This window comes from Cupressus sempervirens, chromosome 6, assembly GCF_028749045.1.
Source record: "Cupressus sempervirens isolate cs-2001-9-10 chromosome 6, ASM2874904v1, whole genome shotgun sequence".
Taxonomy (NCBI): domain Eukaryota; kingdom Viridiplantae; phylum Streptophyta; class Pinopsida; order Cupressales; family Cupressaceae; genus Cupressus; species Cupressus sempervirens.
Window position 1 is genome coordinate 419,453,878 of NC_143123.1, and position 144,179 is coordinate 419,598,056.

Below are 144,179 nucleotides of genomic sequence, written 5' to 3' on the forward strand. Positions count from 1 at the left end.
GTTGTCTACTAGACATGGTAAGGAAGAGGAAGAGAATACCTACTTCACAATGTAAGGAGATATCATGTTTAACAATAATGTATACCATATTCTTAATGAGGAATATTGACCCATAAATTGAAGACCATAGATAATCATGAAAAGGATAACTCACTTAAATGGAAAAGGGAAAAAGGGATCCTCAAAGAAAGAGATCTTATCAATAAGATCCTGACAATAGAGGAGTGCACTTATATAAAATACCAGCATTCAAAGATAAATAGGAACAAAGATTCAATCATCAAGCCTCCTCCAAGGAAGAGGGAAAGGAATATTTAGAGAACAATATTACATACTCACATAGGAGAATTAAATCCTATTTAACCTTTATCCCTAGGAATAGACCTATATTAAATGTAATTTAAGAGTCCACCATTTTGAAACCCAAAATAGCTAACCCAAAAGTGAGAAAAGAAACTTTCTGAAGCCTGAGATCCTAAAAATCCTATAAACTAAAAATGAGACCTAGGGGCCAAAGTCCTCAATTTTATAGAGCAATTTGTCAGAAATAGGCTGGAAATAGAGAGAGAAGTAAAACATGGGGAAAACATCTAGATCTATACAAAGACCCATTTGAGGAACTTGAAATGACCCTTGAACATTTAATCAAAGGGCTAAAAACTCTTAACATGGAAGTACTTCCATTTTAAGATGATACACCATCATCACTATTCTAGCACAATCCATTATAGATTTGTTCCTCCTTTTAGCAATTCCATTTTGTGGAGGGGTCCTAGGTGTAGAAGTTTGTTTCTTGATTCCTCGATCATTACAAAAAATTTCAAAATCATTTGATGTAAATTCTCCACCTCTGTCAAATCTCAAGAATTTCAATCTCTTGCCTGTTTCCTTTTCAAATCTTGCCAAATACCACTTAAACATTTTAAAAGCATCATATTTTCCTTTTAAGAACATTACTATCATCATTCTTGAGTAATCATCAACAAATAGGATAATGTACTTTTCACCTTTGTAGCTTCTTCGCACATCAATTGGTCCACATAAATTAGTACGAGCTAATTCAAGAATAAGTTTTGAAGTATGAGTCTTACTTTTAAAAATATATTTTTTCATCTTGATTAGCTAACATTGTCTGCAAATCACATTATTAGGTTTGTTTAGTTTTGGAAAATCTCTTACTCTTTTCATCTTACTGATATTGACCAAATTATCAAAATTTACATGACATAAACTCTTATTCCATAGCCACATATCATCAAATTGTACAAAAAGACAAGTAGCATCATTCATGGCAATATAAAATAGATTGCCTCTAGTCTAATATCCACTTCTAATTAATTTTTTGTCAGTTTCATATGTATTAGCTTTTTTGTTAACAAATTTAGCTTTGTAACCTAAACTATTTAATTGTGACACACTCAATAGTTTATAGTTAACTCTTTCAACATAGTAAGAATTTTCACACGTGATCTTATCTATCAATCTTATTGATCATTTTCCTTTAATCAAATAGGAATCATCATTAACAAATGTAACACTATTTCTATTGTAATACTCAAGGGTAATGAAATTACTTTTGTCTGTAGTCATCTAGTGTGAACATCCACTATCAATGATCCATCTATCACTTCTTGTTATCATAGGATATCAATGTATCTACCTCATCTTCATTAGAATCATCCTTCATAGCAACATAGAAAAATTCATCATCATGATCTTCAGATTCATCATTGGATTCTTCTTTAGCAATGTAACAATCCTTCTTTCATATGTGCTTATAGCCTCTGTTACCATCATGTTTTCTACCTCTGAATTTGTCTTCATTCTTGTTGTTTGAATTATCATGACATCTTGCTACAATATGACCAAATTCATGACATTTAAAGAAAATTTGTTGGATATAATTGTCTAATTGTGTGTTTTCTTTGATGTTACAAAAATATCATATCAGTTATTAATTAGTGCTTACCAAGCTCACTTGGTCAATGAAGATAGTTTTCCTTGTCTATTGAGCATTCACAAGTTTACTCTAAATAGATGAAAGTGTCTACCCAGGTCACTCAAAGGTCAAAGGAATTGAGGGAAAAAAAAAGTGTTAACCAAGCTCACTTGGTTAATGAAGGGAAAGTTGGATAGAATTAGTGTTCATCAGGTTCACTCAGTTGGAAAAGGATTTCTGTAAGTTCACAATGTTAACCAAGCATTTGTTGGTTAACATAGAGAATCATTCTAAAGCCAGTGTTTACCAAGCCAGCTTGGCTAATGAAAGATTTTGTTATTTAGGCATATGAGGTTTAATTATTTCAAGTAGTGGTTCTATCTAGCTATGGTAATGATTATTGGTCATTTCAATTTGTAATGAGCCAACTTGACAATCTGGATGATATAAATGTAAGGTCAAGTTGTGATTTTCAAGTGTGTACAAGCATGTTGATTGAATTGAGAAGAAAAGAGAGAAAGTGAACTTGAAGGATAAGAAAGTATCCTTGTGGAGTAGAAAAGTAATATTCAATCAGGAAGGATCAAGTTTAGGCAAAAAAGAGATCTAGATTCAGCAATTCAATTGCTTCACAATTACGTCATTTCATTGTTGCTCTCTAACCATTGCAGCAATGATCTGAAATCTCTTAATAGAGTTGGTTTAATAGCCAATTGTAAATCCTCTAACAAGGTGGAAATTCCATTGACTTGTTTTAAGACCTCTTCCAAGGCCTCTCCTCGTAGGGTGATTAAATCCTCTAACAAGGTCAGACCTAATAGTATGTTTTATAACCTTTAACAGGGTTGTCTCCTAATAGGGCTTACTTCAGAAGAGTGAAAAAGAGTAACTAGTTACATTGGTAGTTTTGCCCAAATTGGGTTTTCACGTTAAATCTAGTGTCTCACGTGTTCATGTTATTTCTCTTATGCTTCAAAATTATTACTATTAATGTTTTAAGATCTGCTAAAAGTAATTCACACTTTGCATTTACTAACTCATAGCATTTTCTATGTGTTTCCTAAGTAATAGTAGCAATCAATTTTTTCACGTTAAATCTAGTGTCTCACGTGTTCATGTTATTTCTCTTATGCTTCAAAATTATTACTATTAATGTTTTAAGATCTGCTAAAAGTAATTCACACTTTGCATTTACTAACTCATAGCATTTTCTATGTGTTTCCTAAGTAATAGTAGCAATCAATTTTCTCAGTATAAATTCTATTGTTGACATCTAAGGGATCTAGGATTTATTTTAGTGGTAACTAATTCACTCCCCCTCTCAGTTACTCCTTCTATATTTCCAACAAAATTATGGGTAACTTACCTTAGTATTTTCCTTTGCCTCTATGAAACTTCCTAACTAGAAATGCTTCTAGTTCTTCTAACTCTTCATCATCTGTATCACTGTCACTAGCAACAAGTTTTTCCTTTTCCTTTTTCTTATCTTTAGGCTCTTTTAGTGTCAACTTAAATTTCAAAGAATAATCAACATTTTTAGATTTCAAATTATCAAAATTTGAATGTTCAAAATCAGTGAGTCTACTAACCAATTGTTCAAGGGTTGAATTACTACCAAGGGTACACATCATCTCTTGTACATAGTAAAGACTCTAATAACATAGATAGGTAGAAAGGTTCTCAATACTTTGTTGATCATAGTCTCATCTTCAATTTTTCCATTAGATCCTTGAATAGTATTAATAATATCTTTGACCCTTGTACAATACTGGACTATAGTCTCACCCTCTTGCATTCTCATTTCATCAAGTTTTCCTCTAAGGCTTTTAGCCTTGGCTCTCAACACATTCTTGTCTCTTCCATAGATCACCTATAGGACATTCCACATCTTTCTAGTTGTATCACAACCTTTGATGTCATTAAATTCTAAGTAGCTTAGGGAAGATGCAATCTCTAACATTGATTGATTATGTTCTTTCTTCTATTTCAATTGATCAATAGTTGGGGCTTCAGCTAGATCAACATGATTAGTGGTGATAGTTGACTATGCATAATCTCCAAGACCTCCTAGATGTAGTTTCATCAAATTTTTCCTTGTTCAATTTGGGCACCACCTTTTTGTACATCTTGATCTTTAACTTTAAGTACCTTCAAACTTTCACTTGACAAGCACTGGGTGCTCTGCTGTCAATTATTGGAATAATTTAGAATAACTAAGAGGGGTAGAATTAGTTATCTAAAGTCCAAATGTACAAATAAAAAAAATTAGTATTGAAACTTATCCTTATGAATGCATGAACATTCAATATCTTAAACATATGCATATTGTTATCCTATATCAAAGTAACTTTACAAAATTATAAACATGTAAAACCAAAAAATAAATCACACATTTTGACACAAGGATTTTACATGGAAACCAAATTTGAGAAAAAATACTAGTAACATGTTACCAATTTTCACTCTTTTGAAGTGAGCTCTTTGAGGAGCCAACCCTATTAAAGATTACAATGTGCATTGTTAAAAAAGACCTCGCTAAAGGATTTAAATCACACTATTAGGAGTGAGCCTTGTTATATAAATTTAGAAAATTCCATTAGAATGTCACCCTATTAAAGGCTTTACTAATGAGTATTAGGTCAACCTTAATCCAAAGGATTTATCCAAACTGATACAATTTTTAGAGAGTGATAGTAGGAGTGGATCTATTAACAATAACATTTCACTTGTAGATTATAAATCTCACATTTAGTCCTCCATTATGCTTTGCATTCATCCTCTTTATCTCTTGCATCTTGTTCACCCTTTAAGCATTCATCCTCTTAAGCCTTCTTATTTTACATGCCAATTGTAGACTCTTCTATTCAGCCACCATATGAAGCAACACCCTAGACTTCTTGTCTTGCTTAGGTTCTCGCACATAAAAATTGTTCCTTTCAGCCTACTATCTCTATAAATAGAGAATTTAGATCTTTTTCCACTTAACTACAATTTTCCATTCTAGGGTTAGGTAAGATTTAATGAATCTACCCACATTTCCTTTTTAGCCCTTCTAGAAAGTTCCTCTACAATCCACTTTGAATTCACCTCAAAATGGTTTATCTTGAATCATATGCCACTAGCTCATCATAGAAATCCTTTGCACACTTCAAAAAATTCAATAAATCAACTTTTTCAGCTCAAGTTTGTTAAATCTTTGATCTAACACATTTTCCTAGCACTTGACAATAATAGTCTGTTTGCTTGGCAAACATTGTGTTCTAATACTCAACCAAAATTGGGTTGTTCACCATCTACTAGGTCTTTATTGGTGCTCGACATAATAATTGTCTTCACTTAGCACCAACTATATTTCTTTTTCTCAACTCATATTAACTTTCTTCACTTGGCACATGCTAAAATTTATTTCTCAGCTTCAACCTTTTTTTCTCAACTTGCACTATTTGCTCATTTAAGCTTGATAGAAACTTTTCTCAAGTATCATTTCATTATATACTTAAGTAGATAAAAAGTACACTATATCATAAATGTCTTTCTTGGTCTTAGTGCTCCTTTTATACACCAAATAACTCAACCTTTCTCTAGGTCCTCTTCTCATCCTTTCTTTCCAAATCCTCTTCATAAATAAAAAGAATCATAGCATTTAGACCAAAGTAAGCAATTTTTTTACCAAGTAGTAGGCTTGACATTAATGATAAAAAATAATTCTTCCATGATAGTTTTATCAATCTTCTTCACTTTAACAAACTCATTTCAACATATACCTTAAATAGAGTACAAGTAAAGAAAGGTACAAATTCTACATCTTTTGAACTATGGTATCAATATGCTCCCAATGTGAAATATTTCAAAATATTTGGAAGAAAATTCTATATATTTAAAGATAATAGGAATGGAAAAATTGATGGAAAGAGTCATGAAGGTATATTCCTAGGATATTCCACCAAAAATAAATCTTTACAAGTGTTTAAACTCTAACACTAACAAAGTTATAGAAAGTACAAATGTGAAAGTTGATAAATTTATAGAAAGAAATGATGTTGAATGTAAGAAAGAACCTAAAGATTATAGTGCATTCATATATGTAGATGATGGTGATCTTGAAACTCCTACTAAACAAACAAACCAAATTTTAGTTTCCCAATAGATAGGGAATGACAAAACGCAACAATAGGTTGTCTAGTAGTAGATAGTGGGTGTCAAGAAATAGGTAGAAGATGTCAAGTCATAGATAGGAAATGTTTACCATTAGATAGAAAATGTTGAGCATGTAGGACTAGAACTTGAACCTGAACAAGAAAGACATGATGAGCTTGAGATTAGTTTTCAAGATCAACCTATTGAAGAACAAAGAAGGAGACCACATGTGCTAGCCAAGTATGTAAGAAGACATTGTAAACCTGAACAAATCATTAGAGATGTAGAATTTGTAGTGCCTCTCCCATTTGATTTCTACAAGTCATCTTGATGGATGCTAGCTAGATGATCTTTCTTTGTGATGTGATTGTGCTATGAGTATTTACATTGTTTTTAAAATAATCTTTTACTATTGTGAAAATGAGTTATTTAAATAGATTATTTTAATGAAATTAAATAAATGCTTTAATTATGTGATTTCATATAATTTTTTCTTCATATATTATATATTGTGCATCTACACTTGATTGCATTTTTTTATTGTGTAGGATTTATGTCCCTCGTAGTGACACATAGAGTTAGTGATTAAATTATTCATATCTAGCCAATGTAATATCTATATCCATTGATTTAATAAATTTGTACTCAATTGCATTATGTGATTAGACTTTGAGCATGTCTATGCATTTAGAGGTTCACAATTGTCATGAAAGTTATTAAGAAATTTTTCATTTTTAATGGTTTATTGGGCTTTAATTATTTAATTTAACTCCTACCATCTTTGTCCTATTTTAATTCCAATTACTTGGAATGGCCTATTTTCATTTGTGTCAATAAAGGGTTTAACTAGGTGATCTGGTTAACTGCCCTAATCCATTCATTCACTTGAAAAGTGAATATATATCCAAAAGGAAATTGTATTCCTCACTTCTCACTTTCTAAAATAGAAATTTAAGAGAAAATTTCAAATCTTCTTCAAGAGGAAATACAATTATATTCATTGTGGGAGTTATAGGCATGGGATCGTCGTGATGTCGGTCTCATTGGATCAAGCTCAAGGAGATCTTGATTTGCTGTGATTTTTTGTAGTCTTTATATGTTTTTATTTTCCTATTTTATTTTTTTAGCTCTATTTCTATTTAAATTTTTTGTAGTTGTTTTTTAGGAGGTTGAGAATTAGTGTTTTCCTCCATTTCTAATTTCTATCTCTACCCACTTGGGTGGGTATGAGCATTTCCCTATTTTTTGGGATGGGGGTTTGGGATTTTGCATTGTCATTCTAGTCATTTTTGCACATAGGGTTCAAATATAATTTTTATTGGATATATGTGGCTGGTTTATCCAAGGGTACAATGGGTTTTATTTTCATTGATTATTGTCAACATTAGGTTTTTTGAGCTTTTCACCTTGATTTCTATGTCACCTAGTTTTCTCAAGTTTTCTTGGCATGGTATTGGTCATGGACTTAGAATATCCATAGGATTTCAATCTGACCACAATTGCATCTTTTTTTTTTCCATTAGGATGTTTGAAAAAATCATACTCCTAGATTAAGGTTTGTAGAGTGTGTGTTCTTGTTACATGACATTTTTGTTGCTTTGAGATTCATGTTGAATTTGTACTCCCAAATATAGGTTAGTTAAATGATTTTTTTACTTCTATCTTTTGTTTCTCATTCAACCCTTGTTAGTCTTCATTATGTTGTGAAGTTGATTATTCCCACACACGATCAAGTGTGTGTGCATTTGACAAGATCTTGCAAGACCCAAACTCCTAGATATAGGATGGTTGAGGAATTTTTCATTGGGGTTGGGTTGGGAACTTGCATTGCCTTTGAGCACTCATTTTGGTATGAGCATGGGTATGTAGGGTAGGCACGTGGAGTGGCTTCTCATGTTACCTTGACTATTTTCCAAAAAGGTAGTAGGAGGAAGTTCTAACAAGTGATAATTAAATTAATAAATGGGTAATAACACTTAACTTAGACAAGTGAATTCATGTACAATATCTCTGAAGGCATGGTGTGATGGCATCCTAAGGGAATCATTCCATGCTAGTTTTATAGTTTCTTGATGGGTTCATTCCACACCAATTTTCTCTTGATATTTCTAATGCCAAGTGACTTACACTCCACTGGAGTCTCTACATAGTCTCATGATCTTAGTTGCATTCCTCCTAACTATTTGGCATGAGTGTTAGCCATGAACATTTGTTTTATGTGTTTTTGTAGTTAGATCATTATTTCCATGAACATGACATGAGTGGACATACAAGTTCTACATAGTTGGGAGGCATGACTACCTATACCACTATTGGGGACTGATGTACATAGATGGTCTATTTCTAGTTGAGACCAATGCTTGATGTTCACTTGGTATTTTGGGTTGCCAAAGTATGTTTCCTTTTTATTTATGCTTTAATTTAAATGCTTGAATATGTTTAGATAATTTTATTTCATTTGATGCATTCCTTTATTATGATTTTATAGCATATGGTTAGATGATGTGATTCACTACTAGTTAGAGTATCTATGCTTTGATGGATTAGCATGTTAGATCTTCTTGTTCTTATGATGTCACTCACATTATGCTAATAATAGCCTCATAACATAGCTCCAAGTGTCTAGTTGGCAATTTGGGATGTTACACTTGGGGGATGGCTAGGATGCATGAAATCTCATGATGCCATTATGGTTGGGAGGAACCAAGCATAATTTTTAGTTATTTTGGTGCTTAGTTATTTTATGCTTTCCTTCATATTATATTTGGTTTATGAACCATGTATGTATATTGTGATGTTTCTTTCCGCATGTTCTTTCATATGCTATTATGGATTAAATGGATAGATGTTTTCTCTTGCATATGGCATGGTGTCTTTTATTTCCTATGTTCGAGTGTCCAAGCCTCTATTATTGTGGATCTAGTACTCCTTGGTGTGGAGGTTCTAGCTCTTTTTCCCTTCTAACTGTTCATCAAGCTATTTCTTTGCATTCCTGGGTGATGGTGTTTTAGCATTGGGTAATATTAGAAAAGTATTACACACCTTAAGGAGAAATATCATATGATACTGGAAAGTATTGCATAGAAGTTATAAGTTATGTCGTATGACACTAGTAAGTATTGCATGATAATAGTAAACTCTATCATGTGGTCCTTGAAACTATTGCCTAGTAGTTATTAAAAGTATTGTACAATATTGCAAAAGTATTGGTTGGTAGTACTGTAAAATTTTGTGTGAAACTAGAAAAGTGTCACATAATTCCTTGTAAAAACCTTCTCTAGAAGATAGTAGGTATCTTTGGAATTTTTGGTTGAGAGTCAAAGGGTGTTCTTGGTACCCTTTAGGGTTGAACAACTTCCTAGTTCAAAAGATTTTTCTATGGGGTTTAAAATATATTGTTTAAGTATAAGTTTATGTATATTTAATTCCTTATATGTAAAATATATTTTAATATATGCCACAATTCATTTGAGATAGGTTCCAGGCCTCTCTAAGATAAGATAAAGATTCTAGGAAATTTTAGGGCTTTAGGATTTTAGACTTAGCTAGATTTTAGGAGTCAACATTTATCTTTCAACATGGTGTTTAGTAGATGAGTGGTGGTCACTCTGAGTCCTCATCTTCCACATGATCATTGTTGGTCTCTACTTGTGATTCATGATTATGATGTGTTTAGTGGATATGGACTTTTATTTCTAACCATGCTAGGATCTTTTACTTTGGGTTTGAAAGGCAACATCCCCTTGGTATATTACCGTGATTCATGTAATTTTTGGTTGGTGAGTTACATTTTAATCTCAGAGATCTTTGGATGTAGCTGTAAGACTTCTGCTAGTGTAGGTGAACATGTGATTATTTTCATGTTCCCTATTCTTATTGCCTTGTTTTGATATTTCACTCTTACACTTGGTTACTTATGTTATTATTAAGAAACTTATCTTAAGAAAAAATTTATTCAGTGAATGTTCTATACTTTTTTTCCAAGGATGTTTAGGCAAGGCATTACATAATCTATTTTTATGAAAAGAAAGAGACTTAGAAATGAAACATGCTTGCTTTATGAATTTGAGCCCAAATCAATAAAGGATTCTCTAGATAATGAAGATTGGATCTAGGAAATGAATAAATAAATTGAACAAATTGAGATGAATAACACTTGGACCCTAGTACCTAGACCAAAAGATAAAAATGCAACTAGAACATAATGGAATTTCAAGAATAAGCTAAATAAAAAAATGTGAAGTTATAAGGATAGAGGCAAGATTAGTATGGAAAGGATATGCTCGAGAACAAGGATTTGAATATAGAGAAATTTTTTTGTGAATCTCAAATTGGTTTTCACAAGTGAGTGTCTATATACTTAAGTCATTTACTTAGTTCATACCAAACAAGTAACATATGTCGAACACAACATGTAAGTTAGAGAATGTCGAGTAAATAATGAGTGTCAAGTCACTCATGTGTTGAGTCATTTAAGTGTCAAGTAGATAGTATGTGCCAAGTGATTCAAGAGCCAAGAAAGAATTGCATGCTGAGTCATTCAAATGTTGAGTGATAATATTGAAGTCATAGTTAGTGCCAAGCACTAGGGACTTAAGATGCTGAGTAACATAGTTATGACATAGTTGTTTGTATTGGCACAAACTACTATGTAAACCATTTTGAGCTGACTTAAGGACTAATTATGATGATAAGGAAAAATCTTAAGTGGGAATCCCTATCTATTACATGCACCCAATTAGAAAAAGGGGAGGTTTAAGTGGCAATATGGTTGAATCACAGTTGTTGATTCATACCTAGGCCTAAGTCAACTAAGTATTCTTAAGGAGGATAAACCCTAAAATTTTTATGAATGATTAAGGAAATTTGAAGAATTTTGCATGCATAAATAGGACATTCATGGTGACCAAGGTATTATGAGTTGAGCTCCATTTTGTAGAATTAGTTAAAAGGAGAACAGAGGAAGGTAACAATGGATAGCAGAGAGACATCTAATCAAAAGGGATCAAGTACACATCAATATAGAGGTGATCTAATATTAAGCAACATAGTTCTAATCATAGGATCATTTCTGAGACATTCTAATAGCTGAATTAGTTAAATCTCTTAATAGAGTAGTCCTAAAAGGCTGTATTGGAATCCTCTAACAAGGTGCTTACTTATTGTGAGTTGAAGTCCTTTTAATAGGCACACTTCTAACATGATGTTGAAATATTTTAATAGGGTAAGACCTAATAGTCTTTGTAAGCTTTTAATAGGGTAGAACTTTCATAGGGTAGATCATGTTTCATTATCAAACATTGTAACCTTCGTTGGATACACTTTATTACTATAGTAGTGAAGATTTCTATGTGTCCTCCCCACCCTAATTTTACTTTATCATTGGAGGGTTTATGGGTAATCATATCTTGTGTCATACATGTGTAAATGCTTAAATATTTACATAATTTAGATGTATATGCTTTATATGGTATTTTAGTTTACTTTTTAAATTGTGAGATGGATGTATGGTGAATGTTTTTGATAAAAGTTTGAAGCACTAATTTACCAACCCCCCTCCCCCCCCAACCTCTCAAATTTTACCTTTCCAATTGTAATTCCAACAACTAGTATCAAATATTTTTCCTCTAAAAGTAAAGCATTGTAGCTTTGAGGAAAGATCTTGGAAATGGAAGTCTACAAGTTGGGAAAGATTATTGAGAACCAAGAGATTGAAATACAACTCATTCTACATCAGTTGAATGAAGCAAGAGAATATCTAAAGAACTCATTGAGAAGAAGGAAGGAAATTTCTATTGAGGAGAATGAAACACAATACTAAGAGATGGACACTAATAAGCTATTTGAAAATGGAAAATCCAATGGATTTGATGTAGTTGTTGTTGATCTAATGGGAAATAACATAAACCTAGTTGAAGAGATTAGAAATATTAAGAAAGAGAAAGAATCACAAACCATATTACTATGTAAGGTAATTGAACAGAAAAAGAAGCTATGTAAGAAAAATTCATGATTAAAAATGACAAAAGAGTTTTAACCAATAGATTGGAAGAGAAATCATCAGAAATAAATAGGATTGATCACATGCAATTGGAAACAATGAATCAAGTCATGATTGCTAATCATGAAATAAATAGTAAAGACATTGAGATCACAACACTAAAGTTGTAGAATGAACAATTGAGCAATGATCTAAAAATGAAAAAGGAGTTTGCTAAAAGTTTCAATAAACCTAGTGAAGCCATCAAGTACTTTGAACAATTGATGAGATCCCCTAGATCTAGCAATGATACATCTAGATTGGGATACACTAGTACTGAAGGAAAATCATCCAAAAATGCTAAAGAAAGAAGTAACAAAGGTAATAATTCCCAATCTACTTGTCATAATTATGGTAAGAAAGGACATACTACTAATATTTGCAGGAGCAAGATTGTGAATCATAATGTTAAGAAGAAGAATATGGGTCACTACCATAAGTGAAACAAACAAGGTCATGAGGCACATGAACAAAAAACTAAGATCATGCACATGCAAAGATTTGAAGGATACAATTATAGCTATCAGAAGTATGGACATAGAGCTTTTGAATACAAATCCAAACCCAAGTGGTCATCAAACAAGAAAAAAAAGTTAAAGAACAATGGAAACTCTTATAATTGGGATTATTAGATGAGATAAGTTGTCACTACTATAAAGAGTATGGACATGTTCTTGAAATTGTATTATAACTCATTTCAGAAGTGATTACAAAAGGTGGTTGAGTCAAACCACATGTTTTAGTTGTTTGAAGACTAGTCACATAAGTAGATATTATCCAACAAGGTCAAAGGCCAAATTGTGAGTTCAATAAAGGCAAGGTAGATGTTGAGATTTTAGAGATGAGATAAACAAGACATGGAAAAGAAAGGAAGATTGTAGCACACCAAGTGTAGATGGGATAAATTCACCCAATGGCTTAGGTGATCATACCTCATCAAATTAAGCAATCAAGAGGTAGGAGGGACTAATATTTAAAAGGATGTACCATATATTAGTTTTGAGGGTTTAGTTTTGAAAAAAACTACATATACATGAATAAAGATGCAAAGTTTTTTTAGGAATCAAGAATAAATTTTTTAATTTTATAAGTTTTCATGTTAATGTTGAGTTTGAAAAATTTCATATGGTTGCCAAGTGAAATGTTAGTAGATGTCAAGCTAAAAAAACTCACTAGTAAAGTATAAGCTCATAGTTTTTTTTGAGCATCTGGGACAAACATGGATGTTGAGTGAGCCAAAAATTCAATTGAAGCCAAGCTTACATCTACGTAAGTACTTAGCATTAAATGCAATGTTTTAAGGGCTATTTGATTGATTTCTTCTCATTTAACATTAGTAAAATTTGAAGAAGATCATGAAGAGCTAAAGGTGATCTAGATAATTTGATTTGAGCATTTGTAAGAGATTTAAATTTTATATGACATCATTCTAGTAGGATTCACAAGGTATTTATCATGTGCCCAGCTTTGCAATTTTGAATTTTGCAAATCCTAGTTTCATGTAATGGCATCTAGTTCTTCAGTAGCCAAAGATGTACTGGGAAAAAAGATCTATAAGTAATGAAATCAAACATCCTACTTTTAGGGCTATGCTAGATATATCTTGTAAACAAGATCCCTCTAGTGCATTATCCATGATACCACCACAAGATTTAATGATTCAAGATGTTAGGAATTGTTACACATGAAAAATTGGAAGCATAGGTGATATTAGAATTAGGGAAACATATGAAAAACTATATGAAAATAGGGTGTTGAAGAAAGATTTTAAAGTTGTTGAGAAGAAAGGGTTAACTCATGCCCTAGGTTTCCCCAATGTATTTAAGATAGAGTGTATTAAAATTGTTTTGAGTAGAATTCATAATAACTCTGTATGGTTAGAAAATGGGCCAATAAAAATCACTAAGAAGATTGTTCACAGAGTAACATGGTATCCAACCTAGATTAGTCAAATAAAATGAGAAGTGAATCAAAGGAAATAATTGAAGATAGAATAGGGGCTGTGTGGAATAAAAGAGTAATGAAAATTGATACAATCATAGATCCTTTGATAGCTTTTACACTAAGGGTTATATCACACAAGTTTTATCAATCTAGAAAATTAAATAGTGTACCCTAAATTGTTGTTGATATTGGTTACAAAATTGTGAAGAAGGATCATACTTATGATCTTGCCAAGTTGCAATTGCAACAATTGATTGAAAATTTGGGAGCTATAAGGAAGACCAAGATTGCATAGTGTAAATTTGGATATATTCTTGTATGTATTTTCTTTTAGGTGTAGAATACATTTCCTTCATTTGGTAAGGTTTCATGGAAGGTGCACAGACCTATTTTAGTTTAAATAGGTGAATTTATTGAGTAATTAGGTGATAACTTTGAATTTATAATGAAAAGTTAATTTGAAGATTTCAAAAAAATAATGAAGAAAAGATTAAGGATACTAGTCTTACTAGTGGAGAAACATTTTAATGATGTTTTCTTCCTAGTTGATGTTGATTTCACATATGTTCAACCAAAAATTCCTAGGGTAAGATGGCTAAGGCCATTAGGATATGAAATAAATGTTGATGAGGCCTCTATAGAAATCACAACATTACTTGTAGAAGAAGTGGACAAAGAAGCAACATCATTTGGAAATTATGACTTGGTCAAATCAAAGATTACTATGGAATTGAAGACTACTTTAGTGATGAGGAAGAAGAACAAACTAGTAAATAAAATGAAAGAAAGATTTGGTGAAGGAGCCAAGGAAGAAGAAGAGGAAGATGATGAAGAAGAAGAGGATACTCAAGCTCAAGCACCACTAGCATTGACACAAGGTTGGGGAGATGACCAGCAAGAAGAGAAAGTAGAAAATATAGAAGGTGTTGAGGAAGAAGAAGCCAATGAAGGACCAACAACTACTGAGATGAAAAAGAGGAAATAAAAGACTCTAGAAGTGAACAAACAAAAGAATATTTCCAAACCTAATCAGCACAAACCTACAACACCTTTAAAAGGGCTAGCACTAGATTCATTGCACAAAAGGATAAAGAAGTAGCCAAGCCTAAGGAAAAGAAAGTTGAATCTCAAAAGGGAGCATAGGTAGAAGTAAGCTTTGATTGACATCAAAGAAATTTTCCTAAATGCATTCAGTCTGCTAACTCTAGATGAAACCAAGCCCATCATTGAAAAATTAACCAATACTCTGGTAAGGGTTAGTGACATAGACCTAGATACTAATGTAAAATTACTAGAATGGTTTGAAAGGAAGTTTCAAAATAAGGTAAATGAGAAAATATCAAGTGATATTACACTAACATAGGTTGAGCAAGCAACCAAGATAGATAGTGTGAAGAAGGTACTAGAGAATATTTTCTCTTTGTACACCAAGCTACGCAATCCTACACTCTTCACACAAGATTTGAGGAATCACATCTTGAGTTTAGAGACTTGTATGCAATTATCTAGTGCTAGTTTTTCCAAGTCTCCAACTCAAAGTGAGAAAAAATTTAGATACCTATTGCAATCCTAGAGTCAATTGGCATCATTATAAGCAGATGAAGCCAACATAAGGGCTAAACTGATCAACATCTAGTCAATACTAAATCCTCACATGAAAATCTTAGACAAGGAACTAGGCTATGCAAAAACACTTATGAAGAAAGACCCCAATCTTTCTGCAGTAATGACCTAGTACACCTTGTTATCAAGCTAGCCATCCAAATTAAGTCTTTGGAGGTAGCTTATGGTAATTGGGATACTACTCTTAAGATTATACTTGAGGTCCATAAATCTTTTTTTGAGAAATATACTATTAGTGTGTAAACCCATTGACATCAGTATAAAAAATGGGCAGTAAGAGCAATGGGGGAGAGCGCAAGTTGAGTAAAGAAGATATCTATACTCATGAGGGAGTAAGAAAAATGAGGGATTAAGAGAATAACAAAATGAAAACATCATTTTAGACATGAATAGAGAAAGAGTATTGGTTGATAGAGCATACGAAATAGAACTAAACATTCAACTTAGTGGTGTATGTGGGAATTGTGGGCCTCACTCTTCACACACCCTTCAACATGATCCTTATATGTGAAACCATCCTAGAATGAACATTGATTTGTTCATCTAAAATAATTTGGAAAATTGATCTATTGCCTCCTAACTAGATGGATTATGTTATTTCTCTCAAAATGAGAGGCTAGCAACCATACCTCTAGTACAACAGATTTTGTAAAGCTTATGAGAATGCAATGTTATACTATATGAGATGTAATTAATCTAAGAATGAAAGAAAGTAAATTATACTATATGTATGCATATTAAGCTAAAATGATATTATAAAACTAGAGATTTAAGCTATGAATGTATGAGCAAATGGGTACATATTCTAGTATAAATTTGATGCATAATTAATTCAAACTTTTTAATGAGGAATTGAAGGCTCCTTAAATAGAATCCCAAGATCGATCAATGATCAAGATCAATTAGAATGAAAAATCAAGATTGAAGATGAGATTTAGTTAGAATAGAAAATTCCCTATGCAAGTGAGGTTAATTGATTCAAATTTGAGTGTGAGAAAGAGTTAACTAGGTTAATTCCATTTCAAGTTCTAGTTCACTTAGAATTACCATTTCTAAACTGAAGAGAATATTTTGGAGGAGATATTTAATTTAATAAAATAGGATATGACCTCATAAATGTATAATTTCAATTAATTGAATAATTAAACTCAATAATTAAAATGAGGAAATTATTTTATTAAATTAAATACATTTAATTCCTTTGTACATTAGCTAAGGGGTAATTTTAATTTACTTAAAGTATGAAGACTTATAATTAAATTTAATTTAATTAATAGGTTTAATGCGGCTAATTTGATTAAATACTTAGGATTAAATAAAGAGTGTGTTTAATGTAGATTAGGGTTTTCTCCATTTGACACTTCGATCAAGTAGTGATAATCATAATCAAAATTTCCTAGTAAAATAGGACTTAGGATTGATTAAAAATGCCAGAATTGGTTAACATGGAAATGTGCCAATTTTGGGGTATTACATTTGCCCCTCTTTGAATGAATGTGAAAGTATCACATTCAATTCAAAGAAATTAGAAGCATGAGAATATAGGCCAAGAACTGAGATTGGTTCTGAGATTGATGATACAGAGATGAATTGATAAGCTTTTAAAGGTTATCTCTAGAATGAAGCTTAACCTTAGGAAATCTAGATAGAACACCTAGATATCAAGATTGATAAGATTTTTAAGGATATCTCTAGAATGAAGCTTAACCTTAGGGGATCTAGATAGAACATCTAGATAGCAAAATTGATAAAATAAATATTGTCAAGCTTCATAGAATTGTTCCTATAATGAGACTCGACTCTCAGGAGTCAGGGTTTAGACTGTTCCAATACTTGTCCATTAGAAGCTAACAAGATTAATCAAAATTCATAGAATTATCCCTAGCATGAGGCTTAATCCTTAGGAGCTAGGGTTAGACTATCTTAATACCTATCCAATGAGTAATGATTGAAAGCAAGAGCTTAGAATTGTCCCCAAAACAAGGCTTAATTCTGAGTAAGAGTTAGGATTATCTCCACAATAAAGCTTAATCCTTAGCAAGAATTTAGAATTATCTTTGGAATGTAGATTAATTCCCCAAAGTCTAGATAGAGCACTTGAATACTAGTCCATGAAATAGATAAAAAGATCTATCACGAGTCATAGTATTATCCCTAGAATGAGGCTTGATCTTGAGGAGTTAGGGTTAGACTATCTTGATACCTATCCATCGAACTCTAATAAGGACTATTATAAGATGTGGTTAGCTGATCAAAATATGAGATAGATGACATATGATACTAGATAGAGGGGAAAAAGATTCCCAAAGTGATGAGATGCCCCAAGCGATGAGGACATAAGATTCATATTGGGTTGAAGCCAGTTTTGAAAGATTCAATGATGTAATCATCCTACACCCTCAAGAGTGAAATAGAAAGATGACATACTAGAATAGTGATGTAGAACAACATATGAAGAGATAGTGAAGAAATCAGAGATTTAGAGAAATATAGAAGAGTGTAAGAATTTGGCTTAGGCTAGAATTCACCAAGACCAAGGAACTCAAGCACAAGCATGATAGTAGACCAAATAGAGAGTATGATCAAAATGATGATAGATTCATTCAATATGCCATACAACCATATCAAGAGTACACTAGAAGTTCTTGTATATAAAGGCCTTTGGAGAGCTTCTAGAATAAATAGAAGTTAGCATCATGATAAGTCATACAACCAAGCACATGTCTACTAGATACAGGTTATCCTCCATTAAGCATAGAATTAAGTGTGATGATGTGAGGATAAGCCTACAATGGTGTAGCATGCAAATCAGTGGTGTAGACATGTATTAAATTAGGAGTGCAAATAACTATGTTGTCAATATAACAACTCAGCCAATGATGCAAACCTAGTGTTGTACACACCATGTGCATAATTAAAGTTGCATACTTTTGTGAGAGTACACAAACTCCTAAGTGTCTCACCTAAAATAATAATAAAATAATGAAAAATAATTAAATAATACATTAACCTAAGTAAACTTAAGTAAGTGTAAATAGTAAATACTTATTTACACCAACACCCCCCCTTAAGTGCAACTTAGGGGAATGGCCTTAAGCTTACCAAAACTAGGATGCAATGCATGATGGGTCCTAGCTACTAGGCCATCTTTCATAAAGCAAAAAAAGAGGGAAAACCTCATGGGAAAAACCCTCCCCCAAAAAGAGAGATAAAAGGGATGCATGGATGGATGGAGTAATCAAGTCTCCCCCATTATGGCATACATCCAGTATATACATAAGAGAATGATGAGAAAAGGAAGAGAGATAGGATAGGCTCCCCCCCCCAAAGAAGAATGCCTACCAGTGACTACTCTGATGAAGAAGCTAATCTAAGACTATAGAATGGTGTTCCTCCCCTTAGGAAGGAACAAGGCCAAGAGTACAAATGAGATGCTTTTGCTATGTATGGAAAGAATCCAATGGATAAGTGATGTCTCTGAAACCTGCTCAACTAGCTGAAGAACTTGTCTCAAAGAACTGTTTATCTGCTCAACTAATGAAGAATGCTTCTACAACTGCTGATCATAAGTATCCACAATCACTTCAACCTATGATGATTGATCATGTAGAGAATGAATAGGAGAATCAGATGGAGCCCTCGTGACAACTAAAGAAGGTTGTTGCTATATCAAGAAGAAGAGGTAGATCATCAATACTGTCCCCCAAATTTTTCACTAAATCTAAACCTGGAAGACTGGATGTACCCTACTATTCTAGACCTATCACTATGGCTATATATGCATGTGGACTAAATTGATGTAGTGACCTCTTGTTGCAACTGTCAATAAAACCCCACATTTCTGAATCTATTGAAGCACTATCAATAGTGTCACTATTAGTTTCCATGCTATATGATGTGCAAAGAGGATTATAGGACAAGCTTGGTGAACTTTCCTCAAATTATACATCCTTCTCCACAACAATCTGATGTGTCTCTAGATCTAGAAGTTTGTATGCCTTCACACTGTCTTCCTAACCAATGAAGGTACAAGGCCAAGATGAATATGCCTTGTATCCCCTAGAAGATGTGTTTTCCCATGTAGGACAACCAAAGACTCTAAAGTGTGCCACAATAGGTTTTCTATTGCACCATGCCTCAAAAGGAGTCTTTCCATCTAAGGCTAGATGAGGAGATCTATTAAGAATGTGAGTGGCACTAGAGATTGCTTTGACTTCTAATGATGGATCTAGAGACTTGGCTTGTATCATGCAACTTGCCATAGATTTAAGAGTTTAGATCCTCAATGTTGCAACATCTATCTTATGCAGAATGAATTCTTGTGAAGTCTGAAGATCAATGCCCTCTAGTCTACAAAATTTTGTAAGTCTTGTGTTCACATACATACTTCCATTATCCATTTGGAAAACTTTGATGACTTTCTTGGATTTCTATTCAACATGAGTCTTGAAGGCTAGAAAATTGTCCAACACTTCATTCTTATTATGAAGAAAGTAGACCCAAGTGTATCTTGAAAAGTCATCAATGAATGTCAGTATGTAGTGACCCTAGCAAAATGCAAAAGGACCTGCTAATACCATGTGAACCATCTATAGAACACCTTGTACTCTTGAAGACTTCCCTCTCTATAACTTCCCCTCTAGATGTATATCGACTAAATCTATTGAACATTCACCCTTAGAAAAGTTTATTGGAGGTAGATCTTTGACCATTCTATTTGTTCAAAGTTGCTGAAGATAGCAGAAGTCAAGATGACCAAACCATTGATGCCATAATTGCATTGTTGAATTTGATTGAGATAACAAGGCCCTTGAAGGAGACTTGGGGACAAAATGGGAGAACGAGTATAACATTTTGTTATGATTCACTTTCCCCACTACAACCAAGAGTCATCTTTTGAACTATGCACCTTTATTGAGTCTGGAAGGAACTCAACTTGATGTCCATTTTTCAGGTGAGTGATTTGGTAGATTGATAGGATATTTGAACTTAGGTTTGGAACATAGAGAACATCTTGAAACTCTCCATCTTCCATCTCCACGTTTCCTTTTCTTTCAACTTCCATTTTTGTATCATCTCCCACAAGATCTATAGTACCTTAGAGTGCATCATTGTAGGAAAATCCTCCTTTGAAAAACCCATATATATGAGGCACCTTAGTCAAATATCCATTCCTTTGAAGAGTTCAAATTTTGCATGATTGCTTTCCCTTTGCCCTTTGAATTTGAAGAAGACCCTTTCTCGTTATAAGCATTACACAATGGAATATTATGTTTCCTCATAATATTGGTCAATTCATCAATCTTTTTAAGATAACACTCATGTTCTTCATGACCTATTTTCTTGCAATAAGCACACTGCTTCTTCTCCTTATTATTGTCCCCCTTCTTGTTGGAATTTGAGAAAGACTTGCCTTGTTGATTGGATTGTTGTGTTGTCTTTTCTGCATTCTCTAATTTGTTCTTCCACTTCTTCTTACCCTTTCATTTATTTGAAGACTATCTAGCAGAATTTTGAGAACCCTCATTTTTGGCCACCAATGCTTTAGATTGAGGTGATTTTAGAATCCCCATTGATTTCAACTTCTTTTCTTCTATATCTAGTAGATTAACATATTCATCAAAAGTGAGATTCTTGTAGGCAAACCCTAAGGTAGTATTAGAGGTGTCAAAAGAAGATACAAATGTGGAATACTCTAATGGTAGCTTGTTATGTATAAGATAGATCAATCTATCATCTTTGATAGAACTCCCATAATCAGTAAGCTTTGTCCTTAGTTCATTCACCTTGCTGATGAAACCCTGAATTGAATCAAATGATTTAGGTTCTAAGGAGACAAGCTCATCTTCAATTTTGAAAACATCTTCTTCAAACACTTTACCATATAGGCTTTCGAGGGTATCCCAAGCTTCCTTGGATGTAGAAAACTTCTTAATTTGATACATTATCTTATTATCAACCCCTAAACATATATCATGTAGGGCTTTCCTATCCATTGCTACCCAAGTTGAAATATCACTAGCTGATACATTATCACCTCCTAGTTTAGGAAGAGTACCATCTACATATTGTGAAACTCCATTATGCATTAAGTGATACCACATTTTGATGGACCATATAGCATAGTTATGAGGAGTTAATTTTGGAAACTTAAAGTTTCCCTTAATGTATAAAATGAAAGAAAAGTGTAGAAAAGAGAGAGCACAACACCAAGAACACACCCCCTTTTCACTAAATCAAGAAACCCCCCCAAACTAGATGCTTTTGGCACTTTATCAGTAGTCTAATTGCAATAGGCCACTTTCCAATTTTGGCCTTCATGGACTTTTGATTTTTCTTAATACAACTTCTTAATGAATTACAAATCTAGAACTTTACAATGTGCTACAATTCTGAAGCAATACAAAGCAAAGAAGGGCCTTATTACTGAAAGAGACACTTTTGTCCATACAACCCTACAATCTGATAGTAGATCTAGAAAGTAGACAAATAAATGATGTACTTGTAAAAATATGGAACCTATTTTCATGTCTAGATGTGCTCGTATAGAGTGTTTGAAGTTGCAAAATGTAGGATTATGTAGGTATAGTCTCCAAAAAATACAATTTTAGAATGATCCATGCATCAAAACTAGAAAAAAGCTACACCAATATTTTTTTTAGGAAATTCTACCTAATTTCAAAAAAAATTGCATTTGATTTGGAGTCCGAATGACTGAGATATGGCCTCCTAAAGTCGAATTGCAAAATTAAAAATCAATCTAGAAAGGGATTGCATCAACAAAAGACAAGGTTAAATTTGACAGTCATATGACCATCATAGTAGTTCAAATTTGGCCAAGAATGATGATCAAATGTTCAACAAATTTAGGCATATGAAATTGATGATGTCAGCAAAAAATGTGCCCTCTATTGATGTGGCAATATAGATGGTACACTTGGTAGTCCATACTATATAGATGTATAGACGAGTACAGCAAAAAATTGTATGCTGATGTGGGGCTGACAATAGGCAAATGATGTGTAGTCAATGTAGATGTTGATAGGGTTGGTGATAGCAAATAAAAAATGACATGTGTCCTCTTGTGGATTGGTCCGCGTGGCAACTGCTGCCCACCTTAGCAATCAGAGAGTGGGTAGAGCATTCTGCATGGCATGGGTGGTGACAAAGAGAGGGCATTGCTAGATTTTATTTCATGCACCTAGAATATTTGAAAGATTCTACTAGATTGTTCGAAAAAAATGTTTTCGCCAAAGTATTTGCTGCGGATGCTAGGTTTTATGAAAAGCGATGTCCAGTTTTTAAAATGGTTGCCAGACTTCACTTGATTAATCTCACATTTAGTGGGTGAGTTCATAATGCATTATTTATATTGAAACTTATATAGGTAACAAATAAAAGGGCCACTCAACGGGAGCTTTGGCTACTGGGAAGTGGTTGTTGGTCGGTGAAGTGAATAGTGTCAAATTTGGTATTAAGAATGTCAGTTTTGTAGTGCTGATTTATGTGGTGTATGGTTGGATTTTGTAAAGGTTTGGCCCATGCAGTGGGACTTAATTATCTCACCAAATTAATTAAATATTCCTTGCAAAATAAACCTTCCAAATTGTAGAGCCAAGATCTGACAACCTAGTTCCAAACTATGAATCAGGGCCTCCAAGTTTTGATTTGCATAAAATTTTTTCCTCATGATCAACTTTCACCTAACATAGAAAAATTTATAGTCAACCTTCACCAAATTGACATTCTAGACATAATGGTGAGGTCAGATCTAGCTCTAGACACTCCCAATTTCTATAGATTCTCTAGATTTAGGTTGAGGTGCTGAAGCATGAACGGTCTTGAATGGCTATGTGTAGAGAATCTCCCTCAGCTTTGATACCATGTAAGAATTTGGCTTAGGCTAGAATTCACCCAAGACCAAGGAACTCAAAAGAAAGCACAATAGTAGACCAAATAAAGAGTATGATCAGAATGATGATAGATTCATTCAATATGCCATACAACCATATCAAGAGTACGCTAGGAGTGCCTATATATAAAGGCCTCTAGAGAGCTTCTAGAATGCATACAAGTCAACATCATGATAAGTCATACAACCAGACACATGTCCACTAGATATGGGTTATCCTCTATTAAGCACAGAATTAAGTGTGATGATGTGAGGATAAGCCTACAATGGTGTAGCATGCAAATTAGTGGTGTAGACAACATATGCTAAATTAGGAGTGTGAATAACTGTGTTGTCAATATGACAACTTAGTGAATGATGAAAACTCTAGTGTTGTAGACACCATGTGCATAATTAGAGTTACATACTTCTATAAGAGTACACAAACTCCTAAGTGTCTCACCTAAATAAATAATAAAATAATGCATTAACCTAAGTAAAATTAAGTTAATGTAAATAGTAAACAGTAAATACTTATTTACACAAAAAAAGAGATAAGAAGATTCTAAAGAAAATTTGGAGTCAATTCAGAGTGATTTCAAGGTTCAAAAGACTAAATTTAACCAAAGTTGACTAGAGTTGACTTTTTACAAAAAATTGGAAAATTTGTAGAAAATGTGATTTAAAAAAATTTGAAGATGCACAAAGTATCAAAAAAATGAAATGCACAAGCATTCGATCGTGTTGGTCCCAAAAATTTAAAATGTGATTTTGATCTACTTAAGTGTGTCGGATTTTGAATTTGATCTCAAAAATGAGTTCAGAGTAGCCAAATTAGCCAGGGGGTGATTTTCATGCCAATTGGAGAGCTCAAAAAAATTAGGTCAACACCTATATAAGGGCCCAAAGGGTCATTTTCAATTCATTTGTGCTTTTTTATTTTGAGGAGAAAGATGGTGGTCCCCATACATAGGCATCGATTCGAGCTTTCTAGATGACAAAGTCGGCTAGTAGAGTATGGGCATCTAGTGGGTAATCGATAATATTACTTTTTATTTATTTTTTCATGCATTTTGAGTGTTTTTATCACTTTTTAGGTTAATTTTAAATTTGATTTGTTAGTTTTTATGCTAGGATATCTCTCCTCGTGCAAGTCTAATAGCCCTTCACACGAAGAAGTACCAAGTCAGTACTTCTTTGCCTAGTGTAATGTGTTTCCTCATGTGGAAGATGCCCATGTTTTGCATGAAAAGCCCTAAATATAATTATTATTTTTCTTATTGTTTGATCTCTTTTCTCATGAGAAAGTGTTTCCTTGCATGATGATATAAAATCTCACTTGAGAAGATGAATTCTTATACAAAAATCTAGTCTAAATTGCAAGTTTAGTGTTTGAAATTTTGATTTTTTCATTGATATTTTGTAGTTTCTTTCATTTTTTCACCTATCTAAGACTGATCATTTTCCTTTTTTCTCATGCATGCATGTTACCTTTTCTAATGTCAAATTCATATCCCATTGTCTGCCTTACATAGCGTTGTTACGACAACTAGATGATGCCAACATGGCACATATTGATGTTCTAGGAGTATCATATCTTTTCTGAATCCTAGCATTGTTGGTGAATCATGGCCTTTTGACTACATTGGTTGAGCATTTCCATTTGGAGATGAACACTTTCCATCTATCACAGGGAGAGATGATGATCACACCTAAGGATATCTACAAGATTCTATGGATCCCATTCCATGGGCCACAAGTTGTTTATGACATAGTACCATAGACAAGTATAGAGGCACTAAGGGCCATATTTTAAGAGGATCTAATCATGGGTAGAGTCATCTAATGGGATGAAATAGTACACACATATGGGCCCATGCATAGATTGCCTATAGTATTGGGCATATTTTCTTCTTGACCACTAATTAGTCACTTAGTACAGGTCATTGAGAGGCTCCCTCTGACAAGGCTATGGTGACACTATGATTAGCCACATGATATATCTCAAGAGTATTGCTCATACACATGGCCAGCTATAGATTTAGATTAGGGGTGGTTGGCATCATTAGTCCCAAGATGATCAATGATTGATGTGCATACCATTATGGTGATCTAGTGGGATTACTTGCTAGTGGTAGCAGATGGGGGGATGACTCTGACTTATTAGGCATATTTTGTGAGTCATGCTTTATGGGGATGGCCATACTTGTTCAACTAGTACAACCACCATAGGCACCACCATAGTAGTTGCAGTAAGAGAGAGTTAAGCAGAGGACATGTCAAGTGCCTATTCTACCTTGATAGATGATATTCAATCCAAATGTTGGTAGCAATGGTACAAGACATAGACATCCTGGTAGTGAGATGGGAACCTTAGGAGCCATTAGAGGAGACAGCTAGAGACCACACACAGAGGTAGAGTAGTGAGCTGAGTAGGAAGATTATGGTGTGGGTGATGAGGAGATGCAAGATCAGCCTACTACAAGAGTATAGGGTGGAGATATCTTGGTATAGACCTAGGAGGCCCTAAGGAGGTTGAGAGATAGGGTGTAGACAACATAGTGGTAGTTAGTAGAGCTACACAAATAGCTTATAGTGTGGGATTCTAGGATTGTAGAGTGGGATCATGAGATCTGCAACTTAGAGGAGCAAGTGAAGTGAGAGGCTTAGAGATCAGAGTAGTAGTAGGATAAGATCTGACTATAGTTAGTGAGGGTAGCTTATTATTATGTAGTCTATGTTATAGTAGTCCTAGGTGAGGCAAAGAATGTGCTTCAATTTTCCCAATATGCAAAAGAGTCAAAGGGTGCACTGCCCCTAGCAAGACTAGAGATGCCTCCTCCTCTGCCAGCAAGAGGTGAGGGGGAAGGAGAGATTTAGCTCTTTTTTCTTTAATTTTTCTTTGGCTATGTATTGATTGGTGTGCCAACACCATGTTGTATCATTTTTGAGATTGAGAACTCTTGAGTAGCATTCAATTTTGTACCAATGTAAACTTGGTTCCATATATGTATGTATGTATGTATATATATGAGATTTTGATTCAAGTACCTTCACATGAGTCACTTTCTCTCTTTATAGTTTGTTGTACATGAGATGTTTATGTTATGATTTATGAATGAAAAATTGACATGATGTACGAATATAGTGTAGATGAGATGAATCATGAAATCATGTATGAAATGTGACATGCGAATGAACTAACATCTCATGTTGTGTTCCATTTTGTTGATTGTGATAGGTATCCCTTGGAGATCAATAGGACTTAGCAAAGAACCAAACACTTGTGTAGGCATGAAGAAACATGATATGTTAAAGAAGCCAACAATCCTCATCACAAATGATGCAAGTAGATTAGTGATCAAACCATGTCCTTATGCAATGCAGCCCTATGCTAGATGCAACCCTAAGTCTAGTTACCAAGCTTTGACAATTATCATCACTGAGTGGTTAGCAAAATCCCACATGTCATACAATCCCCACTAACTTTAAAATCATGAAAATATGAATAGGAAATATGTTCTATTTGTTTCATTTTTGTTAGGATTAAATGTAAGTATTCAAAGCATAAGAAGCTAGAATGACTAGAACATTTTTCCCTTTTGATTTAGCAAGTGAGCATAAGCATCAAAGCATAAACATTACAATTGCTAGAATGTTTCTTGCATGCAAACACACTAGACACATGAGAGATCCTTCTTATGCTAAATAATAAATAAGTATTCTATTTGCAATGACCTTGCATTCATAACCCAAGATAGAAGTGTGCTAAGCATACTCATAGTGACCCATACATTCACTTAGCAGGACAAGTATTAGTATTTACTATAGCATAGAGAGTTCACTCAAACAAGCAAGGAAAAGAACCAACCTCATTGAGTGATCCACATAAAAGGAGTTGAGGCACAAATGGCTATCCAATATGAGATAGAGGCTCTTATAGTGAACACTCCTTTTATATAGACATTTTAGATCATTGGAATTAGACCATCAAACAAAAAGAAAAGAAAAGATCATGCCCCCAGTCCTCACTTCTCTAGACAAAAGAGACATTATCGAGTTTCTCAAGGAGACATGATAAAGAAAAGAAAAGAAATAAGGAAAAAGATCAGTATATCCCAACTAATTCATCACCTTGAGTTCATTATTTTTTTTATAGGATTGATTTCAAGTATCAATGTTCAAAATGTATATGAAAGAAATATCTTTAGTAGGGTGACAACAGAAGACAAACACGGTTAGAACAACTAGTGATTGAATTTAAAGAGGAATCTTTCATAAGAAGAACCTTAGTAGGAAAGTAAGCGAAAGTAGATAGACATAGTTAGAACAACTGGTGACTAATGTGGGAGAGATCTTCTATGAGAGGAATCTCAAAAGTGACACAAGCGATAATAGGCAAATGTAGTTAGAACAACTGGTGATTGACACGAGAGATTTTCCATGAAAGGAATCTCTAAAGTGACGCTAGTGATAGTAGGTAGACATGGTTAGAACAACTAGTGACTATCTTGAAAGAGATCTTTCATGAGAGGAATCTTTAAGTGACACTAGCGATAGTAGGCAAATGCAATTAGAAAAACTAGTGACTATTGTGAAAGAAATTCCTATGATAATATAGGGTGTTTCTCTCGAGTTATGACAAGATTTAATCCATGGATACGTGAGCAAAAGTAGAAAACTAAAGTTGGAAAGCAACTGTACAAGAGTAAGAAGATGCACTACACGATATATCATTTGACACAAGAGGCACTTATTTACCAAGTTTTCACCTTCTTGGTAGAAATTCTTTTTTTGCTACCGTGATGCTTATTTTCCAAGTTTTCATCAATATAAAAAAAAAATTTACAATTTTTTTATATTTTTCTCTTTTTGATTTTTTTTTTGGTATTTTTTCTCTTTTGTCTTTTTTAATTTTTTTTCTCTTTTTGAATTTTTTCTTCTTCTTTTTTTCAAATTTTTTTAATTTTTCAAATGTTTTGGTATTACCAAGGTGCCTATTGCTAGGTTTTCACCAAGATAATTGTATTTTTGGGACTTTTAAGTATATACAGAGAGACTTTGAAATCAAATTAGCTATAGAACCACTTCAAATGGAGAGTGTTGATGGGCTCCTTGAGAAGCTCTCCCTTGACTATTGAAAGTTGGTAAGCACTAGATCCAAACACTACAATGACTATGTAGTACAATGACTATGTAGGGACTAAGCTAGTTGGGTTCAAACTTTCCTTTTTATACCTACTATTGCTAATTCTTAAAGTTTTTTCTCAGAACAATATCACCCAATTGGAAGTCACATGGCTTAACTTTCCTATTGTAGCTTCTAGACATATGCCACTGATAAGCTCTAAGATGATCACATGCCAGTTATTGATGCTCATCTAGCAATTCTAGCTCTTGAAGCTAACATAGTCTGTAGTCATCATTAGTAATGAGGCCCTTCATGGACATTCTCAAAGTGGGAATCTTGACCTCAATTGGAAGCATGTCATCTACTCCATATACCAAAGCAAAGGTCATTCTACCCATTGGCATTCTAATACTTATTTTGTAAGCCCATAAAGTTAGATTAATCTAAAGGTTTCAGTCCCTTCTAGATTTGTTAACTATGTGATGCAAGATCTTAAGAATCACTTTGTTGGATGCCTCCACTTGACCATTATCCTAGGGGTAATAAATAGAAGACCAATGTTGCATGATTCTAAACCTTTTTCACAATTTCTTAAGGTCCTTATTTTTAAATTGTCCTCCATTGTCAGTAATAATGGAGGAAGGTATACCATACCTACATATGATGTAATTTATAATGAATAGAGCTATAGTTTTACCACTTGCTATAGAGAAAGGAGCTACCTCTACCCACTTAGTGAAGTAGTCTATAGTTGTAATGATGAGCTTGTGTCCATTTGAAGAAGATGGGTGAATCTGTCCCACAAGCTCAAAGACCCATTATTGGAATGGTCATAATTTAATAGATGGAATTAGATCCCTAGATGGAGCATGCATTATATTCCCATGGAGTTGGCACTATTTGTAGGACTGGGCGTATTTGATTGCCTCTTGCTCCATATTCAACCAATAGTAATCAGCTCTAATAAGTTTATGAGCTAGTGTAAAGCCATTAGAGTGAGATCTACAAATACTCTAGTGTACATTGATTAATGCACATTTGGACTTTGCGAGTTCTAGACACCTAAAGAGTGTTCCATCAAGAACTCTCATAAATAAGTCATCAACAGTAACAACATACCTTGAACCATTGTGGGTAAGGTGAAATTTTTCATTCCAAGTTAGATTGTCTAGGATGGTTTGGTCATGCAAGTAAGAGTATATATGATGGTAATAGGATGAGTCATGTCCTACAATAGAATAGATCATCTGAGATTTGAGAGAGTTATAGGCAAGGTAGAGTAATATTTTCACTAGGAACTCATGTCAAAGATCATTTTTTGGCATTTGTAACAAGGAAGCAAGAATAGCTATGGCATCATCCACTTTGTCTACCCAAGGAATTTGTTGAGAAGTGATATGAGAAAATTATTTCAAGTCATCCACCATGCATTTATAAGTGATCAATTTCTCATCCTTTGTTTGATATACACCATTGACCTGGTTGATTATGAGCTATAAATCACCAAAGATGTTTAACTCATCCACTCTCCATTCAAATGTAATCATCATGCCATTATTAGAGATTCATATTCTATGATATTGTTTATATAAGGAAACATAATCTTGTGTACCTTAGGCACTGAATACCTCTATGGTGTTATGAATAAGAGCCCAATACTGGATCAAAATTGTGTGAAGGAACCATCAAAGAATATCACCTAAGTTTGGTGTGTGAGCATTAGAATTGATTCATCAAGAAAGTCAATGTTTAGTGGAATAAGACTCTATATTGGTGCTTCTGCTAATTTATAAGCGATCACTTGTCCTTTGATAGCCTTTCTTTCAACATACTAAATGTCCAACTCACTTAGTATCATGACCCACTTTGCTAACATTCCTATTAGAGCTACCTTGCTAAGTAAGTATTTTAGTGGATCAATTTTAGTAGCTAGTTGAGTAGTGTAAATGAGCATGTAATGTCTTAGCTTTTGGGAAGCAAAGATGATGGCCAAGAAAGCCTTCTCAATGATGCTATAATTCATTTCACAAGAAATCAGCATGCGACTCAAATAGTAAATAGCTCTTTCATTTTTATCATTGCCTTCTTGAACTAGAAAAATATCAAGGGATGACTCTATTGCTAAGATGTACAAAATTAGGGCCTTCTCATAGATAGGAGGCATCAAAACTGGTCAACTAGCAAGATATTGCTTTATCTATGTTAGACTCAGATCACACTATTGACACCAATTATATTTCACACCTTTATGTAGAATCTTTGTAAAAGGTTGTGACCTAACTACCATCTATGGGATGAATCTGTGAATTGATTAAAGTCTTCCTTGTAAGCCCCTCATCTAACTGATATTAGAGGGTGGAGGCATGTCCATGATTACTTGAACTTTCTCTAGGTCAACATTGATTCCTTTTATAGACACAATGTAGCCAAGTAGTTTGTTGGATGTTACACTAAATGCACATTTCTTGGGGTTGAATCTCAAACTAAATTTCTCCATGCAATCTAAAATAGGTCCCAAATCTTGAAGGTGAGTGTTATGTTTTTTCCTCTTAACCAAAGTATCATCCACATAGTCTTCCTTTTTTTTATGCATCATATCATGAAAAATTATAGCAACTACCCTTTGATATGTAGCATCAACATATTAAAGACCAAATGGCATCACATTCCAACAAAAGGTTCCCTGTGCACAAGTTAAAGTAGTCTTTTTCTAATATTTTGATGTAATTTTGATTTGATTATAACTAGAAAATTCATCCACGAGTGAGTACATTTCATATCTTACTATCATGTCCATTATCATATCAATGTTAGGGAGTGGAGAATCATCCTTTGGACATGCTATGTTTAGATCTTGGAAATCTGTAAAAAATCTAATAGATTTTTCATGCTTGAAGATTGGAACAATATTTGATATCCACTCAACATAATCAATAGCACGAGTGAAACCATCTTTTAGAAGATTTTCCAATTCAACTTTGACTAGTAATACAACTTGAGGATGCATTTTCCTAAGTTTTTGTTTGACTGGTTTAATTCTTGGTGCAATAGCTAGATGGTGTATTATGAGGCCAGGATCAAATCCTAGCATGTCTAAGTATGTCCATGTAAAATTTACCTTTTTCTCTTGGAAGATGGCAATAAATTCCTCTTTTTCTTTTAGAGATAGTGACTGTGCAAGATGTATCATGTGAGGATGTTATTCTATTCCCAAGTTGATTCACTATGTTTGCTCTATCAAAACTAATGACCTATCCTGAAAATGACTACAAAGTGCATGAAATATCTCATCTATAGGCACCTTAGAGAAGTTTTCACCTTTGGATATGTCTTTTATTTTTACTAATTTAGGTTTTGATACTACCATGATGTGGTTTTCACCACCAAAAAATTATTTCATTTCTTTTTTATTGTGTGACTAAGATATTTGATGTTAGCTTTAGAAGTGTTGATGCTTTGTTTGTTGGTGGAAGACATTATAGGTTCAATAGAATTTAAGTAGTAAGAAATAGCATAGTCATTCTAGAATGTAGGGATACGGCTAGATGCATTAGAATTTTAGTCTATGATCTTGGGATAGGTGAATGAAAGAAATGTGGTAGGTTCAATATTGTTCATAGTATAATCATCAAATGCATGGACAATCAAACTAAGACCTAGAGTGACTTCATCCATAGGTGTGTTTGAATACCTTTGAGTTCTACCATCATCAATCAAAGACTTGATGACACTAGTTAGATAAGACTCATCTAACCTAACCCTACATGATTCACCTACTTTAAGTTGATTTTATATACATGGACTTGATTTATGTCTTTTTTTGTAGTTGCTACTAAGAGAAGTCAAACTCATATTCTCGAAAGTCTATGCTACATGGAGATAGACTATAGAATTTCCAAACAGTGATAGGGATAAATTCTCAGGTTCTTCATCTAGATTTTTACAAAGTTGCTCAACAACCAAAGTATGACTGGACTATCCTTGTTCTTGTTAGGTATGATATGAAAGTAAAAGCACAAACCTATGTTACCCTTTTGTAAAGGAAAAGGCTAAGAAAATTATAATTGTTCACCTTCAATGACATAAAATTGGTATTATTATTTTGAATTTGAAAATGTAGTAAACTAATGAAATGTGCAGAAATGGATGAAGTTTAGGATTATAATTTTTAATAATTATTTGGAATAAGAATTGATACATTTTCCTATTTTTTATACATGATTTTTTAACTGCTGAAAAATGCTAAAAATTAGGGGTCTAGTTCCCACCACTTAATTATATGGAAATAAAATTATTTAAGTTTGATCTCAGAGCATGTTATAGATAATATACATAGCAAGGACATTCAATAATAAAAATTAGCTTTGGACCTATATTTTCTCTTTTACAATCATTCAAATTTTAAGTCACCTCAAATTGATAGTTTTCATCTCCCACCACATTTTTCAAAATAAATCTATTCTAAACAAGACAAAAATTATATATTCTCAAGAGGACTCTCTCCTCTAAAATGTTATATAATTTTTAAATTTTTTTGATATGATTTAATATTTTTTTCTTTGTCAAAATCAACATCTTTTCTAGTGTTAAAATATGTGCTTGTAGAATTTTTTAATTACAATATACTATATCTAATTTAAACACTATAAAATCTATATGAGAATGTTCTTGACTCTGAGCTATATAAAATGGCGTTTATATGTTACTAAAAGAATATCATAAAAAATAGTAAGAGTTATTGAAACACCACTTTTATGAAATAATTTTATTTTTAGTAATTGGATACAAACTAGTATAAAACATACATTTAATAGACATTTCCAATTAGAAAAGTGTGATACCATATATAACTTCTCAACTAGAATGAATTCATTTAGATCATATGTTTGAACAAAATTGATTTTTAGATATAAATACTCAAATTCCATCACTCTGATAAGTTACCTTGAAAGGTGACATAGCTTTGTACTTTTACCCATGAATCAATAGTATCATCAGAAGAATCACTATCACCATCCATAGTGCTGACACATGGTACAAAGTCATCTAGTTCTATGAAGAATTTAGTGTAATACCCCAAAATTGGCACATTGCCGTGTTAACCAATTTTGGTCTATTCAATCATTCCTAAGTCCTATTTTACTAGGCAATTATGATTCTGATACTTGCTACTTGACCTAAGTGGCAAATTCAAAAAATCGTAACTACATTAATCACACTCTTTATTTAATTCGTAAGTTGTGCATCAAGTTAGCTATATTACATATATTGATTAAATTTAATTTAATTATAAGTGTTCACACTTTAATTAAATTAATTACTTCTTTAGCTAATGTACAAAAGAATTAAATGTGTTTAATTTAATAATGTCCACATTTTAATTATTCAATTTAATTATTTAATTAATTAAAGTTTATGCATTATGAGGTCTTACCTTATTTTATTAAATTAAATAATCTCTTCAAATCTTCTCTTAAGTTCCTGAATGGAAATTCTAAGTGAACTACCTCTCAAAATAGAATCAACTTAGTTAACTTGTTCTCACACTTAGGTGAGAATCAATTAACTCTCCATCACACTTAGATCTGAAGTAGTTAACATCATCTACACAAGGAAGTTTCCATTTCAACTAAATCTCATCTTCAATCTTGACCATTCATTTCAATTGATCTTGATTGTTGATCAATTCTAGAAATCTATTTAAGAGGTCTTCAATTCCTCATTAGAGAGGTTAAATTGAATTTGCATCAAATTTATGTTGGAATACTTACTCATTTTCATACATCATGTTCTTAGATTAAAATGCATTTCATATAGATTAATTGCATTCTCATATAGCTTAAGCAAAGTCCTTCATACTAGAGGTCTAGTAATGACCTCTTGGATTACTCGAATGAATAATCTCATATTTATTTTGGGATGATCTCTCAGGTAATGACTGTGTTGAAGTGTGTGTGAATATCTGAGACCCAAATTTCGCATATACATTTCTAGCACCCATTGTGGGGCTAAGAAATCAAATTTTCTAGCCTCATCTATTCTATTTTTTACACTTGTAATTATTCTAATGCTGATGTTCGTACAAATTTCCAAATTTTTGAGCGAGAAATCTCATTTTCACTCGAAGAACTAAGGATTTTTCTCTTTCATTGTACTTCATCATGCAAAAAAATGTGTAGATGCATGGTTGCTTGCGCGATACACATCATTTTCTCACTTAGGCCTATGCACAATTTCACACAAAATTTTGCAACAACACATGCAAATATAGTTTCTAAAATTTAGTTTATCATTATGTTTTGACTAATAGTGTTCCCTAAAGTGTTCTTCTTTCTAATTTATGATTTTCAAATAGCTTGACAGTGGTTTGTGGGATGACCATTGAAGACACCTTATCAAAACACTTGAAACATATACTGATTATGTGATTGTAGGGCATTTGTCAAAGATATGCATGTTGAAGACTTATTTCAAACCCACTTAAATGTCATGTGTTCTTTTGTTGCTTTCCACACATAGTATAAATAGGGCTTGCGAACTTCATAGGGTGTAAGATAGGGGAATAGGGGAGTATGCTCTTTACTACTTAGAAGTGATGCCCAAGAGTAAATCAAAAACCTAGAAGCCTCTAAAAGGTAGTACCTGAGGGAGGCAAGGAAGTTAGTGGTTCTCTAGTATGAGGCTTTTCTATGAAGGGATGATGATTTCCTTTTAGGGAATCAAAATCTTTAGAAAGGAAAAGTCTAGATCGATTAAGCTAACTTGGTGATGAATATGTCTTGCATGTTTGGGCAAGGTGATGAGGTAGAGGAGTATGCTCTTTCCCCTTGAGGGAAATAAAAAATTTGGACCCTTAGAACTAAACCACTAGTCCAAGTCAACCTTTAGAGAGCATGCTAGAGTGATCCAATTTCTAAGAATGACCCAAGTGAGCACATTCCTTTTGTTAGAGATTCCAACTCACTATAATAAAGAAGCTTTGTAGAGAGAAAGACTCCAAAGCCACATTAATTTCTTCCTCTTGATTCCTGATATCACATATGAAGAGGAGGCTCTATCTATTCCACTGGTCAGTGCTAGCCCCAATCTTGCTAGTTAAGTGTGTGCACTTTTAGATGTTGGTGTGGGCTACTAGTCTTAACTTCACTTGCAAAGCCACTTGGAATTAATATGAAAGGAAGCCAAGTAAAAACCTCTTAGTTAGTTGCTACCTAATTCATCTCCAAAAGGGGTCATAATCTTTGTGCAAGGAGGGGAAAGAATCTCTCCTATATATCCTAACCATAGGCATGTACCTGGGCATTGGAAGGTGGTATATGCACTTGACCCATGCCATGAGGGTGTTTATTTAGTGTAAATTTTATTGAGCCCTTGGAATACACCAAAAAAATGGGCATCCTCTAGTGGGGTGACATGGTTGTGTGAAGTGAATGCACGCACATAAGTTGTGAGATAAAGATTTTTCCCTCTCTACCATTTTTGGTTATAGGGACAAAGCATGTTTGTTATTGCGTCTTTAAACTTGTCCAAATATGTCAAACAAACTAAAGGTCAAGACTCCCCCATCCCTCTGAGTTGCTTTTTCCTTGGTTAGATTGTTTGCAACTATTGCTTGCTTCTTGTGTCTATCTCAAAATAATTATCTTCTTGAAAACACAATGCTGTCCATAAACTTGAAAACAATTTTTCTATCTATCTAAAATATGTAAACACAACCAATTGTCTATCCAAAACTATCTAAAACTTGTAACATCTCTTCGAATCTAGCCAAAAGTTGTCAGTCTATCCAAATTCTCACACCCAGTTCTATGATTTTTTTTACAAGAAAGTACCTTGTTAGCACTTCCTTGTGTGACTCTATGAAATTGTTTACATGGGTCCCTAAACATCTCCATGCGAGATTTTTTTGAGCAATTTCCTTTATGCCAAAACTTTGTCTTTTTGTTGGTTTGTCAACTCCTTGTGTGACCCTATTCATGTCCTCACACAAGAAACTATGTAAAAAATTGTTGTTCTAAATATTCATGTCCCTCTTTGTGTTTCCTCATGTAGTTCCCTAAGAATCTTTACATTAGGTCTTAACCAAAAAACTATCAAATTATTCTGTCAAAGCTATTTGCACTCAAGTCTGAAATGTATCTGCAACATTTACCACTTCTCTATCTACAAATAGTGATTTACCTCTTAGTTAACAACTTGTGACATACACACAAACTAGTCTCATTAATTATCTATGTTGTTCTTGTCCTCTTGTTTTTGTCATACTTTATGTTATGATGGTCATAATCTTTGGTTGTTCTAGCCATTACTTAGATGACTTATACCTTTGTACATAGCACTCTAGTCTTGCTTTTTTGAGACTATGTTCTAGTGTGGTCCTTGTCTAGGCTTTCTCTTTTTGTCCTTGTTTATGACTGTGGCAACAAGAAGTAGAAATGTCATTTATCCCCTTAGACTTAGATGAGGTAGATCTAGGGGTCATAATTGCAATAGAGATCACTTCTCAGTTTATACATGGTCTATCTGTAGTTTTTATAGTGAAGAGTCTTCATGATCTCCTTCACCTATTAGATCACCTCATGTTTAGAGAACAATTTCCATAAACCTACAACAAACTAGGAACCCATAGTATCAAGAGGATTCTAAAACTAGTAAAGTTTATACGTCTTTGAAAAACATAGTTGAATTTTTATTTAGACAACCTTTTCAATCAACATATATTGAAACTTATCACATTCATAAAATGGTTAATCATGAACCAAAACATGGAGAACATAGTAGAGACCAAGATCAACATAGGAATGAAAGAAATAAGGAAACTTTTACTGATGAGAATGAGGAAGAGTAAGAAATACTTCCAAAACATATAAAAAGGTGTCATAAGGACAAAAACTTCTAGAAGGTCATGGAAATCTTGCTTAACAAAGAGAAAGAGAAATACTTTCTCAAACTTTCTCAAGAGGGAACCAAGCTACCTCATCATTTTAATGTTGAAACTATCATTACTCCTGAAGAGGAAACTAAAATATCTAAATTATAAAAGAAATTGAAGATCACACAAGAATAGTTATCTCAAATGATGCATAATAAGTAAAAACCTACAAAAACATACACCATAGACATTCTTAGTCTATTTCCTTTTGACAAGAGTATAGACATGCCTCATTTCCAAGAGGAGTTGAGTTACCTAAGTATGATAAATACTTTGGAACTTCCAATCCCTAAGATCATTTTTTGGAATTCAATGCCTCATCTATAGAATTTATGCATAATCAAATATATCTCATGCATCTATTCCCAAGAAGTCTATGTGGCCAAGCCATGGAGTGGTTTTCACACTTGCCTACTAGTATCAAAACATTCAATGAGATTTCTAACTTTTTTGTCCAACAATACTCTCACAACATACAAAACCTATTTAACATTCAAGACTTGTGTAACCTTAAATAGAATATTGGGGAACCTTTCCTCACATTCCTTCAAAGATAGAGACAACTTTATACCAAACACTCATGCAAAATCTTGGAAATAGAAAAAATTGATATACTTAAAGATAATCTTCTACCTAATTTTAGGTATACAATTCAACTTCAAGTTCCATGTACCTTTGAGGATATGGTCACACAAGGAATCTAGATAGAGGAATTTATGGTTAAAAAGGGTGAACTAACCCTTTAGAAGGACAATAAACAAGGGTCAACCTCTAATAAGGCAAAATCCAAGTATGTGAACAAAAACTAAGAAGTTTTTCATGATGGATTTGTTCACAACATTACTCCTAAACTTTCTAAGGAAGCTTTTATTCTTACAAACGATCTCAAAGCATCCAAGAATGTTGAGAAACTCCCTTCAAAAAACAAGACATTTGGAAAAAAACCATAGAGCTCATCTTGGGTCACATGCCCTAAACAAGAATTTATGCCTCTTGGTGAACCTTTGGATGTGGTCTACAAGACCTTGCTACAAAAAAAACTCATTTCTCATTTGGACAACTCTCATCCTTATGATCCCCAGCCATGACCACCATAGTGAAACAAAACCGTATTTTGCAAATATCACCAAAACAAAGGTCACAAAACTAACAACTACATCAACTTGCATCACAAAATTCAAGACTTAATTGATGATGATGACATTTTTGTGGATGAACATAACAAGAGCTCAGATCACAAGACTTTCAAAGAGCCATTCCCACACTATGAAAAGGGATAAAACTCAAAATAAAATCTCATAACAAGATCAACTATAAATACTCTAATGATGATGATGAGATAGTCCACATGGTTGTTGAGTATTGTGACATTATCACCATTAAGGGAAAACAAGATAAAACTAAACCTAAGACACCATTTTTCTTAAGGGGCCCTACTTCCAACACAACTGATAATGAACTATCACAAACTTGTTCTAATAGTGTTATACATTCTCATGCCAAGTTATTCCTCAAAGGCCATATGCCTTCTACTCTTGAGTTAGAACAACACAAAGACAAAACCTCTTTCTAGTCCATTTGGAAAAGGAATAAAACTCGTAACAACTTATGTGGCTACTAGCTACATTATCCTCAATCAGTTACAATGAAAAAAAATACTTAAATCATGATCTTTAAACTACTCAAAATCTCACTTGCTTATAGCCAAATTCTCAATAAAGCCCTCACTGAGGAAAATTTCCCTCAAGACCTTGATCTTGAGAGGTTCCAATCTATGGTAGGTCATCTAACCTTACCTTACTATATGTCCTTCTCTAAGGAGGATGACAATTCACTAAGTCATCTACATAATCAACCTCTACACATTGAGGTCATGATACACTAGAAATGTGTATGTTGTGTGCTCATTGATAATGGAGCTAGTTTAAATATTTGTCTCTACTTCTCTACTCAGATAATTGGTCTATTCTAAAGAGTCCATTGACCCTCACCACAAGATAACTATCAAAGCATATGATGAAGTTGAGCACAAATCCTTGGGTCGTGTTGTGTTGCCTCTCTAGGTTGGTCCTATTGAAAGGGATGTCACTTGTTAGGTCATATACATTCCCTTAGCTTACAATGTTCTGCTAGGAAGACCATGGATACATTAGATGTGAGCTATGCCTTCCACTACCTTCAATGCATAAAGTTCCCATTTCATGACTTCGAAGTTATCATACCTACAAGTACTAGCTTTACCTTTAACATGCTAAAATATACTAAAAACTTCATACTTGCTAATAGGGAATCTATAGACCATCATGATAACAAGTTGAAGGAAATCGAGTAGTCACTCAAGCTGAAAGAAACTGTAATGGGTGAATATCACATAGAACCAGTTATGTCTTTGACATCTCTTCCTAAGTCTCCCTGTCATTATGAGAGACCATCTGAAGTGAAGAGGCCATTTGTATTGACACTTCAAACTAAGTATAGTGGTACCTTTGTCAAAGCTACTATCCCTCTCAAGGAGGAAAGTGAAAACATAGCCATTTCTGCATGGATCTACAAAGAGGAAACTCATGTTGACCTTACAGAATTGTCTCATAAAATTACTCCTAAAAAGTATGTCTAGGTCTTAAACTCATGAAACACTTTGGCTACAAGGGGACTAGTCCTATTGGAAGCAACAAAAATGGTCTGATTGATCTTGTCAAAGTGATAGCTAGAAGAAATTGAGATACATCTGGTCTAGGTTTCAAGAAGATTCCCTTCCATCTAGGGATTAAAAAAAAATTATACCAAAATCTAAGGATTCATGATCTAAGAAATAGTCACAAGCTAAGTCCAATGACCATGAAGACAGTACTAATGATGAGGATCCTTATCCTTATCCCATCCTTGATGATCTTGATGATCTTGCTAAATTCTTTACTAAACCAAATGATTTTGTACCATGTGTCAGCACCATGGATGGTGATAGTGTTTCTTCTTATGATACTACTAATTCACATCATACCCAACAAGAACATGGAGAGTCTAGTCATGCTTTACATATTGAGTACCTTTGTAAAAATCTAGAGGATGAAGGAAAGTTTGTCCCTATCACTATTTGGGAATTCTACAGTCTATCACCATGTAGGACAGATTCTCAAGAATATGGATTTGACTCTCTTTGAAGCAACTATAGATAAAGACATAGATCAAGTTCATGTCTATGAAAATTTCTTCAAAATAGGTCAAGTGTCTAGGGTTAGGTTGAATGAGTGTTATCCAACTAGTGTCATTAAGTATCTGATTAATGACATTAGAATGCTGAGGCATTCAAACACACTTGTGAACGAAGCCGCTTTAGGTCTCAAGTTGCTTGTCCAAGCATTTGATGACTATATTGTGAACATAATTGAACCTACTAGATCTCTTTCACTCACCTATCTTGAGCTCATAGACTAGAATTCTAATACATCTAGTGAAGTCCCTACATTCTATAATGACTATGCTATTGCCTACTTCTTAAACACTATCGAAGCTATAATCTCTTCCACCATCAAACAAAGTGTTAATATGACTGAACTTAACATCAAATATCTTAGTCATACAATCAAAAAGAAAAGAAATAAAAGGCTTGATGGTGAAAACCACATTTTGGCAATGTCAAAACCTAAAAAAGTAAAAATAAAAGATGTATCCAAGGGTGAAACCTCTCTAAGGTGCTTGTGGATGAGATATTTGATGCACTTCCTAGTCATTTTTAGGAAATATCATCAATGTTGATAGAGCCAACATAGTTGATCAACTTGGGAATAGAAGAACATCTACACATGATACATCTTTCATAGTTGCTATCTCTAGAAGAAAAAAATAAATTTATTGCCTTCTTCCAAGTGAAAAAGATAAACTTTGCATGGACATATTCAGATATGCCAAGATTAGATCCTAATCTCATAATGCATCATTTTTCTATCATGCTAGGAGTTAAACTAGTCAAACAAAAACTTAGAAAAATGCATCCTCATGTTGCATTACTAGTTAAAGTTGAATTGGAAAAGCTTCTAAAAGCTAGTTCCTTCTATGCTATTGATTACACTAAATAGATATCAAACATTGTTCTAGTCTCCAAGGATGATAAATCTATTAGATTTTGTATAGACTTGTAAGATTTAAACTTAGCATATCTAAAGGATGATTTTCCACTCCCTAAGATTGATATGATAGTGGACATGATTGCAAGATATGAAATGTATTCACTTATGGATTGATTTTTTGGCTATAATTAGATCAAGATTACACCAAAAGATTAGGAAAAGACTACTTTTACTTGTGCATGGGGAACCTTTTGTTGGAATGTGATGCCATTTGGCTTTAAAAATGTTGGTACTACATATTAGAGGGAAGTCACTACCATATTTTACTTATTATGCATAAAACAATGGAAGACTATGTGGATGATACCTTGGTTAAGAGCACAAACACAATACTCACCTTCAAGACCTAGGACCCATGGTAGGCCGTATGGAGAAATTCAGTCTGAGACTTAATCCCAAGAAATGTGCATTTGGTGTAATATCTAGGAAAATACTTAGTTACATTATCTCTGCAAAAGGAATTGAGGTTGATCCAAAGAAAGTTCAAACAATCATGGATATACCTCCACTGTGTAATATTAGTCAGATGAGGAGCTTACAAGGAAGACTTCAATCCATTGGTAGATTCATCTCATAGCTAGTGGATAGGTCACAAACTTTTACTAAGACTCTGCATAAAGGTGTGAAATAAAACTAGAGCCAAGATTGTGATCAGTGCTTAGCACAAATAAAATAATACCTTCCTAATCCACTGATATTGATGCCTCCTATTCATAGGAAGGCTCTTATCTTCTACATCTTAGCAACAAAATTGTCTATCAATATCTTGCTAGCATAGGAAGATAATGATAATAAGGAAGGAGCTATCTACTATCTAATTTGCACACTAATTTCTTATGAAATGAATTCTAGTATCATTGAAAAATCTTGCTTGGTAGTTGTCTTTACTTCTCAAAAGTTGAGACACTACATGTTCACCCATACTATGTGACTAGTTGCTAAAATTGATACATTAATGCACTTACTCAGCAAGGAAGTTCAAACAAGAAGGTTGGCTAAGTGGGTCATGTTGAATGAAAGGCTATCAAAGGACAAGAGATTGTTGATTAGTTAGTAGAGGCACAAATACATAGCATTCTTCTACTAAACATTGATTGCCCTAATGAAGGAATTTTAACAATTACACACCAAATTTGGGTGATGTTCTTTGATGGCTCCTTTACACAATAGGGATTTGGTGTTGGGATCTTATTCATAACACCTGAGAGTTATTCATTTCCTAAGGCATACAAGATTATGTTTCCTTGTACAAATAATATCACAAAATATGAAGCTTTTATTAATGGTGGTCTACCTCACAATAGGTGTGTGATAATCATGCCCAAGGACTTACTTAGGAATAGTATATTCAATCTAAGGATTACTTGCCCCACCATGTGGTGCATGTAATTTATCAACACAGGGATGTATACTTGAAATGGTTTGCATGGTATATGCACTAGATTTCTTAAGGAGCCATTATACCTATGCTACATGAAAGTAAAATGCAAAGAAAGTATCTACACTAGTGTTGTAGAAAAGTAGTATACTTAAATCTTTACTAAAATTAACGTTGGAAATAAAATTAAATGCTAACTTATATTTTGACTCAAACCATCCACTATAAGTACTCTTGCAAATGCTATAGGAAAATTCATAAAGTAAGATGCTCTAGGAAAAACTTATAACTTCTACCTAAAATACTAGAAATGCTATAAGTAATCTGCACTAGTCTAGTCTAATCCACCTCCCAAGTGGGCCCCCTTGGTTGGCTCCTACTAATTTACTAACATAGAATGTAAACCAATAATTACTTCATTATATTCCAAAATTCCTTACATAAGAACAATACATAAAATTTTCAAACAATTCACTACAAGAGCCAACAATGTTTTTTTCATTAACTTTTCTCTAACCCCCAAAAACTATCAATTCCATCCTTATAAATAGAGGATTGATACTTATTCCAAAATAGGAAAGAAAAAAATTGACTAAAAATCCTAGAAAATATAATAGCTTGTGGTACAAGCAATAAAGTTTGGATAACCAATTCAACACAATAGTAAATGTAGAGGGAATATAGTAACACTTCATCCCTACATTCTTGGAATAATAGCTCCTCCTTTGTAGCAATGGGGTCTCATGGTATCATTATGGTTCTTCCACTGTAGTTGGGTCTTAATTTTCCTTCTTGAATGTTGTTGATCATACTCTAGCTTCTTCCCTAACAAGTTAGTTACAATGCAAAAATATTTGCAAATAAGCACAATCAAATTAAATCCAAATATTAGAACATACACTTTGATGGTTATATTAAATACCACATTATATGTATAATATTAGAAAAATATGACATACTATCTACCCATGGGTTAATAGTTCTATTGTAGACTTAATCATAAGTTCACAAATGTCTTGGTAGTATTAAAATAGAGTATTTAAAATTAACATAAAATAGAGGCAATAATTAGCCTCATCATCTACCCACTGGTAATTTTAATGCTTGTCCTCATGCATTGCATCTTCCAGTCTTTGATCAGAAATATCCAACTTCATTCCTCCCTTTCCTATTACTCCTAAAGGTTTAATAGAATCCTTGTGTTCTCTACCATACTTCCCTTTCTATGGTCCTTCTACAACTTTTCAAGTCATTTAAAGTTGATATCATATAGGGGCCAAAGTCTCATAGTTGGCTCATTGTTAATGGGCACCAAAGTTCTAGTCTAGTTTGCCTTCCTAGTTGTATGTATTTTGAAGCTCAATGAAGGGATTCCTCTAAGTTGATAGGACTATGTGGCTATGATCTACAGAGTCCCTCAAGTAGTCTACCCCATCTACTTTTAACACTAGTCATGGCTCTCTAAAAGGAAAAGGAAGGCATGTTATCATATTCTGCATATACCTTTATTTTGGCCTCAAAGATTTGTTGTCTTATCTCCTTCTGCTTATCCCCATAGGTCAGTATGAACCAATCCCTAAGGATTTATTTTGGTTTATTGCTCTCAGCTCTTAATGGAAAGGGATTTATTCTTTCCTCATCTCTGTAATTGTTCAATTTTCTATCATAATTAGGTTCATTGTGTAGTTAGGACATTAGGGTCCTAAGGTGTATATCCCTATGTAAGGTAAAGGATTCCATTGAGTTTCTATAGGGATAATGAAATTGCACACATACAGTTCATAGAGTAAATTTTGTTGCCAAGATGGAAGAGTTTGGTACAAACCATAGAATTCCTGGGCTGATTTGAACTCTACATTTATGTCTTTGAGGGCCATCATGATATAGAATAAAAGGAATTGTTCTTTCAAAAAAATTGTATAGATCCTAGGGGGTGGCCTACAAGTAATTATTGATTAGCCAATTTGAGGGCATGATCCATCTTTTTCTTCTATTTTTCCAATTGCTCTTTCAAGTCTACAAGATGTGGTCCTTGATCTACTATTACCTTCTTCATTTCCTTTTTCTCCTCTTTCCATAAGGTTGTTGTTATTACATGTTTATTATATAACCAAAAAGGAAGTATTTGCAGGGTAATTTGGGCCACTTTCCTCTTCCCAATTATTTTTCTTCCTTCATTCCCTTCATGATTATTCTAAGAAATTTGTAAACCATGTTTTCCTGTAGGAAATTATGATAATTTTTTAAGAGCTTAACTAATGTGTTATTAGGGCTTTTTCTTCTTTATGGCCTAGAGTATCCTATTGTCTTGTTGGGGAATTATCTTGGATTTCCTTTATGTCAACCTTACATTCCTCACTAGGGTTTTGAGAAATGTCTAGAATTTTAGGTTGATTGGGGGAATCATCTAGGACAACTTGCATTGGGATTCTTCATTAGATGGTTTGGGTAAAGTGGATTGAGTTTCTATAGACACTTTGGAAGATTTCCATTTCATTTTAGGGCTTCTTTGTATAGAGGTTTCCTCAAAAACCATGACCTTTTTCTTACTAACCCTTTTTGGTGTCTCTACTATAGTAGTGGATGCTACAAACCTAACTTTGTTTTCTTTTACTTTGAGACTATAGGGTTTTTTTTTTCTACTATCAGAGCCAAGGTTTCTTCTAGTAATTTCTCTTTTCTCTTTTCTCAGGTAGAGGTAGGTATATTTCTCTTTTGAGTAGGTAAAGGCACTTTTTCTTTCACATTTTTGGTTTCTACACCTTGAGTGCTTTTCTCAGTAGTTGCCTCAATGGGGACTGCATTTTCTTTAGTAAGCTATTCATTAGGGGTAGCCTGAGGTTGTAGGGTCTTATGCTAGACAAAATTTTCCCATGACATGGGAGAGGCATCCCTAATATTGAGGCTTCTCTATGAGAAATTTGATTAGGTCATGGAGAGTAATAGTGTTGTCCTTCCCTTTCTGAGATTACTCAATGCTAATGCATAGCATATTGTATGAAAAATTGGGAACATTCACTAGAAATTTATGCCTCGCATAACTGAGCAACTTAAAATGATGTGGATGTAAATATGAAAATTTGCCTTCACAAGTAAAATAACTAACAATATGTATGGCCAACTCATTGTATGGAAGTGGAAGAGACATTCTTTTGCATCCTTTCTTAGTGATATGCAAAGGAGGGTCACTTGGTATGAAAATTGGGCCCTAGCTGATCTTGCATCATGTGCATTGGGGTAGTGTTCTCCTACTACTGGTAGCCTGATTAATTCTACTATCTACTCATTTATGAAAAAAACTATCAATTCTCATATTTTTGCTTCACCTTCCTCAAATGTATATATAAATTTAGTAGTTGCTTCTTCATCATACTCCATTAGTTTCAAGAAATATCCTAACCAACCACATGCATTAAATCTTCTCACTACCTCTACATCTAAAAGTAAAACACTATGTTCCATTGGTTCTTGTTGCTAGAACTATCCTCCCACTTGTGCTTGCTAATTTCAAACTCTCTACTCTGTTTGCACAATTATCTTCTTCTCTTTTGTGAATTCAGACTTTCTTTTTTGCTTTTGAAAACCACAGACCATTTTCACATTTCACATTCCTTTCTATGAATTTTTGTCATGATCAATACATCATGAGCAATAATAATGTTCTTTTAAAGGAAATAAATCATAGATATGTGAGAATCATCCAAAATTGAATTTGGGTCACATCATAGTCTAACAATAAGGAATTATTTGAGAATAAGAATACAATGCTTCACACTTGCATACTATGGCAACTATGTTTTAATCAAACATTGAGAGAGTATAGATTAGAGGATCTTTAATGAATAACTAGAAATATCATTGGTAATTAGTAACCTTCCATTGATATTTATTCTAAAATAGGGAAGAAAACAAACAAACTACAAATCTCCCAGATAAGAAGAAGAAAATATAACAACTCACAGTATAAGCAATAACGTTTGGATAACCATTTCAACATAATAGTAAATGTAGAGGGAATATAGTAACACTTCATCCCTACATTCCTAGAATAACAACTCCTCCTTTGTAGCATTCATGTCTCATGGTATTGTTATGGTTCTTCCACCCTAGTTGGGTCTTAATGTTCCTTCTTGAATGTTGTCAACCATACTCCAGCTTCTTCCCTAACAAGTTAGTTATGATGCAGAAATATTTATAAATAAGCATAATAAAATTAAATCCAAATATTAGAACACACATTTTGATAGTTATATGAAATACTACATTATATGTATAATATTGGCAAAATATGACATACTATAGATCTACCCATGGGTTAATGGTTCTATTTGGACTTAATCATAAGTTCAACTAATCATAAGTTCACAAATGTCTTGGAAATATTAAAATAGAGAATTTAAAATTAATACAAATTAGAGGCAATAATTAGCCTCATCATCTACCCCCTGGTAATTTTAAAGCTTTTCTTCAAGCATTGCATCTTCCAGTCATTGATTGGAAATCTCCAACTTTAGTCCTCCCTCACCTATTACTCTTGAAGATGTAATAGAATCCTCATGTTTTCTCCTAGACTTCCCTTTCTATGGTCCTCCTACAACCTGTCAAATCATTTAGACTTGATATCATACAAGGACCAAAGGAGCATAGGTGGTTGTATTGTTAATGGGCACCAAAGTTCTAGTCTAGTTTGCCTTCCTAGTTGTATGTATTTTGGAGCTTGCTGAAGGACTGCCTCTAATATTATAGGATTGTGTGTCTCTAATCTTCAGAGTCCATTAGGTAGTCTATCCCATCTACTTTTAACACTAGTCATGGCTCTCTAAAAGGAAAGATAAGGCATGTTATCATATTATGCATATACCTTTGTTCTAGCCTCAAATATTTGTTGTCTTATCTCATTGTTCTTATCCCCATAGGTCAATATAAACTAATCCCTAAGGGTTTCTTCTAGTTTACTACTCTCGGCTCTTAATGCTAGGGGTTTTTTTTTTTCCTCATCTCTATAATTGTTCAATTGTCTATCATAATTAGCTTCATTATGCATCCAAGACATTAGGGCCCTAAGGTGTATATCCCCTTTGAAAGGTAAAGGATTCCATTCAATTTCTATAGGGATAATAAAATTGTGTACATACAATTCACAGAATAAATTTTGTTGCCAAGATGGAAGAGTTGGTACAAACCATAGAATTCCTAGACTAACTTGAATTCTACATTTATGTCTTTGAGGGTCATCAGGAGTTGAAATAAAAGGAATTATTCTTTCAAAAAAATGGCATAGATCCTAGGGGTGTCCTACAAGTAACTATTTGATCATCCAATTTAAGGGCATGATTCATCTTTTTCATCTATTTTACTAATTGCTCTTTCAAGTCTACAATTTCTTCTCCTTGATCTGATATTACCTTCATTTTATTTTTCTCCTCTTTTCATAAGGATGTTGTTATCACATGTTTATTATATAACCAGAAAAGAAGCATTTGTAGGGCAATTAGGCCACTTTCCTCTTCCTAGTTATTTTTCTTCCTTTGTTCTCTCCATGATTGTTCTAAGAAATTTTTAAACCATGTTTTCTTGTAGGAAACTAGGGTAGTTTTTGAATAGGTTAACTAATGCATTATTGGGGATTTTTCTTCTTTATGGCCTAGAGTATCATGTTGGCTTTTTTGGCAATTATCTTGGATTTCCTTCATCTCAACCTTACATTCCTCACTAGGGTTTTGAGGAATGTCTAGAATTTCATGTTGATTGGGGGAATCATCTAGGAAAACTTGTACTATGGATTCTTCATTAGATGATTTTGGTAAAGTGGACTAAGTTTCTACAAACACTTTAGAAGTTTTCCCTTTCATTCTAGGGCTTCTTTGTACAAAGGTTTCCTCAAACACCACAACCTTTTTCCTACTAACCATTTTTGGTGTCTCTACTATAGGAGTGATTGCTATAAGACCTGACTTTTTTTTCTTTTGCTTTGAGACTATAGGGTTTTGTTTTTTTGCTACTAGTGCTGAGGTTTCTTCTAGTAATTTCTATTTTCTCTTTACTTAGGTACATGTAGTTACATTTCTCTTTTGAGAAAGCAAAGGCATATTTTCTTTCACATTTTCAGTTTCAACACCTTGAGTGCTTTGCTTAGTTGTTGTGTCAATGGGGAATACATTTTCTTCACTAGGCTATTTATTAAGGGCAGCCTAAGGTTGTAGGGTCTTATGCTAGACAAATTCTACCCATGACATGGGAGAGTCATCCTGAAGAGATCTCTCTATGAGAAATTTAATTAGGGCATAGTGAGTAAAAAAGTTTTCCTTCCCTTTCTAAGTTTCCTTAGCACTAATGCATAGCATATTGTACAAGAAATCTAGAATATTCACTGGAAAATTATGCCTCACATAACTAAGCAACTCAAAATAATATGCATGCAAATATGAAAATCTTACTTCATAGGTAAAATACCTAACAATATGTATGACCAACTCATTGCACAGTAGTATAAGACACATTTTTTTGCATTCTTGTTGTCTGATATCCAAAGGAGGGTCACTTGGTATGAAAAATTATGCTCTAGCTGATCTTGCATCATGTACATTGGGGTAGTGTTCTCCTACTACTGGAAGCCTAGTTACTTTTTCTATCCACTCCTCTATGGCAACAACTATCAATCCCCATATTGTTGATTTGGCTTCCTCAAATGTACATATAAATTCAGTAGTTTCTTCTTCATCATAGTCTATTAGTTTCAAGAAATTTCCTAACCAGCCACATGCATTAAATCTTCTCATTGCCTCTACATTAGAAAGTAAGACATTGTGTTCTACAAGTTCTCATTGCTACAACTATCCTCCCATTTATGCTTGCTAATTTCAATCTTTTCTCTATTTGCACAATTACCTTCTTCTTTTCTATGAATTCAAACTTTCTTTTTGTTTATGAAAACCATAGACCTTTTTCACATTTCACATTCTCTTCTATGAATTTCTATCATGATCCATATGTCATGAAATATAATAATGTGGTTTTAATGCAAATAAATCATAGATATGTGAGAATTGTCCAAAGTTGAATTTAGGTCACATCATAATATGACAATAAGGAATTATTCAGGAATAAGGGTGTGACACTTGAAAATTATATACTATAGAAACTAGGTTTTAATCAAACAAAGAGATAGTACAATTTTGATGATCTTTAATGAATAAATAGAAATTTTATTTGGAATTACTAACCTTCCCTGCCCCCTACGAAACATGGACACGTATCCTAACTTGTGATACTTGGCATGAGCTATGGAACTGGCATTATGCCACAATAATAAAATTAGTAAAGTAATAGATGTAGCCAATGAAATCTATGTGCTGAAAATGAATAAATTCCCTACTCATTGATCATTGCACATGCTATTCAAAGGTGGAAAGAGTTGAAGGTCAGCAGTGACAACATATGTCAATGAACTCACTATGTTATTGAAAGCATTATAAAATGATGATGTGGAAGATGGGTGGGTGGCAAAGAAAAAAAAGAGATGAGTTGAAAAAGAATAAATTGGAGAGTGGATGGAGAATTTTGAATTTTATGTGGACATAAAGTTTTTATTATGGCCATGCTTGAAGAAATTACTACAGGAAGTCTTCCTTTGTTTCGGGTCATTTATATAATTTGAGCTGATGTCCATTGACTAATAACTTAAAGTGTACAGGATCAATTATTCTTAACTGGACAGCTCCATTGGTAAATACATGGCTTATTTCATAGGGACCTAGCCATCATGTCTACAACTTGAATACTATGTCTTTAAATTTGGAATCATAAAGCAATGCCCAATCACCAAGTTGAAATTACTTACTTTTAATGTGAGAGTCATGCCATTGTTTCCTTTTCTTCTGCATCATTTCTATGTGTTCTAGGTCAAACTAGTGCATTTTATCCAAAGAATTAAGATGCAGTAGGCACTCTCTTTATACTATAGGAAGGTCAATGTTTAACTCTAGTGTTGTTCATAAAGTTTTGTATTCAAACTCAATGGGTAGTATTTCTACTTTTTCATACAATAGTTCAAATGGTGTGAACCCTGTGGTAGTCTTCCATGTTGTTTGGTATGCCCAAACAGCTTCAGGTAGTTTGTTGCTCCAATCCTTATGGTGCAAATGAACTATTTTTGTTAAGATGGCTTTTATCTCCTGATTTGTAACTTTTTCTTTTCCGTTAGATTGAGGGTGATAGGGGCTTATTTTTGGTCTTTGATATTACACTCCTCATGAGTTCTATGATCAAATTGGAAGTTAATTGAGCACTCTTGTTAGTAACAAGTACTCTAGGTATGCCATATTGGGTAAAGATTTCTTCATATATAAATTTGACAACTTTATAATCACAAGCATGGTTCATGGCTTTGACTTCGATCCATTTTGTCAGGTAGTTAGTGCATACAAGGATATATGATTTCCCATTGGATGGAGGATCTATTGGACCAATAAAGTCCATGCCCCATTTGTCAAATGGTGTCAACACCATTTATGGATTGAGAGGCATTTCATTTTTTTTTGTTGGTTTTCCCATCCTTTGACATTTATCACACTTCTATGTATAGTTGGTTGCATCTTTATGAAGTGTAAGCCAATAGTAACTAGTTATTAAAATCTTCAATGTTGTTCTTTTAGCTACAAAATATCCTCCACATGTTTCATCATGGCATGCATGTAGAATGTCATATGTCTCATCTTCTCTCACACATCTCCTCATAACTTGATCAAGTCCAATGTAAAATTGCATGTTATTGATCCAAGAGAAATGAAAGCTTTTCTCTACAAGAAGCCTCTTTTCCTTGTAAGAGAAATGTTTTGACATTTTATTAGCTACAATGTAGTTAGCAATGTATACATAGCATGGGGTTTTGATAGCAATTTGAAACAAATGATCATCTCGAAATGGATCATCTATCAAAGTAGTATCATCCTCATTAGGGTGTATTCTTGATAGATAATTAGCTACTACATTTTCTTTTCCAAGTTTGTTAATGATTGTAACATGAAATTCCTATAAAAGAAGTAGCCATCTTGCTAGACTACCTATAATAATAAGTTTTTTCATGAGATACTTAATTTTTGCATGATCAATATGAACAAATATGGGATAACCAATTATATAATGCCAAAATTTGTTTAGAGCATAAACTACTACTAACAGTTCTTTTTTAGTCATTGTATAGTTTAACTTGTGTCTATGAGGGCCCTTACTAATATAGTAGATTGCATTTTTGAGATGTTGATATTTTTGTCCTAGGACTACACCTATGGCATAGTTAGAAGCATCAGTATGTATTTGAAAGGGGAAATTCCAATCAGGACTGCTAAGTATTGGTGTAGTTGTCAATAGTGACTTGAGCTTCTAGAAGGAGTCATCACATTCCTTTATCTAGGCTACTTTAGCCTCTTTGGTAAGAAAATTATAAAGAGGACTAGATATCTAACTAAAAAAATTAATAAAGCTCCTATAATAGCCATCATGTCCTAGGAAAGATCTAGGAAATATTTAACTTCTTTTTTCTTTGTAGGAGTAGGGAGTGTGAGAATTACCTCTACTTTTATAGGATCTACCTAGATTATAGCTTTAGAGATAAAATGTTCTAATATGACACATTCTTGCATCATTAGAAAGCATTTCTTATTGTTGAGAGATAGGTTATGCTCTTCACATCAGATTAGTACTTTCTCCAAATTCTCAAAAGCTTCCTCAAATGTGACACCAAATGTAGTGAAGTCATCTGTGTATATTTCCATGCAATCATGTGATATGCTAGCAAATATATTGATCACATCTCTCTAGAAAGTAGAAAGTGCATTGTATAAGCCAAATGGTAATATAGAATAGGCATAAGTACCCCAAGGACATATAAATGTGGTCTTCTCTTGATCTCCTTGAGCAATACTTATCTAATTGTATCCATTATATCCATCTAGAAATGAGAAGTATTTATTTCCAACCAAAGTATCCAAGACCAAATCAATAAAGGGTAAAGGAAAGTGATCCTTCTTTGTGACATTATTTAATTCTATGTATTCTACACATATCTACCACTTTCCTCCTTTCTTAGGTATAATAACTAATGGTGATATCCATTTTCTATCAGAGATTTGATAGATGAATCCAACATCCAACAACTTCTATAACTCAGTCTTAACTATATCACACAATGTTGGATATGTTCTCCTTTGAGGCTATTGTGGAAAGCTTCCATCATTGATGTATATCCTATGAGTGTAGAGTTTAGGACTCAATCCTACCATATCCTTATAATCCCAAGCAATGTCTTTTTCACACTGATTTAGGAGCTTGGTTAACAATTCCAATTGTGATATGGGCAACTTGTTATTCACATAAAGATTATGAATAGGAGAGAGTTCCATAGTAGTTGTTAATTCTACCATTGGCACTTCTAGTACTAGACTTGTAGCTACTTTGCTTGGTAGTAACTAGTCAATTATCTCAGGGATTTCTAGGTAAATATAGTCTTCATAGATACATTTCTATAAGATAGAGTTTTCAACAATATCTCTAGCCACTATACACTCATTGGTAAGAATGCTCTATACTACATCATCTTCTTCCTAAATTTTTAGAAAAGATTTCACATGAAACATCATGAGCTGAGCTATAGAATTTAGTTCTTCCTCTTCATCCTACTAAATCTAGCCAAATAGGTTCTCCCAAGTCTGGTGGGGTTTGGGTAAGTGGATATAGCTCTAGCTTCCTTATGGTTTGACTATTTGAAACTATAATTCTACCTAATCTACAACTAATTTTAGCATTAGTGGTAGCTAACCAAGGTCTCCCTAATATGATAAGATAGCCAACAAGTTTTACTTTAGGTGATAAGAAAATAAACTTAGATAGATATTCTCATGAATCTAAAGTGATAGTTGAACTATCAGCAAGTTGTAACACTATGGGAGTTGTTCTTAAGCCTTCCATACATAACCTATGCATTGTATCTTTACTCATTATATTTATTGATGCTCCTAGATCAAATATAGCATTTTTCACAACCTATCCATTTATGATCAGATGAACTACTAGACTACTAGGATCTAAATACTTTGGTATCACTACCTTCCCTAACATGATATCTACTAATTTCTTGACAACATGGATTGTTTGAGGATCTTTCTTCTTCCACCATGGATTCTTAAGGCATGCTTCCTTAATAGCCTTTCCATAAAGAGGGACATTCTTGATAGCTTGAAACAAAGGAAATTGGATGTGCATGTTTTTCAACTGCTCAACAATATCAAATATCTCTTCCTTTTGGGATATATATTTCTCTTTATTTAACAAATGTGAAAAGGGAGGATTCACGGTGGTATCATCAGTAGTCCTATTGGGTACATCAGTTGGCGATTTGATATTTGGCAATATAACTACTGGAAGGGGTGCTGCGAGAGTGTTTGCAAATTTTATGATAATAGGGTATTTTGTTGTAGGCAAGGTTGTACCCAATCTTAAATGGATATTGGATACCTCTAATGAATATGTAGGGTACTATTGAGTATCTATAGTGTACATTTTCTATTGTTGTTGCTTGTTGTTTGGATTTGGTTGAGACTAAGTAGGCAACTGAGTCAACTTAGTATTAGTATTATTTGTTGTAGGAGGTGGCATTATTGTAGGTTGTTGGGCTAGAGGTGGTAGTTGTGGGTTATCAAAATTTTGGTTAGGCCATTGTACAGGCGCCCTCCATTGGTTATTTTGCTGCCAATTTCCTTGTAGTGGTTTCCATTAATTTTGCTAGTTTCTCAACTAGTTCTTCCACTAGTTGGCCCACTGGTTATTTTTTTGGTTTGGCCACTATTTTTTTTTTCATTTTGGCCACTAGTTGTTTTGTTGGTTTGTCCAAGAAGGTTGGGAGTATTGAGAAGGATTCTAATAGCTTTGGTTTTGCCATTAATTATTGTAAGGATTTGAAAGTTATAGAGGATCTTGAGGCATACCTTGTCTTGAAACCCATGGTCAATGTTGAGCAACAAAGAACACCTGATCATTATCCCCATCCATCTTCATGTACTCTATTGGAAAATGTTGATTCTCTAGGTTGGATACTAGTTTAGATGCATAGTATTGCTTCTATTTATGGCAGTGAGGATAGTAATTTGCTAATTGTGATTTAGCTTTTGCATGTTTCTTCTTTATAGTCATTATGTCAAGATGTGTAGCAACATCATTTATGATTTCCTACTTAAAATTTGAGAGTAGATTAGATATTGCAAGCTTTGAAATGCCCTAAATGATCCCTTTAGTTGTTGTGGACCAGTATCCACTACCTTTCTTCATAGTTGACCTTGAATAATTAAGACAAATTTTCATGAAGTTATCCCAAGAAGATTGTTATACATCACCACCAACCATCTAGTCTAGTGCTTCCAAAAAATTATAGTTTACCCCTCTCAAGAATATAAGTTGTGAATCCTCCACCAGTACATGCTAGGGGTTCTTCTGCAGTGTATACAGGAACTATGAAACATAGTCTTCCAATGTTTTGTCCTCCTTTTGTGATATTCTAAAGATATCATCTCCTCTTGGATAATTCCCTTTGCAATAATCTATTTATTTTTCCTAGAAAAAAATTTTCATTTCATCCTAGGTACCAGCTACATTGGCTCCTAAGCCTATGAACCATAATAAGGTTATTTCTTTAAAGGTTGTTGGAAACAGCTTGAGCTTGTGTGAATCACTATTATAGTCAAAGATATGACAAAGTGTGTCAAAATCAAATAAGAAAGTATTAGGATCCTCACTTACAAGGCCATAAAACTTTGGAAGAGTAGCTACAAGTATATTTTTGAGACTAGCATTGGTTATGAAGTTTGGGTGAGGAAATGGAAAAGTAGGTTGTGCCATTACTAGAGGTATTTGATTATGGGGTTGCTACTGAAAAGGAGCATTGGCTATGAGATTATTAACAATAGATGGATTTAGAATAGAAGTATCAAGAAAGCTAGTCAAAATTTCAACAAAAGGTTGAAGTCTACTTGTGTTCAAGGGTTCTTCTCTAGAGGAAGATCTTACTTGAAGATCAAGGCTTGCATCCTCAAAAGGCAACTCAACTTCTTCAACTTCTTTATTCAAATTAACAAACTCTCATGCAAGAAATCTACCATATTCATCATTTTTTCTTCCTCTTCAATGCATACAATTGAATTCTTCACACTTGAGAAGAAACTTTTAGAACTAAAATTCTCTAAAAACTTAACCAAAAAAACTATGACCCAAAAAAAAATTGTTTGCTTGACACGATCCCCAATGACACTACCAAAAATGGTCTGCCTCACAATAGGTGTGTGATAATCATGCCCATGGCCTTGCATAGGAATAGTATATTTAATCTAAGGATTACTTCCCCCACCATGAGGTGCATTTAATTTTTCAACCGAGGGACATATACTTGAAATGGTCAGCATGGTATATGCACTAGGTTTCTTAAGGAGCCATTATTCTTATGCTGCAAGAAATGAAAATGCAAAGAAAGAACCTACACTAATGCTACAAGAAAGTAACACACTTAACTCTTTACTAAAATGAATGCTAGAAATACAATTAAATGCTAACTTATATTTTGACTCAAACCGTCCACTATAATTGCTCTTGCAGATGCTATAAGAACATTCATAAGGTAAGATGTTGTAGGAAAAACTTATAACTTCTACCCACAATACTAGAAATGCTAGAAGTAAATCTATACTAATCTAGTCTAATTGACCTCCCAAGTAGGCCCCCTTGGTTGGCTTCTGCTATTCTACTAACACAAAATGTAAACCAAGAATTACTTCATTATATTCCAAAACTCCTTACATAAGAACAATACATAAAATTGTCAAACAATTCACCACAACAGCCAACAATATTTTTTTCATAAAAATTTCTCTAACTCCCCAAAAACTATCAATTCCATCCCTATAAATAGAGGATCAATATTAATTCTAAAAAAGGAAAGAAAAAAAATTGAATACAATTCTACTAGATAAGAAGAAGAAAATACAATAGCTCAAGGTACAAGCAATAAAGTTTGGATAACCAATTCAACACAATAGTAAATGTAGAGGGAATATATTAATACTTCATACCCACATTTCTATAATAATAGCACCTTCTTTGTAGCAATCATGTCTCATGGTATCATTATGGTTCTTGCACCACAAATGGGTCTTAATGTTCCTTCTTTTATGTTGTCGACCATACTCCATCTTCTTCCTTAACTAGTTATGTTGTCAAAATATTTTCAAATAAGAATAATCAAATTAAATAAAAATATTAGAACATGCATTCTAATTGTTATATGAAATACTACATTATATGCATAATATTGGAAAAATATGACATACTATTTACCCTTTGGATTAACGGTTCTATCTGAACTTAATCATAAGATCAACTAATCATAAGTTCACAAATGTTTTGGTAGTATTAAAATAGAGTATTTAAAATTAACATAAAATAGAGGCAATAATTAGCCTCATCAAATGGCATGAAGATTGTAGTTGAATGAAGAGTCGATGAATTAAACATCTTTGGTGATTCATAGCTCATCATCAACTAGGTCGATGACTTATACCAGATCAAGGATGAGAAATTGATCCCTTATAAATGAATGGTGGATGACCTAAAGAAATACTTTGCTCATATCACTTTCCAACAAGTTTCTCAGGAAGACAATAAAGTGGCTAATGCCATGGCTACTCTTTCCTCCTTATTACAGATGCCATAAAATGATCTTTGACACAAGTTCCTAGTGGAAATGTTACTCCACCCTACCCATAATTCTCCTAAATCTAGGATGATCTATTCCATTGTAGGACATTATTCATCCTACTACCACCATGTATATTCTTACCTACATGATCAAACCATCCTAAAAAATTTAACATGGAATACAAAATGTCACATTATCCATAATGCTTCATAGTATGTCATTATTGTGGATGACTTTTTTAGGAAAGGCCTCAATGGAACACTCCTTTGGTGTTTAGAACCCCATGAGTCCAAATGTACATTAATAGATGTACATGAGGGCATTTTCAGATCTCACTCTAATGACTTGACACTAGCTCATAAACTTATTAGAGCTAGTTACTATTGGCTGAATATGGAGCAAGAGGCAATCAAATATGCCAAGTCTTACAAACAATGCTAGCTCCATGGGATTCTAATTTGTGCTCCAAGTAGAGATCTAATTCCATCTCTCACACTATGGTCATTCCAACAATGGAACTTTGATCTTGTGGGTCAGATTCACCTATCCTCTTCAAATGGACATAACTTCATCATTATAGCTACAGATTCTTTCACTAACTGGGTAGAGGAGGTTCCTCTCTCTATAGAAAATCCTAAAACTATAGCTCTATTCATTATGAATTACATCATATGTAGGTATGGTGTACCTTCTTATATTATTACTAACAATTGAGGATAGTTTAAAAACAAAGATATTAAGGAGTTGTGCAAAAAGTTCAAAATCATGCAACATTGTTCTTCTATTTAATACCACCAAGGTAATGGTTAAGAAAAAGAATCTAACAAGGTGATCCTTAAGATCTTGCATCACACAATTAACAAATCTAGAAGGGACTGGCACCTTTAGATTAATCCAGCTTTATGGGCTTATATAGAAAGTATCAAAACTCTAATAGGTACAACACCCTTCACTTTAGTATATGGAGTGGATGATGTGCTTCTAATTAAGGTTGAGATTCCCACTTTGAGAATCTGCATGAATGGGCTCAAAACTAATGATGACTACATAATATCTTAGCTTAAAGAGCTAGAATTGTTAGATGAACATCAACAAGTGGCGTGTGATCATCTTTGAGCTTATCAGTAGTGTATGTCTAGAAGCTATAATAAGAAAGTTAAGCCACCTGACTTCCAATTCGGTGATCTCATTATGAGAGAAAATTCTAAGAATCAACAACAATAGGTACAAAAAGGGAAGTTTGAATGCAACTGGCTTGGTCCATACATAATCACTGTAGTGTTTAAATCTGGTGCTTACCAACTTTCTATAGTCAAGGGAGAGGTGCTCAAGGAGCCCATCAACACTCTCCACCTAAAGTGGTTCTACAGCTGATCTAATTTCAAAAGCTCTCTATATATACTTAAATGTCATGAAAAAAGTCTAAAAATTGCAAAAAGTCCAAAAAAAAATCATTACTTTGGTGAAAACCTAGCAATAGATGCCTTGGTAATACCAAAAAAATTCAAAAAAATCAAAAAAATTGAAAAAAAAGAGAAAAATACAAAAAAAAAAAAATGAAAACTAAGAAAAAGTGTCATTGATGAAAACTTGGAAAACAAGCATCATGGTAGTAAAAAAGGAATTTCTACCAAGAAAGTAAAAACCTAGTAAATAGGTGCCTCTTGTTCCAAATGCTATATCTCACAATGCATCTTCTAGCTCATGTACAATTTCTTTCCTACTTTACTTTTTTACTTTCACTCATGTATCTATGGATTGAATCTTTTAATAACTTGGGGGCAACCCCTACAGTGTCATAGGATTCTCACATGTCAATCACCAATTGTTCTAACTACATTTGCCTACTATTGCTAGTGCCACTTTTGATATTCCTTTCATGGAAAATCTCTTGCATCAATCACCATTTGTTCTAACTATGTCTTCCTACTATCACTTATGTCACTAATGAGATTCCTCTCATGAACAATCTCTTAAGCTTCAGTCACTAGTTGTTCTAACTATATCTACCTACAGTCACTTGTGTCACTATATGGAAGATCTCTCTCGTGTCAGTAACCAATTTTTTTAACTATGTCTATCTACTATCACCCAATTTCCTACTAAGGTTCTTCTTACTAAAGATTAATCCTTGACTTTAGTCACCAATTGTTCTAACTATGTCTATCTACTGTCGTTACCCTACTAAAGAGATTTCTTTCATATATATTTTGAATATTGACACTTGACATCAATCGTGTAAAACAAAAAATTTAACTGAAAATGATGAACTTGTTTGGGATATGCTGAGTTTTTCTTTGTTTTCTTTTCTTTTTCTTTATCATGTCTTTTTGAGTGACTCGATGATGTCTATTTTGACTAGAGAAGTGAGGACTAGGAGCGTGATCTTTTCTTTGTTTTCTATTTTGTGGTTTAGTTCCAATAATATGAAGTATTCATATAAAAGGGGTGTCCACTATAAGAGCCTCCATCTTCTATTGGATGGCCATGTGTACCTCGACTCCTTTTATATGGATAAATCAGTGAGGTTGGTTATTCTACTTTCTTGTTGGAGTGAACTCTTCATGCTATAGTAAATATTAATACTTGTCTTGCTAAGTGAACATACAGGTCACTGCAAGTATACCTAGCACATTCTTGTCTCAGGTTACGAATGTAAGGGTCATTGTAGATAGAATACTTACTAATTAATTAGACTAAGAAGGATCTCTTGTGTGTCTAGTGTGTCTTTCTACAAGCAACATTATGTTCATCCTAGCATTTATCCTCTAATGCTTATGTTCACTTACTACATTAAAAGGGACAAATATTCTAGTCATTTTGGCTTCTTGTGCCTCAAATTATTACATTTAATCCCAAAAAAACTAGAATAGATGTCTTATTAATATTCCTATGATTGCAATGTCAGTGGGAATTGTATGACATTTGGGGTTTAGCTACATTCTTAGTGATGATAATTGTTAAAGCTTGGTAACCAGACCTAGGGTTTCATCTAGTGTAGGGTTGCATTTGCATAAGAGCATAATTTGATTACTACTTGCCTTGAATCCTTCATGATGAGGGATTGTTGGCTTCTTCAAAAGTATCATGCTTCTTCATGGTTGCACAAGAATTTAGTTCTTTGGTTTGTCCTATCGATCTTCATGGGATACCTATCACTATCAATAAAGCAGAACATTGCATGAGATGTTAGTTAATTCACAATTTGCATTCCATACATACTATGATGATTCATCTCATCTACACTACATTCTTACATCACATAATATTTGAATTCATAATCATAGCACAAAACATCTCATGTATAACAAGCTATAAGGATAAAGAGAGAAAGTGACATGTGTTAATGGTACTCAAAACAAAATCTCATATATATATATATATATATATCATGTCAAAAGTGTACATTAGTACAAAAAATAGATGCTACTTGAGAGTTTTTGATCTCAAAAAATGGTACAAAAAGGTGTTTGCACACCAATTGATACATAGCAAGATCAAAATCAAGATAATAAGAGCTAACTCTCTCCTTCCCCCTCACCCCCCACTAGTAGTGCTGGAGGAGGAGGAGGCATATATGGTATCATTGGAGGCTATGCACCTCCTGACTCTTGTGCATACTAGGAAAACTGAGGCACCTGCTTAGCCTCATCTAGCACAACTATTGCATATGTTGCAAAATAGTAGGCTTCCCTAGATAACTACAGTCGAATCTCATCCTGTTGTTTCTCTGATCTCTAAGTTGCTAGCTCTAGCTACTCATGTAAATCATGGATCTCTCAATCCCACTCTTCTATCTAGGTTTCTCACACCACCATCTATATGTGGAGCTCAACTACCTACCACTATAATACTTGCACTTTATCTCTTGATCTCCTTAGGGCCTCATGGATCTATGCCAGGATATCTCCACCCTAGGCCCCTATGGTAGGCTAGTCTTACATCTCCCCATCACCCTCACCCTACTTAGTTGGCTACTCAACTGGCTATGCTGCCTCTATCCATGGTCTCTAGGTGTCTCCTCCAACAGCTCCTAGGGAACCCATCTTGCCACGTGGTCTCCTTTGACCCATCCCACTCCCACTAGCACTTAGGTCTACTCTCATCTCCTAAGGAGTAATGAGCACATGCCATGTCCTATTCTCGGTCCTCTCCTACTGTGGCTATTGTGGTAGTCCCTATGGTGCCTATACTAGTTAAATAGGTATAACCATCCCCACTAGATCTATAAACCATGGAAAGGGATAACTTACAAAATGGGCCTAATTAGAAGGAGTCATCCCTCTATCCACTACTATTTCTAGGTAATCCCACTGTGTTGCAACCAAGTTGCGTACATCAATCATTGATCTTTTGAGATCTAATCTTGGGGACCATCCATGATCTAGATCTATTGCCAACCATGCATAGGATCCTATAGCCTCCCATACTATCACCATACGCAAGTCAAAGGGAATCTCTCTATAATCTACACCAACTAACCTATCAGTGGTCAAGAACTAAACATGTATCCTAGCTCTTGGGGTGCATCATCCCAATCCTCTATCTCCCTCCATTGATACCATACTACTAACAATAAGTCATCTAGTCGACCTCTCTAGTGCTCAGTCTTCTCCAAAGTTGTTTGGGTCAAATATCCTCAATATCTACATATGTAAGGTTCCATGGGTTTTCTCTCATCTACAAAAATGGGTCTAGTGACTAGCAAGTGCTTCCATGCCCATTTCTAAAGAAGATAGACCCCAACATCCATGCTCTTCCTTTCATTATATATTATCTTGTGCATCTCATGGAACATGTGTGTGAGTATATATTGACCCCACTTGTATCTCTTTGGTGTCTATAACATCATCTGAAGCATCTGGCTCTAGCCACACTCCAATCTATGCTAACCTTGGTTTAGCAACAAGAAGTAGTTGATAAATATACCCAATACTATTGGGAATCTATAAGTGGGTCTATAGGTGTGTACTAGTTCATTCCATGTGATGGTTCTACCCATGATCAAATCCTCCTAAAAGATGGCTCTCATTGCCTCTATCCCTATATGTAGCATTATGTCATACATAACCCATGGTCCATGGAATGGAATACATAGTATCCTATAGATATCCTTAGGAGTGATCATCATCTCTCCCTATGACAGATGGAAGGTGTTTGTCTCCAAATGGAAATGCTCCACCAGTGTAGTCAAAAGGTCATGATTTGCTAGAACTACTAGGATTTGACAAAGATAAGATAATACCAGTCTATCAATTGTGCCATGTTGGCATCATCAAGATACCATAACAAAGCTCCATAGGGTAGGTAAGGGGAACTAAATGTGACATCTGAAAAGCTAACCTGTGAACACAAAAATAACATGCACATGATCAATCTTAGATAACCAAAAATGATAATTGAAGATACAACAATACCATCAGAAATCAAATTTTCAAACATTAAATTTGCACTCTACACTAGAATTTCATGCAAAAATTCATGTTCTCGTGCAAGATTACACATCTTCATGTGAGGATATACTTTCTCGTGAGAATAGAGATCAAGCTATTAGTGAAAAATGCACTAAAATTAGGGCTTTTCACACAAAATATGGGTATCCTTCATGCATTGAAACTCATCAAACTATACGAAGAAGTATTGGTTTGGTACTTCTTCACGTAGATAGAGACTAGCTTAGTGCAAGGAGAGACATCCTCATTCAAGAACCAACATGCAAAACATTGAAAACATGCTAAAAATACATTGAAATGTGTGAAAATCAAAATGTGAAGTAAGGTTATCGATTACTCACTAGATGTCCATACCCCACCAGCCAGTTGTGTCATTGGGAGCACTTGAATTGGTGTGAATGCACAGGGACCACTATTTTCTCCATAAAAGAAAAAATCACAAATGATTTGAAAATGACCCTTTGGTCCCTTGTATAGGTTTTGACCTAATTTTTCAAAGTGCTCTGATTTGCATGAAAATCACCCATGGCTAATTTGGTTGCTCTGAACTCATTTTTGGGATCAAATTTGAAATCTGACATGCCTAAGCAACTCAAAATTGCATTTTAAAATTTTGGGACCAAAATGATCGAACGCTTATGCAGTATAATTTTTTGATACTTTGTGAATCTTAGAATCTTTTCAAATCAAATCATTCTTCAAATTCTCCAAATTTTTGGAAAAAGTCAAATCTAGTCAACTTTGGTCAAACTTGGTCAAACTTGGTCTTTTAGACCTTAGAATCAATTCAAATTGACTTCAAAATTTCTTTTGATCATTTTGATCTCTTCTATATTATTCTAAAGCTTTGATTTCTTCAATATTTCTCCACATACCACTCTATATCAATGTTCTTGTTTGTCATCTTTCAATTTCGTTCATGAGGAGGCAAGATGATTACATCATTAAATCTAAATTTCAACTCAATCTGAATCTTATGTCCTCATCACTTAGGTCATCTCATAAATCAAGGCATCCCATTCCATTCTATCTAGCATCAATGTTATCTATCTCATCTTTTGATTAGTTGATGATGTCTTATAACATTTTTGGCCAAAGTTCAATGGATAGGTATCAAGACAGTCTAAACCCTGACTCCTGAGGATTGAGCCTCATTCTAGGGACAATTCTATGACTCACGATAGGTTGTTTAATCTTTTATGGACTAGTATTTAGGTGTTCTATCTAGACTCTAAGGGATTAAGCTCCATTCTGGAGATAATTCCAAATTTTTTAGAAGGATTAAGCTTCGTTCTAGAGATGATATTAAATTTTGCTAAGAATTAAGCCTCATCTTAGGGATAATTCTAGGCTCTTGTTTTTTATCACTATTCAATGGATAGGTATTGAGATAGCCTAAACCCTGACTCCTAAGAGTTGAGTATCATTCTGGGAACAATTCTATGAACTTTGATAATCTATGTGTGATCAATTTCGGTATCTAGGTGTTCAATCTAGATCCCCTAAGGTTAAGCTTTGTTCTAGAGATAACCTTTAAATGCTTATCAATCTTAGTATCTAAGTGTTCTACATGGATCCCCTAAGGTTAAGCTTTGTTCTGGAGATAACCTTTAAAATCTTATCAATCTCGGTATCTAGGTGTTTTATCTAGATCCCTTAAGGTTAAGCTTCATTCTAGAGATATCCTTTAAAAGCTTATCAATCTTGGTATCTAGGTGTTCTATCTAGATCCCCTAACATTAAGCTTCATTCTAGAGATAACCTTAAAAAGCTTACCATTTGTCTCTATGTCATCAATTTTGGAACCAATCTCATTTCTTGATATATGCTTCATACTTCTAATTTCTTTGAATTGAACATGTTTTTCACACATTCATTCAAAGAGGGGCAAAAGTAATACCTTAAAATTGGCACATTGCCATGTTAACCAATTCTAGTCTATTCAATCATTCCTAAGTCCTATTTCACTAGGCAATTATAATTCTGATACTCACTACTTGACCTAAGTGTCAAATGTAGAAAACCATAATCTACATTAATCACACTCTTTATTTAATTCCTAAGTACTGACTCAAATTAGTTACATTAAAACTATTGATTAAATTAAATTTAATCATAAGTGTTCATACTTTAATTAAATTAAATTACTTCTTTAGCTAATGTATAAAGAAATTAAATGTATTTAATCTAACAATGTCCACATTTTAGTTATTGAATTGAATTATTCAATTAATTAAAGTTTATGCATTTATGAGCTCATACCTTATTTTATTAAATTAAATAATCTCTTCAAATCTTCTGTTCAGTTCTAGAATGAAAGTTTTGAAATAGTTAACTTCATTTGCACAAGTAAGTTTTCATTTCAATTGAATCTCATCTTTAATCTTGACCATTCATTTTAATTGATCTTGACTATTGATCAATTTTGCAACTCTATTTAAGAGGTCTTAAATTCCTCATTAGAGAGGTTGAATTGAATTTTCATCAAATTTATGGTGGAATAATTACTCATTTTCACACATCCATAGTGTAATTTATTACATTGCAATCTCATATTAGCTGAAAATGCATACATATAGCATAATTTGCTTTCCTTTGTTCTTAGATTAAAATGAATTTCATATAGATTAATTGTATTCTCATATAGCTCAAGTAAAATCCTTCATACTAGAGCTCATTTTGAGAGAAAACAAAAAATCCTTCTATTTAGAGGGAAATAGGTTGAACCATTGGATTACTTGGATGAATAATCTCATATTTATTCTAGGATGATCTCTCAAGTAATGACCATGTTGAAGTTTGTGTGAGTATCTGAGATGCACATTTCAAATATACATTTTGCAAGATCATCAAGAATTGGATATGGATAAGGATCTTCATATTCAACATCATCCCATGGTCATCTGACTCATCTTGTGACTCATGCTCAGATGATTTCTCAAATTTTGGCATAAATTTGTTAATCCTTAGATGGAAGGGAACCTTATTGAAGCCTAGACTAGATGTATCTTTATTTCTTGTAGCTATTTCTTTGACAAGATCAACTAGACCATTTTTGTTGCACCCAATAGGACCATTCCCCTTATAGCCAAAGCATTTCATGAGTTTAAGACCTAGACCATACTTTTCAGGAGTAATTTCACAAGACTATTCTATGAGATCAACTAGAGTTTCCTCTCCCTATATCAATGTAGCAATGACTATTTTCATCTTCCTCTTTGAGAGATATAGTAGCTTTGACAAAGTGATGCAGGAGCATCCAGAGGTATAAGGGCAATCCCGTGTCACCCAAAAAAATGTACTTAGACTTAGTTTCTGTTTCATGTCTTTACATTTTTGGATACCCATTTGGGTCAAATAAAGGTTCCAACTCTCATAGTTCAACTATCAGTGCATTTGAAAAACCCAAAAAAATAGGAGCATATATTTGGGCCATCATTTCGATAAAATAGAAGGTGTGAATTGGCCAGATGAATGTAATCATGATTTAGAGCATTCCAAAAAAAGAATCAGGTCAATAGGCCCCACAGTTTGAAAGTTATTGTAGTTTTTTGAGTTTTGGAGATCTCTTAAGAATGCTTCAAAGTCAAGTTTGGGGCATTAAATGACCTCAAAAAGGGTAAAAAAATGGGGGATGAGTGAAGCTTTTCTATAGGGCTATAGAGCACTTTGAGAGCTTTTCAAAAATGTAAATGGTTCGTCAATCTAAGCTACATCTCAAAAGTTATGCCTCTCGGAAGTTCAGTTACCATTTTTGGATTCTTCTAGATTTGCACCGACTTCTAACGCAGCTTCTAGAACCTTCTATTTGGTCAGTGGATGCCTACTAGCACTTTTTAGAATGTACTCCTAGTCCTTAACCCTACGGGGTCTATTTAAGGAGATTTTTGGCATTTTAAAAGGCAGTTCGGAGTGGAGTTTGAGAGGAGGTACTAAAAGGAGAAATTATCTCCAGATTTATGTTATTGTAAGCCCTTAGGGCATGTCTTGAAGTTTATTTCCTCTGTATTGTTTGTAATAGCTTATTTTCTCAGTTAATACAATTTCCCTTTTCTGTTGTGTCCATTCTGTTCTTGGGTTGTGTCCCCATCAAGTTGTATCAGAGCGGGTTTTCCTGAGTGTGTAGATAGAGCACTGACTGTGAGGCAGTTTGCACCAGGACTATGTGGTTGTGGGTTCAAGTTAGAAGATGCCTCCACGAAGAGAGTGTGGTGGAAGGGCTAGAGCTATTAATCCTGAGGAGGTTAGATCCCTCCAGAGGCAGGTACAAGCATTGCAAGAGGAGCTTTGTAGAGGAGCAAATGACGCTGCAGGTGACAATAGTGAGGATGAAAATGAAGAAGAAGTAATGGGACCAGAAGAGGAAGTTGACGGGGAAGTTCTGAATCCTGTAGAGGAAAGGATTTTTAGGGCCATTACTAAGTTTGGGAAAAGACCTACAATTGAAGTGGGTATATTTTCAAGAAATCTGAAACCAGATGAGTTGATCGATTGGATCAATGAACTGGAAGAATACTTTGAGTATGAGGATATAAGGGACCCAGATAGGGTTAAGTTTGCAAAGGCCAAACTGAAAGGCCATGCCAAAATTTTGTGGCAAGAAGTTCAATTGAAAATAAATAGAAGAGGAAAGGAGAAGATCACAAGATGGGATGATATGGTGGACAAATTGAAGAAGCGGTTCATTCCTGTGGACTATGAGCTGGATCTGTTTAAGAAGATGCATGCATTAAAGCAAGAAGGAAGATCAGTCCAAGACTATACAGAGGAGTTTTATCGACTCTTGATTAGAGCAGGGCATGCAGAAGCAAATAAGGAGAAGGTTGCTCGTTATATCAGTGGGTTGCGACCAAGCATCCAAGAGGAATTAAGTCTGGTAAGAATGGCCGGCGTTGAAGAGGCATACCAGTTTTCCCTACGAGTTGAAGAGAAGCTGAATAAAAGGTTTGAAGGAAGACAAAGAGGGCATGGTCAAGGAGGAAGGGGAAGCGGTAGACTATCTGGAGGCCGCAATGAAACCCAAAAGAAAAATGAAGATGAGGGTACTAGCAGGAACCAAAGGAATGAGGGTTTCAACCGCTCCCATGACCAAGACTTTGGAAATCAGAGAGGAAGAGGTAGAGGATGTGGACAAGGAAGAGGAGGCTTTCGTGGTACCTGTTTCCATTGTAATGAAGAAGGTCATTGTGCCTTTGAATGCCCTCAACAAAAAGGAAGGACAAATAGGAGAGCTGAGGGCCAAGCTAGGGTTGCTCATGTGGATGAGGATGCACAATCATCACATTCAGAGGATGCAGAAAGAGGAGAGACTTGGTAAATGAAAGAGTCCTACTAAATGGTGAGAATGAACTAGGACAATAGAGGAGTTTGTTCCATACCAGATGGAAGTGTAAGGATAAATGTTGTGATGTGATCATTGATGGTGGTAGCACTGATAACTTTGTATCAGAAGAGATGGTCTCTAAGTTGAAGCTCAAGAGGGAGAAACATCCCTAGCCCTATCGGATTTCTTGGGTAAAAGATGATCATAAGGTCCTAGTAAGTGAACAATGTTTAGTAAAATTCAAAATTGGAAGTTACCATGATGAAGTTCTCTATGATGTTATTTCGATGGATGTTTTCCATCTATTGTTGGGTAGACCATGGCAGTTTGATAGACATGCAGTGCATGATGGACATGCAAACACATACTCTCTGACAAAGGATGGAGTTCACCAAAAATTGAAGCCCATGAAAAAGGAAGGTGAAAAGGTATGTAGCGGTGCTAGGATTTTTCTTGTTGATGGAAGGAAGTTTTTAGATGGCATGAAACATCAGCACATGTGCTATGCTTTGATTCTTAGGAAAGATAAAGAAGGTAGTAGTGAAATACCACTTGAAGTTTTAGATTTACTAGGGGAGTTTGGAGATATTATCTCTGATAATGTTCCAGATGGATTGCCACCAGTAAGGAAAATCAGTCATCAGATAGATCTGATTCCAGGAGCTAGTTTGCCAAACAAGGCTGCTCACAGGATGACTCCTACTGAAACAAAGGAGCTAAATAGATAGGTTCAAGAGTTGTTGAGGAAGGGCTTGATTCGAGAGAGCCTGAGTCCATGTGCAGTACCTACAGTACTCGCACCAAAGAAGGATGGAGAGTGGAGGATTTGTACAGATTCTCAAGCTATAAATAGGATCACCATCAAGTACCAGTTTCCTTTGCCAAGGATGGATGATATTATGGACTGCTTGAGTGGAGCTCAATACTTCACAAAGATAGATTTGAAGAGTGGTTATCACCAGATATGGATTTGAGAAGGAGATGAGTGGAAAACAGCCTTCAAGACCAAGGAGGGTCTTTATGAGTGGTTAGCCATGCCCTTTGGACTGACGAACGCCCCAAGCACCTTCATGCGGCTCATGAATGAGGTACTTAAGAAGTTCTTGGGAAAATTTGTTATTCTCTATTTGGATGATATTTTAATTTTCAGCAAGACTTTGGAAGAAGATTTATTGCATATTCATAGTGTCCTTGAAAGGCTAAGGGAAGAGAAACTATTAATCAATCTGAAGAAGTGTAACTTTGTAAAAAGGGAGCTAGTCTATTTGGGGTTTGTTATATCACCTGAAGGTCTCAAAATGGATCCAAAGAAGGTAAAAGCCATCTTGGAATGGCCTACTCCAAGGTCTGCTACTGAGGTAAGATCATTTCATGGTTTGGTTAGTTTTTACAGGAAGTTTATTAAGAATTTCAGTGGCATATATGTACCCCTAACTGATACAATAAGAGGGGATAGAAAAGAGTTCAAATGGACTGCAACAACTGCGAGAAGTTTTGAATTGCTGAAGAAGAAGGTGATAGAACAGCCTATGTTGGCACTTCCAGATTTTAGAAAGGTTTTCTAGGTGGATTGTGATGCTAGTGGCAGTGCTATTGGGGCTGTATTAAGCCAAGAAGGTAAGCCTATTGCATATTTTAGTGAAAATTTGAATGATGCAAAGAAGAAGTATTCTATTTATGATCAAGAGTTTTATGCAATAGTTCAGGCCTTAAAGAAATGGAGGCATTATGTATTGCCAAAAGAATTTGTTTTGTATACTGATCATCAGGCATTACAGTACCTAAATAGCCAAGGTAAATTGAATCAGAGGCATATGAAGTGGGTAGAGTTCTTGCAGAGCTATACATTTGTGTTGAAGCATAGAAGTGGAAAATCTAACAGAGTTGCAAATGCACTAAGTAGGAGACAGTTGTTGCTTATAGTAATGCAGGTTGAATTAGTTGGGTTTGATTAACTCAAGAATTTGTACCCTAAGGATCCTAATTTTGCTGAAGCATGGAAATCTTGTAAAGAACCTGTTGCTGTAGATAGAACCAAGTGGTTAGACTATTTGATTCAGGATGGCATGTTGTTCAAGGGTAGTCAAGTGTGCATTCCAAGAAGTTCCATGAGGGAAAATCTGATTAAGGAGAAACACAGTGGAGGGATGGCAGGACATTTTGGTCGAGATAAGACCATTTCCATTCTTAGAGAACATTATTTTTGGCCTCAAATTACATAGGATGTGAAGAAGTTTGTACAGAGTTGCCAGGTTTGTCAAGTTGCCAAGGGGTTTAGTCACAATACTGGCCTATATTAGCCATTTCCTGTTCCATCAAGGCCATGGGAGGACATAAGTATGGATTTTTTTCTTGGATTTCCAAGGACACAAAGGGGTAATGACTCAGTATTCGTGGTGGTTGATAGGTTCTCCAAAATGGCACATTTCATTCTATGCCAATAAACTCATGATGCTGTCCATATTGCAGACTTGTTTTTCAAAGAGGTGCTAAGACTACATGGTCTTCCAAGGAGTATAGTTTTTGATAGAGATACTAAATTTGTGGGGTATTTCTGGAGGACATTGTGGAAAAAGTTGAGAACAGACTTGAAATTCAGTTCCACGCATCACCCAAAAACTGATAGCCAAACAGAAGTCGTAAACAGAAGTTTGGGCAATTTGCTAAGATGTTTAGTTGGGGATAAGCCCAAGGGATGGGATTTGATTCTACCACAAGCAAATTTTGCTTACAATAAATCTATAAATAGGAGTACTGGAAAATCACCATTTTAAATTGTATATGGGAATAGCCCAAGGACTGCACCAAAATTGAGGAAGATAGAACAAGGGGAGAGGACAAGTGCTAAAGCTGAGGAATTTTCTAAACATATCAAGTGTCTACATGAGGAGGTTCAAGCACACATTACCAAGATGAATCAAGAGTATAAAGCTAGGGCTAATCAAAGGAGAAGACATAAGGAATTCCAAGTAGGAGATCTAGTCATGGTGAACTTACGAAAAGAAAGATTTCCAGTTGGTACTTACAACAAGCTGAAAATGAAGAAATTTGGCCCCTACAAAATTTTGAAGAAACATGACTCAGGAAATGCATATGAGGTGGAGCTACCAGAAGGTATTCACATTTCTCCCATCTTCAACATTGCAGATTTAACAGAATATCATGATGATGGTGCAGATGAGGAGCTGGTTTTAGAGCCATGTCCAATTCCTGCTTCTAAGAAGGAGGAGATAGAAGACATTCTAGATCATCGTGTGGGTAGGAGTACTAGAAACAGGCAGTATGAAGAGTATATGGTCAAATGGAAAGGATGGCCGACCGAGGACTCAACTTGGATTTCAGTAGCTGAGGTTTCCCATTTGGGATTTCCTCTACCATCCATAAAGTGACAGGGTCACTTTTCAATCTACCCTGGGTGTCTGATGCAGGAGCATCCAGAGGTATAAGGGCAATCCCGTGTCACCCAAAAAAATGTACTTAGACTTAGTTTCTGTTTCATGTCTTTACATTTTTGGATACCCATTTGGGTCAAATAAAGGTTCCAACTCTCACAGTTCAACTATCAGTGCATTTGAAAATCTCAAAAAAATAGGAGCATATATTTGGGCCATCATTTCAGTAAACTAGAAGGTGTGAATTGGCCAGATGAATGTAATCATGATTTAGAGCATTCCAAAAAAAGAATCAGGTCAATAGGCCCCACGGTTTGAAAGTTATTGCAATTTTTCGAGTTTTGGAGATCTCCTAAGAATGCTTCAAAGTTAGGTTTGTGGCATTAAATGACCTTAAAAAGGGTCAAAAAATGGGGGATGAGTGAAGCTTTTCTACAGGGCTATAGAGCGCTTCGAGAGCTTTTCAAAAATGTAAATGGTTCGTCAATCTGAGCTACAGTTCAAAAGTTATGCCTCTCGAAAGTTCGGTTACCATTTTTGGATTCTTCTAAATTTGCACCGACTTCTAACGTAGCTTTCGGAACCTTCTATTTGGTCAGTGGATGCCTACTAGCACTTTCTAGAATGTACTCCTAGTCCTTAACCCTACGGGGTCTATTTAAGGAGATTTTTGGCATTGTAAAAGGCAGTTCGGAGTGGAGTTTGAGAGGAGGTACTAAAAGGAGAAATTATCTCCAGATTTATGCTATTGTAAGCCCTTAGGGCATGTCTTAAAGTTTATTTCCTCTATATTGTTTGTAATAGCTTATTTTCTCAGTTAATACAATTTCCCTTTTCTGTTGTGTCCATTCTATTCTTGGGTTGTGTCCCCATCACAAAGGTATCATTATATTTAGTTTGAGATGTCAACACAAAATGTCTCTTCATTATAGATAGTCCCCCAAAATGACGAGGCAACTTAGGAAGAGATGTTAAAGGTAGAACTAGTTTTTGTAATATTTACCCATTTCAGTTTCTTTCAGCTTGAGTGACTACTCAGTTTTCTTTAGCTTGTTATCATGATGGTCTATAGATTCCTTGTTAGTAGGTACAAAGCTTTCAACAGATTTTAACATGTTATAGCTATAGCTAATACTTTAGGTCTGGTGACTTTAGAGCTATGAGATGGGAACTTTATGCATTGATGATAAGTTGAGGGCACAACTTACATTATGTGTATACATGGTCTCCCTAGCAAAATATTGTAAGCTAAGGGAATGTTGAGGACTTGACAAGTGACATCCCTTTCTACGAGACCAACCTAGAGAGGAAACACAATAAGACCCAAGGATTTATGCTCAACTTCATCATACACTTTGGTAGTTGTCTTGAAATAGGGATCACTGGACTCTTTAGAATAGTCTGATTGTCTAAGAAAAGTAGAAAAGACAATGTTTAAACCATACCCATTATAAATGAGCACATGATGGACACATTTTTGGTGTATCATGACTTTAATTTGTAGAGGTTGGTTAGGCAGATGACTTAGTGAATTATCATCCTCCTCAAAGAAGAACATATAGTAAGGTGAGGTTAGATGACCTAACATAGATGGGAACCTCCCAAGATCAAGATCTTGAGGTACATTTGCCTTAGTGAAGGCTTTGTCAAGCATCTCCTAGGTGAGAGTTTAAGCACTTCAAAGATCATGATTTGAGCATTTATTCATTGTAATTGATCAAGAATCCTATACCTAGTATCCACAAATGATGTTACAATTTTTGTTCCTTTTCTAGATGGACAAACAAGAGGTTTGTCTTTGTGTTATTCTAACTTAGGAGCAGAAGGTGTAGGGCTTTTAATTACTAAATTGGAATGGGAATGCATAGCAATGTTGGAAAAAGATTGTGATTATTCTTTGTCAAATGTATTGGATGTAGGCTCCTTAAGATGAATGGTGTCTTAGGTATACTCAACATCTATTAGTTCAACCATACAAACTATCTCATCATCATCATTAGGATATGTATAGTTGATCTTGTTATGATTTTTTTGCTTTGATTTTTCTCTTTTTTCATAAGATAGGAATGGGTCCTTGAAAGCCTTGTGATTTGTCTTCTTGTTATGTCCATCCACAACAATGTCACCATCATCAATTAAGTCTTCAACTTTGTGATGCGGGTTGATATAGTTTCTAGTTTTGTGACCTTTGTTATGGTGGTATTCACAAAATCTTGTTTTGATGCAGGAGCATCTTGCATCAAAAATAAAGGGGACATGTTGAAATTAAAATTATTATTTTTAAATTTAAAAAAATTGGAGGAGAGAGAAAGTGGCAAAAATTAGAGGAAAAATAATAAAAAGAAAAAAAAAAGAAAAATAGGAGAAAAATAAGAATTTCCATTTTCAAGGTGCATAGATGGCATAAATAGAAAAATAATAAAATGGTTGTCATTCCATTTATCGAGGTGTGTAGGTGGCATCTTAGAAGTTTGTGGAAAGTTCCTTAAATCATCCATTAAATATTTATTGTTATCCACAAAAGAAATGTAATTTTCTAATTGGTCCACATGGTGGTGCTTAGTTGTATTTGGGTGGGAATTTAATATTTTTTTAAAGGTAGTTGTATTTACCTTTATCCTACATTTTTTGTGTTTTTAATATCTTGGGTGGTAAGTGCCTATATATACAAGGCTTATGGTCATTTGTAATCAAGCTCTTCAAGTGTAAGCTCTTGGTGAAGCTCTTCAAGTTTGAGCTCTTGTAGTGAAGCTCTCAAGGTGTGATCTCTTCTTGTAGAAGCTTTTGGTGTGCAAGCTAGTTGCAAGCTCTCTTATATTGTAAGAGTTTGGAGTTCTCTCATTTGGAGACTATTGCAAGGATTTTCAAGTATAATAAAAGCATGCTTTGTGAAGAATTGTATCTTCTCTTTGTTTCCATATAGTTGTGTTTTTGGTTGTGAGTTGGTAAGGGTGATGTGGCCTCTCATCAAATAGTATCAGCGTGGGAGTTCCTAAGAATGTGGAAAGATCATTGAACATGAGGTATTTTACACCAAGACCTTGGGTTGTGTCAAGTTTTTCAAGAAGGAGGTTTTGATTGCATAGATCGATCGCTAATTGTGGGGCAGTTTGCATGAGGTGCTTGTGTTGCATACTATTTGTCTTATGAAGGCTTGATTATGGAGAAGAGAAAGAAGAAGATGAATTTTGTTATTGGATGAAATTTGAGAATTCCTATACTTGAGAAAATTAGAGAAAGAAACCAAGAGGCATTATGAGTTTCATTCTTTGATTTGCAAAAGCAAGTGAATGAATTAGAAGTAGAGTTGTGAAAGAGAAGAACACATCATCAGAAAAGAGATGTTAACAATTCTTTGGATGTGGAAAAGAGAGAGGATCTAGTGTAGTATCACACATGTGGTATGAAAGAAGAGAAAGAGGATGAAGATACATATATCTATGAACTTGAATTTGAAGAAGGTGAAGAGCATCAAGATGACAAGATTTGTGAGCCCAAAGTAGATCAAGATTATTTGAAGACTACAACAATGGAGGAAGTGTATTGTGCCTTAGTTAAAAGTCAAGAAAGTGAAGCAGTTACATGCATTTTTGATGACATGAAAGAGGAAAGAAAATATTAATATGTCAAAGAGGTAAATTCTTACAAATCATGGGATGTTGTCTTTGAGATGAATTTGAAAGATGATGATGATTGTTTGCATGAGGATCTTGTTAGTGATGTTAGGTATGCAAAGGAAGATTGGCATGGTGTTGTTGATTTTATTATAGGTATATTTAAGTCTACAAGACTAGAGGAGGATGAGAGTTATACTTGGACAAAGTTCATTGTGGAGGGGTATTTTCAGTAGCTAACACTTGTTCTAGCTAGGTGTTGGAAAAGAAGAAAAAAGGAAATGTATCAACGGCAGATACTTGTTCCAACTAGGTGTTGGAAGCGAAGAAAAAAAATGTCGTTGTTAACTGCTTCATTTTCATATCCACAAAATTTTTCATACCATGGGTGTCTAATGCAGGAGCATCTTACATCAAAAATAGGGGACATGTTGAAAGTAAAATTTATTTAAAAATCAATAATTAAAAAAAAAATTGGAGAGAGAAAGTGACAAAAATTAGAGGAAAAATAAAAAAAATAAATAATAGAATAAAAGGAGAAAAAGAGGAATTTCTATTTTCAAGATGCGCACAAATAGAAAAATAAGAAAATGTTTGTCACTCCACTTATCAAGGTGTGTAGGTGGCATCTTAGAAGTTTGTGGAAATTTCCTTAAATCATGCATTAAATATTTGTTGTGATCTACAAAAGAAATGTAATTTTCTAATTGGTCCACATGGTGGTGCTTAGTTATATTTGGCTGGGAATTTAATATCTATTTTAAGGTAGTTGTATTTTCTTTTTATCCAACATTGGTTATGTTTGTAATATCTTGGGTGATAAGTGCCTATATAAGCAAGGCTTATGATCATTTGTAATCAAGCTCTTCAAGTAGAAGCTCTTCAAGTGTAAGCTCTTCAAGTATAAGCTCTTATAGTGAATCTCTCAAGGTGTGATCCCTTGTAGAAGCTCTTGGTGTGAAACCTAGTTGGAAGCTCTCTTATATTGTAAGAGTTTGGAGTTCCCTCATTTGGAGAATATGGTAAGGATTTTCAAGTATAATAAAAGCATGTTTTGTGAAGAATTTTATCTTCTTTTTGTCTCCATATAGTTGTGCTTTTGGTTGTGAGTTGGTAAGGGTGGTATGGAACTTCATTAAACTCCATTCCACCCTGGTGGTCATGGTTGTGGATCATAAGGATGAGAATCATCCAATGGATAAATGATCTTGTTTTGCAATAAGGTCTTGTAGACCACATCCAAAGGTTCACCAAGATGTGTGTATTCTCATTTTTGGTGTGTAACCCAATATGAGCTCTTTCATTTTTTTTTATCATCTTGTTGTTAGTAGAAGATTTCTCAATGTTCTTGGATTCTTTGAGATTGTCTATAAAATTGAATGTTGCTTTAGTAGGTTTAGGAGTAATGTTGTCAACAACTCCATTATGGACAACCTCTAAGTTTTTGTTCACATACTTAGATTTGTCCTTATTAGAGGTTGATCCTTGTTTAGTTTCATTATAAAGGGTTAACTCACCCTTTTTTACCATGAATTCCTCTATCCAAATAGCCTGTGTGACCATGTCTTGAAAGGTGCATGGACCTTGAAGTTGAACTCTATACCCAAAATCAAGTAGAAGATTATCTATAAAGATATCAAAATTTTCCATTCTAGGAATCTTCTATGAATATTTGGTGTAAATTTTTCTCCATCTTTGGAGGAATGTGAGGAAAAGTTCTCCAACTTTCTATTTAAGATTACTCAAGTATTGTATGTTAACTAGGTGTTGTATGTTGTGGGATTATTGTTGTACAAATAGGTTAAAAATCTCATCGAACATTTTGATACTAGTAGGAAAGCATGAAAACCATTCCATGGCCTGACCACCTAGACTTCTTGGGAATAGACACATGAGATATGTCTGATTATGCATAAATTCCATAGACAAGGCACTAAATTCTTGCAAATGATCTTGGGGATCAGAAGTTCCAAAGTATTTATTGTACTTAGGTAACTTAACTCCTCTTGGAGGAAGAGGCATGTCTATACTCTTGTCAAAAGGAAATGGACAAAGAGTTTCTAAGGTGTATGTTTTTATACCTTTGTCCTTATCATGCTCCATTTGGGCTAAATGTACTTGCATGATCTTCAAATTTTTTTTTCAACTTGGGCATTTCATTTTTCTCTTTAGGTGTAATGATTATTTCAATGTTAAAGTGATAAGTTAGCTTGGCTCCCTCTTGAGCAAGTTTGTGAAAGTATTTCTCTTTCTCTTTGTTAAGAAGGATTTCCATGACTTTTAGGAAGTTTTTTTCCTTCCAAATTTTTTTGATATGTTTGGGAAGTATTTCTACCTCTTCCTCATTCTCATCGGTAAAAGGTTTCTTATGGCTTTCATTCCTATGGTGATCTTGTTCTCTACTATGTTCCCCATGTTCTTGGTCTTGATTAGCCATTTTAGGGATGTGATAAGTTCAATGTATGTTGATTGAAAAAGTTGTGTAAATAAGAATTCAGCTATGTTGTTTGGAGATGTATGACCTTTGCTAGTTTTAGGATCCTTTTGATATAAGGGGTTCCTAGTTTTTTGTAAGTTTATGGAAAACATTCTCTGAACACTAGATGATCTAATAGGTGAAGGAGATTGTAAAGACTCCTGAGTAGATGTATTGGAAACAGGTTGTGTTTAAGATGAGAAGTGACCTCTACCATGATTATGATGCCTTTCTCTACCTCATCTAAGTCTAAGGGGATAAAACACATTTCTACCTCTTGTTGCCATAGTCATAGGCAATGACAAAAAGAAAAGGCCTAGACAAGGACTAGACTAGAATGTAGCCTCAATGTAAGATAAGAATGTTGTATAATTGCGTATGTGTTGTCTGAGAAATGGTTAGACCAACCAAGAATTATGACTATTGTGACACCAATTATGATGAACACAAATGGACAGAATAAGATAAACAAGTGGGGGACTAGTTCTTGTGTAGGTCACAAGTTTTCAACTAAGAAAGAAGTCATTGTTTGACACTATTAGTGGATAGAGAAGTGATAAAATGTTGCATATACAAATCAAACACAGAGAGACGATAGTTCTGATAGACAGTTTGACATTTTTTAGGACAAGATCCCACATGATTATTCTTAGGGAATGGCACAAGAAAACACAAAGAACCAGGAAAAGATTTAAAACAACAATTTTTGGATAGTTTTCTCATGCAAGGACTTGTATAGGTTCATGCAAGGAGTTGAACGATTGACAAAAAGATAGATTTTTGACATACAAGACATTCTTTGGTAGAATCTCATGTAGAGATTTGTAGGGAGTCACATGAGGACTTACATAGAGTTGTGTGAGGAAGTGCTGACAAAAAGTATTCTTGGGAAAAAATTTGCAAAACTTGGCATAAGAAAGTGGACCACACTCACAATTGACTAGATTTTGAAGAGATTTTCAATGTTTTTGACTATTCTGAATAGAAGGTTGATTGTGTTGACAAGTTTTAGATAGATAGCAAGATAGTTTTCAAGTTTTAGATAGCATTTTTATTTTCAAAAAGATAGTTGTTTTCATATTAGATATGGGAATCAAGCGACAGTCACAAACAATCCAACTAAGGGCAAAACAACTCAAAGGGATAAGGGAGTCTTCACCTTTAGTTTGTTTGATAGATTTGGACAAGTTTAAAGACTCAAAAACAAACACACTATCCCTAAAACCAAAAATGGTAGAGGAAGAAAAACCTTTGTCTCACAACTTATGTGCATGCATTCACCTTACATAGTCATGTCACCCCACTAGAGTGCACCTATATTTTTGGTGTATTCCAAGGACTCAATAACGCATACACTAAATGAACACCCTTGTGGTAGGGTTCAAGTGCATATACCACCTTCTAGCATCTAGGTACATGCCTATGGTGAGAATCAACAAGAGAGATTCTTCCCCCTCCTTGCACAAAGATTATGCCCCCTTTTTGAGGTGAACTAGGTAGCAACTAACTAAGAGGTTTATACTTGGCTTTCATTCATATCAACCATGATGGCTTCACAAGTGAAGTTAAGGCAAATAGCCCACACTAGCATCTAAAATGCACACACTTGACTAGCAAGATTAGGGTTAGCATTGGCTAATGCAACAAATAGAGCATCATCTTGATGTGTGATATTATGAATCAAGAGGAAGAAATTAATCTGGCTTTGGAGTCTTTTGCTCTACAAAGCTTCTTTATTATAGTGATTTGAAATCTCTAGAAAAAGGAGTGGGATCACTTGGGTTGTTCTTGGAGGTTGGATCACTCAGGGAGGCCCTCTAAAGGTTGACTTGGACTGGTGATTTGGATCTAAAGGTCCAAGTTTCTAATTTCCCTCAAGGGGAAAGAGAATACTCCTCTACCTCACCACCTTGCCCAAACATGCAAGACATATTAATCACTAAGTTAGCTTATCGATCCAAACTTGTCCTTTCTCAAGATTTTGATTTCCTGAAAGGAAATCATCATCCCTTCATGGAAAAGACTCATACAAGAGAACCACTAACTTACTTTCCTCCCTCTAGTATCATCTTTCAAAGGCATCTAGGTTTTTTATTTACTCTTGGGAATCACTTCCAAGTAGTAAAGAGAATACTCCCCTATTTCTCTATCTTGCATCCTAGAAAGTTCACAAGGCCTATTTATACTGTGTAAGAAAGTAGTAAAATAAAAAAAAATGTTTAAGTGGGTTTGAAATTATTTCTTTGACATGCATATCTTTAACAAACATCCTACAATCAAATAATCAATATTGTTTCAATTTTTGTGACAAGGTATCTTCAACGAGCATCCTACAAACCACTGTTATGTTATAGAAAATCAGAAATCAAAGATAAATTGCTTCAAAAACAACTTGTTAGTCAAAAAATTATGATAAAACTAAACTCTAAAAACTACATTTGCATTTTCTGATGCAAAATGTTGTGTGAAATCCTGCATAGGCCCACATGAGAAAATGGTGTGTACTACACAAGAAATTGTGCAATTATACACCTTTTTGTGTGAGGAAGTGCAATGAAAGGGGAAATATCTTAGTTTCTTTGTGTGAAAATAATATTTTTCACATGAGAATCTAGAAAACTATATGAACAAAAGCAACAGGATAATAAAAACTGGAGAAAAATAGAAGAACCAAGGCCAGAAACCTAATTTATTGGCCCCACAATGAGCACCAAAAATGTATGTGGGAAATGTGGGCCTTGCTCTCCACACAAACTTCAACATGATCCTTATATGTGAAACCATCTCAGAATGAACATTGATTTTTTTATCTAAAATAATTTGGCAAATCGATTTATTGCCTCCTAACTAGATGGATTATGCTATTGCTCTTAGAATTAGAAGCTAGCAGCCACATCTCTAGTACAAAGGATTTTGTAAATTTTTATGAGAATTCAACATTATACTAGATAAAATGAAATTAATCTAAGAACAAAAGAAAGAAAATTATACTATATAGATGCATATTAAGCTAAGATGATATTATAACACTAGAAATTTAAGCTATGGATGTATGAGAAAATTGGTAGATATTCTAGCATAAATTTGATGTGAAATTAATTCAATCTTTTTAATGAGGAATTGAAGTATCCTTAAATAGAATCCTAGGATTTATCAATGGTCGAGATCAATTAGAATGAACGGTCAAGATTGAAGATGAGATTCAGTTAGAATGGAAAATTCCATGTGCAAGTGAGGTTAATTGATTCAAATTTGAGTGTGAGAAAGAGTTAACTAAGTTAATTCCATTTTGAGTTCTAGTTCACTTAGAATTCCCATTTTTGAACTGAAGAGAAGATTTTGGAGAAGATAATTAATTTAATAAAATAGGATATGACCTCATAAATGCATAATTTCAATTAGTTGAATAATTAAGCTCAATAATTGAAATGAGGACTTTATCTTATTAAATTAAATATATTTAATTCCTTTGTACATTATCTCAAGAGGTAATTTTAATTAAATTAAATTATGAAGACTTATAATTAAATTAAACTTAATTAGTAGGTTTAGTGTAGCTAATTTGAGTCAATACTTAGGAATTATATGAAGAGCGTGATTAATATAGATTAGGGTTTTATGCATTTGACACTTACGTCAAGTAGCAATAATCAAAATTAGAATTGCCTACTAAAATAGGACTTAGGATTGATTAAATAGACCAAAATTGGTTAACATGGCAATGTGCCAATTTCGAGGTATTACAAGGGGGGGAGTTATTGAATTTTGAGGTATAAGTCATGTATTGCAGAATTTTGATATTTTGTATAGAAGTCAAATAAATATCTATTTTATACTCATAAGGATAAGACTATTAATGCATGACCAAGTGTTTTTGACACTCATGTCAAAGGGGGAGATTGTTAATCATAGATTGGTTTTGACAAGTGTCTATACAGTTAAGTAATTCACTTAGTTCATGCCAAAAAAGTAACATATGTCAAGCACAACATGTAAGTTGGAGAATTCCAAGTAAATAGTGAGTGTTGAGTCACTCATGTGACGAGTCATGCAACTATCGTGAAGATAGTATGTGCCAAGTGATTTAGGAGTCATGCAAGTAGTGCATGCCAAGTCATTCAAATGTCAAGTAGTAGTCTTGAATTCAAAGTTAGTGTTGAGCACCAGGGACTTTAGATGTTCAGTAACATAGTTTTGACAAAGTTGTTTGTATTGGCACAAACTACTATGTAAAACATTTTTTAACTAACTTAATGATTGATTTATGATCTTTTATTAATAAGGATGAATCTTAAGTGGGAATCCCTATGCATTACATGTATCCAATCAGGAAAAGGGAAGGTTTAAGTGGCAATATGGGTGAATCATAGTCATTGATTCATACCTAACCCTAAGTCATGTTAGTCTTCTTAAGAAGGATAAACCCTAAACTTTTTACGAATGATCAAGGAGAATTGAAGGAGTTTGCATGTGCAAACAATACATTCATGGTGACTATGGTATTATGATTTGAGCTACATTGTAGAATCAGTTAAAAGGAGAACAAAGGAAGGAAATAGAAGACATCAGAGAGACATCTAATTAGAAAGGATCAAGTACACATTAGTATAGAGGTGATCTAAAATCAAACAATAGAGTGATAAGTGTAGGATCATTGCTGAGACATTCTAACAGGAGAATCAATTAAATCCCTTAAAAGAGTAGTTCTAACATATTGTATTGAAATCCTCTAACAAGGTGCTTACATAATTGTGAGTTAAAGTCCTTTTACCAAGCATAGTTCTAATAGGGTGTTGAAATCCTTTAACAAGGTAATACCTAATAGTCTTTGGAAGCTTTTAACAAGGTAGACCTTTCACAAGGTAGATCATGTTTCATGATTAAACATTGTAACCTTCATTGGATACACTTTATTACTACAGTAGTGAAGATTTGTGGGTGTAATCCCCACCCTAGTTTTACCTCCCCATTGGAGGGTTTATGGGTAATCATATCTTATGTCATGCATGTGTGAATGCTTACTTGTTTACATACTTTAGATGTATATACTTTATATAGTATTTCAATTTACTTGTTAGATTGTGAGATGGATTTATGGTGAATGTTTTTTATAAAAGTTTGAAGCATTGATTCACTCCCCCCCCCCCACCCAATCTTAGAGTTTACCTTTCCTATTGCAATTCCAACACTTTTCTCCAATGGAAAGTCTAGAAGGAGTCATAACTCTGCTTGCATATTCATGCTACAAAAACTTGTAGGTATATCAAATGGATGTCAAATTTGCATTTCTAAATGTTAGGATAAACCACAGACAGAAATAAAATCTACATGCAAATATAATCAATAATAGAAATTAATAGAACACATAGAAATAAACACAAAGCACCAAGATTTAATGTGGTTCACCCAATCCCTGGGCTACGTCCACCAAACAGTAAGTCCGATCTTATTACAATCCAGTGATTACAACTTGATTACAATCCGTAATCCCTTACAGCTCAATACCGCCGCAAGAATCAATTTCGTATCACCACATATCAAAATACCCAACCCTAAGCCCTTTTTATACAAGTATTAAACCACTTTAGGGTTATAACATGTCGGCCATATGTCGGCCATAATATGTCGGCTACCATGTATGAAGTATGTACAGTAATTTATGAAGTATGTACAGTACTTTCCTGATCAGTCACCACAATCTAACAATCTCCCACTTGGGGACTGATCAGGCTCCACACTAAACAACAATATCCCACTTGGAGACTGATCTTGTAGCAATACAACTACCGCATGGGGCTCCCACTGGATCAAACCACCCTGGACTCTGCTGTTCTTTTATTCACATTTAATCTAAAAGACCAACTGAAGCTGAAGAGGAGTTCAGCTTCTCCCTTGTTACAACCTTTGTCAACATATCTGTTGGATTTTCATTGGTATGTATCTTCTCCAGCTTTAACTGTCCATCCTCCAAAACTAACTGAATGAAATGGTACCGCAACTATATGTGTTTGGTCTTAGAATGCAGAGCTGAATTCTTAGCAAGATGAATGGCACTCTGACTATCTGTGAACAAATAATTATCCTTCTGAGGATGTCCCAATTCTTCCAAGAAGAACTGAAGCCATATCATCTCTTTGGCTGCCTCCGTAGCAGCAACATACTCTGCCTCTATAGTGGAGAGAGCATTAATCTTCTGTAGTCTAGAAACCCAGCTCACGGCTGCCCCACCAACAGTAAAGACATAACCTGTAGTACTTCACCTGGTATCAATATCCCCAGCCAAGTATGAGTCAACATAGCCCTGTAAATCAGTAGTAGAGCCCCCAAAGTGTAAACACTTATTGGATGTTCCTCTCAAATATCTGAGAATCCACTTGACAGCATTCCAATGCTCAAAACTTGGATGACTCATATACCTGCTAACGACTCCCACTGCATGTGCAATATCTGGCCTAGTGCATACCATAGCATACATCAAACTTCCTACAGTACCTTGGACATCTTATCCTCCTCTTCCTGTGTCTTGGGACACATCTCCTTAGTCAATTTCAAATGACCAAGTAAAGGTGTGCTGACAGCTTTAGCATTCTCCATAGAGAAACGTTGCAACACCTTCTCAACATAATTAGCTTGAGATAGCGTCAATGTTCTATTCTTCCTATCTCTACAAATCTTCATACCAAGGATTTGTTTTGCTGCCCCCAAATCCTTCATAGCAAATGCATGTGCTAATTGGAATTTCAGCCCCTTAATATGATCCATGTTAGACCTAGCTACAAGCATATCATCAACATATAAACATAAAATAATGTAGCTATCATCATCCAACCTCTTAAAATAAACATAGTAATCTGAATGACACCTATTATATCCATGCTCATGCATAAAACTGTCAAATTTCAGGTACCATTGCCGAGGTGCTTGCTTCAAGCCATTTAAACTTTTCTTCAATTTGCACACTAAGTTCTCCTTACCTTTGACCTCAAAACCCTGTGGCTGAGCCATATATATTTCTTCATCCAAATCACCATGAAGAAAGGCTGTTTTAACATCCATCTGCTCTAAATGAAAATCTTCAGTAGCCACAAGACTTAAAACTGTACGAATAGAAGTCATTTTAACAACAGGAGAAAATATCTCATCAAAATCAATTCCCTTTTTCTGTGCAAATCCTTTTACAACTAACCTGGCCTTAAATCTTTTCTTACCTCCTTCCTCTTCTTTCAACCTGTAAACCCATTTATTCTGTAAAGCCTTTTTACCTGCAGGCAACTTGCACAAATCCCATGTCTTATTTTTCAGCAAAGAGTCCATTTCATCTTTCATTGCAGACTCCCACTGAATCTTAGTATCCACCTGCAAAGCTTCATCATAACTTTCAAGTTCACCAGCATCAGTAAGTAAAATAGAATACAAAGAGGGAGAAAACCTTTGTGGAGGTCTAATTGGCCTTGTTGACCATCTAACATTCACTGGTGTGTGTGGTATTTGTTGTTTCAGTTGTTGCACATCATGAGGAATGGCTGGAACATCAGCTTTTGGAGTATCATCCAGCACTACATAATCATCTTCTTTCTTCTCATGTTGCTGCAACAGATCTTTGTACAACACTTTTTCATTGAATATGACATCCTGACTTCTTATAATTTTATGATTTTCAAAATCCCAAAGCCTATAGCCAAATTCATTAATGCCATATCCAACAAAGACACATTTCTTTGATTTAGCTTCTAGCTTGGTTCTATTTTCAGAGTCTATATGAGCAAAAGCTTCACAACCGAAGGTCTTGAGAAAAGAATAACTCACATTCTTACCAGTCCATGCTTCCTCTGGAATACCACAGCCAAAAGGAGTAGAGTGACCTCTATTAATCAAATATACTATAGTATTGACAGCCTCTGCCCACATGTGTAAGGGCAACCCAGCATGCAACCTCATGCTCCTTGCGCGCTCCATTATAGTCCTGTTCATGCATTCAGCCACTCCATTTTCCTGTGGAGTCCTTGGAACAGTTTTTTTGTCTACAAATACCATTAGTGGAGCAATAATCTTCAAATTCATGACTGCAATACTCACCACCATTATCAGATCTGAGACATTTTAATTTCTTACCAGTCTCATTTTCAACCAAGCATTTCCATTTCTTAAAAGTTTGAAATACATCAAATTTCTGTCTAAGAAAATAAACCCATACTTTTCTAGTTGCATCATCAATAAATGTAACATAATAATGAGAGCCACCAAGGGAAGATACCTAAGCCGGTCCCCATACATCTGTATGCACAAGCTCTAATTTCTCCTTTTTGTTTTCCTTCCCTGTCTTTACAAAACTCACTCTCTTTTGTTTTCCATACACACAACTTTCACAGAAATCCATATTCACACATTTTAGACCTGGTAAAGCTTTCCTTGAATGAAGTACTTTCATACCTTTCTCACTCATGTGCCCAAGTCTATTGTGCCACAGTGCTGTATCAGAATCTACAGTAGCTATTTGTTCTCCCTGCTCAACTGCAGTAATTGTTCCTGAATATTCATTTTTCTCTGAAACAATCAAAGTAGAAGGAACAATATGACCTGTACAAAGATATAAGGTGCCTACTTTCACACCTCTTGCTACTACAAGGGAACCTTTTGAAACCTTCCAATTTTTATCATTAAAAGTAACTACACAACCCTCATCACCGAGTTGCCCTGCTGAAATTAAATTTCTACTTAGTTTTGGAACATGTCTTACCTCATGTAGTAGCCAATGATTCCCATTCTGCAACTTAATCTTAATTTTTCCCTTTCCAACAATCTGACAGGGTTCATTATCCCCCAAATAAACAAGCCCAAAATCCCCTTGGACATAATCAATGAAATAACCTCTATGAGGTGTAGCATGAAAAGAAGCACCAGAATCTAAAACCCATGAATCATCAACATTCTCTAAAGACAGAAGCAAAGCATCCTCTTCGGATTTGTTACTTATCACATTTGCCTCTTTGTCTCCATCTAATTTATTTCCTTCATTTTTCTTTCGAGTCCAGCAATCTTTCTTTTTGTGCCCTGGTTTCCCACAGTACCAGCAATCATTTGGTCCTCTCGATTGAGACCTCCTCCCCTTTGACTTTCCTCTTGATTTCCCACGATTTCCAGAGTTACTTCCTCTTTTAGTCGTTGTTCCCCTGCTTTGTGCATTTAAAGCACTTCCTGATGTAGATCCACCTGAGGATTTTCTACGAGTTTCCTCACTTAAAATAACACCAATCACATCATCATATTTTAGGGTACTTGATCCAAAAACATAATTACTCACCGCCATTACCAAGCCATTCCAGCTTTCAGGCACAGAACACAAAATCAAGAGAGCCCTAATTTCTTCATCAAAATTGATACCCACAGAAGATAATTGACTAGTAATATTATTAAACTCATTTAAATGATCTGCAACAGATCCACCTTCTGCCATTTTCATATTAAATAAACGCTTCATGAGAAATACCTTATTTGAAGCGGAGGGCTTTTCATACAGTGTCGCTAGGGTTTTCATCAAATCTTCTGTCGTCTTTGCTTTTGTAATATTAAATGCCACCGATGGTGCCAAGCATAACCGAATGCTTCCGAGTGCCTTTCTGTCCAAAAGATCCCATTCAGCCTCTGACATAGTTCCCTAATTCTTGGCTTTTCCTTCCAACGGCTTCCATAAATCCTTCTGATATAAATAGTCTTCCATTTGCATCTTCCATAACTGGAATTTCTACCCATTAAACCTATCAACCCTTAGCTTACCCTCATCTGCCATTGCTCCCACTCAACTGTGAGATTCCCACTTAACCGTGAGACTTTCCTGCAGAGGATAACTGAAAAAAAACTAGGCTCTGATACCACTTGTTAGGATAAACCACAGACAGAAATAAAATCTACATGCAAATATAACCAATAACAAAAAATAATAGAACACATAGAAATAAACACAAGGCACCAAGATTTAACGTGGTTCACCCAATCCCTGGGCTACGTCCACCAAACAGCAAGTCCGATCTTATTACAATCCAGTGATTACAACCTGATTACAATCTGTAATCCCTTACAGCTCAATACTGCTGCAAGAATCAATTTTGTATCACCACATATCAAAATACCCAACCCTAAGCCCTTTTTATACAAGTATTAAACCGCTTTAGGGTTATAACATGTCGGCCATATGTCAGCCATAATATGTCGGCTACCATGTCGGCTACTTCCAAAAAATTTATGAAGTATTTACAGTACTTTCCTGATCAGTCACCACAATCTAACACTAAATAGCATACTCAACGAAGAAGTGTACATAGAACAACTTGAAGGATTTGTGGACCTAGAAAAGAAGAATATGGTATGTATGTTAGAATTTTAAGAATAAGTAAGAGTGGAGGTGGTGAATCCATTACTCAAGGTCCATAAGTACCATTTGAACAATCAAATATTTAAAAATTATCTATTATGCTTATCTTGATGTAACTCGGTCTCTATTGTAATCTAAATAACAATATTAACTACTAGTCCACTATATTAAGATAATAGGCTTTGCTAAATGTAAACATGTAAATGTAAAACACCATAAAACATTCAACACAACTTTTACACTAGGATTTAATATCAAAACACAATTTTGGAAAAACCACTAGCAACATGTCATCACTTTTTCACTCTTTTGAAGATAGATCTATTAGGAGCCAACCCTATTAATGGTTACAATGCACATAGTTAGAGGATTTAATTACCTTGTTAGGAGTGACCTTGTCAGAGGAGTTTAGATCATTCCATTAGAATGTCACTTCGTTAAAGGATTGACATAGGCTATCAATTCCTTCAATGATTTTTAGGTCAAGCATTGATTAAAATGATTTCAATACAAACTATTTGAAATGATTAGAAAGAGAAAAATAGGGTTTCATCTATACGATTACAACTCACTTTGTAGTTTTAGATCTCTATTTAGTTCATGTGTTGATTCCTTGATAAGCCTTCCTTATCACCTCTATCCTTGACTTTCTTGTCAACCCTTCAAGCATTCACACTTCATAAAAAACTTAAGCCTTCTTCTTATATTCTCTTATCAACCTTTGCAACTTTATTCCAACTTATTAGAAATCTCTCACATGCACACAACTTCTTCATTCTTTTCTCTTCTTCACATATATTAATCGTGCTCATTGCCTCTATGTCTAAAGTTTGACTCTATGCCTCCTTAAATAGGCAATCCTAGTCCTTTGTCATTTTAACGGTCATCATAGATCTCAGGGTTTATGATTTGATTCATCAAGTTCATTATATCTATACATCTCATTTTCACCCCATTTTTAGAAATTTCTCATTGATTTCATCTCTTAGATCATTTATCTAATCCTCTCCTTGAATTAAATGATACAATTCATCATTCCTTATCTTCAACATACCTTTCACATCCCAAAAAATTAATTGAGTTAGATGGAAATCACAATTTCTCATACACCTTCAAAATACTATCACTTGACCAACACTAAGTCCAGACACTCAGTCATCACTAAATTTATCAATGACTACAAAACTTTTGGCTTGGCATCAATACAATTTTCTTAGTCAGTATTGATACTCAGTCAAAACTAAATTTTCTTGGCACTTACTGTAGCTCAATTGACACTAGCATCACTCGGCATAAACTTCAAGTTTTTGAATCTTTAACTCTATTTCTTAGTCAAGTCTAACATAAGTGAATTATCTTGGCTTGTACTATCAAGAATTGAACATCAACATAATTTAAATAATTACTTTGTCTTATCAAATTCTAACTAATCAAATATTCATTGTAGCTTCCTTTTCATAACTCAACATTTCCTCTAAGTTCTTTTGTTATGAGCAACTTTTCATATCCTCTTCATCAATCAAATAGATATGATATTTAGATTAGATAACAATATGTCTCATCAATATATTTGACATCAATGAGAAGACAACAATTGTTCCAATTTTAGTTTTCAATAATCCCCCTCTTTGGCATTGATGGAAACACCTTAAAATATTCTCAAATGTGTTATGATTATGAATACAATCTCCCTCTTTATTTTTTATAAGAAAAATAGGTTTTACAAGGATCTTGAAACCCAAATGTTAAAACAAAAAGCAATGCTGATAATAAGCATATAAAGCCCAACCAAACATAGATAGGTCACATCGCTAATAATAAGCATGAAAGCCCAACCAATCACAAAGGCCAAAGAAAAGGCCAGTTCAAATTACATAAAAAAAGATAGAAAAAGAAAAACCCAACTTGACAAAAGAACAATAGTAAACTAAAAAATAAAGATAGGAATAAATAAAACATGATTACTCTTTTGTCTTTCGCTCAAGCTCCTGCATCATCTGAGCTACTTCATAAACTTTCTGAGTCTCCTTAGTAATCTACTCCTAATTCTTTTGAGCTTCCTAGTCCAAGCTATTGAAGGTTATTTTTTTTGCCACATCCTCTTCCCCCATGGCTCTTTCCCTATCCTTGTCCTCACTCTTGTCTAGCAAGCCTCTAGCTTTTAACATTCCAATAAGGGACAAAATGTTATAATTGATAGAAATAAGGATGGAGATCATCTAGTTTTCCAGATTGTGATTATGGTTTTCCAAGTTTAAGATTCTCTTCATAGCTAAATTGATTCTATCCTCCTTATTTTTCTAATTTTTAGGACCTGGCTCCATCCTACTATTTTCCATTTGGCCAATTTTTTCCCTAACCTCTTCTAGTTCATGGTAAAGCCATTTGATTTACTTGAAGTTTTCAACCATGCTATTATGAGAATTATTCAATAGATTCATGACCATTTATCTAGAATTATCTATTATTTCCACCATAATTGGATCGATAAGTTATTCAAACTAGAGTTGGCCTTGTTTTTCTTCCAAAATTTGGGGATTCATTATCTCCCTGACAATCCCCATCTTGGATGTTCTGACATTAAAATTTCTCCATCCATTTTGCCTATTTTTAATAATCACTTCTCCACCCTCTCCTCCAATATTCTCCTTCTCCTACTCCTAGGGATGAATAGGGGAAAGAGGGATAGCAGAGATATCTGACCCTGGCCCTAAAACCCCCTTAGCATCCATCTATTTTTCCCTTTTTCTTTTCTTTGCAACTAGTTCCTCCCTCTTAATTTTTTTCTCCACCTCCTCATCATCATCAAACTTTAAATCCTCCCCTTCCTCATTTTTATCTTCATCACCCTGGCCTATAATTTTGGGCCTATGTCCTCTAGGACTCTTCCTACTTGGGATAATAGGTGAGGGCAATTTTTTCTCTAACTCTTTAGCCTTCTTTCTAGAGGAAACCTTTTCCTCCCCCTCCTAGCTGATACTTTCAATATCCTCAGAGTCAGAGGAAAAACTAGAAATACCTGAGTCCTTAGAGGCATTTGCACCAAGTTGAGCGGGTTTTCTTAAAGTTTGAGCTTTGAAATACTCAAACATTAACAACAATAATCCCTCATGAAGGGTAGGATTCATAGAGGGTTTTTTCTTATATCCTATGATGGCCTTGCTCATAGAATTAAATAAGTAAAAGGGGAAAGAAATCTTGATGCCATGACAAAAATGGTTGAGAAAAATAAAGTGATGGGTTCTCGCCCAATCAAATTTGGTATCTAATGAAATATATTCTATAACAGCTCGTAAAACATACCTCCAAAGTTTTTTGATGGAATCCATTTCATAGTACATTTCACATTTTACTAGATCATTCCTCTCCTCCATTTTCTTTGCAAAATCTTTGACCACATTCAACTGACAGCTTCTTGTCTCTATAAAATTTGAAGCCCTCTGCCAGAATTTTAGACACAAGAGTAATCAATTTCTCTATTATCTGAAAAAAATCCATTCACTTTAACTCTCCCATCCTTCCAAGAGTTCATTATATTGTTGGTAACATTTGGGTCAAAGCCATGGAGTTTAGCAATGTAATTTTCTATACCTCCCTTCTCCAATTTCTCCCATACTATAGCCCTTTCTTTCCATTTTTTTGCTTCCCCTATAGGATCCTTCCTACTCTATTCCCACACCATTTCTACCCTCTCCACCCCTACAATTCTCATAAATGCCAACCTTTACAAAACCTTATCAACACTTTGAAACCTCTAGTTTTTGCATCTCTAAGAAGTGCCAAAAAAAAATTTTATACCCCAAGAAAAAAAGCGGACAAAAATATCAACCCACAAAATGTGTCAATATGACACTAATAACCTCATCTCCTAACTGTGGTTTTCATAAATGTAATAATTATAATAACTCACCCCAACTTCTATAAATTAACATTATTACAATAATATCTCCACCATACTTCCCTAGATTTTTTCCAAATCGATAAGACTCCTCACTTCTACCAAAATATTCCCATATGAATTCCAAGTCATCACCCTATCTTGCTTGACTACTTCATTGGAAAACCAGTTTGCAAAGGGGTTAATTTCCCTATAAATATGGGTGATGTGGATACATTCAAAATTTTGAAGGATATTTTAGGTCTTTTCAATTAAATTAGCAATAGACCAGGAAGGTTGATTGATTCCTTTTATACATCTTATGATGTTATTAGAATCCCCTTCCAACCATAATTTTTTGATCCTCATTTCAAAGGCCAATTTAACTATATAGAAAGTAGCACTAGCTTCTACAAAGTGGTTTTTTTGGAATCATAATGGATGAGAAAAAGTTTTCACCCCTCCACTAAAATTATTTCTTATGATTCCTTGACAACTCAAAGGTCTAGGGTTACCTTTTGATGCACCACCAAAATTTTCTTTATGCGATTTCTTAGGAGGGAGTAGCCATTTCAAATCTTGTCTTTTGGATCTCTTTTCCTTTCCTTTCTCCTTCTTATTACCACCATTTTCAATATCACCCCCCCTTCCTTACCTCATAGTTTTCCTTTATGCTTCTATAAGTCTTCTCTCCTAGAACATAAGTAGGTTCCTCCCTGTCTCTAAAAATTCTATTGTTTCTTCCTTTGTAGATTCTCTAGCAAAAATGAGGCAAAGTCCAGGTACTTAATTCCAGTAGGTTTGAACCCTTGAACATACTTATCCAATGGAAAAAGAAATCTAGTAGATTACCTAGTTTACACTAACTAAACCCAATTTTTTTTGTTATGTTGTCCTAGACCTCTCTTGAAAAAGGGCAATGTATAAACATATGATTAACTGATTCCATCTTATTCTTATAGAGGATACACCTATTAGGAATAATATGACCTCTTTTTATTAGATTTCCCTATGTAAGAATTTTTTCTTGTAAGGCCATATAGTAAAAATTATTAATCTTTGGGTTAAGCATAGGTAACCAAGCTTTTGCCCAAGGGGGTTTCTCTTTTAGGCTCCAAAGGGAATTGTACCCCAAAGCTACCGAGTAACAACCATTAGGATTTTCATCCCATATAATTTCATCCCTTTTTTTATTAATAACCATAGCATTTAGCATAGTCATGATCAACATGAGATCCTTAGAGATAACCGATAGGTCTTTTCATCCCTGGTTAGTTCTATAATCACTAACTTTCAAACAAAATTTCCATATACAATCATTATCCCACATTTCAAATGTAGGATTATTAATAAGATATCCTTGTAGTGACCAATGGTCCATCTAGAAGAGAATATCCTCCCCATCCCCACTTTCCAAACAACCTTAGCCTTAGCTAGCTCTCTTGCTTTAAGAATAACATTCTAGATAAAAAACCCTCTCAGAATATCCTCATTGTTAGTAGAAATTGAATCAAAAGTCTTCTAAGATACTTATAAACAAAGACATCTCTCCATTCCCTAGTACTATTAAAGATGTGCTAGATCTATTTTTCTAGGAGATCCATATTAAGATGCTTTAGTTTCTTGATACCCAATCCATCATAGCACTTTGTAAGATAAATATTATCCCAAGCCACAAGGGGATATCTATTGCACCCTTCAAGACCTGACCATAAAAAATCCCTCCAAATATTTTCCATTCTCTCTAGAAATTTAACTAGAATCCCAAAAAGGCTCAAGACAAACATTGGGAGGTTTTGAAGAGTAGATTTAACCAAAAGGCATTTGCTAGTGTGACTAAGAGTAGTCCCTTTCTAGCCCACTAGCTTATTTCTAGAGGGAATCAGGAGGCTTAGCACATAAAGGGAGACCAAGATAAGTTGAAGGAAACTTTCACACTCCACAACCAAGGGTCCTCACAATTTTCCTCTACTTTTCCTTTGGAGTATCAATAAAGAAAACCACACTTTTTTCCTAATTAATGAGTTGTCTAGATCCTCTAGTGTACAAATCAATAATCTCTTTCATTACCATAGCCTCCTTGACTAAAGCTTCCCCTCCCATAATTGTATCATCCAAAAACTGTTGGTGAGAAAAAGGATCACACCTAGTAGATGATTTAAACCCTTTTAGCCTTCCAACTTGTTTGTTCTTCTCAATTAACCTTCCAATTTATTTTGCCAAAATAATGAACAAAATAGGCAAGAGGGGGTCCCCCTATCTAAGCCCTCTTGAAGGTTTGTAAAAAGCTGAAGGAGAACCATTAACCAAAATTGCAAGAGAAGAAGTTGAAATTAGTAGAGAAATAAGCCTACAAAGTTTCTGATCAAAGCCAAAAGCCTAGAGCACCAAACAAAGGAAAGTCCAGTCGACCCTATCATAAGCTTTTGAAAGATCTAGTTTGAGAAGCATTCCATCTCTCTTTCTAGCTTCCATTGAATGGATAACTTCATGCACCATTATGATCGAATCCAAAATCTATCTTCTACGGACAAATCTCATTTGTTGCTAAGATATTATCAAAGGAAGAATTCTAATCATTTTGGAGGTTAGCACCTTTGAGATTATCTTGTAGAAAGAGTTACACAAGTTGATTGGTCTAAATTTATCCAAAGAGTTAGCCCTAGGAGTTTTAGGAATGAGGACCAAAAAAGTAGAAATAATCTCTTTAAGAATACTTCTTTCTCCAAAGAATTCCTGGCAGCTTTCACAACATCTTCCATAACCACCTACTAGTAAATTTGGAAGAAGAAGGTAGGAAACCCATTTGGGCATGGGGACTTATCTACTAGTAGGGAAAAAGGAGCTTCTCTTACTTCTTGAGAATTAGGAATTTCCATCAAAATTTTATTGTGATGGGGTTGAATAATCTATGGAATACATGAGATAATGTAAGTTTGATCCAACTTTGATAACAAAGGGTCCCAGGACAAAAGAGAGGAGAAATAGGAAATTGCCTCAGTAGCAATTTCATCTTCTTTTGCCAACATGTCCTATCCCATTTTTAAAGTAGAGATTCTATTATTAGCTCTATGCTTTAGAGTAGAAATGTGGAAAAACCTTGTGTTCTAATCCCCTTATTTTAGCTAGTTGATTCAAGATCTTTGCTTCCAAAACTTCTCTTTCTTACTTATAATATTATGCAAGTCAAATGGAATAGACAACTCGACATTTCTATTCAAATCATTGTACCCTTCCTTTTGAATAGTATCTTGAATGGATGTGAGTTTGATAGACAAATCATCTTTATCATGAAAAATATGACCAAAATCTATCTTATTCCAAACTTTTATCATTCTTTTCACATTGCTCAACTTAATCACTACTCTAAACATGGTAGTACCTTCCACTTCTATCCCCCACCAGTGATATATCTTGTTCAATAAGTTAGGATGTGAAGTTCACATCTTTTTGAACTAAAAAGGAAAGTTCCTTCTTGGTTCAAAAGAGGCAATTGAGAGAGATATAGGGAAGTGATCAAAGCCAATTCTAGGAAGCAGAGACAACTTACAGGAAAAGGACTACAACTATTCTAGAGAGATAAGAGCTCTATCCAATTAAACTTGTATACACTCCCTTCTAGTTCTTTTATTTGACTAGGTAAAATCTCCTCCTAATAGATCCAGGTCCAAATAAGCTAGGCTATTTATGAAATTGGAGAGGTCCATTTTACTTTCCTAGTCAGGTGCCAAACCTCCCTACTTCTCCTCATCCACTAATGGAGTATTAAAATCCCCCACTATAATTCCTTTAGTTGTGTTACTGGTCTGAACCAAATCATAGACTTTGGACCAATAATTCTTTCTTTCCCTTTTCGAATTAGGAGCATAAACATTCAAAATGAACCAGAAATCATTGGAATACATATGGAAAACTTTACAAAAAAAGATATTACCATCATTATACAACAAGGTAATGAATCTAAAATGCTTATTATTAAAAAGGGTTAGCAATCCTCCAGATGCTCCTTTAGATTCCAAGGCTTCCCCACTCATGTTATTACTAAAAGATATTTTACCCAAACTCTCTTTTTTCATCTTAGTTTCTTGAATCATCAGAATATCTAGTCTCTAATCTCTAATCATATTCCTAATGATTTCATACTTATGGGCTCCATTAAGGCCCCTTATATTCAAAGAGATTATCTTCATTTAAAATTGGGGGAACACTCTAGATGTATTCTTTGACTCCCATCCGCCAAACATCTTTTGGTCTCATCTTCTCTGACTTGGCTAGCATGTCTCCTTCCTCTTGATCTAAATTGCATGTAGCATTTGGATCCTTCTTAGGAGATGAGGCGAGAGCCAAGACATCCTCTTGATTTTCCCACACTATCTCCCCTTCAAGAGAGACTTTTTCCCCCACTTCTTGCATTTGAGTATCTGACACCATAATTTCCTGAGGTTGACTTTCCTCCTCAACCCTAGAGTCCTCCCTCATAATATGAGCAATAATTGAATTAGCTCCATTTTCCTCCTTATCTTTTAAAAATGTAGGATTTTCCTTCTCTAAAAATCCAAGATTCTTTGATAGATCTTCCTCCTCTCGATCAAATGAAATAACTATCTCATCTACCTTTGATTCTCCAAGGACTATCTCTTTTCTACAATCAATAGGGACTCCCACTATCTTTTATGGATCTTCTACCATCCTTAGAACATCCTCCTCTCCAACAGATGAAATAACTATCTCATTTACCTTTGATTCTCCAAGGACCATCTCTTTTCTTCAATCAACAAGGACTTTCACTATCTTTTCTAGTTCTTCCACTATCCTTACTAGTTTTGTAGACCCATTAATCTTTGATAATAGTTCAATCAGTACATCAATCTTTGTTCCTAACTAAACATCCTTTTCAGCCCTAGAAGTCATACTAGCCGAATTATTTCCACCTATGATAGGAGCATTAACCTTATCCTTTTGGTCCCCCTTGAAGCCCTTCCTTTTCTAGATCTTTTTCTCCTTTCCTTGGGAATAGGATGAAAACATTTTATTTTTAGCTTTAACCTTTGGGCATTGATTCACCTTGTGTCCAAATTTTAGATAGTGAAAACAAGAAAAAGGGATACTTTAATAGATGAGTTGTTGAGTATGTGTTCTTATCTTAGAGTGAAAGCTCACAACTTATGGCATATCATTTCCTTCTCTAACACCAATACTTATCCTTGCATACATTAGTCTACTTCTAGAAGTTGTAATCAAGTCTATTGACAAAAAATCCCCAAAGGAATTAGCAACTCCCACAAACACATCCTCATTCTAGAATTCCAATGGCAGCTTTAGAAGTCTAACCCAAATTGGTGCTTGCACAAAGAATGATTCATTCAAATCTAGTTTTGATGACCATTTCTAAAGCACAAGGGTAGACCAACCTATACTCCAAGGTCCTCCACATAAGATGTTAGACAAGTCCTCTTGACAAGTAAAATCAAAAGAAAAAAAGCCTTTTTCCATAGTCATAACATTGACCAGTCCTTTAAGCTATCATTTCTTCTAAATGAAAGATCTTACTACATCTATGTTCAGCCTTTTCCCAATAAAATTTCCTAGTAGAGTAGAATCCATTGAGGCAATACTATGATCTATTAGCTCATCCAAAATAGCAATCGCATAAAACCCCTTATCCATGCTAGAATGAATCTTAACCAGAGGGAAGGAAGACTTATTAGAGGTTTTAACACCAAAAAGAGATGACCATTTCACTAGAAAACCAAACTGGTCCACCTTGGGTAGTGAAATAGATTTTTTTGGATTTTTCTATTGATCATGTGGGTTCCCATCCCCATTCTCTATTTCATCTCCAATCTCTACTATCCCCTGACACTTTGCAAACCCCTCCTTTGTTCCTAGTTTCTAATTTCCTCCTCCCTATGGTATCCCTCCTAATATAGGTTTCAAATTTTGAAAAGGTATGCTACCCCATCCTTTCCCCTGACTACACCCGCTCCCACTCACCATCAAGTGGAAGATTGTACTTTTTTTCACAATCTCCCTCTTTGTTACCATGCAATCCAAAAGATTTTAATTCCAATATCCTTAGTTTCAAAAATTTCATCTAAGTTATGATTTTAGACATCCTCTAGTATACATACACTCTATTTCTATTCAAATCTCCTTGTCTTAAATTATGTATCTCTCCCTCTTTAGATCTTGATGCCAAAGACATTAGCTTTCTTGGCTTTATTTGCCAAAGATAATTACATGCCATTGGTACATTAGAGGGATTTGTAAATAATGTTGTCTCTTTATTTAAAAAATTATGTGATATTCAATTTTCACCAAGGAAATAAAGGATAAACTGATTAAGATTGATGAAGACTTAAAGACTAGTGCTAACTAGTTAGCACTTGACTCAATTTCCAGCTCCAATCATTTTTTAAAGATTATATTTTTGATAGATTTATAGGTAGAGTTACTAAGGGATGAAGTTAAAATTAGGGCAATAGTATAAGATATTCAAAATATGATACTTCCTCACATGGATATAATTTAGAAACATCTTGCACATGCAAAGACACTAGTTCATGACACAAACTTTTCAGATGTAGATCTCATGATGGAGTTATCAGCTGAACTTCAAATTGAATTGCACATTTGGAAGGTATTAAAAGAAAATTGGAATAAAACTATGTCTTTAATTTTTCAAGTGCATCATGATTTCCTCAATCATTTTGGTATAACCTTCTAAAGATATGTTTATGAAATTTGTAACAAAAACAAGGGGGGGGAATATAGTAGAATATAGATAAGGGAAATGTATATATATAATGAAGATGGTCAGATGCACAGATAAGAAAAAATAATTTTTGAAAAATCCAAAATTTAATTTAGTTATGGTTGAGCCATAGTTTTTAGTTCAAAATGGGTTGTAGAACCAAGCACATGGAAAGTGGGAGTTTGACTAAAAAAATTTACTTAAGATATTTTGGTTTACTGATAGAACTACACAAGATAAGTTTTTTTTCACTATTTCCAAAGGTAGAGATTGTTGACCCTATGGAAAGACATTTTTTAAATTAGTGACAAAATACTTTAAATCATCCATAAAGGTTGGTTAATAGTGCAACCAAGCTTTCCATCAGACAACATATCAAAATACAGCCTAGGAAGTTCAAGGATATACTATATTAACCAAGTTCATAGTATAAACCAAGTTATCAATGTTATCAATATGAGCCAAGTTCTTAGTGTGAACTCAATTTATAGTACTCACCATGTTCTCAGTATGAACCAAGCTACCATTTCAAGTCAGTATGCTCTAGTATCACCAAGTGGCAAAGTGTTATTGAACAATCCACTATTACTTGAGTACAAAAGTACCACTTGAGCTCACTATATTTCCAAAGCATCAGCATAACACCAAAGTGCATAGTGTTTCTCGAGCACCAAAATTTGGCTGACCTGAAGGTATAATTTAGTTATTGTAAAGTTATCTCTTGTGTGAGCCAACTTGGTATGAAGTTATTGTTTGATGGATATATAGGGAAGGAAAACTATTTTGTCTAAGATGTGATATGTAGAATACATGGAAGATGAATAATTGAAGTAGATTCATGTGAATAAGGATTATGAAAGAGTAGTTTGAAAAGTAGGCTACCATGTAATATAAAGGTAATGTAATGCCTTGCCTAGAGATCCTTGGAACAAGGATGAATTACAAGTTAGAATATATATTTTTAACACAAGTGTAAATGCACATGTTACCAACATACATGGATCACAAAGATCACAATGAAAAAATAAACCACCATCCTGGCAACCAATGAATCTCCAAACGCCACTACTGACCAAAATACCAAAAAAAAAAGACACAAACTTGAATTTGAATTGAACACATCCTAAATTCAAAATGTGAAACCATAGGGTCGAAGAACACTAAAGAGGGTATTTGAATCAACTCCCAAAAAGTTCAGATCAAGCCAAAAAGTGCCTGCTACCTACCCACACAAGTTTTTACAAAACCCAGGTGATACTTCACTTAAAGGCATATGATACTTTAAGGGTATCATACGTCAGTTCTCAAAAGGAGGTACAATACTAGAAAGTATCATACGATATTTCTCCAAGAGGCATGCAAAAGAATTAGGGAATGCATGATACATTTTTGTGTCACACCATGTTGATAAATGGTCAGCTAGGAAACTCAAGAAACACTTAAAGGGAAAGGAAGAGAAGAAAAGTAGAGAATAAAACCTCCACACTAGGGAGTACTGGATCCACATTTTGAGGCAAGAACACTCAAACTGAATAAGGAAATATGGAAATAACAACATCTAACCATCTAATAGATAAGAGTAAATGTACGAAAAGGAAACATCGTAGTAACTGAATTAACATCACAATGAACAAAGCAATAAAACTAAGTTTGCGGTTCCTCCCAACTATCAATGGTGTCATAAGACCATTGTGGGCCCTAGCCATCCCCCATGCATAACATCCCAAGCCACCGATCATATCGTTAGTACTATCATAATAGGGATGTCACTACTAAAATATGCTAAAATCAAAAGCATGAGGAAATCTAACATGCTAGTAGTAAAGCAGAAGATAATCCTACAATGTAGATAACATCACCAACCACATGATAATCATCATAATAAAGAATTTTTTAAACTAACATTATCTAAACATGATAAACAATATCCCAATGAAAGCATAAATCACAAGAAGCATACTCTTAAACCCAAAGTATCGAGTGAACACATCCAGCAATGGTCATGTTAGAATAGTAGACTATCTTTGTACATCGGTCCATAGTAGTGGTGAAGGTAGCTATGCCTCCCAACCATGTGGTACCCATAGTTCCACATCCATCATACTAGTGGAAATAATGATCCAACCACAAACACACAAAACAACATCCATGGCTAACACACATGCCAAGCAATATGATGATTGAATCCAAGATATAGACAATGCATAAACTATAGGTCTTGGTCAGACATCACAATGGGCTACTATGTAGGGACTGACATCATGGAGAGTTGCTTGGCATCCAAAATCCCAAGCTTAGATCACATGTGGAAACACTCTCAAGGTACTCCCTTGGATTCCATCACACAAATACAGAGACTCACTCAAGGTACTCCCTTGAAGGCCAATGCATAAAACTTTTTCATTATCTTAAGTTTTATTACCACCTAATGTTTTATTTAATTATCACTTAGTTAAAAATTCTTCACACCAACCCTATGGGACAAGGTCACTAGGCTACAAGATAGAAGCCCCCACCATATGCTACCCTACCTTACCCATGCTCATCCAGTGATAAGTGCCTGTAGGCATGCAAACCCCCACCCAACCCCAATGGTCATAACTTTCAGAAATACCATGCAAGGTCAAGACCTGCAAGTCCTCCAACAATCATACATGTATGTACTCATGTGTGGTGCACCACCATCATGAAGATTGTAAACAAGGACTAGATGAGAACATAAACATAAAGTCACTCAAATGAAATAGACCCAGGAGGATAGACATAATACGCATCCCAAAGCAACACAAAGTGAAAAAGTGGTCTGATGGATATCCAAATAGATCATACAAGTCCATGACCCACATTGTGCCAAGTAAACTTGAGAAAATAGGGTGGCATGCAAAATAAGGCAAAAACCCCAAATTTTGAGAAATTTCTAAAATTAAAATCCATTTGGCCTTTGGGTGTAAAAACCCCAAAAATCCAAAAATCATTAAAATCAGACACCCTATGCAAAAATAGCTAGCATAATGGCTCAAAAACCCAAACCCCTATTTCAAAAATAGGGAAAATGTTCATACCTAACCAACTAGGTAGAACTAGCAAATAAAAATAGAGGGTAACACTAGTTCACAGCCTCCTAACATATAGCTACTAGAAACATAATTTGAAACAAAGTGAAAACAATAAAATGAGAAAGCCCAACCTGACCACAAAAGGGCAGAAATTGAAACTTGCACAATAAAATAAATCACTCGTTGAATCTACCAAAACTCACAACAAATCATGGTCTACCTGAGCCAAATCCAACGAGACCAACCTCATGAAGATCCCATGCTCACAGCTCCTAGAATGAACAAAAAACTAATCCTTCAGAAGAGGATTTCCAAATATGCTCTCAAAATTCTATTTCTAAAATGTGAGAAGTCCATAATGAATTCACTTTTACAATACTTATTCACTTTTCAAGTGAATAGTTGATTATGGCAAATAGCTAGTTGGAGTAGCTAAACTTTGAATTGACCCAAACAAAAGAGGTTATTATCCATAATGGAAATTCACCTAAGGAAAAGATGCTAGAAATTAAATCCAAAAATATTAAAAGCCCGAAAGCCCCAAAATTATAGAAAAACACTTAACATTTTTGCGAAAATGTGAACTTCTAAATGCATAGACACGCTCACTGGTCTAGTCACATAATTCAAATAAGTTCAAATTTACTAACCACCAAAAGATTTTAATTTCAAACAACTAAATAAGGGTACGTCAACCATATAGAGGCAACATTGGCAAAATATGAATAATTGAATACTAACTCCATGTGCCACTACCAAGGATATAAATTCTTGCACATTAAAATACATGATCAAGTACAATTGCATATAATATCATAGCAAAAGAAACATGTATTAAAATACCTATTTAATCTATTTACATCACTCATGTTCACAAAAATTGTAAAGATACAAGAATGAAGTAAATAACCATAGCATAAAATTCATCTCATAACATAACCAAAAAATATGTCCAAATAAACCATACAGCCAGATATCATCATAGATCTACTATCATTTCATAATAGGATCAACATGCAAATATGATAAAATGAATAGCATCTAGTAACACATCTATGGTACTGAGTCAAAGTATAACGTCCAACCCTCAGGTCATCATAAGGTACAAAATAAGAGTATCAAGTATTTCTCAAATCAAAATAGACAAGGTACAAAATGCAAACACGAGAGGCACTACATTCTCCCCCATTAGCATAGAATTAATCCTAGAAGCCAACAAAAAGATAGGGGTACAATCCCCTCATTCATGAAGCATCCTCCCAAGTCATAGAGGTCTCATCGCTTGAGTCTGATTGGACCCTTACCTACTCTATATCCCAACCTTGCAAGGTTAGCCTCTGGTGCTATAGGATATGAATGAGCTCAAAAGTAAGCTTCCCTTATACTACCTACAAAGAATCCCAATCAAGAACATGGGTCACATCTAGAATATACTATCTCAACACAGAAACATGAAAAACATTGTGAATGCATGATAGGCTAGGTGGCAATGCTAGTCGATAAGAAATGGGACTAATCCTCTCAAGGTTCTCAAAAGGTCAAACAAAATGTGGTGGAAAAGTAGAGCCTTTCCCATAATGGATGGGGCTCTTCCTTGGACACACTCTCAAAAACACCTTGTCACCAATAGAAAAGTTACAATCTAACCTATGGGCATCTGCATACTTCTTCTGCCTGTCTTGAGCAGTAACCAAATGCTCCCTAATGTGAACAACCTACTATTCCATATCCTAAAGTATCTCTAGACCCAAAAGAACTTAGTCCTCTAAATGATCCCAACTCAAAGGGGTATGGCATGGTCTATTGTACAAGGCTTGAAAAAGTGACATGCCAAGAGAATTATGATACCCATTGTTGTATGTAAACTCAACAAGGTACAAACAGTTCTCCCACTTCACCTACCTATCCATAATATACATGCAAAGCATATCCTCTAGAACCTGATTCACTCTCTCAGTGTAACCATCGGTCTTTGGGTGATAAGCTAAACTAAAATTGAGCTGTGCACACAAAGTATGTTGGAGAGACATCCACAGTGCAGAAGTAAACACTGGATCTCTATCTAAAATGATCTGATGAGGAATCCCATGCAAAAAAACAATATCTACTAGGAAAACATGTGCTACCAAAGAAGCTATGTAGGATTCTCTCATGGGTGAAAAATGTGCTACCTTGGACAACTTGTCCACTATCACCATAATACAATCATGTCTCTGCAATAGCATAGGAAACCCTGTGATAAAATCAATAGATATCATATCCCACTTACACTCTAGAATGGTATGTGGTTACAAAAGACCCACCAGATGTTGATGCTCTACCTTCACTCTCTGGCACTCAAGGCATCTAGCAAAAAAATCAGCAACATTGTGCCTCATCCCTGCCCAAAAGTATAGCTATTTGAGATCAACATGCATCTTCTTAACACCAAGATCTGTGGAATATGATACACGATGTACTTCAAACAAAACCAAGATATGAAGATCACTAAATTCAAGTACATAGATACGCCCCATGTGATGCAGTAGTCCATCAAACTCAAGTACATAACCTAAAAATTTCCCCTCAAGGGTACGTCTAAACTCAATCTCTACCCTCACCTCCTGATACCAAGTGTCACTAGGCAACACCTCTAGGATGCGGCCTTGCAAATCCACTCCTAGTGACATCACTGATACCCCATGTCACCTTTTTCTCAAATCATCTATGAGGACATTCTCCTTCCTTTTAATGTATGAACATCAAATTCATACTCACACAAGAACTCCATCCAATGATGCTATTGTGCATTCAAGTTTGGATGAGTAAAGATATACTACAAGCTCCTATGATCACTATGCAACTCAAACCTGTGTCCCAAAAGAAAATGTCTCCAGCGAACAAGGGCATGCACTATAGCTGTGAGTTCCAAATCATGAGTGGGGTACTTAAGCTCATGGTCCTTGAGTTTTCTAGACTCATATGAAATCACTCAACCATCTTGCATCAACACCACACCCATGACTTCTAAAGAAGCATCTGTGCAAACCATGAAATCACCTATAGGATTAAGCATTGCAAGGACTTTTCACTGGTCAAACACTCCTTAAGAGCACTAAACATTGCCTCACACTGGTCTAACCAAACAAACTTCTTCCCTTTCCTTTGAAGAGAAGTGATGGGATGGGCTACTTATGAGAAATCCTTCACAAAGTGATGGTAGTAACTAGCCAATCCCATGAAACTACAAACTTCTAAGACATTAGTAGGTGCGAGCCAATCCATGATAGCATGAATCTTCTCCAAATCCACTACAATTCCATCACCAGTGATGATGTGTCCCAAATACTTCACCACTAACTGGAAGAACCCACATTTACTCAAGTTTCCATACAAATTATGGTCTCTCAAACACTACAAAATGTAACATAAATGGACTTCATGCTCCTCCTCAATCTTTGAATAGATCAATACGTCATCTAGGAATACAATGACACACTAATTGAGATAAGTGCAAAATACACCATTCATCAAATTCATAAATACTGATGGCACATTGGTTAACCCAAAGGGTACAACCATAAACTCATAATGCCCATAATGTGTACAAAAAGTTGTTTGATGAATATCAACCTCTTGGATCTAAAGCTGATGGTATCCTAACTTAAGATCAATCTTCAAGAATATGTGTGATCCCTTCATCTAATCAAAAAAGTCATCTATCCTTGACAAAGGATAATGATTCTTTACCATCACCTTATTCAATTGCTGGTAATCAATGTACAAACATAAAAAACCATCCTTCTTCTTCGTGAAGATGATAGTGCACCTCACAGGGATACACTAGGATGAATATGGCCCTTGGCCAACAATTCCTCCAACTGTAATCTAAGCTTACTCGACTCCTAAGTAGTCATGCAGTAAGGAGCTCATGAAATCAACTCCGCTCCTGGTATAAGATTGATCCAAAACTCAATGTCACACTACGATGGCATACTTAGAATCTTATCAAGAAATACATTGGCATACTCACAAAGGAGTGGGTGATCATCAAGAGTTACCATATAGCTCTTGGCTTTCTAAAGATCACTAAGAGACACACAAAATAACTAGCAACCTTTCCACATACTCTACTTTAGCTAATTAGCTAAGATCATTCAAAGTGAGACTAATCTCTAGACTCTGAATAGTTCCACCTACCCACCTATGTCATCAACATAATATACCACGTTATAGTGGCAATCTATATTTACCTGATGGGAAGCTAACCAATCCATGCCCAATACACTATCATATGATCCCAAAGGTAGGATGCATAGATCCATTGTGGTGTTGAAGGTTCCCAAATTCAAACAACAACTCCTAACCAACGAGTCAACATCCACCTTAGAACCTGTGGCTAACTGCACTTGCCATCTATCATCCTAATGCATTTCCACTAGCCCACATCACTAAACAAGAGATGGTGATACAAAAGAATCTATAGCATTAGATTCAAACAAAACTAAAGTAGAAATACCATGTAACATACCTGTAGCCTCAACTACTGTACCTTGATGCTTAGCTTGATAGTTGTCAACCACTGCAAAGACTCTATGATTCCTACCCACATCTCCTATAGTAGGCTCGGATCTCATTATGCCCTTACTAGGTCCTATAGATGGTTTGATGGAGCACTCAAAAGACATATGGCCAAGTTGGCCACAAGAATAATAGTTCCTAGTAAAGTTGGGGCCTATCCCACAACCAGCTTGAGTAGTGCTAGGATATGGTGCACTACCTCTACTACTACTAAATATTTTGAGGAGGATGAGCCTACTGAGATTTCTATCCTTGGTTTTAATTATCTCCTTTCTTTCTTGAGGTACTAGAAGATTGACCACCTGTGGTCCAATATCCCTTCTATCAGTTATGACAAGAACCACCCTGAGAGGGTGTTGACTAGGTCTATCCCTTCCCTAAGGATTGAGAATATTGAGCATCCTAAACTAAATTCTTTATAGTTTGGTTCTAAGAACTAGATCTACTACTAAAACATCTAGCCAAATTTTCTTCAGCAATACATGCCTTCTCAACAATGAGAACATGAATCCTAAGCTAATGCACGTGGACTTCTCCAATGAGGGAATCCTTAAGGTCTCAAATAAAATGATGAGCTAAGAGTAAATCATAATTATTGTAGCATGAATACTGCCTAAGTTCAAAGAATTAGATTTTGTAGTGATCCACAATCATGTTTCCTTGTCAAATTGCATGGAACTCATTAGCAAGGGCCTCTCTGAATTGAGGAGATAAGAATCTCTCTTGAAATCTCTCCTCAAAGATCTCCCAAGTGAGATCTACAACACTAACTTGAATCTTCTGACTCTCAATATTTTACCAATTGGATGCATGGTCCCTCAACTACATAATTGCACAATGGGCCCTCATATTGGTTGAGTATGGATACATGGTGAAGTAGTGCTCCATGTCCAACAACCAAGTCTTAGCCTTGAGGCCACCTCCCTTGCCATCATACGATGGTGGTCTAGAACTCTAAAGGGACTTCATGATATCCAATTTGATGGAATCCTCACTATTGTAGTCCCTACCAACCTAATGGTATCTTTGACCCCCAAGTGGGGTAAGAGAATGCTCACATTCATGTTCCTCCTCTCTATGCTCTGAATGATGGGAATCTCCATAGTGAGACCCCTCTTCCCAATCATGATCCTATTGGCACTCCTCAACATGAGGGTCCAACCAAGAAAGAATCTTGTGAAGTATTGGCAACAATACCCCCATGCCATCCTAATTAGCATTATTACCTCATTCTCCCTCTCCATCCTAATGTTCCCCTTCATGGTGTTTATTTCTATGGTTACCACTATGGGTACCACCACGACCACCAAGTCTATGTGCAAGAGACATCACTGTGGAAGCAATAAGATAATGTTAGAACAATTGAATCATAAGCATAAGAGTCAAAACCACGAATAGAAAAAATAGAAAATAATAAATCATAACATAGCAATACACAACATCAAACAAAACCATAGTGGAAGCACAACATAGAGATCCGAATGTTGCAACATGGGCTCTAATACTAGATGTAATGCCCTGCTCATAGATCCTTGGAACAAGGATGAAATACAAGCCAAAATATTTTTTTTAACACAAATGTAAATTCACATGTCAGCAACATACATGGATCACAAAGACCACAACAAAAGACTGAACGACCATCCTGGCAACCAATGAATCTCCAAACACCACTACTAACCAAAAGACCAAAAATGAAAGATGCAAAATTGAATACAAATTGAACACATCCAAAATTCAAAATGTGACACCATAGGGTAGAAGAAGACTAAAGAGGGAATCTGAATCAACTCCCAAAATTTTTGGATCAAGCCAAAAAGTGCTCATTGCTTGCCCACATAGGTTTTTATAAAACCCTATTGATACTTTAATACATCACTGGAAAGTATCGTGTGACATTCCTAAAGTAGGAGAGTGACACTATTAGGGACTGTGCAATACTTCTCAGGCATACAATAATTTTAAGGGTATCATACAATAGTTCTCAAAAGTAGGTATGATACTAGAAAGTATTGTATGATATTTCTCCAAGATGCATATGATAGAATCAGGGAACACAAGATAATATTTCTTTAGGTGTGTGATACATTTTTGTGTTGCACCATGCTGATAAATGGTCACCTAGGAAACTCAAGAAACACTTAAAGGGAACACGAGGAGAAAAATAAAGAATAAAACTTCCACACTAGGGAGTACTAGATCCACATTTTGAGGCAAGAATACTCAAACCAAATAAGGAAATATGGAAAGAAAAACATCTAACCATCTAACAAATAAGAGTAAAAGTATGAAAAGGAAACATCACAATAATTGAAATAAAATAACAATGAATAGAGCAATCAAACTAAGTATGTGGTTCCTCCCAACCATCAATGGCATCATATGACCATCATGGGCCCTAGCAATCCCCCGCACATAACATCCCAAGCCACCGATTAGATCATTGGCACTATCGTAATAGGGATGTCACTACTAAAACATGCTAAACTCAAAAGAATAAGGAAATCTAACATGCTAGTAGTAAAGCAAAAGATAATCCTACAAAGTAGATAACATCACCTACCACGTATAAGGAATGTGTTAAACTAACATCATTTAAACATGATAAACAACGTCCAAATGAAAGCATAAATCACAAGAAGCATACTCTAGAACTCAAAGTACCAAGTGAACACATCTAGCAATGGTTGCACTAAAATAGTAGACCATCTCTATACACTGGTTCCTAGTAGTGGTGAAGGTATCTATGCCTCCCAACCATGTGGTACCCATAGGTCCATACCTATCATGTTGATGGAGATAATGATCCAACCACAAACACGCAAAATAACATCCATGGATGACACACATGCCAAGCAATATGATGATTGAATCCAAGATATAGACAATGCATAAACTATAGGTCCTGGTCAGACATCACAATGGGCTACTATGTAGGGACTAGCATCATGGAGAGTCACTTAGCATCCAAAAGGCCAAGCTTGGATCACATGTGGAAATAGTCTCAAGGTACTCCCTTGGAGGCCATCACATGAATGTAGACACTCACTCAAGGTACTCCCTTGAAGGCCAACACATAGAACTTTTTCATTATCTTAAGTTTTATTGCCACCCAATGTTTTATTTAATTATCACTTGCTTAAAACTTATTCACACCAACCCCATGGAACAAGGTCACTGGGCTGCAAGATAGAAGCCCCCTCTATATGCTACTGTATCCTACCCATGCTCATCTAGTGATAAGTACCCATAGGCATGAAAATCCCCAACCTTACCCCAATGATCATAACTTCTAGAAATACCACACAAGGTCAAGACCCATAAGTCCTCTAATAATTGTACGTGCACATACTCATGTGTGGTGCACCCCCATCACGAAGATCATAATACAAGGCCTACATGAGAACACAAACATAAAGTCACTCAACTGAAATAGATTCGAGAGGATGGATGTGACATGCATCCCAAAGAAAAACAAAGTGAAAAAGTGGTCTACTGGATATCTAAATATATCATCTAGTTCCACAACCCACATTGTGCCAAGAAAACTCATGAAAATAGGGTAGCACACAAAATGAGGCAAAAACTCCACATTTTAGAAAAAATTTGAAATTAAAACCCATTTGGCCTTTGGGTACAAAAACCCCAAAAATCCAAAAATAATTGAAATTGTACACCATATGCAAAAATGGCTAGTATAACGGCTCAAAAAACCAAACCCCTATTTCAAAAATAGGGAAAATTGCATACCCAACCTACTAGGTAGAACTAGCAAACAAAAAAAAAGGGGAACACTAGTTCACAACCTCCTAACATACTTACAAGAAACAAAATCTAAAATGGAGCGAAAACAATAAAATGAGAAAGCCCAACCTGACAACAGATGGGCAAAAATTGAAACTTGCACAATAAAATAAATCACCTATCGAATCTATCAAAACTCACGACAAAGCATGGTCTACCTAAGCTGAATCCAATGAGACCAACCTCGCAAAAATCCCACATGCATAGCTCCCAGAATGAACAAAAAACTAATCCTTCAAAAGAGGATTTCCACATATGCTCTCAAAATTCTATTTCTAAAATGTGAGAAGTCCATAATGAATTCACTTTTCCAATACTTATTCACTTTTCAAGTGAATCGTCAATTATGGAAAATAGTTAGCTGGAGTAGCTAAACTCTGAATCGACCCAAATTAAAATAGTTTATTATCCATAATGAAAATTCACCTAAGAAAAAGTTGCCAAAAATTAAATTTGAAAAGATTTAAAGCATGAAAGCCCCAAAATCACAAAAAAACACTTAACATTTTTGCGACAATGTGAACTTCTAAATGCACAAACATGCTCATTGGTCTAGTCGCATAATGCAGATAAGTTCAGATTTACTAATCACTAAAATTTTTTTAATTTAAAATAACTAAACAAGGATATGTTGACCATATAGAGGCAACATTGGCAAAATATGAATAGCTAAATCACTAACTCGATGTGCCACTACTAGGGATATAAATTTTTGCACACTAAAATACATGATCAAGTGTAATTACATATAATATCATAGCCAAAGCAACATGTATTATAATACCTATTTAATCCATTTACATCACTCACATTCACATAAAGCATAAAGATACAAGAATGAAGTAAATAACCATAGCATAAAATTCATCTCATAACATAACCAACAAATATGTCCAAATAAACCATATAACTAGATATCATCATAGATCTACTATCATCTCACAATAGCATCAACATGCAATTATGATAAACTAAACATCATCACAATAACGCATCTATGTTACTGAGTCAATGTATAACATCTGACCCTCAGGTCATCATATGGTACAAAATAATAGTATCAAGTATCTATCGAATCAGATCAGTCGCCCAAAATAGAGAAGGTATAGACTACAAACACGAGAGGCACTACAGGGAAAAGCAGAGACTCATCCATTATATCCAGGTAATTATATTATTTAAAGCATCTATTTTATAAAAGAAAGTTACAAAGAAAAGATCAACCTATTGATTCATCCTAACAAGTGCATCAGTTGAATCCTCTAACTAGGTGGACCTAATAGTCCTTTGTTGAATCTCTTAATAGAGTACATACTTCATTGTATTTTAAAATCCTTTCACAAGATGGAACTAATAGTCCTTCATACTCCTAACAAAGTAGATTACCAAAAGTGATCATTTCTAAGTCCTAACATGCTAACTCTATTACAATAGTAGTGAAGCATTATGGGTGTCATCCCCACCCTAGTTTTACCTTCTCCTTGGAGGGTTTTTGGGTTACCAAATATTCTGTCAAAGTGTTATGATGTTAATTTCTTTATTACTTTATGTTTATGCATGAAATTAGATTAGATAATCTAATGAAGTAAAATTAGAACTATTCTAGGGGTGAAAAGTTTAAGTGGTTCCTAATCCCCCCCCCCCACTCTTAGTCACTTGTTTTTCATTACATTTGCAACAATAGATTCAACCCAAAACTTATAAACCATAATTTTAGCTTATAAAATACATCTAGCCATTTCTACAATCATCATATGCTTCTTTTCTATCACACCATATCTTCTAGTGTATAAGGAATAGTAAGCTAATGCTTTATACCAATAGACCTTAAGTTGAAATAATAATAATAAAATGACATATTTAGTACCATTGTTAGTTCAAAATTTTTTAAGCTTAGAACAAGATTTCCTTTCATCAAAGATATGAAATTCAACAAATATATCAAGTACTTGATCTTTCCTATGTAAAAAATAGATCCAAATCATTCAAGAAAAATTATCAAAAAGGTAAGAGCATACTTTGAACCTTAGATGGAGAGTTTCTATTGGAAATATTCAAGACTATGCTAGGTTACTAAGAAGGCAGGGGTGATCCAGTAACCAAAAAGAAACTTTATCAATTATAGATATTAATTGTAGTAATCCAATTACCATTTAGTTCATTATATCTAATCTAATTGCATGCATGACAAATTGGAAACATAAAACATTCATAACACTTGAAAAAAATGATTTTGTGACCCATAAACCTTCCAAATAGAAAGTAAAATTGAGGTGGGGATGATACCCACAAAACTTCAATACTATACCATAAAGTTGGCCTGTTAAGGCTTACATTGATCACTTATGATGATCTGCCCTATTAGGAGCAATTAGGACTATGAGGTCCACCTTGTTAGAGGTTTTACAAATACACAATGAAGTATGCACTCTATTAAGAGATTTAAGAGAGACTGTTAAGCCTACCTTGTGAAAGGATTTTCAGTGGTTCACCTGTTAGGATAAAATAGTAGATCTTTGACTTACAACTAGATTTTTTATAGAGATTTCTTGATTGTACTAATCACCTTTCTGTGATGAATATGTCTCTACTGCTCCTCTTTTGATATGGCCTTCACAAATCACTCTTGATATATTGCTTAGCTTCAACTATTCACATTCAAATTTTTACATTCTCATTATCTTACACATGGATGTTATACAATACATTACACACACACACACACACACACACACACACACACACACACACACACACACACACACACACACACACACACACACACACACATATCCAAATTACATAGTTTTAAAGTCATCCATCATACAGGTTAACGCACATATCACAAAGTTGATCCAAATGAAGACACTCAAGTTCTAAAGACTAACTTGGTGAAGTTCTGATACTCAGCACCCACTATCATTAATTGACATCATCATGCACTTAGTAGACATAGAAGCTCAATCCATACTAATCACTTCAAAGTAGTCTTGAACTCAGTCTGCATTTGTGACTCGGTAGATACTATATAACTTGGCTTAAATTGAGTCACTCAGTAAACACATAAGCTTAGTTTACACTAGCTTTACATTACATGAACTATGAACTTGGTAGAAACTACAATGTTTGGTAACCACTGAAATGCTTGGGTTGAACTACTAGACTAAATCTACACGGTTTGAACTGTTGGGCTCACACTAACTAAATACACTTGGTAATCATTGAAATGCTTAGTAACTACTGGAATTAGTCCAAAAAACTTAGTAGCAACTATAGAGCTTAGTGGCTACTAAATTACATGGAAAACACTATAGCTTGTTCAATAATCTCAGTAGCCATACAAAATATGAATAAATTTGTATCACTAATAACAAACTTGACTGATATGTCAACAATCACCCCCTTTGGCATTAGTGACAAGAATACTTAGTAACCAAAATTTTATACACATCACCATGTGATACTAGCTTGATAGAATATACTATTTTGAGATTTTTTAAAATTTATCTTTGTAAGGTGTACTATATATCATCTATTATATACATTCTCCTCATAGCATGTTTCTCCTCCATACTATGTGTCTCTCCATAAATAGCATACCATGTGTCTCAACAATAATCTCCCCCTTTTTGACAATAATGCCAAAGATTTATCTAGAACTTATCTACATGGAAACACCAAAATAAGATGAAAGTTTTTAATGTACCTTAAGAATAAGTGCCAAGGTTTTATCCCAATTTTATTACAAAATCTTGCATATATGTAGATAAATTTGTACTTCTGCAGAGAGTTCTATCATGTGATCTACAATAGAGAAGTTGTTGTCATGGATCAAGGATTTTGAGTAAACAATATGTTTCTATATTGTATCCATGATAGGAAGGATCATATACTGAATATCAATTAATGTTGACCAGATCCTTACTTCTTGTCTTAACAACTTTGTTTGCATGTCTGTCAAAAATCTGATCTTCATGTGATGTGTAGAGCTTGAACTATGGTCAAGTTGCAACTGCTAAGCATTGGCTTTCAGATCCTCATCAATTTTTGAGAATTTTCCCTTTATTTCCTTTGTGAACTTGGAAACATCACATAACTTCCCAAAAAGTGATGTCACATTGGTGCAAGAGGTCTCAAGATTTATCAAAATTTATGAAAGCTTAACTTGATGAATAGAAATTTGGTAAGTAATCTACTCTAGTCCTTTACTATCAAATTTCTTTTTAGTTTTCTCAATTAGCTTCTCTTGTCCACTAGTGTCCTCATTGAACTTTTGGACTTATTTGGCTAATTGAGACAAAATAGGTTGAGATGTATCAACCTCAATTCCTATAGCCTTAGACAAAATATTTTCAGCATCGTCTATAATCTTATACTCTCTATCTCTTTCTTCTCTTATTTTTTTTTTGTTTGCCTTTTTCTGAAGAATTTTACCAAACTCATGCAATTGATCTATAAAAAGATTATGAATATCCCATTTGGGGATTTTTATTTCCTCATCTAAGTTTATGTCATCCTTTATGTCCTTTCCTTTACTCAAAAAAATTTGTACTCAGTTGAGCCTTAGGTTCAACTATCCTTGTACTTAATGCTTTTGTGTCCAGAATGGAAACAATAATTGATATACTAGGACTTGTAGTGAAAATTGATATAGCACTAACTGATGGAATACTAATAGGAATGCTTGTTGAATCCAAAACTAAAGAAGTCATAACTGAAGTATCCAAAACTGAAGTAGACAAAACTATAGTATCCAAAATTGAAGTACTTATTATTGAAGAACTCAAAATTGTAGAAGATGTTGTATTCATGATTGATGCCATCAACTCAATAGTTGAAGAAGAGAGAGGTTGCAACTTGGTAGATGAAGTGGAAGTAACTTCTATTAATGATACATTGAGCTAAGTGGGGGCAAAGAGTGATTGGAAATTTGAAGTGTCTATGGTTGTCACAATCAAACTTGCTGAAGCTATCTCCGAGCTTGATATAGCTACTAGTTTACCTAGAGAAAGAGGAAGTGAGGCAATGACTACCATAGCTATCTTAACTGAGTCAACCTCCTCATCATCTTGCTCTACTTCCTTGGTAGCTTCCCCCTCTTTATCTTCTTCATCTTCCTCGTTGTCAAAATTTGTAGGTTCAATATAAGTTTCTTCTTCATCATTATCATCTTTTATTTCCACTGATTGTTCACTTGGCTTGTGAAGATGATAGACATTTCTCCAAGTGTTTGTGGCATTCTTCACAACATATTCAATGTCTTTCATAAAAACCAAACAAGTATTGAATTTGAGATTCATTTTTCTTTTATTATCCTTTAATGACTTGTTCATCTCAACATCTATCATGCTTGGTACCATCTATCTCAATGTTTGTGCATTTATGTCCTTGATAGTTTGCTTGGTATTTTCCCATCTTATCCTAATTTTATCTAATAAGACACTAGGAATCTGTGATGCCAGCTAATTAGGAGAGTACTTCCATTGGCCCATTTTATCCATGACTAGGTCTTCAATCTATTTCTGCTCAACCTCTATTCTGGTCTCATATTTGAGATCTTTGAGGTTGGTTACACTAGTTCCTTCTCTCAATTCCTTCAATCTATCCTTGAATTTGGGTGGAGGTTAGCTAAATATGATATCACCATCTTGTTTATCTACCTTCTTCCTTGTACTTCTAGTGAAAACTATAGTGGATGGCTTAGGTGGCTTGGTGATGATCACCTTGCCTTTCTTCTTCATAGGTTTTTCTTCCTTTTTAGATTCTTCTTCATCCTCTACTTCTTCTACACCTTCTCCTTTTCCTTCACTTAACATGAGAGGTGTGCTAGATTTTTTTTTAGCTATCATCCTCTTTCCTTTGTTAACTTCCTAAGGGAGCTTTATTTCTAGTTCTATCCTTGCCTTGGCTTCATCATAGGTTCCAAAGTATGGTACCTTTGGATCAATAGGTTCATTAACTAGAGCTTCAATAATATCCTTTGATTCATCAATATTCACCTCATAATGAAGAGGTTTTACCCACACAATTATGGGCTTCACTCCCTAGATGTAAACCTTGTCACTATCTACCATAAAGCACACATCATCTTTGTAATCCTCAACTAACTTCTTAGGTATCTTGAACCTATTGCTCATTTTCTCTTTGAACACATCAAAGTAGTTGTCCATAGTGCTAACATAGTTCTCTCCCATTTCTGCAATGTATTCATTTATCTAGTATAATACATGCACATCTTTTATCCATACTACCGTGCCTTTGGAAGGGAAGAACTTCCAAACATAAAAGAACAAACAAGTCAAAAGTGAACCAAATTTATAGGGGTTTTTCTTGGATGTCCTAATGCTTTCCACATTCTTTTTGAATTTCTTCAACAATAGATTTGCCAAGTCATAAGATAGATTAGTTTTCACCACTTTATAAGCTAAGTCTACAGCTTCACATGATACACTATTAAGATGAATCAAACTATATATCTTATGTGCTACAACATGAATCCCAAACTTTAGCTCTGCATCTATCACATAGCTAATTTTCATGCCTCTTCCATCCCACTCTACTAGGTTTTTCTTTTCCAACTCAGCCCGACCTAGGGTTTTTGTCGCTTTGGTTGTGGTGAGCATGGGGAGGCCAGTGATGGGATGAATCATTTTCTTTGTAATCACAACTAGTTGCTCAAGCCATAGTTAACCATTATGCACCTAGCTTAGAATTTACCTAATCCATTTAATTTGAAAATCTTGGGGCATGTTGGGAATATGTGTTAAACCTTTATCTTCCAAATGCTTATGCTTAGGTTTAAGAATTCCATTGACACACAATTCACCTAGGGCATCATCCATTTCTAGGGTACTAATTTATTGAATAGAAGACCTGAAATGAGTACAAATATAGTTAATAAGGAGTACCTTGGGAGGGATTTGCAATTGATCTCTACTTGAGTCAAGGGTTTCTGCAATCGTGGGCACAATTTTAAAATTTGGTGCTATACACTCGACTCCTTGAACCAACATCTCAGACCCTCTCTTTACTTTGTTACTACTTGATGTCATTTTACTTAGTAAACTATGAGAACCTTGATAACTTGCTACAAATTTTCTTAAAGTCACTTGATCGCACTATAAATTACTTCTTTGCAATAGTACTTAGATTTCATGGTGAGAAATGAATCTTGTTTCATGATTTTTATTAAAGCTTTTCCATTAATGCTCAGTACAAAGGTAGCTAAGTTGACATCGTGCTTGATAGGCTATCATCCACTATTCTATTGATTACTTAGTGAAGGCTTTGTGACTCAGTAACCATGTGTGACTTGTTACTCCTACCCTTGCTTAGTAGAGTCCATGACCTAATCTTACTAGGTAGAGAAGATAACTTGGTGATAACTGATACCAATCTTCCTCAACGATCCTTTTGTATCTTGAATATTTATTTGGACCTTTGTCACCTTTTAATTGGAACTATCTAAATGTGATCTTGATAATGGAGTTCCAGTTATCCTTTGGAAACTTAGTTGAAAATGGTGGAGTCACCCACTTCTTGAGTGACATGATCATCAGTACTTGAACTAGCATCCTTGGTAGATTTAGGAATCCATTGCTGCCTCATTTTCTTTTGAATTTTATCTACTTTTACCTTCTTTCATATTTAATTTTACCTATATTCATGCAATTTTTGGCTAGATGACCAAGATCAGTACAAGTGAAATATCTTATGGTAGTATCTCTTTCCTCATGTGATGTTTAACACAATTCATGCCAATGTGTCCAAATTCTCCATAGTAATGACATCTACACCAAGTTTTGTAGTCCCAACCAAATATTTCTTTCACAATTTTCTCTACTAGATTGAATGACTTAGTTCTACATTTTGATGACTTGTCACCTTGTTTCTTGCACTTGTGACACTTGCACTCAAATTTTGGTTTCTCTTGTCTTCATTAGCCCCATGACCATGCTGACTGCAATTGTAGCATTTTACATTAAATTTTGCTTTACCATTACTCCAAAATCTATTTTACATATGACCTAACTTACCACAGTGATTACAACTAGGTTTTTTATTCTTTTGAGCACCTTGTTTGGAGGATTCACCTTCCTCTTTGTATCCAATTCCTACTTTACCTTCTTTTCCTATAGAGGTTTTTCTCATTTATTTGAACCATGTCTTCTTGAGATTTCATCATTCTTTCATTGATTTTCTTCTCAATGTTTAGGTCATTTCTCAATCTTACACTGATTTTCTTTTCAAATCTTAGCTCATTTCTTATTCTTTCATTGATTTGTCTTTCTAAATTTAGATCATTCCTTAATATTTCATTGATCTATATTTGGCTCATGATTTCCTCATTTGCATTGGAGATTTGATCCATAAGATCTACATGCTGAAGGGATTGGTTCTAGATCTCATTGTTCCTTCCATCCATTTCTTCTGTTATTTTATTCCTTTATTCCAAGATTTCACACAACCTTACTAATTGAATTTCTTGTTCTCTTTTTAGCTTTTTTACTTCTTCTTGTAGGGAACCATTCTTCTCTAGGAGTTTTTTGATTGCATCATTTGCTTCATCTAAACTACTTGAAGCGAAAAATTCTTCAATTCTCTCTTCAATGTAGAGATGGTCATTCATTTGATTTGCAAGTTCCTTTCTTCTTTTTAGGGATTAGGAAATTTTCTCCTTAACTTTCTTGAGTTGTGCAATGGCCATTTCTAGATGCAACTTTTCATTGTCAATGGCTTTGTCAAGTCTGAATATCTCCATTATCCTTGATCTTTGCTCAAGTTGTCAAACTTTTTCCTAAGAACCACAAAGCTCTGATACCAATTGTTGGAAATATTCAAGACTATGCGAGGTTACTAAGAGGGGATGGGTGAACTAGAAACAAAAAAAAAAACCTTATCAATTACAAATCTTAATTATAGTAATCTAATTAACATTTAGTTCATCATATTTGATCTAATTGCATGCATGAAAAAATAGAAACATAAAAAATTCATAACACTTGAACACAATAATTTGGTGACCCAAAAACCTTCCAAATAGAAATTAAAACTAGAGTGGGATGATACCCAAAAAACTTCAATACTATAGCATATAGTTGGCTTGTTAAGGCTTACATTGATCACTTACAACGATATGCCATGTTAGGAGCAATTAGGACTACTAGGTCCACCTTGTTAGATGTTTTACAAATACATAATGAAGTATGCACTCTGTTAAGAGATTTAAGAAAGACTGTTAAGTCTACCTTGTGAAAGGATTTTGACTGATTCACCTATTAGGATGAAATAGTAGATCTCTAACTTACAACTAGATTATTGATAGAGATTTCTTGATTGTACTAATCACCTTTCTGTGATGAATATGTCTCTGTTGCTCCTCTTTTGATATGGCCTTCACAATTCACTCTTTATTTTCTACTTACTTCAACTATTCACATTTGAATTTTTACACACTCATTATCTTACATATAGATGTGATGCAATACATTACATATATATACCAATCCAAATTACATAGTTACAAAGTTGGCTATCATATAGGTTAACACATATATCACAATGTTGGCCCAAATGAAGACACTAAGGTTCTAAAGACTGATTTGGTGAAGTTCTAATACTCAACACCCACTATCATTACTTGGCATCTTCATGCACTCCATAGACATAGAAGATCAGTCCATAGTGATCACTTCAAAGTAGTCTTGAACTTGGTCTAAATTGGTGACTCGGTAGATACTATGTAACTTGGCATAAATTGAATCACACGATAAACACATAAGCTCAGTTTACACTAGCTTCACATTACATGAACTACAAACTCAGTAGAAACTACAATGTTCATTAACCACTGGAATGCTTAGGTTGAATTGCTAGACTGAATCTGCTCAATTTGAACTATTGGGCTTCACATTAACCGAATACACTTGGTAACCATTGAAATGATTGGTAGCTACTAGAATTAGTCCAAAAAATTTAGTAGCAACCATAGAGCTTAGTGGCTACTGAATTACATGGAAAACACTATATACTATTCAATGAGCTTGTTATCCATACAAAATCTAAATAAGTGTGTGTCACTAATAAAAAGCTTGACTAATATGTCAACAATTTATCCATGGGTGTCAAAAGATCACTATGAATAAGGTGCAACTCATGAGATTCTCTCTATGATTTACCATGAGAAAAAGACTCCCTATTCATATTTCTATTCATGAATTTAGTGCATATAATTTTATATGGAACAATATGGGGAAAACTTTCAACCATATTATCTTTTTGCATTAATGTTATATAATCATAATTTAAAGGAACAAGTCTTTCATGCCACACATTAAAATCAATATTTTCTTTCAAAGAGTACCTTGAAGATTAAAACTCATGAAATAAAAAATTTAAAAAAAATTCACGATCCAATTTAGCATTAGCAATAACTTGATTAGTGTTAGGATCTATAACATAGCACATGTCCTTATGAAATTTAATCTTATATTCTTGACATAACTTAGAAACTAAAAGAATATTGGACTTTAGAACAAGAACACATATAAATATTATGATTATACCAAAGGAGGAAATTATTCACACTTGGATATATGATTTATGTTTTGTAATGATAATAGGTTTTCCATTGATGTCAACATATATGTGGTTGGGTATATGATAGGAAAATATTGTGTGCATCGCTGAGGTTGGTATAGTTTGTAAGGTTGGGATTCAATAATTTAAGTTATGTGTGCTTAGATTCAAGTTTAGGGATGTGTTCAAATACTACATCTATGTTCACGTATGTTGATATAAATATTTGTGTGATTTATAATTGATTTGGTGAAGACTTGTAATAGACTAGTGTACATAGAGACAATTGTTAGTAATTCGGCTATATCAGATAAGAAAGATGGATTGAAGTTCATTGATCTTAGATCATGGTTAACAACATATTCATAATGATATGTTCATGTTAGTACATGTTGAAGATTATTATTTAAAGTTCTACGAATTATAACATGTGATGTTTTATTAAAATTGACACTTGTGATGGGTATTATTTTGGAGGTTGTAAATCATATTATAGCATGTGGAAATTTATTGTAATATCTTAATGAATTCCTATATAACTAATTTTACATTGGAGAAGGTCAAAATAAGAACCTAATTAATTTTTAGGAAAAGGAATAAAGAAAATATGTTTCCCTTGGGTTGTCAAATTGTGACATTGTATAATTGTGATGTTCAAATTTTGAGGATGTCAGTTTGATTAGAATAGAAGAAAGGATTATAATGATGTTTGTTGATAAATTCAAAGAAACTATATTGTTAGTGAATTTTTTGTATTGGTTAGTTAAGTTAATCTACTTGGATTCATTATCCAAATATTTGTTGTATAATAGTTTTTGAAACACTTCAAACAATAGCATCAGTTGTCTTTCTTATTGCTCCAAAAAAGGCTAGATTCTTCTGACAAAGATTTGTAATTATCTAATAGGGACTAATGTACTAACTATTTTTCAATTGTCTCTTAATAGGTGGTGTAGGACACCTCCCTAATTTTATTTTTTGTAGTGATTAGAGGTTAGTGAGGGTGTGTGTGTTTATAAGTTCCAAGAGTCCTTCAGATGCAACCAATCCAAATGTAAGAGCCAAGTTGCTCAATAGTTCTTAAGTTTCTTAAAAGTTTTTCAATAGGTAAAATGTGATTAGGGATGGGTAATTAAGGTCTTGGATTACCTAAATAGGTCCTATATATCCTTTATAGGGTCCTATAATGGTCCTAGGTGGACCCATTTTGCCAAAAAGTCCTAAGGAGCAAAAATTGCTCAAAAGTTGCTTGAGTAACTTTTGTAATTTTTGCCAAAAAATGAAAATGGAAGTTTTGGAGGTTGTAAATTCCCATTCTTGGATATATGAGAATGGAATATCATAATTTTTAAGGTTGGAACGTTTACCATTAGTTTTATGCACATGTGGAACTTATGTACAAAAATATTTATGTGTTTTCTATTGCTTAATGGTGTAGTAGAGTTGTGTACGGATTGGCATAGGAATTCAATTTTATCATTTTTGTAGTGTATTATTTCTTGGTTCTTTCTCATATTAAAACTTGTGTTTAATTCAATAGGTTTTCAAGTTACAACATTTTCATGGTGACTAGCCTAAGTATTACCTTCATAGGCTTGTTTGTACAAAAATGGTTCTAACCTAGTCACTCATGATGGAAAATGCAAAAAAATAGGTGCGATGATAGGTTATATAGTTTAAATAATTTTAATTTCTTTTTTCATTTTATGATGAGTTTCCAAGCCATAGAGTGATGCCCTGGGCTAATTGCTAGGAGCATGTGAGCCTAGATGGGTTGTAGAAGAAGGTACAGAGCACACCCATGACAAAACTAGGTCAAACTAATGGTGTTCCACAGAGCCCTGGTATTCTACCTTGAAATTTGAAGTGAAATGGAAGGTCAGTACAAGGATTGAAGAGTTTTAGAGGTTTTTTATTGCTGAATGGTTTGGAGGCCTACAAACTAGGCTATAAACTAGGGCTTAGGGAAAAGTAGGGTTGTGGGTGGTTTGAAGCTCTATAAATTTGGAATATTGGAGTGCTAGGGGATAGCTTTTAGATTCCTAAGGTTTTTCATGGGGTTGTTAGGAGGAATTTTGAGTATCAATGCAAAAAATGGTTACTAGACCTAGAAGTTAATAGGCCTAATTAGCCCTTTGTAAAGAAAGTGACTTTTCTTTGGTTTTGGTTGTGACTAGAAGTATTGAATACAGTTAAAGAGTTTATGGAGTCTATCTAAAACATAAATAGACTCCAAGGGAATGAAGGGAAAAGTTCCTAAGCAAGGTTTAGGATTCTAAGTGAATGAAGGGCTAGTAGGACTAGTGTCTTAAAAGGGAGATTTTAGTCTACACCAAACCAACTACACCTAGGAGGAAAGTTGGAGGAAGAGTCTTGGAGGCTTGGATTGGTGGAAAGGACAAGAAATAAGAATCATTGTATGATTCAAGATTAGTACCTTAATTAAGAAGTGGTTATTAGATAGAACCCTAGGCCCTTTGTATCAATAGGTCGCATCCTTTTACAATTAAATTTTATATCAATACATCATTTTGTGGGTACCATCCCCACTAGGGTTTTCCTAGTTAACAAATTATTATGTCATTGTGCAAGTTTTAACTCGTAATTATTCACTATTTTGGTCATTGAAGTTGGATTCAAGTTTGAACTATATATTTCACACAACTAATTCACTCCCTCCCTCTTAGTTTTGTTAGTGGACTTTACTTTCCAAAAATTGGTATTATTGCATCAAGTCCTTTTTTAGGAAGCTTTACAGTTTAAAGAGATCTATGGCAATTAGGAAATAAGTCTAAAGCTTGATGGAGAAGAATGTGATAGTTGAAAAGACAAGATGAGAAATTGCTTGGTCTGTATGTGGATTGATTATTGGATGACCAAAAAGACTAAGAAGGTTTACAAGGAATAAAATGATCTATCTACCTATACTATTGAGGAGAAAGAAACCTTTATGTGCAAAATCTATGCCAAAGAAGCACTAATCTTTGCACTTCTAGAAACCTAATTTTTTGAGGTAAAAGGTATAAAACTTGCTTATGATATTTGGATAAGGTTATAAGAACTTTATGAAGGTGATACATATGAAAAGAAGTCTAGGAAACAAAATTGGAACTCTATTCTTGAAGATGCAAGAATTAAAGAAGATGAATAAATTAGATTAGGTGTTCAAAGGAACATTGTGATTATTACAGGAATAAAAATTTGTAGAGGAACCATAATTAATAATGAAGTATGTTAAAAAATTAATATTGTTACATCCTTCTTCTAAAACTAAGGTAATAGCAACAAAATTCATGCCACCTATGTCACTTTTTAATAGAGAAACTTTTATTGGAAAATTGCAAGCATTTGAATCTAGATTGAAGCAAAATTTACTTAGATTTGACATTTCTTTTAAAACTAGTGTGTAAAAAGATAAAAGAGTACTAACAAAACATACAAGAAATAGTTATGATTATACCATAGAATGGTTAGAGTTACAAGAATAATAAAAGAATATTCATGAAAATCTTTCATAGGTTTCTAGTAGAGAACCTAAAGATAAGAAATATTTTACTTGTTTGAAATGCAAAGAATTTGATCAATTTTCATATTAATGTCCTAAGAGAGAAAGAAAGGTGAAAACCTATTAATCCTTATAAGTAGAAAAATTCATAATGATTACTATTATTCTAGTGATGATGAGTTTGATTTTAAAGAGTTCAAATTATTAGTGATGATGAAGAAGAAATAGGAGTTTTTCCTATTAAGGAAGAAAGTCTTGTGAAATAGGGAAAAAGAACTTGTATCACATGTCAAAAAGAAAAAGTTAGATTGGATTATAGATAGTGTATGTTCAGATCACATCACTGGTGACAAAGAAATTTTTTTTGAATTTAAAACATATGATGGTGGAGTAGTCAAATTTAGTAATAATATTCAATGTCTTATTAAAGAAAAATGATCTATTACACTTGATGGTAAGGCTAATAATAAGGATTTCTACTTTATTGATGGATTAAAATATAACTTTTTGAGTGTTGGACAACTTGTTGATAAGGGTATATTCTATAATTATCTAAGAAGACATGTACAATTGACTATAGAAATGAAAAGTTGCCAATAGTGGCATGTTGTGATGGTTAAGTTGTTGAGTGGTTATCCTTCCCATCAAGGTTCAAATCTAATGGGGATGAGGTCCCCCATTTGTGGCCTCACTGGTTCATAGCTCTAGGTCAAAGCATTTACCCCTCTTTAAAAAAAAAAAAAAACTATAGAAATGGAAAGTTGATTAGAATAGGTACAAGAACAAGAGGTAATGTATTTCAATTGAATCATACTAAAATAAGTTGTTTGGTTGATAGATTTGATGACAATTGGATATGCCATGAGAGGTTTTTTCATATGAATTTTGATAATATTGTGAAGACGAGTAAGAGTACTATAACAAGAGATTTACCAAAGATTGTGAAACCCTCTTTTAGGATTTTCAAGGAATGTATGATTGTTAAATGGAAGAAGAATTCATTTCCAAGAAAAATATTTTCTTCATCAGAGAAGTTGGAGATTGTTTATAAATATTTGTGTGAATCTACAAATAAAATAGCATTCTATGGTGAAAGATACTTAATTCTTTTCATCGATGATTTTTTTAAAATGATATGGGTAGAACTCTTAAAAAAGAAATTAAAATATTTTGAAAAGATTAAGATATTATGAGAGTTTATGGGTTTACTGTGTATGATTTTTTATTGTTTGTGTGTTCAATCACACTAAATGATCCATCATTGCGATGAAAGAGATCAAAAGGGGGGGGGGGGGGGGGAGGGGGGGGGGGGGGGGGGGGGGGGGGTGTTGGGGGGGGGGTGGAAAAGACATTCAAGGCTAAAGTTAAAAATGAATCTGAATCAAGGATTAAATTTTTAAGATTAGATAGAGGAGGATAATTTACATGAAATCATTGCAATAAATTTTGTAAAGAAAATGGAATCAAAAGAAAACTTTTAGTTCCTAAAATTCCATGATAGAATAGAAGAAAGAGGAACATATCAATAAGTCAAGAAACAAGATAAATGATGCTAGAAGAGGATTTGCCACATATTTACTAGATAGCGGTAGTGAACATACACTATACAACATGAAAAAAGTTCATATCGGACAAGGAACTAGTAAGACACCTTATGAACTTTGGTTTGGGCATACATGCACTATGAGATACTTTAGATTATTTGGAAGTAAATGATTAGAAATTTAGGATACAAAAAAGAATCCTTGATTATTATTTTGATAAGGAAGCTAGCAGAAGTCAAAGACCTAATAATCATAATGAAAAATAAGAACTATTCTATGAGATAGATAATGATTTACAAGTATATAGTGGTGAACCTACAGAAAAATCAAAATAAGAAACTAGAGAAAGACAAAAGGATGCCAAAATATGTTGTAAGAAAACACCCTAAGAAATTGATAATTAGAAGTAAAAACAAAGGTTTATTTACAAGAAATTAGGTAAGAGAAGAAGTCTCTTTAATATTATAGGTTGAACCTTATGAATATAGATGAAGTATATAAAGATGGATATTAGATAAGGGCTATGAGATAACAACTTGATTAGATAGAAAATAACAAAACTTGGGAATTAGTCCCTAGACCTAAAGACAATTATGTTATTGGCACAAAATGGGTTTTCAAAAACAAGATGAAGATCAAGGTGAATTATTGACAAACAAATCAAGATTGGTAAACAAAGGATACTCACAAAAAAAAAGGAATTAATTTTTCAAAAAAAAATTCCCTTACAACAAGATCAGAACTAATAAGAATATTTTTGGCATATGTATCTAACAAGAACTTTAAAGTATATTATATGGATGTTTAGTCAACATTTTTGAAAGAGAACTGCAGAAGAATTCTATGTTAAAAAACTAGATGGTTTCCCACTCACCAAAGATAAAGTGTAGTTTATAAATTAAAGAAGTTTTTATATGGACTAGAATGGGAACCTAGAGCATGGTATGTGGGGTTAGATAGACATTTGCAAGGTTTTGGATTTGAGAAAGGTAATATAGACACTAACATGTATTTGAGGATGAATTTAAGTGGATTGCTAATTATCTTTGGAGGAAATGATGAGGCTACTGAAAAAATTAGAGGAGATGAAGGATGAGTTTGAGATGTCCATGATTGGTGAAATGAAATACTTTTTGGGATTGAAAATAACTCAAAGGATGGAGTTTTCATATTACATACCAATTATATATAAGATCTTCTAATAAGGTTTGGATTGGAGAATTGTAAACCATTTGGAACACTCATGGTTATATGATGCAAATTATCAAGTCAGGATGAATCTCCTAATGCAATGCAAACAAGGTATAGATAAATGATAGGAGGATTGCAATATCTAATTCACACAAGGGCATATATAGAAAATGCAATAGGAGTTTTTGCAATATTTTAGGCAGACCCTAAAGAGACACATTTGGAAAAAGCTAAGAGGATATTCAAATATTTGAAGGGGACATCAAAATTTGTCTTATGATATGAGAGAATACATGATTTCACTCTATGAGCATACACTGATGCTGATTGGGTAGGAAATGCGTTGATGCTTAATGTCCTCCTTCCTACCTCACTCAAGCCACCAAGTTCTCATGTGTGAGCTAGCAGAAGATGGTTTTATAGATGTGTTTATTATCATCACTCCTATGCACCTTTGAAGAATAGTTTTGAAACATCATAGTTTTGAAGAGTTGGAACCTTTGTATGAAGAGTCACAATGTAAGGCAAAACAAGAACAATTTGAATAGGGTGAATATGCACCAAAGGTGATTGCTGAGAAAGACTCAAATACATTTGAGAGGATAAGTGTGGAAAGAATCTCCTATTACAGTGATTATATATACAATATTATAAAAAAGACCAGGGGGCAATGTTTCCCACATCCAAAGAATGTAGCAATTTATAATCCCACATTACTTGCACATGGGCATTTTAAGATGTTTAAATACTTTCTTACATATCATCTAAGTTTCTTAAGAGAGACACCCTTTTTAAAGGGGAAGAATGCATGTATGGAGGGCCCCACCATGGATGTATAGTTGGAAGTGCCAAAAAAACAAATAAATTTTGATAGGGAAACCATTTGGTTAGAAGAAATAGAGATGATGATATCAGCAATAGACAACTGGCACCCACATGCAAATTTTCACTAGTAAGGTTGTGAAAAGGAATATTTTGCATCATCGTCCAAGTTAACCATAGTTAAGCCCATGAAATTGCTTATAGATGACATGTGGTAGAGCCAACCAATTAGAAGCTGACATGTGGCAATCAACTAGGGCTTGACTCAAATTGGCAAAAAAGGGGAAAACATGAAAATGAAAAAATTAAAATTTTCATTATTTTTTCATAAAATTTGAATGCTCAAAGTCTTATTTGAAAAATTTAAAATATTTTTAAGTTTTCTATAGTTTTAACTATAGAAATTTTTTAATTTTTCATTTTAATGTTTTGAACTTGCAATGGTGGCCTGATTTTCAAATGCATGCCAGAGGGGTGATTTTTGTTGAAAATATTTAGTGTAGTATACCATTAGAACAAGGAGAAAATGACCTATCCAAATCTATAGTTGGAATTCGCACAAGTATTTAGTGGTACACTATATAAGAAGATTTATGTTTTCTAGGGCATTCTCAATAGAATGGATAGAATTCATCATTGAGCATCAAAATTAGTTGGAAGGTAGATATGAAAGTTTGTTGAAGCTTGAATGTGGAGAAAAATGATTTTGAAAATTTTTTCTTGCCTCTAGAGGTCATTTGACAGATGTTTTTCCTTTTCCTTGATCTCAGATCTAGCATCAAAATTAGTTATACATTTCAATCATTTTGGAGATATTTTTAAGGCATTCTCAAGAAGCAATGAAAATATCTAATCTGTAGTTATAGAGAAAGAGAGTAGAGAGATGTTTTACATCTATAGATGGAGGTTTTCCAAGTGGACACATGTCATTTCTAGATTAGATCTAGGATTCTTTTTGTTTTCCTATATCTCTTTCTTTCACATTCATTATAGAGGTTCTAGTTCTGGAAAAGATTTCTCATTGTTGTGATGCCATGTTGGCAGTTTTCACTATGAAACCAATTGGTTCCAATCTATCTATGAGACCACATTGTGGATTCATAACTATGATACCACATTCTTTAGCATATTTCTCTAGCATGAATAGTAGTAGTTAAGCTAATGTAGATGGTTCTAATCTATTTAGTGATTTCATGAATTTTTTTACATGCATCTGAATGTATAATTTCAAAGAAATGAATACAATGAACAAGAATCTCCTTAGTTTCATTCTAATTCTCATCTCCTATCTCTGTAATCTACAATCTTATGTGGTTTAGGGATAAAGAACTAAGACCCAATTGCATCCCCTTAAGGTTGTGTGTCTAATATATTTTTTCATTGGAAGATAAGGCCAAGTAAATTCTTGATGTATTTGACAGGGTTGTTTATTAGTTGAGAAGGATATTTCATGAGAATGAGGTCCTTATGAACACTAATGTCTAATTCACAAAGTGATAAGATAGATCTAATATCTAGATGTATGTGTTTAATTTGTGGAACTACCCAATAGATGAGGCATTGATTAGCTATAGGATCAACTTGTTCTTACTCCCACATATTTGGGGTTTTGTTGAAATGAAATTTAATCAATCATCCATTTCCTTTTATGTTTAAGAGCTCAATGGATGCCCTCACTTAGCCTATCAATTTCTTAGGTCATGTCATTAGCTATTTCATGTCTAGGATCTTTGCATAAGTGTTAGAATATTAAGGGTTTTATCTTCTTTGTTAGATTCAAGTGTATGTTTAGCATTGGTACCATATAAATAAATCTGAGGTCCACCCACCTAGGTTTTGCAGAGCTTGAAGTAGAAGAAGGGTCTAGGCTTATAGTTTTCCTAGTGTCTAAAAGGGTATGTTGAAGATGGGAAGTAGCTACCCCTAGATGTATCTTGTTCTCATTGTGGTAATTTGAAACCATTATGTTCCAAAACACCAATAGGTCTCTTGTCTGAATCATTCAACATTGCATAACTTAGAGTATAAAGAAGATATTCCTTAACACTATTTGCACACTTTCCATTTTGGTTGTTGGGTCAACCTATCTCTAGATATATTTCTTAGTACCTTGGTATTAAATTTTCTTTTTGAATAATAATTTTACATTAGAATCCAAGTCTTCATCTTTTATCTTGTTCGTAATAGTCACAAGTTGCTCTAGGATAGGCTTATTTTCACTTAGTTCTAGGAGGTTGAAGGCATCAAATAAATTTTCTTTAATGTCATGTAAGACTTTATTTTTCTTGTATTCCCTTCTCAATATTTATTACCTCTTTTTCCTTTGAAGAGCTTCCTATAGAATACACATTTCTTCAATACTAATTGTGTTTAAATCAAACCGTGGGAGCTCAATCACTTCATCTAGGCTTACATCCTCAAATAATGTAACTTTAGCACTCTTGGGTGTGCTAGTACTCGGGCTTGATATTTGCAATGGTGTTTCCTAAGTACTTGATCATTGAAGAGTTTGAATGCTAAGAGGAGTTTTAGAAATTGGTAATGTAACCAGTGTCTGCATAGAAATTTGTTCCTTAGGCTTGATAGTCAAATCCAACTCTTTAGTTTTGACATCTTCCTTTTGTACTTCACCTTATTGTATTGATATAGGTACAAGACTTACTTCCTGGCCTATGTGAGCTTTAGGTCCATCCTTTTCAATAGTTACTACTACTGATAAACCTAAACTTTGTAAGCTTGGCACTAATGTGTCTACATGTTGTGCTTATACCTCTTTCATTTAGAATAAAACTATGGGCATTTCATATGGTGTCAGTTGTGTAACCTCTTGTTGTTCCTATTTTATACTTTGATCTTGTGATAGATCATTTGACTCCTTCTCTCCCACCTTTGTAGCAGATGTTGGGGGAACATTCAATGTGTGTTTTGGTTTCTCCCCTATAGAAACAAGTTCTACCTTTTAAAGTTCATTAACTCTCAATAATATAGGATTTGTGCATAGCATTGTTGCATTGGTTCTAGTACTATAGGATTTTCTTCAAGTCATCCTCAGTCAAAGGATTCACATTTTATGCTTAATTATTAGAAACATCCTTGATAATAACAACTAATTCTTATTAACTCTTTTTATTTTTATGTCGAGAACTGGTACTTGGCACTTGTATATATTGTACATTCTACTACTCATTTTCAGTTGTGGCCTCCTCTATTGTTTCTTTAGTACCTACTGCATTAGCTTCCTTGACTTGGTTTTCATCCTTTTCTTTCTCTCCTTCCACATTCTTATTAGGTTGTTGAATTTCTTGCTCACCTTTTCTATGATTGCTAGAGTGATTAACCCATAGATTGATTTCCAAATGGATGTACATTTGTTAACCACATCTTCAATATTCTTCTTCAAGGTACAAAAAGCTCTATATTTGGGCAAAATTTTACTTTTATTCTTTTCCATAGCTTTAGAAATCTTCCTTTTATCTAATTCTAGCATAACTTGGGCTAATGTTGTTTTCCTTATTTGCCTCTCAGTTTGTAAGCTATATTTTCATTTCTGCTTAACACTATTATATAGACTTTTGGGTAATGAGTTGGCAATTTCTAGAGGAGTTGACTTCAATGTGGCCATCATGTCAGACATTTCCTCCTCAACTTTATTCTTATCAACCTTTCCTAACTTATCAAAATCTACATGTGTGAAACTAAATAAATTTGCATTTGTAGTAATGTTTTCAAACAAATTATCAAATATCAAAAGAGGGACTGTGGCTTACCATCTTGTATTTTCTCAAGTCATCAAACTCAATCTTCTCCTCATCTAAATCCTTCTACGGTGTTTTCTTCTTCCTCAATATTTTGTAAGTCTTCTTGGCAAGCTCATTCGACTCTGCTATAATAGCTACTCTCTATCCTTTAGGCTTTGTCACATTTAGAGCCTGAACATTGGCTACGCTTGTGCTTGACCTAGTAATAGGTGTAGTTGGCTTCTGATGTGGATTTTTCATAGGCTTCTATATTCTCTAGTGTTTTCTCCTAAGGTGCTTCCTTAGTTTCTTCTCCCTCAGCACCTTCTACATCTTCACCTTGATCTTCAACTAGGCCTTGTGTTAATTCTAATGGGGCTTGGCTTGGTTCTTCCTCTTCATCATATTCTTCCTTTCTTCTTCACCACTTCACCAAATCTCTTTTTTAGCTTCTTAATCAGTATTATCTTATTTCTAAGAACTGTAGTTGTCTTCAAATCAATTATGATTCTAGATTTGGATTCCTCATAGTTTCCAAACTAGGTTGCATTCTTGTCAATATCTTCTACCAATAAAGTTGTTATTACTGTAGAGGCTTCATCCACATTGATCTCATATGGAAAGGGTTTTAGCCATCTAACCCTAGGTATTGCTTCTTGGACATATGTGTGCTCTACATCCACTAGAAAACAAACATCATCATAATGTTGTTCCACTAAGAATATAGGAATCCTCAATCTCTACTTCATGGATTTCTTAAAATCCTCAAAGTAACTATTCACCACTAACTCAAAGTTATCTCCAAATTGCTCAATAAATTCTAAAATTTGTTGTGCAATTGACTTGTTGGTCTTCCAAGAAACTTGACCAAATGTGGGGAAGGTTTTTTGCACATAAAAGAATATGTAAACAAGTAAATAACCAAACTTTCATGATGGACTTTTAGCTTTCTTGATGTCCTCCAATTTTTTTGATAGTTGTTACAGTTGTAACATAGCAAGGTCATAGGAATGGTACTATCTTGTAAACAAATCTACTACCATACATGAAACACTATTTAGTTGGCTAGAGTGAAAGAACTTGTGATCTATCACTCTCACTACAAAGGCAACTAGACGATTAGAAATAGTATCAATGGGCATCCCTCTCTTATTCCATATGGTACCTATGTTTCAATGGTCTCCTTTGCATCACTTCTCATACTCTTCGGTTGATCAAGGATAGGGTACCCCAATACTCAATTATAGTCCTATTTTTTTAATCTTGATTGGTCAACCTTCCAATGAAAGTTAATTTTTATGTATGTAGCCTAGAACAATTTGAATCCATTTGATCTTTGAACTTTTGAGGAAAATCTAGGGCTCGAGTTAACCCTTTCCATTCAAAAATTTTATTTTCTTCCCTCAATATTCTATTATCACAAAGTTTACTATAGGCATCTCTAATTTTCATATCTCCTACCTCTCCAATCTTTCTAGTATACCAACATCTAACATCTTGGATCATGAGAACCTTTAGTGGTATCATAGACAACACACTAGATAGATCTCCTTTGTAATAAATTTTGGGAATAGCACAAAATGGGGGTTTTGTAACATAATTACTTATCAATTGAACATTTAAAACATCTTTCCCCTCTTTTCTAACAATTACAAAAGAGCTAGCTTCCATTTTTATTACTTAGGTTTGCAAGAGGGTGAAAGCACAAACCTGTGTCACCCTTTTATAAAGGAAAAGACTAACAAAAGTATAACTTTTCACCTTCAATGACATAAAATTGGTATTATTATTTTAATTTTGAAAATGAAGTATATTAATGGAATGTTTAGAAATGGATTGAATTTTAGGATTATAATTTTTAATAATTATTTGGAATAAGAATTGATATATTTTCCTAATTTTTAAAGACAATTTTTTAGGTGTTGAAAAATGTTAAAAATTGGGGGTCTAGTTCCCACCACAAAACTATAGGGAAATAAATTTGTTTCCTTTTAATCTCATACTATGTTATAGATAATATATATAGCTAGAACAATCAAAAATAAAAATCAGCTTTAGTCGTATATTTTTGCTTTTATAATGATTCAAATTTCAACTTACTTGAAATCAATAGTTTTCATCTCCCACCACATTTTAAAAAAAAAATATACTCTAACCAAGAGAAAAGTTATACATTCTAGAAGAGGACTCTCTCCTCTAGAAAATCATATAATTTTTAGATTTTTTTGATATTATTCAATATTTTTTTCTTTCTCAAAATTGACATCTTTTCGAGTGTTAAAATACATGTGTGTAGAATTTTTTAATTACACTATACTATATCTAATTTAAACACTATAAACTCTATATGAGAATATTCTTGACTTTGACCTCTATAAAATGGTGTTTATATGCTATTAAAAAAATATCATAAAAAATAGTAAGAGTTATTGAAACACCACTTTTCTAAAATAATTTTATTTCTTTAGTAATTGGATGCAAACTAGTAGAAAACATGCATTTAATAGCCATTTCTAATTGGAAAAGTGTGAAACCATATATAACTTAGCTAGAATAAATTTATCTAGATCATATGTTTTAAAAAAATTTATTTTTAGATAGAAATACTCAAATTTAGTTGTTCTAATAAGTCAACTTGAAAGGTGACATAGTTTTGTACTTTTACCCAAGAAATAAATCATCGTTAACTCAATAATAGCTAAATACCTTTCAAAAACAATGAACAATGTCAAGTAGTGATTGAATTTAGTTTTCAACACTAGAATCTTCTTTTTCAATTTACCTTCATGCTCTTTGTGCACTCTATAAACTCTAGAATGTGAAAATGAGTTAGAAACTAACTATATAACCCTTCATATTCGACATTAAATGCTCAATTCTTACACAATTATCAGATTAGCTATCATAGGAATTTTAACATGCTCAGTTAGCATTGTGAGCTCATCACTTACTACCATGTCTCCTTAACTCAGCTATAACTACTATTTCTCTACATGCTTGGCAACAACAGTGAAATCTTCTATGCTCGACACCAATATAGAAAACAATAAAACTATATATTTCCTCCAAGTTTTAATCATTACATTGCATATTAATTCAAATAGATATGATATTTTCAAATCTTAGATTCTTCGAATTGATGTCTAGTATAACTTTTCAAATATCAGTCTCATACATAGCTTTTATTTCCTAGTTGGGGGTGATGTGATCACGTAATCCATTGGATGAAGTGGCCTCATCTGAGTTTCATATATTGCATTCTTCCTTATTTTTTCATGTCTTGTTCATATGCAGCTTTACCTTCTCAAAAATGACCTTTTCTTTACTTTTATTGTTTCCATTACTTGATGTTGGTGACCTAGTTACACAATTCTTGCTAGAATCACCAATCTTGAGGCAACTAAAACATGTAGTCTCACTCAACCATCTATTGCAGTTTTATCTTAAATGTGTTCTAATGCAATTCTTATGAGCATGTCCATATTCTTAATGTTGGAGTTGATGAAATCCAACTCCGAAGATGCCCAGGATCACCTGCATGCAAATAACCTATCAAAGGGAAGCGAGGAGCTAGGGAAAAATCCTAAATGGACATGAGAGAGAAAATATGTATTTACAATATGCAAGAATGATATATATGAAAATAAAACGAGGGAGCCCGAATATAAAGAGCTCAAGAAATCTCCTAGAACAAGCTAGAAGACACTAGGAGATAAGTGTGACAACTAAGCATACATCTAGATGAGGTGGAAAGTCCTCAAACAAGATGAGAGGATAAGTATGACTTAGGAGAGAACAAACTCCCATATTGTCAACAACTTATAACAAACTCCTAGGCTACAACTAATTAATGAATGCATTAACCTAAGTAAGGTTAAGTAAATAGAATAAATAAATAATTATTGATTATTTACTCTAACACCCCCCCTTAAGTGCAACTTAGGGAAATGCCTTAAGCTCACAAGACAAAGAAAAACAAAAATGGGTCCTGACAACAAGGCCATGTTAGGTACCCATGTACAAATGCAAAAGATGTAACCTCTAAAAATGGGGAAAGAGAGAAAACCACATTGGAAAAACCCTCCCCCCATAAGAGGTAACCTAGTGAAGAACTAAAGAAGCCTCCAACTAGGGGAATGTCCCCTAAAATAGGAACAAGGAGTGATCATGAAGAGCATCACTAAAACATGAAGAAGCTACAAAATCTGCCATCTAAATGAAAACTACTGATTTGAAGAACCTCCATGAAGGAACGAACCAAGCATGTCTATATGGTAGATGATCCATCTCATTGAAATGCATAAGTAGCCAGCCACTGCAATTGCCTTGTATATAAGATCAACCATTGAATACATAGTTCACACTATCAAACCATTGAACTACAAATGCATTAGAACAATAGAATAACCCCCCCTTAATGCAGATGGGGTGAGATGACAAGCAATTGAGAAGGTGGGCCAAAGTCTCCTGCAGACGAACCAAGAACAAGGAGAAAGATGAAGAGGTGCAAACACCCATAAAGGCATGGTCAAATTAACTCTACATGGGTCTAATGTCATGGAAAGGACACTCACTTGACAAAGTAAGATGACACAAACATGGAAACTACTATCCCCCCATGGTGCTTTATGAAAATAGTGTAGGTACAACTATCTCAAAACAACGTTCATGACCCTCAGAATGCAAGAGTGACACTTTATCTCAGTATGATACATAAAAGTGCATCAAAATGATAGCTACAATGATCAAAACCAAAAAAAAGCTACAACAAAAAAAAGTACAACCAAAAACAAAGGATCCCATACTAAGAAAATGATCCTCAAACCTGAAACACCCAAGATATCCACCATGGATTGATAGAAGGAGCATGGGGTAGAATCTGAAGGAAATGAAAACATTTTTGAAAAGTAAACAAAACCAGCTTTCTGATAATATAAATTTTTCAAAAAATGGCAATGGGATGCAAAAGAAAATCTTGTCAGAGTCAAAAATAGGACTTGGGACTTTGACTACAAAAAAATAGTAAAAAAATTGCATCAAAACTTGAAAATACCTACACCAATGTCTCCATCTTGGAACTAGCTTTTTGGCACTTCTTTTGGATCGGAAAAATACCTTCGTATGCACAAGTTATGGCCAAAAAACAAAAGGTAGGTCAAAAAGGACCTTGGAGAGGTGCAAGGGGAACATGATGCAGTGCTACATCATGTTGACATTAGCATTTTAGTGGCTTAAAATTGATGGCTAGTCAGCCATTGCAGCAAAAAGAAGGCACGTGGCACACCACATTGCAGGTCCATATGGTAGCCACATGGCAAAATGTTGACATGGCAGGGTCCATGTGGAAAAGTGCCACGTGGTACCCCTGCCACATGTCATGTGCAAAGTGTAGCTAAGTTGGCAAAAATGCCATGCAGGCAAGTGGGTGAGCTATTAGTGATTGGATAGTACGATGTCCATGTGGTAGAAAATGACGCAACGAATGTGCTGATAGGTCACAGGTAGAGAGCAAGCTGTAGACATTTGTGGCAACTAGTGGAGCATAGGTTGTCCTGTGGTGGCACATGAGTGCTACTATGTTGGTGGCCGTTTTTTTATTTTTTGACCTTGCATCCATACAGTCCGTACGGAAAGCCCTGCAACCAAAAAAAATTCCTCCCAAAGCTCTGTCTCCAAAATCAAAATTTTTTATATGGATCCTAACTATAAATGGCCTTTTGGATAAAATAGCAGTGTCTGTTTGGGTCCAAAGTACTCTGAAAAAATGCTTTACCCCTGATTTGAAGAAAAAATGCATAAATAAACTAGGGTTTGTGACTCCAAATCATAGCTTCAAAAATCCTTCAACAAAGTAGCAGTAGGAAGGCTCTATTACCACGTTGGAGTTGATGAAATCCAACTCTAAAGATGCCAAGGATTACTTGCATGCAAATAACCTATCAAAAGGAAGCCAAGGAAGGAAGAGTGCAGAGCTAGGAAAAAACCCTAAATGGACATGAGAGAGAAAACATGCAAATACAAGAAAAATATATATTTATAATATGCAAGAATGAGATATATGAAAATACAATGAGGGAGCCTGAATATAAAGAGCTCAAGGAATCTCCTAGAACAAGCTAGAAGGTGCTAGGAGATAAGTGTGACAAGTAAGCATACATCTACATGAGGTGGAAAGTCCTTGAACAAGGTGAGAGGATAAGTATGACTTAGGAGAGAACAAACTCTCATATTTTCAACAACTTATAAAAAAATCCTAAACTACAACTACTTAATGAATGCATTAACATAAGTAAGCTAAAGTAAATAGAATAAATAATTAATTATTAATTATTTACTCTAACACTTAACAATAGTGACAAATATACCTTGTGTTGTAATCCCAATCATAGGATTTTCCATTTTTTTGTACCTTTGTATGCTTGTTCGATGTCCACTTGGCCTTAGATCTACATTCATATGCTTTTTGTCCATACATCTACTAAGTATAGCATTATCCTTCAAATATTTGAGTGCTCATGGTCTTGATCTTGCATTCATTTTTTGCTTGGGGTTCTGGTTGATGATTGTGCTCCTTCAAACATTTACTATATGACCCAATTTTCCACAATTAAAACAAGTAGGTTTTTAAGTCTTACCTTTTTTATTCCTTTTCTCACCACTTTTTGATGATTCTCCTTTCTCAGTAATAGTGTATCCCAATCCAGCAGTATCATTGTTAGGTCTTGGAGATTTCATCATTTTCTCAAATTTTTTGATGGATTCACTTGGTTTTTTGAATATTTCAATGAATTCCTTCTTTGTTCTCAGTTCATTTCTTAGTTGATCATTTTGTAGCATCAGTTTTGTGATCTCAATTTTTTTTCCATTCAATTCATGGTTTACAAGCATCAATTGATTCATTGTATTCAATTGCATGTTAGCAAGCTTTTGCAGATCTGATGTCTTATCTTCAAGTTTATTGGTGAGTATTCTTTTATCATCTTCAATCATGACTTTCTTCCTTGGATTTATTTTTCTATTTATCACCTCACATAGAAATAGTGATTGGACTCCTTCTTTTATCATAAGATTTTTGACCTCTTCAGTTAGGGCATTGCTCTTTTCCATTAGATTTGCAAATGTTACCTCAAATTCACTTGAGTTTCCATCCTTAAACAATCTAGTATTTTCTTCTTTTTGATATTGAGTTTCATTTTGTTGAATAGCGAGTTCCTTTCTTCTCTGTAATGAACATTGCAATTTATCTCTTGCCTCCTTGAGTTGATGTAGGGCAAGTTGTATCTAAATCTCTGAACTTGTAGGCTTCCATCTTCAAGATCTTAGCTCCAAAGTTGTAAAACTTTCATTTCTAGAGAACAAAGTTTTGATACCAATTGTTGAAAATAAAAATGGGAAAGTAAGTTCTAAGAGGGGGGTAGGTGAATTAGTACTTAAAACTTTTTCCTCCAAAACATATCACCAACATCCATCTCATAACTTAACATGTAAATTGTAATAACATAACATGCATCACATCCATAGCATAAAGTAAATAACACATAACATACTAAATTGGTTACCCAGAAACCCTCCAATGAGAAGGTAAAAATGGGGTGGGGATAACACCCACAAATTTTCACTACTAAAGTTGTAAAGTGTGGCCTATGTTTGATCATAATCTATGATCTACCCTATGAACGGTCTATCCTATTAAAGGCTTATTGTTAGGATTAAATTTTAGACAAAAATAAAAATTACATGAAAATATAAACAATATTAGAAAATAATAGATCACATAGAAAAGAAAAAAAGACACCGAGATTTGACATGGTTCACCCAAACCCTAGGCGATATCCACCAAACATCAAGTCCAATATTATTACGATCCAGTGATTACAACCTAATTAGAATCTGTAATCCCTTACAGTTCAATACTACCACAAGAACTAATTTTTGCATCACCCATACTAAAACAATCCCTAACCCTAAGCCCTTTTATACAATTATTTTTACCACTTTAGGGTTATAATTAATAATTAGGAATTATAGAGTATGTATAGTACTTCCCTGATCAATCACCACAACCTAACAATCTCCCACTTGGGGAATAACTAGACTCCACACTTAATAATAATTTATTCACAAGATGAATGGTACTCTAACTATCTGTAAAAAAATAATCAACCCTCTGAGAGTGTCCTAATTCTTCCAAGAAGAATTGAATCCATATCATCTTCTTGGTTGCCTTTGTAGCAACAACATACTCTACTACTATAGTGGATAAAACATTAACCTTTTGTAACTTAGAAACCCAACTCACTATTTCCCCACCATTAGTAAATGCATAACCTATAGTACTCCACCTGACATCAATATCCCCTACCAAATCTGAGTCAACATAGCCCTATAAATCAGTATAGAGCCCCCAAAGTGTAAACACTTATTAAATGTTCCTCTCAAATATCTGAGAATTCATTTGACTATATTCCAATGCTCAATTCTTGGATGACTCATATACCTACTAACGACTCCCACCGTATGTGCAATATCTGACCTAGTTCATACCATAGCATGCATCAAGCTTCCTATAGCTAAAGCATAAGGTACCGTGGATATATTATCCTCCTATTCTTGTGTCTTGGGACACATCTCCTTAGTCAAATTAAAATAACCAGGTAAAGGTTTGCTGACAACTTTAGCATTATCCATAGAGAAATATTGCAAAACCTTCTCAACATAATAAGCTTAAGATAGTGTCAATTTCCTGTTCTTCCTATCTCTACAAATATTCATACCAAGAATTTTTTTTTCTGTCCCCAAATACTTCATAGTAAATGCATCTACTAACTGATGTTTTGGTCCCTTAATGTGATTCATATTAGACCCAACTACAAGAATATCATCTACATATAAATATAAAATATTGTAGGTATCATCATCCAACCTCTTAAAGTAAACACAATGATCTGAATGACACCTACTATATCCATGCTCATGCATAAAAATATCAAATTTTAGACACCATTGTCGAGGTGCTTGCTTCAAGCCACATAAACTTTTCTTCAATTTGCACACTAATTTCTCCTTACCCTTGACCTTAAATCCATGTGGTTGTGATATATATATATATATATATATATATATATATATATATATATATATATATATATATATATATATATATATATCACCATGAAGGAAGTTTGTTTTAGCATCAAGCTACTCCAAATGAAAATCTTCAATAGCCACAATACTTAAAACAATATGAATAGAAGTCATTTTAACAATAGGAAAAAATATGTCATCAAAATCAATGTCTTTTCTCTATACAAATCCTTTTACAACTAACTTGGCTCTAAATCTTTGCTTACCTCCTTCCTCTTCTTTCAACCTATAAACCCACTTATTTTGTAAAGCCATTTTACCTACAAGAAACTTGCATAAATCCATGGTGTCTTATTTTTCAATGAAGAGTCAATTTCATCTTTTATTGTAGACTCCCACCAAATCTTGGTATTCACCTACACAAATTCATCATAACATTTAGGTTCACCAACATCAATAAGTAAAATAGAATACAAAGAGGGAGAAAATATTTCTAGAGGTCTAATTAGCCTTGTTGACCATCTCACATTCACTGGTGTGTGTTGTATTTTTTGTTGCAATTGTTGCACACCATGAGGTATGGCTATAAAATCATCTTTGGGAGTATCATCTAACACTACATAATCATTTTCTTTCTTCTCATATTGCTACAATAGATCTTTGTACAACACTTTCTCATTGACATCCCTACTTCATACAATTTTATGATTTTCAAAATCCAAAAGCCTATAACCAAATTCATTAATGTCATATCCAACAAATACACATTTCTTTGACTTATCTTCCAGCTTGGTTCTATTTTTAGAATCTATATGAGAAAATGCTTCACAACCAAAGGTTTTTAGATAAGAATAACTCACCTTCTTACTAGTCCATGCTTCCTATAGAATACCACACCCCAAAGGAGTAGAGGAACCTCTATTAATAAAATATACAGTAGAATTGATAACCTCTTCCCACATGTGTAAGAGTAACCCAACATGCAACCTCATCCTCCTTGCACACTCCATTATGGTCCTATTCATGCATTCAGCCACTCCATTTTCCTATGGAGTCCTTGAAACAATTTTTTGTCAATGAATACTGTTATTGGAGCAATAATTTTCAAATTCATCACTGCAATACTCACCACCATTATCAAATTTGAGACATTTTAATTTCTTACCAGTCTCATTTCAACCAAGCATTTCCATTTCTTAAACTAGTCTTAAACATTCACATTCCTCTAAAATAATTAAAGTAGAAGGAACAATATGACCTGTACAAGGATATAAGGTGCCTACTTTTACACTTTTTTCTACTACAAGGGAACCCTTTGAAACCTTCCAATTTTTATCATTAGAAGTAACTACACAACCCTCATCACCGAGTTGGCTTGTTGAAATTAAATTTCTACTCAACCTTGAAACATGTTTTACCTCATGTAGTAGCCAATGATTCCTATTATGCAACTTAATCTTAAATTTTTCCCTTCCAACAATATGATAGGTTTTATTATCCCCCAAATGAACAACTCCAAAATTCCCTTCAACATAATCAATGAAATAACCTCTATAAGGTGTAGCATGAATTGAAGTACCAAAATCTAAAACCCATGAATCATCAACACTTTCTAAAGATAGAAGCAAAGTATCCTCTTTGGATTTATTACTTACCACATTTGCCTCCTTGTCTCCATCTAGTTTATCTTCTTCATTTTTCTTTTGAGTCCAACAATCATTATTTTTATGCCCTATTTTACCATAGTACCAGTAGTCGTTTGGTTCTCTTGATTGAGACCTCCCCTTTGAGTTTCCTCTTGATTTCTCATAATTTATGGAATTAATTTCTCTCTCATTCATTCTACCTCAACTTTGTGCATTCAAATTACTTCTTGATGTAGATCTACTTGAGGTTTTCCTATGAGTTTTCTCACTCAAAATAACATTGATAACATCCTCATATTTTGTAGTACGAGATCCAAAAATAAAATTACTCACAACCATTACCAAGACATTTCATCTTTCAAACAAAGAACACAAAATCAAGAGAGTCTTAATTTCTTCATCAAAATTAATTCCCAGAGAAGATAACTAACTAGTAACCATATTAAATTCATTTAAATGATCTGCAATAGATCCACCTTTTATCATTTTTATATTAAATCAACGTTTCATGAGAAATACCTTGTTTGAAGCAAAGGACTTTTCATACAATTTCTTCAGGGATTCCATCAACTCTTTTTTCATCTTTGCTTTAGTAATATTAAATGCCACTAATGGTGTTAGGCATAATGGAATTCTTCCAAATGCCTTTTTGTCTAAAAGATCTTAGTCATCATTTGACATAGATCCCAAATTCTTGGTTTTTCCTTCCAATAGCTTCCATAAATCTTTTTGATAAAGATAGTCCTCCATTTGCATCTTCCATAACTAGAATTTCTACCATTTAACTTATCAACTCTCATCTTACCCTTGTCTACCATCACTCCCACTCAACCATGAGACTTTTCTATAGAGGATAACTAAAAACAACGTTGCTTTGATACCACTTGTTAGGATTAAACCTCAAATAGAAATAACAATTACATGCAAATATAAACAATAAAAAATAATAATAGATCAAATATAAAAGAACACAAGACACCAAGATTTAACATGGTTCACCCAAAGCCTAGGCTACATCCACCAAACATCAAGTCCAATATTATTATGATCCATTGATTACAACCTGATTATAATATCTAATCCGTTATAGCTCAATACTGCCACAAGAACTAATTTTCACATCTCCCATACTGAAAAGAATCCCTAATCCTAAGCCCTTTTATACAATTATTTTTACCAATTTAGGGTTATAATTAATAATTATAAATTATGGAGTATGTATAATACTATACGAATTTTTCTTATGGAAAAATGATGCCAAGATCAAGAAGCTCAAGAACAAGCACAATATGGACCAAATGATGTATGATCATAATAACAATATGAGAATGAATTGATGTGCATGTGCACTAGAAGTGTCTATATATAAAGGCCTCTAAAATTTCTAGGAGTTAGCAAAGTGATAAGTCTCACAACTATGAACATGTCCACTAAGAGTGGATTATCCTCTATTGAGCATAAAAGTTTGTGTGATGATGAGAGGATAAGGTTACATAGATATATCACATAAAAAGA